Consider the following 114120-nt stretch of genomic DNA (forward strand, 5'->3'; position numbering starts at 1 on the left):
CAACAGAATTCCCAGCCTTGACTTGCGCTCATAGCCTTGGGTATTCATAAGGTTTGACCTCTGATTATGGTTAGTGTATAATATTTAAACTTGTACGTCAATCCAATAAGATAGGGCTAGACTGGAACCTGGTATTAGAAGCTGGGACACCAGCTGCTCAGCTCTACGTTCTAGAGAATGTAATGTAAACAGAACTACAAACTCTCACTTGGAAACACGCTTCAATTGAGGGCTAGTTCTGTTTTGCAACAATTAAAAACTGAACATGGAGATAGAAATGTTGAACGTGCGATACATTTCCTGCAGCAATTTAGACTGGGAGGCCTGAGGCCTACCGTGTGCCTGAGGGACTCAGCACATTTAGCAGTTTGGTTTTCAAACCGGGCTTCCTCAGATCCAAAAGTCAAAGAGATCACAGTAGATACAGAATGAATCCACAAAGTAGATTGTTTTTCTGTATTAAATGGTCCAAAAGCATATGAATTCTGTTGATGCACAGCAATAGGAAAATGTTTACTGTTGACAAAATCTAGCCATTTCTCACTGGGCTCCAACACCGTCATTCAAAAGGTACAAAAGACAAATCCCTCAGAGTAACAAACTGACAGAATTCAGCAAATCGGTGGTGATGTTATCTAATATATACCCTCAGGTTGAAAAAAGGTGAAGTTTTAGGGAATATTTTATTCGCATTTTCAATTTGCACTTGTGCAGGAGGTCAAAGGTTATTCAGCAGTTCATCGTCGATGGGTGACAATTCTGATTGGCTTCAATTCCCATCCTGCACTGATTGGATGTGGCAGCCGATCAATTGATTAACAAGAGTGATTGGCCATCACTGATGATCTCATTTCCTGCTTCATAAAATGAGGGGCTGCTCCTGGAGTATGAATAGAGTCCCAAGGCTGTCATCTTTTATGGTGTAGTTGATACTGCTCTAAATTTGTTGTTTTGGTTAGTAAGCCTAATAAAACAGGCTACTTGCTACTCCTCACAAGATGGCCTCTCAGATTTGTCAGAACTATCACCAGGATTGTGAAGCTGCTGTCAACAAGCAGATTAATGTAGAGCTCACTGCCTCCTATCTCTATCAGTCTTTGGTGAGTGCCCTCTGAGGATAAAATGTAATCTGTTATGTTGGAGTGAACTGTTTTCCTTGTTTCTAATTAGCACTAGTTGGCCTGTTATGATATATTGAAGTGAAGTGTTCCTAGTGTTTATTTTTTTCTAAGTCCCTGAGACTATTTGTTTGACTGGCAGTAACTGTCACTTCCTCAAGATTGTCAAAACTAAGAATTTGTTGGGTTTTTAAGGGTGCCCTGGTGGCTCAATGGTTGACATGGCTCAACAGTGCTGGATACCTGGGTTTGACTCCAACCTTAGGGAAACTGTACAAACTCAACAAATTCTCCCTGTGTCTGTCTTCCCACTGCCCCAAGGTGCCTGGGTTATGGAGCTTGGGCAATTCACTATGCCCATAGTGTCTAAGGATATGAAATGCCTCATAACTGATGTGGTAGGGGTATGGATTTAGGTGGGATGCTCTTCATTTGGTTGGTGTAGAATTAATGGGCTGAATGGTGTACTTTAACATATGTTCTATAGCTCCTATCTTCCCTTCTAAAAAATGATTTGGGCCAACTGTTGAAATCAAAGCACCCATTGGATAGTCACTTTTTTTGGCTATTTGAAAAAACTTAGTTTTGTGGTCATCCTAGATAAACATGATGATTTGAATATTAAATAAGGACTTGTGGCAATGATTACCAGTCAGATCTTGCTTAGCTGACCACTTTAAGGCCAGGCTGTGATTTGGGCCCACTTATGTGGGCCACAACTGTGGTCTCCATGTTTTTGCACTTACTATTTGAGGGGTGGTCATAGTGAGGTGGCTATTTATATGGCTCATCACTTCACTTCACCTGGAGAAGGTGTTGATCTGTAGTGTATTGGTGATGTTAGAATGTCCTGAAGATATTTGGCCCAATCTCCATGAAGAAATGGAGATGCTGGCCTAACTTGAAACTGGCCCTCTTTGACAGTGGCTGTGCCCACAGCCACCTAAATGGTAGGATTTTTCTAAGTTTGAAAAATTGTTGAAGTTTCCTTTTTTAGGGGAAAATGTGAATGCCTTGCAGTCACCTCCAGAGCTACTTCAATCCTTTTTAAGTAGGATTGAGGGACTGAATGGTGTAATCCTGTCTTGATCAGCTTTGGTTATCTGTTTCATTCAAAAATGAACCAGTATCCTCAGAATTGCTTCTAGTTAACTTTGAACTGTGTAGATTGTATTTCAGGTGTTATCTTCCAACTACATGTTCACTTTGTCAAAAGCTCCAACTGAATGTTCAGCATGGAACCAATTTAAATCTACATCGGCATGACTAACTGAACAACACAAACTTCTCACCCATTTCAATAAACCAGAGGCTTAACACCTTTATTGAACAGTCAGTTTGATCTAGAATGCTAAAGAGTTCTCTTTTTCAGAATTAGAAAAGAGGCCAAAGATATAATGGGATGTAACATGTTCTCCCTTCCAGATGTCCTACTCTGACCGGGATGATGATGCCCTCCCCCATGGCTCCCAGTTCTTCAAAGATCAGTCCCAGGAGAAGCAGGAACATGCAGAGAAGCTACTGAAATTCCAGAATCAGAGTCCTGCTCCAGGATGTGAAGGTTGGAGTTGGGTGGATATGGCTGGTCTAGTGACATCAGCCTTATCAGGGACAGGATTCTTCACCTCCAGGAGCGTGAAGAGTTCTTTCAGTTTGGCTTCTGTTTCATCCCCCTCCAAGTCACTCAGTATAGAATCCAGTCTTTGGCCCACCATGTTTATGTTGACCAACAAATACCAAAATACAATAATCCCATTCATCTGCACTTGGTCCATAGACTATTATACGCAAGCATTAAGTAGTTGTCAAAATGCTGTTTAAATGTTGCTGGACTAGCTGCCTCAACCACCATCCCTTGGGTGATGCAGTCCATATTTCTATTGCCCTCCCTTTGGAAGATTTCCTCCAATCCCTTTTATCTGGCTTACTCAAACCTGTGCCTTCTGGTCTTAGTGTCTGCCAGACTCTCCAACCTTCCACACTTCCCTCAGCCTGTGTTTTCTCTCGGAAAATCCCAGCCTATCATCTCTCAATGGATTTTCCACCTTGGGCAACATCATGCTGCCCCTGCAGTACCATCTTGTCCTGCCAGGCCAGGGATGCAATAGTAAGAGATCAAAGTGCAAAGCTGGATAAACACAGCAGGCCAAGCAGCATCTTGGGAGCTCCTGAAATACTGCTTGGCCTGCTGTGTTCATCCAGCTTTGCACTTTGACCTTGGATTCTCCAGCATCTGCAGTTCCCACAATCTGTGATCACAAGGATGTGATGGTGTTGTGACCAGGACCACTGTTTTTATATGAGGTGGTGGGTTCAGAAAAAGGGCCTAGGCCTGAAATGTCAGCATTGTTGCTCAGCTTGCTGTGTTCATCCAGCTCTAAACCTTTATTATCTCATTCCAAGCTGAATATTTGTCTACTACCATCCTCTGTCATCTATTGGACAGCCAAGTCTATATCCAGACAGCCAAACTACCCTGCCTCACTACTTTGAGTCTACCATGTGGAACCTTATCAAATGCCTTACTAAAGTCGACAGCCACAGATTGACCTACATCAATGAATTTTTGTCACCTTGAATTCTTTAAGGCTTGGGGCATGACCTGCTTCTCCCAAAGCCATGCTGATTATTTCTAATAGTTTTTCCAAATAATTATAAATACTACTACCTCTCAGATTCCTCTCCAGTAACATGCCCACCTCAGAAGCAAGACAGACTGATCTATAATTCCAAGGATTATCCCTTTCCCTTTCTTGAACAAGAGAATGACATTTGCCAGCCTCTGATCATCTGGCACTAGTCCAGTGGACAGTAAGGACACAAAGATCCTTGCCAAAGGTGCAGCAATCCCTCCTTGCTGCTTGTAGTATCCTTGGGTATATCCCATCTGGCTCAGGGGACTTGACTGTCCCCATGTTTTTAATCCCTTGCATATCCTTTTCCTAACACCAACCTGTTTTGAGCACCTCAGCCTGTTTCATGCTGTCCTCAAACTACTCAGTTCCCCTCTGTTGAAAAATGAAACAAGGTCATTAAAGACCTCTGCTATCTCCTTCAACTCCATGCACCCAAGCACCCTCTCCTACCCCCAATTGGCCCTAAAGCCACTCTGCCCATCCTCCTCTTCCTCACAAGCTTAGAATGCCTTGGTTTTCCTTAGTTCTACCCATAAGGCTTTTTCATATCTTCTCGCTCAAGTCCATTCTTCAGTCCTTTTCTGGCTACCTTCTAGAGCTGTCTGATCCTTGCTTCTTCCTGACTGGATGGTCCACATGTCTTGTTATCCAAGGTTCCTTCACCTTGCCATCCCTTCCTTGCTCCAGGTGGGACAAACCTGTCCAGCACCATAGCAACTGCTCCCTAAACAATTCCACATTTTTTTTGTCATGCATTTCCCTGAAGATCTGTTCCTAATTCATACTTGTCAGGTCTTGCCTAATAGCATTCTAATTCCCCCCCCCACCCCCCACTATAAATGTTTTCCCGAACCATCTGCTCCTATCCCTCTGATTTAAAGTCAGGGAGTTGTGATCACTAGCACTGAAATGATCTCCCACAGATCTGACACCTGACCTGGCTTGTTGCCCCATCTTGTTGGTCTAACTACATAGTCAGAAATCCTTCTTGGACACCTGACAAACTGCTCCAGCCAAAATATTTGCACTAAGGAGGTTCCATTGACTTCAGAATTTGAAGTCACCCATGATGGCAACACTATTATTTCTTCACCTTTCCAAACTCTACCTCCCAATCTGTTCCTCAGTGCCTCTTGCTGTTGGGGTTGGTCTATAGACTTTGCCCAATAAAGTGTTTCTGACTTCCACCCACACTGTCTCAGTAGACAAACCCTCCCTAGCTGTAGAAATGGGAGTTGCTGTAATACCGTCCCTGCATTAATAATGCTACTCCCCACCTCTTTTACCTCCCCCTAGTTCTTATTAACATCTAAACATCAAACAACCATTCCTGCCATATTATCCAAGTCTCTGTAACTCTGCATGCTGTATCTACCCATAGTACCTGTTCCCCATCCTCTGATCTATAGCTCTGGATCCCATTTCTCCTTCCAAAAGTTACACCCTTGAAGAGCTCAAACATCCTGCCCAGGATGTTCAGGCCCATCCCTCTACAGGTCCCACCTTCCCCAGAAGGAATCCCAATGATCCACACCTGAGAGCCTCCCTTTGACACCAGCTCTGTAGTCACATGTCCAGCTGCACTTGCTCTCTATTCCAAGCCTCACTACTCCATGGCACCAGGAGTAATCCTAAGGTAACTGCTGATCACAATCTCTACTCTGGATGTACAGAGAAAGCAGAGGGTTGACTATTAAACAAGGGTGTTGTAAATAATGCAAAACAGTGAAGTTGTTTGCTCTGAAGCTTACCTGTCCTTCACTCATCCCTCTCTGGCTTCTGAGGATGGAGAGGGGTAACAGCCTGCAGGTTGCCCTGGATCTGGAGAAGAATGTGAACCAGAGTTTGCTGGATCTACACCAACTTGCCACAGCCCAGACTGACCCTCATGTAAGCTTCATCACCTCATTGTGATCACTTGGTGTTAATCAGGTGAAGTGGGTTGAACATGCCCATGTGGTAAATGAAGGGTGGGGGTGTTGGAGCAAGGGGTGTTATCCCAGTGACTTGGTCAGTTAAAGGATTCAAAGTAATCTGTAAAGCTGCACTGAGCACACTAGTCTTTTCCCCAGTAACAGTCACTAAAGTAGGAAAAAATTTGCCAGCAACATTGCTGCAGATTCTGAACCAGTGAGCATTGAAGTAGAGTTCTTTTAACTGACATGTGATTTATCTCAAGATACATTGTCATGAAATCAGGGGAAAATCCCCACCACAAATTGTGGTTCCTCTTGCAATGTTTGACACTTGCCTTCCTTCCAGCTGTGCAACTTCCTGGAGACTCACTATTTGGATGAGGTGGAGATCGTCAAGCAACTTGGGGACTACATCACCAACCTGAAGCACCTGGGAGCCCCTGAGAATGGGATGGGAGAGTACCTGTTTGACAGGCTCTCCCTGGAGGACAGCAGTTAGTGTGCCCTGGAGTACTGTCTGCTTGGTCTGAATGCATTCCCCACTTCACCCTGGGAAACCTGTCTGCTTCCAGGGAGAAGGGACTTTTGTAGCAAAGAATGTAATGGCTGTACCAGCTGAATGGGAATGAATAAAATGTATTGAGCTTGCTTATTGCCCATCATTTGACTACTGATCTAATTTGGTAGATAATTCCTGGCTTGCAGCATTGTTCAGCCAATCAAAATGCAGATCAAGTCACATCAAACCAAAACACTTCACTAGATCTTCCTGTGAGACCCCCCTCTTATTGGAAAGGGATAATTAGATGATGCTCCTCTATAGTGAACAAGGAAATTCAAATTATTCACAAGTGGAATGTGAGGTCAGGGTTTGCAGTCCAGGAGAAAAGTCTTTCTTTGTACAAGCTAGTCCAGTTTGGGACACTGTGTGGTTACTATTGCAGTTAGAAGGGATTGTCTTCCATTGTGCAAGGAAGATTCCCCTACTTTTTATACAAGGAAAGACAAGATATCCAGGTTAATAACCCTCCCGGCACTGATTGCATGTTTGCTTCCAGCTTTCCCTTCAAACAGTTACCCCTCAGCCTCAATGAAAAAAGCTCTTTCATGTTATTCATAAATCACAATGTGAAGACAAATTACATGATCTAGCCATGGGATCAATTCATCTCACCCAAAGTGCAAGGGAAGAGAGAGAGATCAATCAGGCTGTGATTTTTTTTTTTCTACCCAGGAGGTGGAACCATCTAGTCTGGGGATGATGCAATCTCCATGGGGCTTTAACATGACCTGCAGAGTCTATTCTAAACACCGCTGCTCCCTCTTCCACTCTGCACCAGACCTAAGACTCCAGGGAGCTGGTTGGGGCTCAGACCAGCACAAGGCCCTAAGATTGTCAATCTTTCCCTTAGTTATAAACCCTCAGCAATTGGGCAGTTTCACCAGTTTCTTCCTCAGTTTCAGTTCCACACTGCTGCTTGGTACCATACCCATCCCAATCCCAGTTCAGCAAGGGATTAATCAAATTAATGAAACACCCTTGTGGGGAAGCTTTGATTGGCAATAGTGTCAAAGTTGCTCATTTTGTTTCCCTCTCCTGGGACTCCTGACTCCCATCACCACGTCTGCACTTACTGCAATGATCTTCAAGCCTCCCAGCCTAAGGCTGGAAAAATACAGTCTGAACGTTCACAGCAGTCGGTTCAAGACGTTCTCCTGAACTGTATTGGATTATATTGCAGTGTCTCAGTGATTTATAATGCAGTGTCTGTCTCAGTGCCATCTACAGCAGGCTAACAGTGACTGGGATTAGCACAGCAATGCTGCCATTTCATTGGCTCATGCTGCTCCCTTGGTTCCTCTGAGCTTCCCACACAGTGAGGGTTACTCCTGATGCAGGTTGATTTCACCCAGTGATGTTGAACAAAGTGATATTCTGTTCAACTTGGGAACAGTGTGACTGAGGGAGGAAATCTAGAGTTGTAGATGGTCCTGGATCCTGTACAGCTCCTTCCCATTTCCTTCCTCCCCATCGGAGACAACATCCTGAGGATTGTTTCAGTGAATTTTATAGGAAGTGCACCTGACAGTTTTTGTGAAGGGGGGGTTCGTTAAGGCACTGAATGTACTTGTTCCATCACAGACGTCCTTTTTACTTTAAACTATCCCAACTTGTGGCTTATAGAATCCCTGCAGGTCAGGAACAGGCCATTTGATTCATTTAGTCTGCATAGAGTCTCTGAACCCCATGCTGCTCAGACCCACTCCATCCATGTTTCCCATGGCCAACGCACCAAGCTTGCATATCCCTGACACTATCTGCAACTTAGCATTGTCAACTCACCTAACTTGCAAACTGGACTGTGGGAGAAAACTGGAGCACAAGGAGAATGTACAAACTCCACACAGACAGTACCCGAAGTCTGTAATGGAACACAGGCCCCTGTCGCTGGGAGGTAACCGTGCGAACCACTGAGCTACCATCACACCCTAATGTACCAAACAAAGGAATATGCTGATGCATTCTATGAGAGTCATTGAGTCATACAGCCTGAAAACAGACCCTTCAGCCCAACCTGTCCATGCCAACCACGTTTCCATAACTGAATGAGTCCCACTTGCCCACGTTTGTCCCATATCCCTTGAAACCATTCCTATAAATGTAAATCTCTAAATGTCTCTTCAATGTTGTAATTATACCCACTTCTACCACTTCCTCTGGCAGCTCGTTCCATAAACACACCACCCTCTGTGTGAAAATGTTGTCACTCATGTCCCCTTTCAATCTTGCCCCTCTCCTCTCAAACTGATGCCCTCTAGTTTTAGACTCCCCTACCCTGTCCCAGCATGCTTTTTATATACAGTCAATCTCGAGTGTGCCAATGGCAAGGCTACATTTAGTGCTCAGCAACAATTACACTCCAGGAGGTGGTGATGAGCTGCTTATTACAGTCCACCTGGTGTGGGAGAGACCAGAATGATGCTGCTGCTGCTGCTGCTGAGGAGGGGCTTCTGGGATGTTCATTCACAAACAGGGATATTGTTCCAAGTCAGGATGGTGATGGATTTACATGGAGCTGCTTGAGTGATGTAGGGGCTGCACTGATCCAGAAAATTGAAAAGTATTCCAGCACTATTCCTAATTTCAGTCTTATAGATAGTGGACAGGCTTTGGAAAGTCAAGACTTGAGAATTCTCAACAGAATTCCCAGCCTCTGACTTGCTCTCATAGCCATGAATGTTCATAAGAATTGACCTCCAATTATGGTTTCATGTGTGATATTTATGCTTGTAAGTCAATCCAATAAGCTAGGACTAGACTACGTCCTGGTATTTGAAGCAGATATTGAGTAAAAGTAACTTGCTTCCACCAGTCTGTACATCAGTGCTGTGATCATACTTGAACATTCATTGGGGATCCTCAATTCCCAAAGCCTCACAGACCACCAGTCCATGGGAGGCTGCTCCATTCAACACAATCAACTTCAGGTTGAGAGACAGAGGCAGGTACGGACCAAGGGTGGTTGGGAGGACAGTTGCTCACTTGTGCATTCTAGAGAATGCCATGTAAACAGAACCAGAAACTCTCACTTGGAAACACACTTCAATTGAGGGCTAGTTCTGTTTTGAAACAATTAAAAACTGAACATGGAGATAGAGACGTTGAACGTGCGATCTGCTTCCTGCAGCAGTTTTACAAGGAGGCCTGAGGTCTACCGTGTGCCTGAGGCGCTCAGCACATTTAGCATTTTGCTTTTCAAACTGGGCTTCATGAGACCCAATGTCAAGGAGATCACAGCAGGTTCAGAATGGATCCACAAAGTACATCAGTTACACGTACTAGATGACCCAAAAGCACATTCATTCTGTTGATGCACAGCAGTAGGAAAATGTTTAATGTCAACAAAATCTAGCCATTTTTCAATGGACTCCAACACTGTCATTTGAAACATATGAAGACAAATCCCTCAGAGTAACAAACTGACAGAATTCAGCAAATCTGCGATGAGCGTGTCTTAATAGTTAACCTCAGATACTCAAGTGAAGTTGTAGAGTATATTTTATTGTCATTTTCAGGTAGATACTTACAGAATTTACTCTTGTGCAGGAGGTCAAAAGTCAAACAGCAATTCCATCATCGACTAGTTGTCAATTCTGATTGGTTTCTGGATCCAATCCCCATCCTGCATTGATTGGACGTGGCAGCTGATCAATTGAGTAACAAGAGTGATTGGCCATCACTGATGATGTCATTTCCTGCTTCATAAAATGAGGGTCTGCTCCTGCAGTATAAGTAATGTCTCAATGATGTTATGTTTTTTTGTCTAGTTGATGCTGGTTCTAAGTTTGTCACTTTTGTTGTCAGTAAAGTAAAACAAACTCCTCATCACAAAATGGCCTCCCAGATCAGTCAGAATTATCACCAGGATTGTGAAGCTGCTGTCAACAAGCAGATTAATGTGGAGCTCACTGCCTCCTATCTCTATCAGTCTTTGGTGAGTGTGGCTTCTAAAGGGTTTAAAATTTAATCTATTATTTTGAAGTGAATGGTTTCCCTTGTTTTGCGTTAACTTGACACCCTTGTAGGTTGACTTTTAGTTGTCCATAACTAACTCAATTCAGGATGAATGTGACTGCTATCAAAGCTGATGATAGCTAGTGATAAATGGAGAATGAAGTGTTCTTTACTGTTAGTTTACAGGTAACTTAAATAGTTGTGCCTGTCATTCCCTCTCTAGGATTGTCAAAACTGGATATTTGTTAGGCCCCCTTTTGGGGTGGTGTGGTGTCTGTGGTTAATGCTACCTCCCAGTTCTAAGGGCCTGTTTGATCTGAAATTTGGGCAAATCTACAAATTGTAGAAAGATCTTTGTCTCTCCTCCCACAATCCAAAGATGTGCAGAGTGGGTAGGTTGGACAATTCAGCATGTCTACGGTGTCCAAGACTGTGCAGCTCAAGTGGGTGGACCATGTGACATGCATATGACTGACAAGGTTGGGTGTGGATTTGACTAGGATGCTGTTTCTGGGGTTGGTGTGGTCTTGATGGGCTGAATGGCCTACTTCAACACAGGTGTTCTAGGGTTCTGATTTTCCCTTTTTAGAAACACTATTGGATTAACTATATTGATGGAATAGAAGTGCCTGTTGGCTAGTCACTCTCTCTTGGCTGTTGTACATTAACTTGACTCTTAGTTTGAGGTGATCCTAGATAAACATGATGCTAACTTGGATCTACAAAGATTGCCAGTCAGATTTTCTTTTGCTTGTCTGACCTAAATAATTTAAGGCCAGGCTGTGACAGTGGGCCACAATTGTGGTCTAGATAACTTATTTCCTGCACGTACTATTTGAGATGGGTGTCTGTAGTGAGGTGATTATTTCAGGCTCATCCCTGCACCAGGAGGAAGAGTTGATGATCAACGGTGTGTTGGTGCTGCTGGATTGTCCTGAGATATATGACCCAATAACAGTGAAGTACTAGAGATTCTGTTCCTATGCTGGCCAAACTTGAAACCGGCCTCTTTCTCCAGTTGGTGCTGTACCTGTGACTGCCTAAGTGGTAGGATTTCTGGGTGTGAAAAGTTTGTATGATCCTTCCTCAGTGAGGAAAACATTGTCTTGCAATAGCTCATGGTTGCTTTATCCTCAGGATTGAGGGACTGAATGGCCTAATCCTGTTTTGTATTGATTAGTTTTGTTTCCCAATTCTACATTCAGAAAAATGAACCAGTGACCCGAATTCCTTCTGGTTAACTTTGAATTGAGTGAGGTAGGTTGTACTTACTCCAGTTCTTTCCAACTGAGCTTTCACTTTGTCAAAAGCTCCAACTTAATGTTCAGCATGGAACCAATTTAAACCTACACCTGCATGACTGACTGAACAACGAGCTTCTTGCCCATTTTAATATACCAGAGGTTTCACACCTTTATTGAATAGTCAGTTTGATCTGGATTGCTAAAGTTTTCTAATTCAAATGAGAACTGAGGCCACAGATATAATGGGATGTAAATTGTTCTCTCTTCCAGATAATCTACTTTGACTGGGACGATGTTGCCCTTCCCCATTTCTCCCGGTTCTTCAAAGATCAGTCCCAGGAGAAGCGGGAACATGCAGAGAAGCTGCTGAAATTCCAGAATCAGCGTGGAGGCCGAGTCCTCCTCCAGGATGTGAAGGTTGGTGTTGGGTGGATATGGCTTCTTGTCGTCAGTGACAGGATTTTCACATTCTCAAGAAATTTTTTTTAAAAAGCTCTTTTCTTGGCTTCCCTGTTTGTTCTCCGAGTCAGGCAGCATAGAAACAAACCCTTTGGCCCACCATAACTATGCTGCCCAAAAACCCCCAAACTGCACGAATCCCATTTACTCCACTCTGTCTGTACCGTACTTGTCCAGATGCTGTTCAATGTTGGAGTAGCTGCCTCATCATTCCCCCCACCCCCTCAGGTGGTACATTCAAATTTCTAGCAACCTCCTTTTGGGAGTGTGGTGGGGGAGGGGGAAGAGAGGTGTTGGGAAGAACTCCCCCCAGTCCCCTCTAACCTGCTGACTCCTCAAACCTGTGCGCCCTCATCTTGGTGTCTGCTGCGGGGAAGACATTCTCCCCATCTACTGTCTGGACTCCCCAATCTTCTATACTTCTAACTTTGTCAGTCCCTTCTCCAAGGAAAATTTCTGCCTATCCAACCCCTCAATGGACTTTCCACCTCTAGCAATGTTCTGGTGACCCTCGCTGCCCTCCCACCCCCTGTAGGTGCCATCCTGTCCTACTGATTGTGGTCCTAGTCATAACACTCTTCCATCTGTGATCCGGCCAGAGTTTTGTGGGAGTGGGGTGGGGTGTGGCTGCCCTTGTGATGTGGTTTATGTTCATGTTAACTAATTATTGCATCCTAAAGGCAGGTGTAACAAGTGAAGTACTTCTTTGAACTTCACCTATTATCTGTCTCCATGATGTGCAAGCACTATACTGTATCGGTTCTGAGTTAATCTCCACTGTGTTCCTGTGTTAGTGGTTTCAGTGAGATCAAGTGTACACTCAGGATCTAGGATCTAGGTTCAAGGTCTGGTGACAACGTGACTGGACTCAGTTTTTAAAGCAATTCTGTTTGTACCAAGTACAATCGGACAAGATCCAAGTGTGTGCTCCTTCTCTAACTTCATTAGACATAACAGCAATGATTGTAGAGGGAAAGCATAAACAGTCAAGGGTCAACTGTTGAACAAGGGTTCTGCATGTAATGGGAAACAGTGAGGTTTGTCCTGAAGCTTACCTGTCCTTCTCTCCATCCCCAGAAGCCAGAGAGGGATGAGTGGGGTAACAGCCTGCAGGCAATGCAGGTTGCCCTGGATCTGGAGAAGAATGTGAACCAGAGTTTGTTGGATCTACACCAACTCGCCACAGCCCAGACTGACCCTCATGTAAGCTTCACCACCTCATTGTAATCACTTAGACAGTGTTAATTGGGTGAAGTGGACTGAATATGCCCATGTAGGCTGAAGGCCCAGCTCCTTGTAATACCCAGAACAAGGGATGTTATCCCAATGTCCTGGCCAGTTGTTAAAGGATTTAAAAAGTTGTCTATAGAACTGCTGTGCGCACAGGGCTTCTTCCAGTATTAGTTACTAGAATAAGGAAAAATCTAGCCAGTGATGCTTCAGCAGATTCCAAATGCCAATCTTTGCTCTTTAGCACCCTTTCTCTCATGCACTGAATATTCCAAGCTGATTGTTCCCAATGAGCTTTGAAGTTCAGTTTTAATTAGTTGGTAGAATGACCAGCTGAAAGTGATACTCACTGTGAAATCAGTGGAAGTGTCCTGCCACATGCTAACTCTTGCAATATTTTACTGCCTGCCTCCCTTCCAGCTGTGTGACTTCCTGGAGACTCACTATTTGGATGAGGAGGTGGAGATCATCAAGCAACTTGGGGACTACATCACCAACCTGAAGCGCCTGGGAGCTCCTGAGAATGGGATGGGAGAGTACCTGTTTGACAGGCTCTCCCTGGAGGACAGCAGTTAGCGTGGCCTGGAGTATATTGTTTTCTGTCAACTTTCTCCAGGTAGAGTTGGAAGCAAGTAGTCAATGTCACACTTTTTTTTGTCAGAACTTGTAATAAAGAATCACTTGCTCTACCTCATTGAAATAAAATCTTTGATCTACCTGTCCACTGGTCATAACACTGACATCACAGTTTAATCTGCCAGCTATTGGAGTCCACCTTTCTCCTTGAGGCATATGGATGTTAAGTCAACACTTGTCTACCTCCCGTCTTCCTTTGTGAGAAGAACATAAACTGTTGTGGTTTGTGGTAGTAGCTCAATAGGTGTTGGGTCCTGTTTTGGAGAAATGAACTGAATAAGCATTCCTACTATATTTGCAACATTGGCTTAAAATTAAACCGCTGCAAATCTCTTGTTGTCCCTAACTAGACTTTCAAATGACCAATTCTAGACACTGATTATGCTACGTAAGGAATTAAACAGATATCTTTCTTTATTTAGGGGAAGAAAACATAGTCCCTTTTTTAAATAAGTCTTTTCAGGTCCTTGTCTGTATTTTGGGTGACTATCAAGTTAAAGGCTACATAAGAATAACAAAACTGGCCACCTTTTTAAGGGTTTTCTCAATACATTGTTTGAGTGACCCAACACAGATGTGGACTCCTTTTTTGGTTCAATACAGACAACTACAATGTGGTCATACTCAGGTCGTAATATTTCTAACTTGGCTTTCTACTGTCCAAAGGGTGTGGAGGATTAAGCTTAGAGCTTTGCAAGCTCCCTGCCCTGTTGGCAGCAGCCCAGCTCCCTTTGCTTTGAAAGCGTGTTCCAAAAACAACCCCAAATCTGAGTGTACAGCTATGCTTTCTGTTTGATTCCCTGGCCTCTGTTACCATTCAACATCTGCTTCAATTATAGGGTCTTTGTGACTTGCTAGAACAATCTTATTTTCAGGTACTGACCCCACTTAATAACTTTAATTTGTGCATTTTTTTAAATGCAATGCTTTTCTTGGTGTCACTAGATCTGTAGGAAATGCTTTGGTTTAGAACTTGGCCTTCATTTAAACCCTAGGCTCTTCAAACAAAGCCTGTTGGCTTTTTTCAAAAATACATTTAAACAGTGTCAAACAAAGATTGGCAGAGAAATGCAAAATCAGCAAGAGTTCTGCTGAGCATCCACAGTGCCTTAGGTCGGGGGTTGGTGTTTGGAGCTGACCTTTCTCACCCACGTCCCTAATTTGTATTGCCTACTGTGCTAGCCCAGTTCTGGTGACATTCATTCTATCATATGGCTGAAGTTCCAGAGTCACCAAGACTAGGCAAGGGACTGGAGATACCTTTCTCTGAAGGACGTTGGTAAAGTAGGTGGAATTTTGATGACATGTCAGCAGTTGCATGCTTAAAGTGAGAAAACGTTGGTTTTAACACCACACCATAACATGGAGCTATTGGAATTCACTGCCTCTCCCTTCCCATTACTAGAAGATGAAACAGAAACTATCTCACAGTGCCTGTCCCTGTTTCCCTTCAGCCTGAAGAGACCTATGTTTGGAATAATTCACAACCAGAATCTGTTCTCCTATGGTCTTGTGACAGTAGTTTATATTTTTTAAAAAATCAACTCCACACTGCCATGAGATATTTCTGCCTGACCTTGGAACGTATACTCTGTCACATGTCACCATATATGGCTGTCTTTTCATGTGCTTCAGCTCCTCACTGATCAGTAGGAATGTTTCCAAAAGGAGCGGTTTGATTAATGTTAGGTTAGCGCCATCCTTTGGGGACAGGGTGAAATGTTGAGGCTAATGTGCTTCTAAGATAAACTGTGATGTAACCATGATCTGATAACTTGCTGGGAGATCAGAGCCTGAACTTGCGGCTCTATGGCCTTAGCACTGTGTAAGAAATGTTGCTTAAAAGTAACCTAGAAATTAGTCCTGATCTAGTGTGAAGACTGAAGGATCACTGGCCCTGAAACATTAACTCTGATTCCTCTCCGCGGCTGCTGCCAGACCTGCTGAGATTTTCCAGCAACTTAAGTTTCTGGTCCTTGTCAGGACGTATTCGTTTGTTTACAATCTGTCAACAAACTTCCACCTTGGATCCCACATCCATCTGCACCTAAGATTTGATTTATTATTGCTCCCGGAAACTGAAATACAGTATTTATTTTGCACGCTCCACAATCAGGTCCTACATACAAATTGCATCAGGGCTGCAGAACAGAGCGCAGATTCGTGTTACAGCCATAAAGGGAGATCCGAATTAACATTGGACAGGTCTGTTCAAAAGTCCAATAGCAGCAGGGAAGAAGCTGTTCTTGAATCTGTTTGGACAAGTATCGAATCAGATGATTGGGAAGTAGTAACAAAAACAGAAGTTGCTGGAAAAGCTCAGGAGGCCTGGCAGCATCTGTGGAGGAGAAAACAGAGTTAACGTTTCAGGTCTGGTGGCCCTTCCTCAGAACGGGAAGTAGTTTCAGTTTGCTGAGTGCTTATCTTTGAACTGAAAGTCATAAATCACAATTTGCACCCAGATGTTAAAGTGCACCTGTCTGAAATAGACACAGCCTTTCCTCTGTTGGGGTCTTAATTATTTACGGTGGTTGTCCATTTCTATTCAATGGGCATCTGATCCACCTCTTAATCCTCTGGTCCCTGGAGTACGCTCCAGAGCCTTTGTTGACATAGCCCCATTGCTATTTCCCTGGAGGCCTCCACGCACAGAGCTGGAGAAATTCCTCTCTCAAGTTCACAGCAGCAATATCCCAGGAGCTCTGACGTAGAGAAAAAAAATCATTCTTTAATGATCCTGACCAGAACCATATTGGATTACAAAATTTCATCCAAGTCATCTGTCAGATCAGGCAGATTCTTTGCTTGCGAAGATCAGTTGGGAAGAGATTCGTCAGCGATTTCGTTGGCACAACCGTTGGTGGCTGTAGAGTCCTATCCTGGACCTGCAGATCCTGGGGCAGTGCGGGCAGGGGAATGCTCCGGACAGCGGGGCTTGAGATGAGGGCTCCTTCCTGCGTTTCCGTCTGTCCTCTGCAGCTGCTCTCCTCGAACATTCGAACTGCTCCGTCGCCGTCGTGGTTTTCTTCCGCCATACGTCCCTGTCAGAGGCCAGCTTTTGCCATTCCGTTGAGGCAATGCCGGCCTGAGACAGCCGTTGCTTCAGTTGGTCCTTGTAGCACTTGCGTGGGGCGCCGCAGTTTCTTTTGCCGTCGCAGAGTTCCCGAAGAACACTGTCTTGGGTATTCTGGTGTTGTCCATCCGCGATACGTGACCCGACCATCGAAGTTGCTTCAGGAGATGCTGGGGAGCCGGGCCTTTTCCAGCACTTCGTTGTTAGAGACGCGGTCCTGCCAGATGATGCCCAATATAGAGCGCAGGCAACGTTGGTGAAATCGTTCCAGCAGCTGCATCTGTTTCCGATACAGAACCCAGGCCTCGGAGCCGTAGAGCAGTGTAGTGATGACCGCGGCCTTGTAAACCTGGATTTTCGTCGACATGCCTATCTAGTGGTTTCCCCATACACGCTTCCACAGTCGCCCAAAGACGCTACTTGCTTTCGCAAGGCGATTGTCGACGTCTCCTGTGACTGTAGCATCGTTGGAGATTCTGTTTCCCAGGCACGTGAAGCGTTCGACCGTGTTGAGGGGGTGGCCGTCGATCGAGATTCGAGGTGGGTTGTATGCGCTGCAAGGTGGCTTCTGGTACAGGATCTCCATCTTCTTCAGACTGATCGTTAGCCCGAAAGCCTTTGCAGCTTCGGAGAAGCGCGTCACTGCAGTCTTCAGCGCATCTTCTGTGTGTGTGAGTAGGGCGCAGTCGTCCGCATACAGCAGCTCCATGATGGGCTCCCGTGTTGTCTTCGAGCGAGCGAGGAAGCGGTGCAGATTGAAGATATTGCCGTCCAGGCGGAAGCGAATGTAGATGCTGTTCATGATGCCCTCCTTCACTTCCTGCAGCATCATGTTGAAGAGGATGGTGAAGAGCTTTGGTGCCAAGACGCAGCCCTGCTTCACGCCGTTGCTGATGGGGAACGGGTGCGATAGGTCACCGTTGTATTTCACCTTGCCGCTCTGACCTTCATGAAGTTGCTGTAGGATGGTTAAGAACTTAGGAGGGCATCCGAGCTTCCCCAGGATTTTCCATAAACCGTTGCGGCTGACAGTATTGAAGGCTTTGGTGAGGTCAATGAATGCCACGTACAGCCCAACGTTCTGGTCACGGCATTTCTCCTGAAGTTGGCGTAGTGCGAAGATCATGTCGGACGTGCCTCTATTCGCTCTAAAACCACATTGACTTTCTGTTAGGTTGTCCTCCACAATGGTGGGGATTAGTCTGTCCAAGAGGATTCTGGAGAGAATCTTCCCGGCCGTAGACAGCAGAGTGACACATCTGTAGTTCGAACAGTCCGATTTCTCACCCTTGTTCTTATACAGGGAGACTATCACAGAGCCACGTAGATCAGCTGGCACCTCACCCTGTTCCCAACAGAGTGCAAATAGGTTGGTGAGTTCATTCAGGAGCGAAGCTCCTCCAAATTTGTATACTTCTGCAGGGATTCCGTCGATACCGGGGGCTTTGTGGAGTTTCAGCTTAGAGATGGCAGATTGAACCTCATCCAGTGTTGGTGGACGGTTGAGTTCGGATCTGATGTCCTGCTGCGGGATTCTCTCAATGGATGCTGTTTGTACTTGGCAATTGTCCTCGAAGAGGTTCTCGTAGTGTTCTGTCCATCGCTCCATGATGGCTTCTTTGTCAGTAAGCAAACTGGCACCGTCAGCAGAGCGCAAAGGGGCCTGAAGTTGGCGGGTCAGTCCATACATCGTGCGCAGAGACTCATAAAAAGCTCTGGTGTTGCCAGTGTCTGCATACTGCTGTGTTTGTTCTGCATTTGTTTGACCACGAGTCATTCTGCATCGTTCTGAGGTTGGCTTGCAGGGTACCGCATGCAGCTCTCTATTCTGCTTTAGCTGTTTTGTCGTCAGATCTGGAGAGCAAGGTCTGATGGGCAGAGTGTTTCTCCTGGAGGAGAGTCTGTATCTCAGTGTCATTTTCGTCAAACCAGTCTCTGTTCCTCCTAGAGGTGTATCCAGCCACCTGAACAGCTGTATCTCGCATTGCAGACTTCAGGTGATCCCATGTCTTTCCTGTGTTTCCATCTGTGTCCGATGAGTCCTTGGATTTCAGTCTCTCCTCGAGCTTGGACTGGAATTCGTCACGAAGATTGCAGAACTTGCTTAAGTGGATTTTCATGGAACATGGTCCCCTCTTCTTTGTCACTGGCTTGACTACTCGTCTTACTTTCGTCCTTACCAGCCTATGGTCCATGTAGCAGTCTGCACTCGGCATAGCCCTGGTCTGTAGGTCGTCCGATCTATCCCTTTGGCGCACTAGACGTAGTCCAGGAGGTGCCAATGTTTGGATCGGGGATGCTTCCAAGTCGTCTTGAATCTTTCTGTTGGAACAGTGAGTTTGTTACCACCGGTCCAAGTTCTGTGCAGAGCTCCAGAAGCAGCTTCCCGTTGTCGTTACAGCTTCCCAATGCCATGTCAACCCAGGACTCCGGGCCATGCCTCTGAGTCGTTGCCCACCCTCGCATTGAAGTTGCCTAGGACGATGAGTTTGTCTTTCGTGCTGACTTTCAGGAGGAGAGACTTGAGCTGGCCGTAGAAGGCTTCTCTGGCTGCGGGCTCAGTTTGCAGTGTGGGGGCGTAGACGCTCACAAGAGTGGCAAACTGGTTGGCTTGTAGTGGGAGTCGCAGGGTCATGAGGCGATCTGAGTGGCCGATTGGTAGGCTTTGGAGCATGTCGGCGATTGTCTTCTTGATCATGAAAACTACTCCTGAGGGTCTGTTGTCGGTGCTGCTTCTGCCGGACCAGAACAGACTGTAGCCTGCACCACGTTCTACCAACGAACCTTGGTCTGCGAAACGGACTTCACTTAGAGCAGCGATATCGATGTTCAGCCGGGACAGTTCGCGAGCGACGAGGGCCGATCATCCACAGCGCCATGTTAGGTACAAGGCACCTAAGTACAAAATCTTAGATAAAAAGTTGAAACGTGAAGAAATAATTGAAAAGTTCAACATTACAGGTCTCCTCAGTATAAAGTAGTAAATAAGAAGTGAAGTTAAAAGTTCCCAATTACAGTCCTTCTTAAGTCTTCCACTGATGTCACTCTGGCGATGGGGGATTGGTTGGTGGAGTCAGTATTTATTGTTGCGCAGAATGTGGGATGCTGGTCCTTGACCTACTGTCATGCATGTGGCAGTCTCGCTGTGCTGTTAGATTAGGAAGATCCAGGATTCGGACCCACTGATGATGAGGGACCAGCAATTTTTAAAAATTAGTCGGTGGGGAGCCTCAGGGAGGAAACCTAGAGGTTGTGATGTTCACGCCCATTGGCTTCCTTTGTCCAGGCAGAGGCTGTAGATGGGACACACTGCAGTTTCCACAGAGTGAAGGGCCTCTTTTGAGGCATCTGTGTGCCAAATGCCAGCACGGTGTCTCAGTGATTAGCACTGCTGCCTCACAGCACCAGGGACCCGGGTTCAATTCCACCCTCGGGTGACTGTCTGTGTGGAGTTTGCACATTCTCCCCGTGTCTGTGTGGGTTTCCTCCGGGTGCTCCAGTTTCCTGCCACAGTCCAAAGATGTGCAGGTTAGGGTGGATTGGCCATGGGAAATTGCCCCATTGTGTTCAGGGATGTGCAGGCTGGGTGGGTTAGCCATGGGAAATGCAGGCATAGGGTGGGTCTGGATGGGATGCTCTTTAGAGGATTGCTGTGTACTCAGCGGGTGAATGGCCTGCTTTCACATTGTAGGGATTCTTTGATTCTATCTTCAGGAATTAAAGTTCACTCTTTTTCCAAAAAATAACTTCATTCATGGGATGGAATTGCCTTTGCCCAGGTCAGCATTTATTGCCCAGTGGACATTCAAGAGTCAACCACATTGCTGTGGGCCTGAAGTCACATGTAGGCCAGACCAGGTAAGTATAGTAGATTTCTATCCCCCAAGGACATTGGTGAACCAGATGGGCTTTTCCTGGCCATTAACAATGGTTTCATGGTCATTAGCAGATTCTTAATTTTTTTTTGTTGAATTCAAATTCCACCATCTGCCACAGTGGGATTCAAACTCAAATTCCCTGAACATTATCTGGGTCACTGGATGAATAGCTGAGCAATAATACTCTCTTTCCATCCCTGGAACTATTGTTTTGTAAATCTCTCAACATAATCATCCAGACGTTAGGCAAAAGCATCCCTCTATGAAACAAATTAACAGAACTCCTCAGGTTTGCTGTCAGCCAACTAAATGAGGTTCTAGTTTTTCTATATATACCTCCAGGAGTGCTATCACATACAAACAGCTTTACCCAACACCAAATCTCCTGTAGCAATTCTCCTCTATTAACCACTGCCAATAAATGACTCATGTTTCCACTTGTTCAATTTACGTACACATCCCATTGAGGGTGAGGTTCTAGAATATATTTGATAAGCATTGACAGACACTTACTGAGTGAAGGTTGTCATAGATTGAAGAACAATTACTTTACCATTGAGATAACAAGGTGTGGAGCTGGATGAACACAGCAGGCCAAGCAGCATCTTAGGAGCAGGAAAGCTGATGTTTCTGGCCTCAACACTTCATCAGAAAACCTTCAAATGAAAATCCCTTGATGCTGCCTGGCGTGCTGTGTTCATCCAGCTCCACACCTTGTTATTTCAGACTCTATCATCGGCAGTTCCTACTGTCTCTGCATTACCATTGAGTAGCTGTGAAAGGAGACCTTTAACATTCTGATTGGCTCGTGAGGCCCAAAATCTCAAGCTGTGCTGATTGGAATCCAATTGGACATGGGAGCTCTTTGATTAATTAGCATGAGTGATTGGCCATAGCTGCTGATGTCATCTCCTGCTTAATACAAAGAGGACCTGCACATGGAATATAAATTCAAATCTTATGGTAGTGAGTCTTTAGAGAGAGTTGGTGTTGGGTTTGTAGGTTTGGAGTATTTTTTGGAAGTGGAATTGTATTAACGAGATGGCCTCCCAGATTAGTCAGAACTATCACCAGGATTGTGGAGCTGCTGTCAACAAGCAGGTTAATGTGGAGCTCACTGCCTCCTATCTCTATCAGTCTTTGGTGAGTCTCTGGGGTTAGAGTTGAATGTTTGGATGCTCCAATGTTTGCTGGTTTCTTCAAATGCTATTGTGTAGAATCTAGCTACCAAGTGACTTCATGTGTATATAAAGACCTCCAAGGTATTTTTTTTAAAAAAATCCAAAGTCAAGAGAGTGATCTCTTCCCAAAAATCAATGGGAGAAGACCACCATCTGAAATCTTTCTGCTGAAGTGAAATGGGTCCACTAGGTTGTCAGAGATAAGTGTGGAGCTGGATGAACACAGCAAGCTCAGGAGCACAAAAGCTGATGTTTCGGGCCTAGACCCTTCATCAGAAAGGGACTGTGTAACAGCAGCAGCTGCCGGTCCCCCTTAGGTCTCTGATCATACAGCTCACTATCACTTGTTGATGATGATAAAGTGTGGAGCTGGATGAACACAGCAGGCCAAGCAGTATCTCAGGAGCACAAAAGCTGATGTTAAGATGCTGCTTGGCCTGCTGTGTTCATCCAGCTCCACGTGTTGCCATCTTGGATTCTCTAGCATCTGCAGTCCCATTATCTCTGATCACCATTTGGTTGTCAGACCACTTGTTGGTTTAAAGTGAAGGTTAAACCCTTTTCTTTTTGGGAAAAGAAAATGCCTTTGTGGTTTTTCAACAGCAGGGAAGTTCTGAATCTTTGGTTCCAATGTTATATTTTTTTTCTCTTTTATGCAAAGATAGCATAGAATATTTTAGTGATTTACTACTTTCAACTTTAAAGAAAAGTGTGGGGGGGGGGGGGGTCTTTCCTGTCACTTCTGCCCCCATTTTTATGTTAAGGTTACATGTTTTTGCACCTGTCTTCTGAGCTATAAAACAGTTGCTTGTATGTCTCTAATAGTAATGGAACTCCAACTTTCTAGTTGGAATATGACACTAGATGCATATTACCAGCTAAGGGCTAATTAGATGCTCAATGATGTCTTGAGCAGAAATGGTGGGTTTTTTTGCAGGGGGTGGGAGGGTTCTGATCGTACTTAGGAAGGTGATGTCTTGTACATACTATCTCTAGCCTTGCTGAATAGTGGCCTGCCAAGCTAACTAATCTAGCTTGTCATGTGGGGATTTAAGGTACTTGGCTTGGTCATTAAATCAACAGATTTCTTTTAATATAGAAAGACCACTTGGCTCATTGGAACATGTTAACTGGCATTAACCTATTATCCCTTCCAGATGTCCTACTTTGACCGGGATGACGTTGCCCTCCCCCATTTCTCCCGGTTCTTCAAAGATCAGTCCCAGGAGAAGCGGGAACATGCAGAGAAACTGCTGAAATTCCAGAATCAGCGTGGAGGCCGAGTCCTCCTCCAGGATGTGAAGGTTGGAGTTGGAGTTGGGGTGGGGATGGAAATGGCTGCTTTTGTGGTTTTTTGTGCTTCTTGTTATAGAGGAATTGGGTTTTTTCTTCCAATTGTTTAAAGGTGGTAGGGAGTGGAAAACGAATTTGTAGACTAGCTTTGCCTGCTTGTTTGATCCCACCACAGATGCTTTGTATACAGAGCAGCCTCAAACCTGACGTGCAGGGGCTGAACTTCAGGAGAAGCACTGAATTCACCTAGTCCCCCACTCCTGTAAGGGAATATACTGACAAGCCCCTGACTATATCAGGGCTCACCTTGTACAAATGGGACAGGGTGAAAGCAACCTGAAACAGCTGGCAACTGTCTTTGAAACTTACCTGTCCTTCTCTCCATCCCCAGAAGCCAGAGAGGGATGAGTGGGGTAACAGCCTGCAGGCAATGCAGGTTGCCCTGGATCTGGAGAAGAATGTGAACCAGAGTTTGCTGGATCTACACCAACTCGCCACAGCCCAGACTGACCCTCATGTAAGCTTCACTACCTCATTCTCATCACTGCTACACCCTCAGGGCAACACTTCATTGGCTTCAAAGTCACAAACTGACTCAACCCAATGTAAAAATCTTGACTGTACTACATTTTAGTGCACTCTTGCAGTAACATTTAAAAACTACTTGGCATTTGGTCAAAACCTGGATGAAACTAAATGTGCCCTTGACTGCAGCTGTGTCTCAGATGTGCTCTCCCATGAGTCAGTATTGTAGAGTGGAGTTCCACTCCAGGGAAAAGCTCATTGGTGAAGCAAACAGCTGCTGATCCCTTTCTGGGGTCTCTGATAAATAGTGTTCCTCCTGTTGGTAGGAAACACTGTCTGATCCTGGCCAATGTTTTATCCTGCACTTGTCAGCAAACTGCCCAGCTCATTTGTGGGAGCTTGCTGTGCAAGTGAACTGCTACCTCTGTGGTCCTAATGTGATTGCACAGCACCTGACACCAAATGTCACTCTCCATTCTGGCACACTTACCTCCAGTAAAACCCATCAGTGAGGTAACGTGATCAAAACCTCATGGTCTTAGTTTTGACATGAGGCTGAAAACTGCCTGAATACTGGGGTGAGCTGGATAGAAACTGACTCTTCTCCTACATTCTGACTTATTTGACACAGTTCCCTGCCTTCCAGCTGTGTTTTTTGTTTGGGGTAGAATCCCTTACTGAAAGTGATCTTGCTAGAATGAGTATCCATTTGACTCCTTGCAGCATTTCCCTGCCTTCCTTCCAGCTGGTGACTTCCTGTAGAGGGTCTTGGCTACATTTTGGCACTTTTTAAGGGGTCTCTTCTGCTTTGAGGGGTCAGGCAGCATTCATGGAGAGAAAGCAAGCTGACATTGAGAGTCTACGTGCTTTGCAGAGCTCTGGCCTCCACATGAGCACTCAATTGCATGCTTGTTCTCTACAGATGCTGCCTGGCCCAGTGATCATGTGTTTTTTTTTCTCGGTTGCTAGTTCCAATACCAATTTCACCATCTGCAGTAACTTGCTCCTTCTTTCTCTTGCAGCTGTGTGACTTCCTGGAGACTCACTATTTGGATGAGGAGGTGGAGATCATCAAGCAACTTGGGGACTACATCACCAACCTGAAGCGCCTGGGAGCCCCTGAGAATGGGATGGGAGAGTACCTGTTTGACAGGCTCTCCCTGGAGGACAGCAGTTAGTGGCTTTGCTTGTTTGTCTGACTTTCTTCCCCTGGATAATTTTAGAAGGGACTTGTAATAAATGAGTGGTTATGCTGGATAACTCAAATAGCTTAAACTGACCCAGCCTAATGCTTGTTGATGATCACTGATACTGACTTTAATGTCAGCTTACAGGAGTGTTTTCTTTGGCCACTGATCTCCAGGAACCTGTTAGAACATGGCATGGACCTCTCCCTGCCTTAGACAGGGCAGATGGTGGAAAAAGACCAGTGTAGAATATAGTGCCTAAAACACTTTGCAGGAATGGGCTGCAAATACAATCTGCTTCATATCTGCCAAGTTAGGTTGGGGATGAGGGAGTGTTAAGAACACTTAATTCAATAAATGATTGATTGGGAGACTACATAAAATGGAATTTGGACCAACTCTCCTGAATTAGGCACATTTGCTCCCTCAGCTGGCAAAGCCATGAGCATAAGACCTTCTCTTGCTGTGTGTTTGGGGCTGGGAAGAAGGGGCTAGTGCAGATTGACGGGACAAAGCCTGTGGATCAAAAACAATTCTGATACAGTCAATTGTAGAGGGGGAGTAGACTGATACCATTGGGAGCTTTCTATTAAATTAATCTATTCCACTTTTCCCAGTAGTAGCAATGAGTATTTGTCATGTAATTCCACCTCCAGCCATCTCTTCCATGCCCATATCCTGCTTGAGCTAGATTGAAGTGAGGGTTTTCCCAATGCAGTAGCAATAAATCTACTGCAACCAGAAATGATCATGCTGAAGTATGAGATGGTAACAGCAGGGAGCTGGCTAATTATCAAACAAAACTGTTCCACAAGCACATTCCAATCTTGCAGCACCAGCTTTACCCCTGCCAGTCCTGAGCTAGTAATGGTGTGTTTGTTCACACACCAGCAGTATTCTAGAAATGGAGTTCAAATAACACCTGAACTGACCCTGATCTAGACTGGATTATGTGTCAGCAGTTATAGTCCACAAAGGCTCCATGCTGCTCTAGCCCAGGTAGCCTCATGGCTAGCTGAACCAGCCCTTCTTTCTCCCACATTAGATGTGACAGGGTCTTGATGTGACCATCAGTCTGAATGGCCAGTTTCTTTGCTGGGTTCCCTCGACTTGATGTGTACCTACCAGAAACTACCTCCTCACAAACGCTCAGGTGATTGAGTTGTTAATTGTTTGAACAATAACAATCTGGATATAATGAAATGGTGGGTGCACAATATGGTTCTGGTTATTATTTCGACATGGAGACTTTAAGTACCGTGTAACTGAGATACTCAGCACATTGGAGCCTGGATTATAAACTGAGCTTCCAGTGTCTCGTACAAGGGATCACAGGAGTTTCCACAGAGTCATAGGCCTGGTCGTATTATCACTAGACTGTTAATCCAGCCTGGTCATATTATCACTAGACTGTTAATCCAGAAACCCATCTAAAGTTCTGAGGATCTGAGTTCAAATGCAACATGGCAGATGGTGGGATTTGAATTTAACAAACATCTGGAGTTAAGACTGTAATGATAACCATGAATCCATTTTCAATTGTTGTGGGAAAACCCATTTGGTTCACTAATGCCCTTACCTGGCCTGGCTTATGTGTGATTCCACACTCACAGCAAAGTGGTTGACTCTTAACAACTGCCCTCTGGGTGATTGGGGGTGGGCAATAAATGCTGCCTGGTCAGTGACACCTTCATCCTGTTAAAGAATAAAGTCATTACTTATTGACGATTGGCTGTCTCAGTGTTTAGCGCCTCTCAGCACCCGGTACTGCGTGACCAGAGATAATGGGGAACTGCAGATGCTGGAGAATCCAAGATAATAAAGTGTGAGGCTGGATGAACACAGCAGGCCAAGCAGCATTTTAGGAGCACAAAAGCTGACATATGGGCCTAGACCCTTCATCAGAGAACCTCAGCTTTTGTGCTCCTAAGATGCTGCTTGGCCTGCTGTGTTCATCCAGCTCCACACTTTGTTAACCAGGCACTGTGTGACTGTTTGCCTAGAGTTTGCATGTTCTCCTTGTTTCTGTGTGGGTTTCCTCCTACAATCCAAAGATGTGCAGGTTAGGTAGGATAGCAATGATAAAAACCCAATCTGTGCTTATGGGGATGGGGCAGGTGTTTGTGTTGAGAGGCATTTTCTTTGGAGGGTCAGTGCAGACTTGATGAGTCAAAAGGCCTCTTTCTGCACTGTAGGGATTCAACAGTTGATCTATAATGAGATGCGTCTATTGGGTGACCCATAAACATGCTGTTTCTGTTGCTCTGTACTAATTTCCTGAAAAGGATGCTGTTTTCAATGGGCTGCCAACATTGTTATTCAAACACTAGGGGAATACACTCCTCACAGTAACAAACTAATATAACCCGCCAGTTGGCTTCAATCTTCTCTTCATGTATTAGCCCAAACAGTGTCAAAATCAGGAGTTGCAGTATGTTTTATTTTCAGAACTGACTGATAACAATTTCTTTTTTACCCCATGTCATCCTCGCTTGACATTCTATGTGCTTAAGTTTGAACTTTGTCCTAGCGACATATCAATCCAAGTCTGCATGTCATTTTTAGTTCAGAGCCTTTCAGAATGTGCAATTGAGAAAGAAGTCAAAAGTCCGTCAGCCATTCCATCATCGATGAGTTATTCATTTTGACTGGCTCCAAACTCTTGTCCTGTGATGATTGGAATCTAATTGATCATGGCAGCTGATCGATTGATTAACAAGAGTGATTGGCCATCACTGATGATGTCATTTCCTGCTTAAGAATATGAGGGTCTGCTCCTGGAGTATAAGTAAATCCCAAAGGCTGTGATGTTTTAGGTATTGCTGATATTCTTTCTAAAGTTTTCATTTGATTGGAGAGAAGGAGGAAAGTAATTTGCATCACAAGATGAGTTCCCAAGTTAGTCAGAACTATCACCAGGATTGTGAAGCTGCTGTCAACAAGCAGATTAATGTGGAGCTCACTGCCTCCTATCTCTATCAGTCTTTGGTGAGTGTTGAGTTTGGTTTCTGAGTGATATGTATTAAGAGGATTTTTTATAAATGTTCCTGTTTATGGGATAAAATAGGGGATTGTGATACAGTGTTAGTCCTTAGAGGGTTGGGCTGAATGGTATTCTTTTGCACTCTTAACACCACCTGAAACTTGCTTTTGTCTGCACTTAACATGCAGCTGCTATTGCTATTAACAATACTAACCACTTGCTAAACTTAAGCTAACACTGTGATGTTACATAAGCAGCGGGATAGGATGTGGGTGAGAAAATAGGCTCATGGATGGAAAGCGTTGTCAAGATGAGCCTTCAACATTTTCTGGGTCTGTCTGGTGCCGGGGGCAATTCCCCAGGAGTGTCGCTAGGTGGGGTGTGTCCCTGGGCTGACTGAATGGGAGTTGGGCTCTTCATGTTGAAGGAATGGGGACACCTATTGGACAGACTGTGTAACAGCAGCAGCTGCCGGTTCCCCCTTCGGTCTCCGATCGTACAACTCACTATCGCTTGTCGATGATAATAAAGTGTGGGGCTGGATGAACACAGCAGGCCAAGCAGCATCTCTGGAGCACAAAAGCTGACGTTTCGGGCCTAGACCCTTCATCAGATGAAGGGTCTAGGCCCGAAACGTCAGCTTTTGTGCTCCTGAGATGCTGCTTGGCCTGCTGTGTTCATCCAGCCTCACACTTTATTATCTTGGATTCTCCAGCAACTGCAGTTCCCATTATCTCTATCACTTGTCGATACTGTTTCTCAAGATGCTTTTTTTAAAAGCATTTATACTGCCTGATGAGGCTTTTTAAATGAAGGTTGTCTTTTAAATCTTCCTTTTGAATTAAAGGAGTTTTTGCATTTCCCTTCCTTTAACCAATCTGACTGTGTTTATTGCTTTAAAGTATCTTTAATACCAATTTACTCACTAACTGTAAAGCTCCCAGTGTGTTTGTGTATTGACTTAATTGTCTCCTCGGTTGATGTTACAACTTTAACTATCTTTGTACTAGCTGGATGCTGCAAAGTTTAATTGTGCTCAATGATTTGACCTTGACTGAATTTATTGTTTGAAGAATGTGTCTGCCTGGATTTACTGATATTCAGTGTGTGCAGTTTTTAAAAAAAAAACCGAACTGCAGATGCTGTAAATCAGGAACAAAAGCTTTAATTGCTGAAAAGCTCAGCAGGCCCAGCAGCGTCTCTGAAGGAGGAGAGGTAATGTTTTGGGCTTGGTGACCCTTCATTAGAACTGATAGTGGCTGGGAAAATGCCAGTTCATATGCAGAAAATAGGGAGGGGAATGGGGAAGGGTGTAATCAATTATGATGGACCCCAGAGATGGAGGTTGTTTGCAGCTCCTTTGTCTGTCCAACTATCAACTGACGGTGAATTGTTGTTAATGACTAGCGGGGGGCGGGGTGGGTATGTTAGAGCAGGCTGCGGTAACAAGGCCTGGTACGCGGGGAGGGGGCTGGGACATGGGAGAGTTTAGGCTGTCAAATTATTGAACTCCATTTTGAGTCTGGAGGGCTGTAGGGTCCCCAAGCAGAAAATGAGGTGGTGTTCCTCAAAGTTGCATTAGGGTTTGCTGGAACACTGCAGCAGGCTGGAGACAGCTCAACCAGGGAACAGGATGGTGTTAAAGTAGCAGGCAACAGGTAGTTCAGGGATTTTATTTTTGTGTGAGCAGAGTGTAGATGTTCTGCAAAGCAGTTACCAAGCTGCTCTTCGTCCCCTCAATGTAAGGGAGACTATACTGTGAGCAGTGAATGAGGTAGACTAGATTGTGGGAAGTGCAGGTGAGGCCTTCCTTCACCTGGAAGGTATGTTCAGTTCCTGGGATACTGGGGAGGGAGGAGGTAAATGGGCAGGTGTTGCACCTCTACTAGGGAGAGGTGCTTTAAGACTTGGGAGGTGTTGGGTGAAGGAACTGTGGATCTGGGTATCCTGGAGGGAAGGTTTGCTGCAGAAGGAGGGCAGGGGAATGCCTGGAGGTGGCAGAAATGTCAGCTGACTATTCTCCTAGGTGTGGATGCTGGTGGGATGGCAGGTGAGGGTAAAGGGAACCCTATCTCTTTGCAGGAGGGAAGAGAAGGGATTGAGGGCAGAAGTGCAGGAGATGGGTCAGACCTGTTTGTGTTCTGACAGCAGAGCTGGGGAATCCTCTGTTGAGGATGGTGGACATTTCAGGGGATCACTTGTCGAAGTTGGTCTCATCTGAACATTTGGTGGAGATGGAGGAACTGAGAATGGAGTCTTTACAGCGAGTGAGGATGTATAGCCCAATAGCTGTGGGAGTCACTGGGTTTGTAGTGCAGTTCCTGTGTCCTACCGCTGAGCTTTGAGCAACTTTGGCTTTGGTCTTGATTCAGAGTGCATGGGCTGGACTTTCAACGCTAATCCTCGCAGTTGAGCATGTATAACTTTGGGTTAACTCCTTTCTGTTGGAGGAAAGTGGCAATTCACTTGATTAGACCTCAACTGGATAAGGGGCTGGTTCCAATGACTGAGAATTGGAGCCAGTATGTTTAATGGCATGTAACTTGTTCTCCCTTCCAGATGTCCTACTTTGACCGGGATGATGTTGCTCTCCCCCATGTCTCCCAGTTCTTCAAAGGTCAGTCCCAGGAGAAGCAGGAACATGCAGAGAAGCTGCTGAAATTCCAGAATCAGCGTGGAGGTCGTGTCCTCCTCCAGGATGTGAAGGTTGGAGTTTGGGGGGTGGGGAGGGGCTGGAGTTTGGAAATGACAACTGGCTTGAAGTCACGTCAGAGCAATGATGAGATTTTCTCCTCCTGAAGGAAACCTCTACCTGCCTGGCCTCCCTGTACTAAGACAAAACAGAATAATATTGCCATCTTGCTGTGCACTAATAATGCTGTACATATGATAATGTACATGGGGATATTTGGCCCTGTGCCACAACAAGTGCTTCTGTCACATCCCTGAGCTTTGTTTCAGAAACTACAAGTGGCCAAGGTGATAGCTGATAACTGCTCTCGCGAAGCTTACCTGTCCTTTTTTTCCATCCTCAGAAGCCAGAGAGGGATGAGTGGGGTAACAGCCTGCAGGCAATGCAGGTTGCCCTGAATCTGGAGAAGAATGTGAACCAGAGTTTGCTGGGTCTACACCAACTTGCCACTGCCCAGACTGACCCTCATGTAAGCTTCACCACCTCCTCATTCTCATCACTGCCACACCCTCAGGGCAACGCATAATCAGGAATGATCATTGTGTAGACACACTCATCCCAGTTAGGGATTCAACACTCTCTGTCCTGGACATCTACATTACAGTATCCCTGTGTACAGCTATCAAGCAAGCAATATGAAATACTGCTTGGCGTCTCAAACTAAGCATGCATTTCACTGTTAGCTGTGCCTCTAGAGAAAGGTTCAAGTGTGAACAAGCTTGTAGATTCAAGCCCCAATCTCTGGTCACAAAGCAGTGAATGCTGTACAGCTGTAAACGAGTGTGCTGAACCCCGTCTTAGCTAGTCAAATGGGCTGCTCTCTGCTTGAAGGCAGGCTAGTGCCCTCCAGAACCTGGCCGCTATTTTAATCCTGCTTTTGACAGCAAAATCTCATCTCCTCACATGCAGGAGTCTGCACTTAACATTTGCACGTCTGTTAGCACTGCTAGGTTTCTGAAGGGTCTCTGCCTGAAATGTCAGCCTCCCTGCTCCTCCGCTACCTGCATCCGGCTCTACACCTTACGTTTTATTAGCACTTATCTGTCTACAGGCTAAGTGTGTCATGTGATGAATCAATGTACTTTCCAGGTCATCTCTTTGAACACCATTACCTCCTGATAGTGTCCTTTTTTGTAGGATGTAACTTGGGAGAAAGATCAAATGTCTTACCATGAGGCAGCAAACAGCATAAATATTGGAGAATGGGCTCTATCAAGACCAAAACCCCCACATCCTGTTTCTTAGCATCTGACGTTTCCCTGCCTTCCTTCCAGCTGTGTGACTTCCTTGAGACTCACTATTTGGATGAGGAGGTGGAGATCATCAAGCAACTTGGGGACTACATCACCAACCTGAAGCGCCTGGGAGCCCCTGAGATTGGGATGGGAGAGTACCTGTTTGACAGGCTCTCCCTGGAGGACAGCAGTCAGTGTGGCATTTGACTGGAATCTTTGATACCAAATCTCCTTGGGTAATTTCTCTAGAAATCAGGAATTTATAAAGAAATAAAATGTCTTTGGTCTCTCCTGTCTTGTCTTGTTCTGATCATTTAAATTGGTATTTCAAACCATATCTTGGTTTTTGGAACCTGTATTCTAGAATACCTCTAACTCCAATTCTATAAGTGATCACACACACCTGCCTGGAAAGGCTGATAATTCATTAAGGTTTTGTGCTTTTTCTTTTTTGAGAGGAGCCAAAGTTTAGCTCTTCTTGTAGAAGAGTAGGATTAAAATCTGAAGTTTTAATAGTGACGTTTACCTCAGTCGAGGGTAGTTAAGTAATGAAAATAGACCAACAAGATGAATTGTACTCTTCTTCCCCCTACTGCCCAAGTATCATCTGATTTGGGAGCAGGTCCTTGTATCTATTTGGAGAAGAGATTGCACTCCAATTCTGTAGCAATATCCCAATCCTTCCTTGTCCCTGATGTTTTCTGTCAGATCAGAGATAAAAAGATGTAGAGCTGGATGAACACAGCTGTTACCACCTGTTCAACAGGCAGTTCCATCCCATCTCATTCCACCCTTGGGCAATGTATTCCCCAGTGCATGGGGTGATATGATTGTTGAGTGTTTTTTCACCATTTCTGTCAACGCCCACATGTTGTGCCCAGTGTTTAGCATCCGCATTGTTTCTGCGTGTGCTGGCACTAGCTCTTAAAATGGGCAGCTGATCGTGAGATATCATGGTGGTGGGCACCAAGGGTTGATGTGTTTATAAAGCTCTACTCCAGCCTATGCTGCTGCTAACTTTTTCAGCTGATTCCTCCGCATATGGTGGCCTTTCAGCCCAGTGTGGACATCTAAGGGGATTCTAAAGTGTGAAGCTAGATGAACACAGCAGGGTGCAGCATCTTAGGAGCACAAAAGCTGGGGTGAAGAGTCTAGGCCCAGCTCCACACTTTGTTATCTTGGATTCTCCAGCATCTGCAGTTCCCATTATCTCTAAAGGGATTCCAGAGCAGTTTCCCATTTTCCCAGGTGAAACCTGGTACTGAGTTGGAAGAACTGTTATTCTGAACTTTCTATTACTCTACTAATTCATTCCCTCAACCTGTAATGCTGGGCTTTTTGTTTTAGTTTTCTAATTTCTTTTTTTTTTTGTCCCCTGAGCTTGCACTGTATCTGAATCTGTACCTTTGTATCTAAGATGGTGCTGCAAGTGGCAACTCGTAAGCTATTCATTGTAATCACTCAAATATACGTGGTAAAGAGACTTTGGTCTCAGCTCTGCCCTCTCCAAACGGATCCTCAACTTCCTGACCACAGGCCCCCAAGCAGTAAAACAGTCAACTGTATCTCCTCCCGATAGCCTTCAATACTGGAGACCCCCAAGGATGTGCTCTCAGCCCCGTACTGTACCCCATGACTGCGCCAGCCAAATTCTGAATGAACACCATCCACATATTTGCTGATGACTGTTCTAGGACAGATACCAAACAACAATGGGTCAAAATACAGAACAGAGATAGAGGGCTTGGTGATGCAGTATAATGAGAACAACCCCTTTCTTAATGTAGGTAAAGCTAAAGAACTGATCGTTGATTTCAGAAGGAAAGGAAGAGAACGTACTCCCGTTTACGTCAATGTTGTTCAGCTGCGGGAGCCCGGCAAAGAGAGAGAGGGCAGTTGGAAGCTAACCTTTGGTTATAAAAGCCTTACCTCACATGACTGCGGCCTTTAGTTGTTCAGCAGAGGAGTTGCCCCAGAGTGTGTGCGAGTGGTCAGCTGGATAATGGTTATCTTTAGGGAAGTAAGGAATACCCGAGTCACCATATGTGCAGTGTGCCCCAACCTTCCACCTCCTCGAACCTAATAGCAAAGACCAAGTGCAGGGAGCAGGCGAGCTATTTGCATTTCTTTTTCTCTCATCTCCGTTATCTTTCGGGACGGTCACCGAGACGCCAAAACCTCTGGGAGCGGGTCAGAAGGCAAAGCTGGAGTCCATTTGAGTATATAATGGAGTAAACTTACTGGTGCAGAAAACACTGCAAAACTTAAAAAAAAAATTAATTTTCAATAACTAACCAAGTAGAGCTGGCAGGCCAGGTAATGCATTGTAGCTGTATGAAGTTGGAGCTAGCTGATCCCATTGAGAATGGCAGTGACCACATCTGCAGCAAATGGTCTGCTCAAGGAGCTCCGGCTCAAAATTGATGATCAGGAATCTGAACTCCAAACACTGCAGCACATCCAGGAGGGGGAGAAATACCTCGATACTGTGTTCCAGGGGGCAGTCACACCTGGTAGATTAACTAATGTTAATTCGATCAGCAGGCAGGGACAGCAGTGTGTGACTGCGAGTGAGGCAGGTAGAGGAAGCCTGAAGACAAGAACACAGGAGCCGCAGCCCTAGACATTCTCCCACAGGAATGAGGCTCTTGCTCCCTGCATGGATGGGGAACAGAGCTGCAGGAAGGATGAGTCAACTGACCATGGCACCATGGCCCAGGAGGCCATTCAAGAGGGGGGAGCTAAAGGACAGATTGTGGTTGCAGGGAATTCCATCATCAGGGGGATAGACAGTATCCTTCACAAGCAGGATAGAGAATCCCGTTTGGTGTGTTGCCTGCCCAGTGCCAGGGTGCGAGACATCTCTGACCGGCTTGAGAGGATACTTGAGAGGGAGGAGGAGGATCCTGTTGTTGTGGGCCACGTAGGTAGGACGAGGAAAAAGACCTGTTTCGGGATTATAAAAAGCCAGGAACAAAATTTTAAAAAATAGGTCTTCAAGGGTCATAATCTCTGGATTGCTGCCCGAGCCACATGCAAATTGGTGTAGGGAGGCGAGGATCAGGGAAGTAAACACGTGGCGAATAGAGTGGTGTGGGAAAGAGGTTTCCTTTTCATGGGGCACTGGCATCAGCTCTGGGACAGGAGGGACCTATACCGCTGGGATGGACTCCAACAGGCCCGGGTCCAGTGTTCTGGCGAAAAGGGTAAATCGGGTGGTTAATAGGACTTTAAATTTGTAAGTAGGAGGGGGGGAGAAGTGAGCGTAGATAGAGAATAACAATTAATGTAAGGCAACACAGCAGGTTAGCAGGTGACAAGGAAGCTTCAATTCCATTGAAAATTAGGAAAAAAGTTAAAGGGAAGGAGAACTCAAGAGGTGTTAGTAATGAAGATAATAGGACCCAAAAAGAAGGTGCAAAAACTGGCATAAGGGCACTTTATCTGAACGCTCAGAGCATTTGAAACAAGGTGGATGAGTTAATGGTGCAAACCATGGCAAATGGGTATGATTTAGTGGCCATTACAGAGACATGGTTACAGGATGGCCATGACTGGGAGTTAGATATCCAGGGGTATCAAACTGCTCGGAAGGACAGACAGGAAGGTAAGGGAGGTGGTGTTGCTCTGATTTTTAAGGATGATATCAGGGCCATAGTGAGAGATGATATAGGTTCTACTGAACAAAAGGTTAAATCCATTTGGGTGGAAATTAGGAATAGCAGGGAGAAGGAGTCACTGACAGGTGTGATCTATAGGCCACCAGCTAATGACATTGTGGTGAGGCGGGCAATAAACATAGAAATAGCTAATGCATGTAAAAATGGTACAGCAATCATCATGGGAGATTTTAATCTACATATTGATTGGTCAAACCGGGTCGGTCATGGCAGCCTTGAGGAGGGTTTCAGAGAATGCATCCACGATCATTTTCTTGAACAGTATGTAATGGAACCCATGAGGGAGCAAGCTATCCTAGATTCAGTCCTGTGTAATTAGACAGGATTAATTAATGATCTCATAGTTAGGGATCCTCTCAGAATGAGCGATCACAGTATGATCGAATTTAAAATACAGATGGAGTGTGAGAACGTTAAATCCAGTACCTCTGTCCTGTGCTTAAACAAAGGAGACTATGATGGGATGGGGAAGGACTTAGCTAAGGTAGAATGGGAGCAAAAACTTTACGGTGGGTCAATTGAGGAACAGTGGAGGACTTTCAAAACGATTTTTCACAGTGCTCAGCAGAAGTATATTCCAGTGATAAGGAAGAACTGTAGGAAAAGAGAGAGCCAGCCGTGGATGTCCGAGGAAATAAAGGGAAGTATCAGATTGAAATGCAACCACATACAAAAAAGCAAAGAGGAGTGGGAAACTAGTAGACTGGGAAATCTTTAAAGGCCAACAGAAGCCACAAAAAAAGTTATGAAGAAAAGTAAGATAGATTATGAGAATAAACTCGCTCAGAACATAAAAACAGGCAGCAAAAGTTTCTACAAATATCTAAATCATTAAAGAGTGGCGAAGTTAAACATTGGTCCTTTAGAGGATGAGAAGGCCAATTTAATAACTAGGAATGAGGATATAGCCGAGACATTAAACAGTTATTTTGTGTCGGTCTTCACAGTGAAAAACTCAAATAACATACCGAAAACTAATGACAAGAAGGTTATAGCAGGTGAGGGCCTGGAAACTATCATTATCACTAAGGAGGCAGTGCTGGGCAAGCTAACGGGGCTAAAGGTAGACAAGTCTCCTGGCCCTGATGAAATGCATCCCAGGGTACTAAAAAAGGTGATGGGGGAAATACCAAATGCACTAGTAATTATGTACCAAAATTCACCGGACTCTGGGGTTGCTCTCGGAGATTAGAAAACAGCCAATGTGATTCCACTGTTTAAAAAAGGAAGTAGATAAAAAGCAAGTAACTATAGGCCAGTTGCTTAACTTCGGTAGTGGGGAAGATACTTGAATCTATCATTAAAGAAGAAATAGCAAGACATCTGGATATAAATTCTCCCGTTGGGAACACCCAGCATAGGTTCATGAAGGGTAGGTCATGTTTAAGTAATTTGGTGGAATTCTTTGAGGGCATTACTTGCGTGGTGGACAATGGGTGACCTGTGGATGTAGTGTATCTGGATTTCCAGAAGGTATTTGACAAGGTGCCGCAACAAAGGCTGCTACATAAGATAAAGTTGCTTGGTATTCCAGGTAATGGCATTGATAGAGGATCTGCTGACTAGTAGAAAACAAAGACTAGGGGTAAATGGGTGTCTTTCTGGTTGGCGGGCAGTGGCTAGTGGTGTGCCTCAGGGATCAGTGTTGGGATCACAATTGTTTACAATTTACATACATGATTTGGAATTGGGGACTAAGTGTGGTGTGTCAATATTTGCAGATGACACTAAGGTGAGTGGTAAAGCAAAGTGTGCAGAAGACACTGAAAGTCTGCAGAGGGATATGGATAGTCTAAGTGAGTGGGCAAAGGACTGGCAGATGGAGTACAATGTTGATAATTGTGAGGTCATCCATTTTGGCAGAAATAGGAGCAAAATGGGCTATGTTTTAAATGATAAACATTTGCAGCACATTGCTGTGCAGAGGAACTTGCGTGTCCTTGAGCATGAATCGCTAAAAGGAGGATTGCAGGTGCAGCAGGTGATTAAAAAGGCAAATGGAATTCTGTCTGTCATTGCTAGAGGGATGGAGTTTAAAAACAGGGAGGCTATGCTGCAGCTGTATAGGGTCCTGGTGAGACCACACCTGGAGTACTATGTGCAGTTTTGGTCTCCTTACTTGAGAAGGTATATACTAGCACTGGAAGGGGTGCAGAGGACATTCACCTGGTTGATTCCAGAGTTGAGAGGGTCGGATTATGAGGAGAGACTGAATAGGCTGGAATTATACTCATTGGAATTCAGAAGAATGAGAGGGAATCTTTTAGAAACATATAAGATTATGAAAGGAATAGATAAGGTGGAGGCAGGGAGGTTGTTTCCGCTACCAGGTGAAACTAGAACTAGAGGGCATCGCCTCAAAATAAAGGGAAGCAGATGTAGGACTGAAGTCAGGAGGAACTTCTTCACCCAAAGGGTTGTGAATCTGTGGAATTCCCTGCCCAGTGAAGAGGTTGAAGCTACCTAGCTGAATGTGTTTAAGGCAAGGCGAGATAAATTTTTCAACAGTAAAGGAATTAAGGGTTATGGAGAGTGGGCGGGTAAGTGGAGCTGAGTCTCAAAAAGATCAGCCATGATCTTATTAAATGGTGGGGCAGGCTCAAGAGGCCAGATGGCCTACTCCTGCTCTCGAAGTTATGTTCTTATGTTCTTAATGGAGCAGAGGTTGAGAGGGTGGAGAGCAGGATCTTCCAAGTTGTGAAGATAACCAGCTACCTGTCCCACGTGGATGCAATGTTCAAGAAGGCACAACAATGCCTCTTCTTCCCCAGGCAGACTAGGAAATTCAGCACATCCATAAGGACCCCTCACCAACTTCTCCAGATGCACCATTGAAAGCAAACTGCCTGGATGTATGACGGTCTGGTATGGCAACTGCTCTGCACAGGACCGTGAGAAACGACAGAAGGTTTTGCGCGTGGCCCAGACCATCACAGAATCCAACCTTCCATCGATGGACCCCATTTATGTGTCTCGTTATCGCTAAAAGGCTGCCAACATCACCAAAGACACAATCCATCCCAGTAATGATCTCTCACAACCTTTTCCATCAGGCAGAAGATACAGAAGTTTGAAAGCACACACCAGCAGGTTCAAGAACAGCTTCTTCCCTGCCGTTATTAGATTAATAAATGGCCTTTCTAACTTCAAATAATGTTGATCTCACTTCAGGCACCTCTTGTGCAGTGTAACCTGTGTGCCTCAGTCTGCCTAAACACCCTATGATTCGTATGTCCTTGCTGACTATGATCTGCCTGTACTGCTTACAAACAAAGCTGTTCACTGTACATGTGACTACAATAAATCATATCAAATCAAATCAAAATTCATTCAATCAAGACTTGAAAGTAATGCCGTTCTACCGGGTCCATGCTTCCATTTCATTTTGTCTTGTGGTACTTACTGCGAAATGGAAATTATTTATTATCCTTAAGGTGCTGGCCGGCCTGGGCTGAAACCTTCAGTCCCTGTGTTTTGATGGAGCTTTGAGGAGGTGGTACAGTGCACTTTGTAAGTGGTACTCATTGATGCTATCACTGATGGAGACAGTGAACGAAGAAGATAGTGGATGTGGTGCCAATCAGGCAACTGCTTTGTCCGGGATGGTGTCGAGCTTCTTGAGTGTTGTTGGGGCTACCCCCAACAAGGCAAGTGGGGAGTATTTCCTCATACTCCTGACTTGTGCCTCGTAGGTGGTGAACAGGCTTTAGGGAGTCAGGAGGTGAGTTACTCACCACAGGACCACTAGACTCCGACTTGCTCTTATGACTAATGGGCCTAACTTGCAATCTGGCATTTCATGGAACCACAGAGAAAAAGTAACTTAATTATCACAAATCTACTATGTCAGAGTTTTGACTGTAACCTTCCTGCATTTAACCAGCCTAGTCCTGTTAGATTGCTGTAGGTTTCTGTGAGATCCTCCGTCTAATGAAATTTTTGCACTTCTTCAACAAGTCAGTCAGTGGAGCAAGCACGCTGCTAAAGTTTGGTACAAATTTCTGATAAAAACTACTCAGTCCCAGGGGCTATAGGACTTTCCTCTTCATCAATGATATGGGAAACTCACCAATAATCTAAACTTTTACATCCCATGGGGCCATCCTTCCAAGTCCACTGATATGGCCTAGGAGCATGGCTTGAGCTTTTGCGAAGTCACCCTTAGCTAGATTTATCACCAAGCCTGTCTCCTGAAGTTGATTGAATAATTCCCATAGATGCTCCACATGTTCCTTCCATGTGAGACGGAAAATCACCTGACTGTCAGTGTACACCACACAGTTGGATAATCCCAAAGTGATCTTATCGGTCAGCCTTTGAAATGTGTCTGGTGCATTTTTCATACCAAATGGCATGACTTTAAATTGATGAAGTCCATTCAGTGCTGTGAAAGCCATAATTTCCTTTGTTCTCTTGGATAAAGGTACCCGCAAGTATCCTTTGAGTAAGTTGCTTGTCCCAACTTCTCAATACAGTGTTCCAGCCGTGCAATAGGATAGGAATCATATTTTGTAACTTTTTTCATTCACAGGATGAGAGTGCCAGTGGCTGGGTCAGCATTTATTGCCCCATCCCTGATTGCCCAGAGGGCACTTATGAGCCAACCCCATTGCTGTGGGTCTGGAGTCACATGTAGGCCAGGCCAGGTAAGGATGGCAGTTTCCTTCCCTCAAGGACATTGGTGAACCAGATGGGTTTTCCTATCAATCAACAATGGATTCACGGTCATGATTAACATTATTAGAATCTTAATTCCAGATACTTATTGAATTCAAATTCCACTATCTGCTGTGGAGGAATTTGAACCCAGGTCCCCAGGACATTGTCTGGGTCGCTGGATTAACAGTCCAGAAATAATGCCACTAGACCATCGCCTCCGCTAAGGGTATTGACTGTAATCAACACATGCTCATCGGATATCATCTGGTTGTGGCACCATCGCTCTGGGTGAGTTGCATTTGCTGCAGCTCACTTTGATTATACTGTTTTTGAGTATGCTTTCAATCATGCTTTCATGTGTCAGTTTTAGAGAGTTAAGTCTACAAGGAAGTTGCTTAATTGGAACAGCATTTCCTATGTCTACATTAAGTGTAATCATGTTAATACTTCTAAGATTCAAGAAGAGTTTCTTCTTATGAACAGACCGCTCATATATTAGAGTGTCCCTTTCTCTAGCTATAACACTACATTCTCCATTCTGTTTTATTACCCTGTTGCATTTATGCAAGACATGATTTGTCTGGTTAGCATGCAAAACAAAACTTTTCACTGTACCTCGATACATGTGACAGTAATAAATCAAATCAAATCAAATACATTTATCTTAGAGTTTATTTTAGTGTCATTATCAGTTCAGACATCATCACAATTTGTACTTCAGAAGGAGATCAAAGTTAATCAGCAACTTCTCATCAATGAGTTGTTAATTCTCATTGGCTCCTGGATCAAAATCTCATCCTGTGATGATTTGGATTTTGATTGGATGTGGCAGCTGACCGATTAATGAATAAGGATGATTGGGCATCACACATGATGTCATTAAATTTGTGTTTATTTGCAGGGGTAGAAATCCAAGTTCAAGGCAGTAGGAGCTTGGATGCTGTTGGTGTTAGGCCTTAGGCCTTAGTGTGGTTGGGAAGAAGGAAAAAGTGATTGATTGTGTATTTTGCTGGCAATTTGGATCCAGTCTACTTTGGGCAAATGAACTCCCAGATCTGTCAGAACTATCACCAGGATTGTGAAGCTGCTGTCAACAAGCAGATTAATGTGGAGCTCACTGCCTTCTATCTCTATCAGTCTCTGGTGAGTTTCTTTTTAAATTTTTGTCTAGTGGCTTCTCTTTGTGAAGTTAACTTTACTTGATGTTATGGGGAAAATGTAAGAAGCTGTAATGTAGTTTGAGTATTCAGATTCATGGTGGACAAGATGGGCTGAATAGTATCCCTCTGCACTGTAACATTGCTGAAATTCTTTTGTTTGCATATCATCCAACCTTTATGTAGCATGTTTTTGTAGGTGTCCACTTAATCTAGCAATTTATGGTTATATCCCATTGACAGTGGTATAGTTTCACCCACATCACTTTGTCATGGATGGAAAGTATTTAAAGCCACACCTTAATACTGACTCTGGATATGGTGTCCCCCTGGACTGCCCAGAGTATCTGTGTTGGTTCAGTGGAAGTTGGATTAACCATGTAGAGGGAATGAAGATGTCAATTTTACCTGCTAGGTAAAGGTGGCAGCTGTTAGGCACCCAGTCAGCTTTCTAACTACATAGCTGCCTATCACTTGTAAAGTACTGTACCTTCCTTACCTCCCAACCCCCCTGGACACCCATCCCAGGTCCCACAAACTTTTCACATCAAACAGATGTTTATCTGCACATCTGCTAATGTGGTACATTGTATCTGCTGTTCCTGATGTAGAGCCCACATCAGGGAAACCAAGCAGAGACAGCTTTGTGGAACACCTATGCTCAGTTAGTGACAAGTTACTGCACTGCCCATTTGTGAACCACTTCAACTCCCCTTCCCACCTCTTGGATGAAATGTCTATCCTGGGCTGCCTCCAGTTCCTTGACAATGCAACCTGAAGGTTGCAGGAACAGCACCTCATTTTGCTTGGGGCTCCTGCAGCCCAATGGTATCAATGTGGACCTCAAGCTTCAAACCCCTCCCTTCCCTGACCGCATCCCAAAACCAGCCCATCTTGTCCCTGTATAAGTGTGGAGCTATATGACCACAATTGGCCAAGCACAGATGCTGCTTGGCCTGCTGTGTTCATACAGCTCCACATTTTGTTAGCTTGGTTTCTCTAGCATCAGCCACTCCCATTATTCTGGCTTGTCCCTGCCTCCTTGACCTGTCAGTCCTCCTGTGACTGACCTATCCCCACCTAACTCCTCACCTATATTGGCACTAACCCCCTACTACTTTAATCTGACTGTCTCCTCCTTTATCCATCTTCTATCTGCCTCCCCTCTCATTTTGGAATTCTACCCCCGCCCTCCAAATTTCTGGGTCCAGGCACCAATGTCAGCTTTCCTGCTCCTCTGCTGCTGCTTGGCTGCTGTCCTCACCCTGGAGGTGTACACCTTGTTATCTCAGACTCCAGCATTGGCAGCTCCCACTTTCTCAGACAGTTGCAAAAACTGCATTTCTCTTGGGCCAATCTTCACAGTAGGAAACACAACCTTAGGCTATTAATGCCCTCAATATTTTTGAGGAAGGTGGGATGTTTGCTTTGTATTGAGTAATTCATTTGATTGTACAGCAGCTGGAAAATAACTAACTGCTTTTAGCTTCAATTAGAATTGGGCCTACAGAGTTGATAGGATTTAATCTGTTCTTCCAGATGTCCTACATTGACCAGGATGATGATGCCCTCCCCCATTTCTCCCGGTTCTTCAAAGATCAGTCCCCAGGAGAAGTGGGAACATGCAGAGAAGCTGCTGAAATTCCAGAATCAGTATGGAGGCCAAGTCGTCCTCCAGGATGTGAAGATTGGTGTTGGGAAGGGAGTATGGCTAATCTATGATATGGCTCCCTGTCATCAGGAACAGCATTTTCCTTATTCTTTGGGGAGAGGGGAAGAGTGAAAAGCTCCAGCTTCAACCATCTCTTCAGCACAGCCCATAGGGACTTGAATGTCCCTAGCTTAGTATGGGCACAGAGATGTACCCTTGTATGCAAATGGTGGTTGACTTGTCCCATAACTTCAGTGAGGAACATTGACCTGTTCTTGGGCTTCATGCTTCAGTAACACCTGTACAAACTGGTTTGGTGGGGGTAGCGAGGTGGTGCTAGTAGAAATGGCTGCTCTCATGGTGTCATCTCTTCAGTGACACAACCTGGAGCTTGTGAAGAGCTTTCTTCAGGCTTACCACAGTCTGCCTGGTCTCTCCACTGTCACTGCTCATGTGGCCCAGAATGTCCTGACTTTGTGTGGGGACTGAGATGTACCCTGACAGGCAAATTGTTTTCACTTGTCCCAAAACCCCACAGTGAAGAACATTGGTAATAAAATGTGAGGCTGGATGAACACAGCAGGCCCAGCAGCATCTCAGGAGCATAAAAGCTGACGTTTCGGGCCTAGACCCCTCATCAGAGAGGGGGATGGGGGGAGGGTTCTGGAATAAATAGGGAGAGGGGGAGGTGGACCGAAGATGGCGAGAAAAGAAGATAGGTGGAGAAGAGTATAGGTAGGGGATAGGTCAGTCCAGGGAAGACAGACAGGTCAAGGAGGTGGGATGAGATTGGTAGGTAGGAGATGGAGGTGCAGCTTGGGGTGGGAGGAAGGGATGGGTGAGAGGAAGAACAGGTTAGGGAGGCAGAGACAGGTTGGACTGGTTTTGGGATGCAGTGGGTGGAGGGGAAGAGCTGGGCTGGTTGTGGCGCAGTGGGGGGAGGGGACAAACTGGGCTGGTTTAGGGATGCAGTAGGGGAAGGGGAGATTTTGAAGCTGGTAAAGTCCACATTGATACCATTGGGCTGCAGGGTTCCCAAGTAGAATGAGTTGCTGTTCCTGCAACCTTCAGGTGGCATCACTGTGGCACTGCAGGAGGCCCATGATGGACATTTCATCTAAAGAATGGGAGGGGGGCTTGAAATGGTTTGCGACTGGGAGGTGCAGTTGTTTATTGCGAACCGAGCGGAGGTGTTCTGCAAAGCCGTCACCAAGCCTCTGCTTGGTTTCCCCAATGTAGAGGAAGCCACACCAGGTACAGTGGATGCAGTATACCACACTAGCAGATGTGCAGGTGAGCCTCTGCTTAACATGGAAAGTCATCTTGGGGCCTGGGATAGGGGTGAGGGAGGTGGTGTGGGGGCAAGTGTAGCATTTCCTGCAGTTGCAGGGGAAGGTGCTGGGTGTGGTGGGGTTGGAGGGCATTGTGGAGCGAACAAGGGAGTCAGAGTGGTCTCTCCGGAAAGCTGTGGAACAGTCCCTCTTCGCACCTACACAGGCCCCAAACCCCACCTCTTCCTCCATTACATTGATGACTGTATCGGCGCCACCTTGCTACCCGGATGAGCTCGAACAGTTCATCGACTTCACCAACACCCTCCACCCCAACCTTCAGTTCACCTGGGCCATCTCCAGCACATCCCTCACCTTCCTGGATCTCTGTCTCCATCTCAGATAACCAGCTTGTAACTGATGTCCATTTCAAGCCCACCGACTCCCACAGCTACCTAGAATACACCTCCTCCCACCCACCCTCCTGCAAAAATTCCATCCCCTATTCCCAATTCCTCCGCCTCCGCCGCATCTGCTCCCACGATAAGACATTCCACTCCCGCACATCCCAGATGTCCAAGTTCTTCAAGGACCGCAACCCCCCCACAATGGTCGAGAACGCCCTTGACTGCATTTCCTGCAACACATCCCTCACACACCCTGCCCCCCACCACAACCACCCCCAAGAGGATCCCCTCATTCTCACACACCACCCCACCAACCTCCAGATACAACGCATCATCCTCCGACACTTCCACCATCTACAATCTGACCCCACCACCCAAGACATTTTTCTGTCCCCACCCCTCTCTGCTTTCCAGAGAGACCACTCTCTCCATGACTCCCTTGTTTGCTCCACACTGCCCTCCAACCCCACCACACCCAGCACCTTCCCCTGCAACTGCAGGAAATGCTACACTTGCCCCCACACCACCTCCCTCACCCCTATATCAGGGCCCAAGATGACTTTCCACATTAAGCAGAGGTTCATCTGCTAATGTGGTATACTGCATCCACTGTACCTGGTGTGGCTTCCTCTACATTGGGGAAACCAAGCAGAGGCTTGGGGACCACTTTGCAGAACACCTCTGCTTGGTTCGCAATAAACAACTGCACCTCCCAGTTGCAAACCATTTCCACTCCCCCTCCACTCTTTAGATGACATGTCCATCATGGGCCTCCTGCAGTGCCACAGTGATGCCACCTGAAGGTTGCAGGAACAGCAACTCATATTCTGCTTGGGAACCCTGCAGCCCAATGGTATCAATGTGGACTTCACAGCTTCAAAATCTCCCCTTCCCTTCCCCCCCCACTGCATCCCAAAACCAGCCCAGCTCTTCCCCCTCCACCCAATGCATCCCCAAAACCAGCCCAACCTGTCTCTGCCTCCCTAGCCTGTTCTTCCCCTCACCCATCCCTTCCTCCCACCCCAAGCTGCACCTCCATCTCCTACCTACCAACCTCATCCCACCTCCTTGACCTGTCTCCTCCCTACCCCTCCACCTATCTTTTCTCTCCATCTTCAGTCCACCTCCCCCTCTCTCCCCATTTATTCCAGAACCCTCACCCATCCCCCTCTCTGAAGGGTCTAGGCCTGAAATGTCAGCTTTTATGCTCCTGAGATGCTGCTGGGCCTGCTGTGTTCATCCAGCCTCACATTTTATTATCTTGGATTCTCTAGCATCTGCATTCCCATTATCAGTGAAGAACATTGACCTGTTCATGACTCCATGATTCAGTGATGCCCCTTTAATGGGCAGGGTGATAAAAATCAAATGGCTGTAGCAATACCATTGTTCTAGAAGTATCTATAGAGGGAGAAATTTAACATTGAGTCCATTACCCTTCATCTGGCAAAACCAATCCTGAAATAGTAACTTTTTTGTTCTGATACTTAATTGTACTTCACAATTCTTCTTAGAAGCCAGAGAGGGATGAGTGGGGTAACAGCCTGCAGGCAATGCAGGTTGCCCTGGATCTGGAGAAGAATGTGAACCAGAGTTTGCTGGATCTACACCAACTGGCCACAGCCCAGGCTGACCCTCATGTAAGCTTCACCACCTCAGTCTCATCACTTGGACAGCATTCATCTGCTAAAGTGGACTGGTGTATAAGCCCATGGGTGAATAGAGGGTCTTGTGAACATACAGCAAGCAGTGCTATATTTTTTGTCCTAGTCAGTTGTTGAATGAACTCATCAAAAACAAGCTCTCCACGGAGTTGTGCTGTGCACATTTCATCTTTTCCTAGTCTTGTCTCTTGACAAGTGATCACTGGCAGTGAAGTTCCCATGCATTCTGTCAGTCTTCAATCCACTTTTTTTGTTGTAAACTACTTTTTAAAATATCCTCTGTTTGGGATTATCCCAAACTAGAATAGTCCCATGAGTTTTGACATTCTTTGGTTATGGAGTAGAATCCCTTCCTGAAAGTATCAATGATTCCTTGCAATATTTCACTCTGCCTGCCTCCCTTCCAGCTGTGACTTCCTGGAGAATCACTATTTGGATGAGGAGGTGGAGATCATCAAGCAACTTGGGGACTACATCACCAACCTGAAGCGCCCGGGAGCCCCTGAGAATGGGATGGGAGTGTACCTGTTTGACAGGCTCTCCCTGGAGGACAGCAGTTAGTGTGGCCTGGAGTACTGTCTGCTTTGCCTGATATATTCCATCTCTCCATAATTCAGAATAAACTTGGCAATAAACATCTTTTGACATTGCCTACTGTTTGTCTCGTTGACTTTAATTTTGCTACTTAAACTTTGTCAGAGCTTGTGATCTGTTGGTCACTCAGTGATCATTCTGATTCTAGTGATCACATTGGATCTGCCTCCTGATTTTTAAGAGGGTGGTGAACAGATTATGTCCCAGTAGGTAATTGTTTTCATTTTTTAAAAAATTATAGGTGTTTAAGTATGTGGACTTTTCCTTAAAGTTTCCTGTTGAGGAGGGAGCTAAATTTAGTGCACAAAGGAGTTCTGGCCAAGCCTTGGACTTTGCCTGTGATACATGACTCTTGAATCTCAAAGTTAGAGCAACCTGACCATTCCTAAGTTGCAATGTAGTTAGTCATGAGTCCTCCACATGAATCTCACCGTTTACTCAGGTCAGGGGCCATTAAAGAAAAAGTCAGTGACAGTTTCAAACCGAAGTTGTATTTTTACACATGATGATGGCTTGCATCCCCTTGTCCAACTGTACTGAAATGGATGCATTACTCCAGTCACTGCCCTAACAAGGAAAGGGAATTCAACTATGATTTTTTTTGTTTGTGACCTGGGTGTGAAAAATCTTGTATCTGGAGCTGGGTCAGAAGAAGGATACTAGAAGCTTTGTTGAAAGGGAGGGTGAGGCTGGAAGTTTCTGTCACATTGACTATGAATGGTTGGGGAGGGGTAGTGAAATAAAGTTTGCCCACAAACATACAGGGTTAGGCAGACTGTGTAGTTCTTTTATAGGTCTTTTATAGACGTCCAGTAGTAATCCACTTTACTCTGGTCCCAAGTATGAATGAGGGAAGTGATTTCGCCCTTAATCCAAGGCTGGAGAAGTGGTGAAACATCCAGGGACTCGGATTCTCTTATGGGACAAGATGCCTTCAGAAAAGTCTGTCTTCCCCTGCGAATCAGTGCCAAGGAAATTCTTAGCAACTAACTTAGCAACTAACTTAGCAACTAACTTAGCAACTAACTTAGCAACTAACTTAGCAACTAACTTAGCAACTAACTTAGCAACTAACTTAGCAACTAACTTAGCAACTAACTTAGCAACTAACTTAGCAACTAACTTAGCAACTAACAGATAAGCCACATCCTGTTTAAACCAACCAAATGGGGGAGGGCGGGACAAGTGAGAAACACCAACCCTCATCATCCCCTGTCTTTAACTCCAATAATCCTAAACCCAACTGGAATTAGAAATTTTGATCCTGACAATAGAATAGCCCCCAATTTGTTGTGGACTGAACAGACCAAGCCTCCTACGCCTCCTACCCTGCCCCAACCAACCTTCAATACATCAAATGGCCCAGACCCAAACTCCTATCTTACTGAAAGGAAAGCATTAAGTGCTGTGTTCTAGGTATAATTCAATTGGTTACACGGCTCAGCTTTAAGCAAAAGCAAAACACACTTTATTAATTATTATCCTAGAGTTAAATTGCAAACAAGAATTAGTCTGACGTTGATGTTGGAAAACATACCCAAATAATTGATTATTTAAATGTCAAACAGCAACGGTCCCAATATAGTCCATCCCATAAGCACACCCTTGGCAAAGGTATCGTTCATAAAACAGATTGCCTCATGCAATTCTGGCAGCAGAGAGAACCCAGGCTTTTCATTGATAACAAGGTGTAGAGCTGGATGAACACAGCAGGACAAGCAGCTTTCCTGCTCCTAAGATGCTGCTTGGCCTGCTGTGTTTATCCAGTTCTACACCTTGTTATCTAGGATTCTCCAGCATCTGCAGTTCCCATTATCGCTTATCCAAGCTTTTCATTGTAGTGGGGGAGGGAGGGAGGGAGAGAAAGAAATGTAACAGCTTCTGTAACCACATTCAAAATCCCAACAACAGCTGAAAGCTGAACTAAAATGTTGGTTTTGTAGGAGCCTGACTCCACTTCTTCATGCTGCTTCCATTGTTACAGCCTTTGAAAACAAAAACCTCGGGCCTCGCAAGCTGTCTACTTTCTTGGCTTGGAAGAGACAACTGGTCACCTATGGCTCAAAATTCCTCTTTCTAACAAAACAGGAAAATACACCTCAAAGCGAGAGTATCTTCAGAGGATAAAGGGGTCTTTATCAGGCTGGCAGCCAGTGATTCGTGAAGATCTGCAGGGGTCAGCATTGAGACCACAACTATTCATGTTATACATTAACAATCTGGATGAAGGATCAAGAGCATTGGCCTAAGTTTGCAGGTGGCACAAAGATAGGTGGAGAGACAGGTAGCGATGAGGAAGTGGGGAGGCTGCAGAATGACTAGGAGAGTAGGTTAAAAAAAAGTGGCAGGTGGAATACAAATGGCAAAGTGTGAAGTTATGCACTTTGGTAGGAAGAGTAGACATGCAGACCATTATCTAAATAGGGAAATGAATTCTGAAGCACAAAGGGATTTGGTAGTCCTAGTTCAGAATTTTCTTTGGGTCAACATGCAGATTCATTAGGAAAGCAAACGCAACGTTAGCATTCATTTCAAGAGGGTTAAAAATCAAGAGCAAGGATGTATTGCTGAGGCTGTATAAGGCTCTGGTAAGACTGCATTTGGAACATTATGAGTGGCTTTGTGTCCTGTATCTAAGAGAGGATGTGTTGGCATTGGACAGGGTTAAGAGGAGTTTCACAAGAATGTAGATTGAGATCTTTTTGAAGAAGCGACAAAGAGGATTGATGAGAGCAGTGTGGTGGACGTGATCCATATGGACTTCAGTAAGGCATTCGCCAAGGTTCCTCATGATAGACTGATTAGCAAGGTTAGATCATATGGAATACAGGAAGAACTAGCCAACTGGATACAGAACTGGCCCAAAGGTAGGAGACAGAAGGTGGTGGTGAGGACTTCCTTTTCAGGCTGGAGGCCCGTGACCAGTGGTGTGCCACAAATATCGGTGCCAGTCCGCTGCTTTTTGTCATTTATAAAAATGATTTGGATGTGAAAATAGGAGTTACGGTTAGTAAATTTGCAGATGACACCAAAATTGGAGATGTAGTGGACAGCCAAGAAGGTTACCTCAGTTTACAATGGGGTCTTGATCAGATGGACCATTGGGCCGGGGAGTGGTAGATGGAGTTTAATTTTTGTAAATGTGAGGTGCTGCATTTTGGAAAGGCAAACCAGGCCAGGACTTGTACAGTTAATGGTAGGGACCTGGGAAGTGTTGCTGAATAAGGAGACCTTGGGGTGCGAGTTCACAGCTCCTTGAGAGTGGAATTATAGGTAGATAGCAAAGTGAATAAGGTGTTTAGCACGCTAACCTTTATAGGTCAGTGCATTGAGTTTAGGAGTTGGGAGGTCATGTTGCAGCTGGACAAGATATTTGTTAGGCCACTTTTGGAATACTGCATGCAATTTTGGTCTCCCCATTACAGGAGGGAGGTCATGTTGAGACCGTATCGGACATCAGTGAGGCCACTTCTGGAATATTGTCTTCAGTTCTAGTCCCCCTACTATAGGAGCGATGTTATAAAACTTCAAAGGGTTCAGAAAAGATTTACAAGGATGTTGCCAAGTTGGAGAGTCTGAGCCATAGGGAGAGGCTATTTTCCCTGGAACATCGGAAGCTAAGAGGGTGACCTTATAGAGATTTATAAGATCATGAGGGGCATGGATGGGGTAAATAGACAAGGTCTTTTCCCCAGGGTACGGGAGTCCCAAACTAGAGGGGCATAGGTTTAAGATGAGAGGGGAGAGATTTCAAAGGGATGTAAGGAGCAATGTTTTCATTGGTGTGGTGCACGTGTGGAATGAGCTGCCAGAGGAAGTGGTGGAGGCTGGTACAATTACACCATTTAAAAGTCATCTGGATGGGTACATGAATAGGAAGGGTTTAGAGGGATAGTGGCCAAATGCTGGCAAAAAGGACTAGATTTATATGGGATATTTGGTCAGCATAGATGATTTGGGCCAAAGGGCCTGTCTCCGTGGTGAGAAATTTCTATGATTCTTCTAATCCTGGGGATGAGGGCTTGTCATATAAGGTGCGGTTGAGGACTTTGGGTCTGTACTTGATGGAGTTTAGAAGGATGAGGGGAACCTGCTTAAAACTTACAGAATACTGAGAAGCCTGGACAGAGTGGATGTGGAGAAGATGTTTCCACTAGTAGCAGAGAGTAGGACCTGGGGGCACCATCTCCAAAAGATGATATGGCCATTTAGAACTGAGATGAGGGGAAATTTCTTCAGCCAGAGGGTGATGAATCTGTGAGCTCATTGCAGCAGAGGGCTGTAACTGCAAAGTCATTGAATGTATTTAAAAAAGAGATAGACATTCTTGATTAGAACAGGGATCTCGAGAGAATGGGGTTGAGCCATGATTGAATGACAGAGCAGACCTGATGGGCCTAAATCTGCTCCTACACCTTCTGGTCTTCTCCATCTGCCATTCAAGAAGGTCAGTTAGTTCAGTTGGTCAGACAGCTGGTTTGTAACACAGAGTGATGCCAACAGCCTGAGTTCAAATCCTACACCAGCTGAGATCACCACAAAAGCTAAAGTATGGTGACCTCCAGGTTAAACCACCACCAGCCAACTTTCTCTCTCATTCTCTCTCTCCAGAGATGAGCAGGTTAGGTGGTTGGCCATCCTAAATTGCCACATAACGTCCAGGGGTACGCAGTCTAGCTGGCTTAGACATGGTAAATGCAGGGTTATGGAGATAAGGTAGTGGGCCAGGTCTGTTAGGATGCTCCATGTGGGGTCAGTGCAGATTCAATGAGCCGAATGGCCTCTTTCCACACTGTAGGGATTCTATGATTCTCTCCTATGAGTGTGCAGCCCACCACTGCTGTCAAACCACAACAATGTTATTTGCCCACTCACTCAAATTGTCCAAATCACACTGAAGCAACTCTGCATTCTCCTCACATCTCGCCTTCCCACTCTGCCCCATGGCATCTGCAAATCTGGAGATATTGCATTTAGTTCCCTTATGAAAGTCACTAACATATATTGTAAACAGCTGGGCTCCAGGGTCTGATCCTACAGTACCCCTCCAGGCACTGGCTGCCTCTCAGAAAAAGACCCATTCCAATTCCTACTTTTTCTGTTTCCTGGCTGCAAACAAGTTCTCTACCCACATCAGCACATTACCATTAATACCACGCACATTAATACCCTCAATGTAACAAATTGACACAACTCCATGTTATGCTTCTCTTCAGCCCTTCAAATGTCAAAATCAGGAGCTAGAGTATAAGAAAAATCAGGCACTGTGCCTTAAGGACTACCACCCACTGGCTCTGACATCATGAAGTGCTTCAAGAGGTTAGAAATGGCACACATCAACTCTGGCCTCCCAGGTTGCCTTGATCCGCGACAACTCGCCAACCATCATTATAGGTCCATGTCAGATGCCATCTCCCTGGTCCTACACAGATCCCTTGAACATCTGAATGACAAGGACACCTATGCCAGGGTCCTATTTATTGACTTTAGCTCTGCCATGAGCACCATAACCCCATCAAACTCTAAGACCCAGGACTCTGCTCCTCCTTCTGCAACTGGGTCCTCAAATTCCGGACCGTAGTTAGTAAGGAGTAGCGACAACATCCCCAACACCGTTGCCCCACAACGCTGTACACTCAACACCCTACTATACTCCTTATGCACACACACCCGCGTGGCTAAATTATGCTTTAACTCCATTTACAAATTTGTTGATGACACCACTGTAGTGGGCCAGATATCAAACAATATAAAAGGAGATAGATAGCTTAATGTCATAGATTCCCTCAATGTCAGCAAAGCAAAGGAGCTGGCCATCAACTTTATGAAGTAGAGTGGAAGACGTGCTCCTGTCTGTATCAGCGGTGCTGAGGTGGAGGTGATTGATAACTCCAAGTTCCTGGGAGTAAACATCACTAACAATCTGTCCTGGTCCATCCACATTGACACTACGGTCAAGAAAATGTGCATGGCATTAATGGTAATGTGTTGATGTGGGTAGAGAACTTGTTTGCAGCCAGGAAACAGAAAAAGTAGGAATTGGAATGGGTCTTTTTATGAGAGGCAGCCAGTGCCTGGAGGGGTACTGCAGGATCAGAGCTTGGAGCCCAGCTGTTTACAACGCCTCTACTTCCTCAGAAAGCTAAGGAAATTTGCCATATCCACAATGACCCTTACCAATTTTTATAGATGCACAACACAAGGTATCCTAACTAGATCCATCACAGTTTGGTATGGCAACTAATCTGCCCAAGGCCACAAGAAACTACAGAGAGTTGTGAACACAGCCCAGTGCATCACATAAACCAAACTTCCACCCACTGACTCCATCTATATCTCCCGCTGCCTTGGGAAAGCAGCCATCACAATCTAATACCCTTCCCAACTCCTGTAATACTCTCTTCCACCCTCTTCCGTCAGACAAAAGATACAAATGTTTGAAAACCTGCACCAACAGATTTAGGAACGGCTTATCAGACTTTTGAACAGACCTTTTGTATATTAAAGTTTATCTTCACCTTCTCCTTAGCTGTAGCAGTATATTCTGCATTCTGTTCTATTATCCTGATGCATTTATGTAAGATAGGTGGACAGGCAGGTAGTACTGAGGAGGTGGGGAAGCTGCAGAAAGATTTAAACAGTTTAGGAGAGTTGTCCAGGAAATGGCTAATGAAATTCAATGTGAGTAAATGTGAAGTTTTGCACTTTGGAAAAAAGAATACAGGCATAAAGCAGAAGTAGAAAGGGATCTGGGAGTATTGGCCCAGGATTCTGTAAAGGTTAACTTGCAGGTAGAGTCAGTGACTAAGAAAGCGAATGTAATGTTGTCATTTATCTCAAGAAGGTTGGAATATAAAAGCAGCGAAGTGCTTCTAAGGCTTTATAAAGCTCCAGTTAGGCCCCATTTAGAATACTGTGTCCAATTTTGGGCCCCACACCTCAGGAAGGACATACTAGCCCTGGAGCGTGTCCAGCGGAGATTCACACGGATGATCCCTGGAATGGTAGGTTTAACATATGATGAATGGCTAAGGATCCTGAGATTGCACTCATTAGAGTTTAGAAGGTTGAGGCGGGATCTAATAGAAACTTACAAGATAATGTATGGTTTAGAAGGGGTCGACGCTCAGAAGTTGTTTCCATTAGGCGGGGAGACTAGGACCCGTGGGCACAGCCTTAAAATTAGAGGGGGTCAATTTAAAACCGAAATGAGATGACATTTCTTCAGCCAGAGAGTGGTTCGCTTGTGGAATTCATTGCCACAGAGTGCAGCGGAGGCCGGGACGTTGGATGCCTTCAAGGCAGAGCTCGACAAATTCTTGATCTCAAAAGGAATCAAGGGCTACGGGGAGAGTGCAGGGAAGTGGAGTTGAAATGCCCATCAGCCATGATTTAAATGGCGGAGTGGTCTTGATGGGCCGAATGGCCTTACTTCCACTCCCATGTCTTATGATCTATAGATATGATTTGTGTAGTTAGTACACAAAATGATGCTTTTTATCGTATCTCAGAACGTGACAAAAATAAATTAAACCAAATTAAAAATTATATCTTAAACCATATTTTCTTGTCATTTTCACTACAGACACTTTTACAATTTGCACTTCAGAAGGAGATCAAAGGTCAATCAGAACGTTTTTGTTGATGAGTTGTTGATTCTGATTGGTTCCTGGGTCCAAATCTCCCCATGTGTTCATTGGAATCTGATTGGACATGGCAGCTGATCAATTGATTAACAATTGGCCATCACTGATGATGTCATTGAATTGCTACTTAATTCTAGGGGTATAAATTCAAATTCAATGGGACTCCAGGCTCAGATGTAGTTGGTGTTAGGCCTTAGTTGGGGGACAGAAGGAGGGGAGGAAAAAAAAAGTAGCTGTGTGCTTTAGTGGCAATTTGGGGAAAGTGTACTTTGTCACAAAATGGCCTCTCAGAACTATCACCAGGATTGTGAAGCTGCTGTCAACAAGCAGATTAATGTGGAGCTCACTGCCTCCTATCTCTATCAGTCTTTGGTGATTTTTTTTTTGAAGTGACTTCCAATATGATGTAAACTTAACTGATTTTATGTGGGGGGGAAATGTAAAGGAATTGTAAGCTAGTGTTAATACCTGGCCAGCCATGATGGGCTGAATGATGTCCTTCTGAAATAATGTTTTGAAAATATTCTCATTTTATCCAAATGATATGTAGCATGTTTTTGTAGTGGTCTTAACCACTTAATAAAGTAAGCTAATATTTATGATAGCTTCCAATTTACCATGGAATAGGATGTTGGTGAGACAACATCTGTGGATGGAAAGTGTTGTCAAAGCTAGTCTTCAAAACACATTCTCTGTATGTGACTTGTGTTTTGGGGTAACTCTCCAGAACTATCTTAATGGTATCTCCCAGTGTTGGCTCAATAGGAGTTGGGTTAACCATCATTATGGGAATGAAGATGCCTACTGGACAAGCTGGGTAAAGGCAGCTGTCATTAGGCATTATACAGTTTCCTATCACTTCCTGATACCTGCTGTATCTCCAGATTTCTCCCACTTAAATGTTTTTGCCTGGGGATGTAAAAATGTGTTGGGCACATTTTTTAAATTGTTTGGACTGAAACTGAATTTCCCTTCCTCTAGTCAATCCTAATGTACTGGTAGTAATGTGCCAGTTCCTTTTAATGTCGTTGTAGATACTGAAAATGTTGGGATCAAAGTTCCCAACTTGTCCTATTTTCCAGTAGTTTGGTTTTCTTTTCTTTGTACTGGCCAGTTGTATCCCTGGTTAAGCTTTCAACTTGCCTTACCCAAGTTGCCACTTGCTAGATGCTGCAGTCCAATATTGATGTAAACATCTTGGCCTGACTGAGTAGTGACTCATTAAGAAACTTACCTATGATTCAAACACTTAGACAATTAAATTGACTGCTCTTCTCTTGGGCTACTCTTCACAGCTGGAAATGCATAACCTTGGGTTATTAACACCTTCCCTGTGTTGATTTGAAAAGTGGGATGTTGACCTTGTATTGCCTAATCTAATTGGGAGTAGATGACTGCAACAGGTCTGGTTCCAGCTTTTGAGAACTTAAATTGTGGCTAATGACTTGTTAATGGGACACTAACATGTTCTCTCTGCCCTTGTTTTTTTTTCAAGGACTGCAACACTCCACTCCTTTCACTGCGCGTCCCCACTCCTTGCAGTGGTCAAGAATGCTCTCAACCGTGTCTCCTGCACTTCCCACAGCTCATTCATCCCTCTCACCCTGTCCCTACAGTAACCACCAAAACAGAATTCCCCCTCATCCTCACATACCACCCCACCACACTCTGGATCCAACGCATCATCCTCTGACGCTTCTGCCATCTACAATCTGACCCCACCACCAAAGACACTTTCCCTTTCCGGAGGCTGTGGCTCTACACTCCCATCCAACCCCCACCACACCTGGCACTTTTCCCTGCAACTGCAGGAAGTGCTACACCTCCCCCCATACCTCCCTTGCCCCCATCCCAGGCCTCAAGAAGACTTTCAACATCAAGCACGCGTTCACCTGCACATCTGCTAATGTGGTGTACTGCATCCGCTGTTCCCGTTGTGGCCATCTCTACGTCAGGGAAACCAGGCAGAGGCTTGGGCGTTGCTTTGCAGAACACCTGCGCTTGGTTTACAATAAACATCTGCACCTCCCAGCTGCAAGCCATTTTGACTCCCTCCCATTCCTTAGACGACATGTCTATCCTCAGCCTCCTGCAGTGCCACAATGATGCCACCTGAAGGTTGCAGGAACAGCAACTCATATTCTACCTGGGAACCCTGCAGCCCAATGGTATCAATGTGGACTTCACAAGCTTCAAAATCTTCCCCAACCCCCCACCACATCCCAAAACAAGCCCAGCCCATCCCTGCCTCCCTAACCTGTTCTTCCCCTCACCTATTTCTCCCCTGACGACCTACCTACTAACCACATGCTACCCCCTTGACCTATCTGTCTTCCCCACCAACACTCTCCTTGACTAGCTCCATCCCTGCCTCTTTGACCGCTCTGTCTCCTCTCCATCTATCATCATCTCCTCTAGCCCTCTTCTATCTGCCTGTCCCCTCCATCTATTTATTTCAGAACCCTTTCCCCCTCTCTGAAGGGTCTAGGCCCAAAACATCAGCTTTTGTGCTCCTGAGATGCTGCTTGGCCTGCTGTGTTCATCCAGCCTCACACTTTGTTATCTTGGATTCTCCAGCATCTGCAGTTCCCATTATCTCTGATCACATTAACTCTAATCTCCCTTCCAGATGTCTTACTTTGACCAGGACGATGTTGCCCTCCCCCACTTATCCCAGTTCTTCAAAGATCAATCCCAGGAGAAGCAGGAACATGCCGGGAAGCTGTTGAAATTCCAGAATCAGTGTGGAGGCCAAGTCCTGCTCCAGGATGTGAAGGTTGGAGTTGGGAGTGAGCTTGGCTGCTCTCGTGATATGGCTCAGTCATCAGGGACAGCATCTTCCACACCTGTTTGGGAGTAAGGAGTGAAAGGTTTGTGTCCCTGCCTGCAGGGACCAGAATTTCAGGGCATCAGTGGTTAGCACAGCTGCCCCTCAGCTGTAGTAGCCCAGGTTCAATTCCACCTTCCAGCTACTATTGGCATGGAGTTTGCACATTGTCTGTGTGGGGTTCCTCCAGATGCACTGGTTTCATCCCACAATCCAAAGATGTGCAGGCTGGGTGGACTGGCCATGCAAAATTACCCAGTGTTCAGGGATGTGTAAATTTAGGGGGATAGGTCTAGGTTGGTGTGGACTTGTTGGGCTGAAGGGCTTGTTTCCACACTGGGTCTTCTAAGTGTCTAAGAATGTCCCCAACTTGGTGGGGACAGAGGTGGCCTTGTGTACAAACTGTTGTTTACTTGTCCTGTAACTTCAGTGAGGAACATTGACCTGTTCCCAAGCTTTGTGCTTCAGTGACACCAGTACAAGCCAGCAAGGTGAAAGCAAATTGCTGGAGAAATACCTTTAGTTTTCTCTCTATAGAAAGATTCAATGTTGATTCCTGTTCACTTTCAGAACTGGTGAAAGTGACTGGCATTGCCAACTGTTTACACTGGAGCTTACCTGTCCTCCTTTCCATCCTCAGAAGCCAGAGAGGGATGAGTGGGGTAACAGCCTGCAGGCAATGCAGGTTGCCCTGGATCTGGAGAAGAATGTGAACCAGAGTTTGTTGGATCTACACCAACTCGCCACAGCCCAGACTGACCCTCATGTAAGCTTCACCACCACATTCTCATCACCGCTACACTCTCGGGGCAACACCTCATTGTAGTATTGCCATAAATAGGGCAATTTGAGATCCATTAAGTACACTTGGCAATTGGGTAAAATAGCACCATGCTTCATCTCTTCAGCTGTGGATCAGACCTGCAACTGAGGGGCAATGTCCTCGACAAACTATTCCAGAACCACAATGCAGCATTCTTTTAATACTATGGTGGACTAATGTACCCTGTTCCCTTTTGTCTTGGTGACTATGGAGGGAATTTATCCTGTTTTTAAGTTATCTCCAGACACTGGCATCATAATCCCTCATTTGACAGCTGCAAACTTTCCCAGGTTAATTGATGTGAGATTGCTGCGCATCAAAACTGTTGCTTTTGGTACTTTCAGAATCTCTCAATTTACAATGTAGTGTTGCTATATATGCATCAGTTGTTTTCTGATTAAACAACTTGGGATATTTATTCTAAACCTGAAGAAACCTAGTTTGATTTTTGACTGATCCTATTCTAGCCTCATTCCAGGCTGAGTGGCCTTTGGCTTAAACTCATGATCAGCCAATAACACACAGGGTCCATAGTGATTCCTCCATGCTGTGCTTCTACCTCCTCTCCCTATAGAGGGAATAGGCCACATTTGGCACTTCCAGGGGCAGTTCCTGCTGAGGGGTCCAGCAGCATACATGGTGAGAAAGTGAGCTAATGTGGAGTTGAGAGATAATGGGAACTGCAGATGCTGGAGAATTCCAAGATAATAAAATGTGAGGCTGGATGAACACAGCAGGCCAAGCAGCATCTCAGGAGCACAAAAGCTGACGTTTCGGGCCTAGACCCTTCATCAGAGAGCCTCTCTGATGAAGGGTCTAGGCCCGAAACGTCAGCTTTTGTGCTCCTGAGATGCTGCTTGGCCTGCTGTGTTCATCCAGCCTCACATTTTATTAATGTGGAGTTGAGATGACTCTTCAGAGCTCTAGCCTCAACATTAGCTTCCTTTCTCTCCATGCATGCTGTCTGACCCATAATCACTAGCTTTTTCCCCTGGTTCCAATACCAATTTCAGCATCTGCAGTAACTTGCTCCTTTCTCTTGCAGCTGTGTGACTTCCTGGAGACTCACTATTTGGATGAGGAGGTGAGGATCATCAAGCAACTCGGGGACTACATCACCAACCTGAAGCGCCTGGGAGCCCCTGAGAATGGGATGGGAGAGTACCTGTTTGACAGGCTCTCCCTGGAGGACAGCAGTTAGTGCATCACTACACCACCACCATACTATACAGAATACTAGTGTCATATTTCCAAATGGAAATAAAAAAAATCAATATTTGTGTCCATCACTTTGTTTTAATTCTTGCACTTTGTGGCTCTCAACCTTCAAGTCTAATTACAGGATGTGTTTACTGACTGGAACTCTTCAAATTTCTTCTACTCTTTAAACTTCTAGCAGACCCCCTCCTGTTCAGGGAAGGAGTAGAATAGTGCCTAGTCCATAGTGACTGCTGGGATGCAAGCCTCTTCTAGCAATGTCCTGTACGTTGCTGAGAACACTTCAAGAAATGTTTTTATCTGGCCTCAGTGAGTGAATCAGGACTAGAAGAAATTGAAGGTAAGCAGCTCAGCTATGATTGCCTCGTGGCAGTAGAATTAATGGGCTGCATGGCCCACTTGTGAGTCTACATGACTAATCAACGCAGGTTCTCCAACTACATCTAGCATCTCAATAGCTTAAAATAGCTCTTCTCCAAAGAACTTCGTTAATGGAGTACTTTGAAGGGGTTGAGTAAGAGCAGTTCTGCTTGTGTAAAAGTGATATCCCTCATGGTTTGTATGGCCATCAACTGCTACCATCTGGATTGTAGCAAAGGGTGAATAGGGAGTGTGTATATATTCCAACTTTCTAGACTCAACCATCTTTAGTCTTTAGCTCTGAAGTTATGGTGTACAATGAGATGACCTGGCCCTTTTTTGGTGTGGTAACCTGTTCACCTTCATTATTCCCGCCAGTGTCCAAGCGTTACGGTTTTCTTCTCCTCTTCTCCCTATCCCCTGCACTCTTCTCCTCTCTCCCCACGACCTCCCCCCCCCCCAAGATATACTGTTGTTAGCTGGCTCTCTCTGCAGTTGGAGTCAGAATCCTGAAACTCTTCCATGATGGTGAGAAACGCTTCCATGATGGTGAAGCAGTCATATTGACTGTCCACAATTTGAAATCAAAATAAGTCTAACTAGGAAGAAATTGCTGCCCTTGCCTCAAAGCAGGTTATTCAAACTCATTGTAAGCTGTGTTTACACTGGTGTTTTTTTTTCAAACAGTGAGAGGGGAAGTAGTCTAAGTCTGTAAGCTGGCTGACACGTCTGGTTAGCTATGGCTTACTGATTTTGGTTGCAGAACTCTGACCAATTGTTAATGTCAAAGTTCATCTGACAGCTACATGATTAGCACTTGGATGGCTGAACCCATTTGAGTGTGAACAATAGTTGGGCCCGCTGGCATGCTGCAAAGGGAGATGGTGTGTTGGCAGAATACTGAAAGCCAGTTTAATTTTCAGCATGTTAGTGTAAGCAGTGGCCTTTTGACCAGTACACAAGCAACTTTGCAGCTGATGGCTGTGACTCCTGCAAAGAAATCAAACTAGGAAATGAGAAATTAAAAATGCATACATAGAACATTACAGCACAGTACAGGCCCTTCCCTTCAGCCCTCGATGTTGTGCTGACCTGTCATATTGATCTGAAGCCCATCTAACCTACACTATTCCATGTACATCCATATGCTTATCCAATGACGACTTAAATGTACCCAAAGTTGGTGAATCTAGTACCGTTGCAGGCAAAGCGTTCCATTCCCTTACTACTCTCTGAGTAAAGAAACTACCTCTGACATCTGTCATATATCTTTCACCCCTCAATTTAAAGCTATGCCCTCTCGTGCTCGCTGTCGCCATCCTAGGATAAAGGCTCTCCCTATCCACCCTATCTAACCCTCTGATTATTTTATATGTCTCAATTAAGTCACCTCTCAAACCTCTCAACCTTCTCTCTAATGAAAACAGCCTCAAGTCTCTCGGCCTTTCCTCGTAAGAGTAAGACCTTCCCTCCATACCAGGCAACATCCCAGTAGATCTCCTCTGCATCCTTTCCAAAGCTTCCACATCCTCCTTATAATGCGGTGACCAGAACTGTACGCAATACTCCAGGTGCGGCCGCACCAGAGTTTTGTACAGCTGCAGCATAACCTCTTGGTTCCGGAACTCGATCCCTCTATTAAGAAAAGCTAAAACACTGTATGCCTTCTTAACAGCCCTGTCAACCTGGGTGGCAACTTTCAAGGAACTGTGTACAAGGACACCGAGATCTCTCTGCTCATCTACACTACCAAGAATCTTACCATTAGCCCAGTACTTTGCCTTCTGGTTACTCCTACCAAAAGTGCTTCACCTCATACTTCTCTGCATTAAACTCCATTTGCCACCTCTCAGCCCAGCTCTGCAGCTTATCTATGTCTCTCTGCAACCTACAGCATCCTTCGTCACTATCCACAACTCCACTGACCTTAGTGTCGTCTGCACATTTACTAACCCATCCTTCTACGCCCTCATCCAGGTCATTTATAAAAATGACAAACAGCAGTGGACCAAACACTGACCCTTGCGGTACACCACTAGTAACTGGTCTCCAGGATGAACATTTCCCATCAACTACCACCCTCTGTCTTCTTTCAGCAAGCCAATTTCCAATCCAAACTGCTATATCTCCCACAATTCCATTCCTCCGCATTTTGTACAATAGCCTACTGTGGGGAACCTTATCGAACGACTTGCTGAAATCCCTATGCACCACATCAACCGGTTTACTCTCATCTACCTGTTTGGTCACCTTCTGAAATAGCTCAATAAGGTTTGTGAGGCACGACCTTCCCTTCACAAAACCGTGCTGAATATCCCTAATCAATTTATTCTTTTCTAGATGATTATAAATCCTATCCCTTATGACCTTTTCCAACACTTTACCAACAACTGAGGTAAGGCTTACTGGTCTATAATTACCAGGGTTGTCTCTACTCCCCTTCTTGAACAGGGGAACCACATTTACTATCCTCCAGTCATCTAGCACTATTCCTGTAGACAATGACGAGTTAAAGATCAATGCCAAAGGCTCAGCAATCTCCTCCCTGGCTTCCCAGACGATCCTCGGATAAATCCCATCCGGCCCAGGGGACTTATCTATCTTCACCCTCTGAAGGATTTCTAATACCTCTTCCTTGTGAACCTCAATCCCACCTAGTCTTGTAGCCTGTATCTCAGTAGTCTCTTCGACAACATTGTCGTTTTCTAGAGTGAATACTGTTGAACAAGGTGAGAGATACCTGGCAAGCAAAAGCATTGTCTCCGCCAACTGAGGCCTGGTTCTCTTGAACTGTAACTCCCAGTTGTCTATAACACCAGTAGTTTCTTTCCTGCCTGTGTGGCAGGATGAGGTTACTAGATGAATTCTGACCGTCTTTATAGAGGTATGGTACAAGCTCCTAGCTGTTTACCTGTGTGATTGTTCGCATTTAAGCAAGGAAACATGCATCATGTTGCCTCTTAGCCTAGATCAAGCTAGCAGGGAAATTGTATGGAGACTCCTGCAAAGTTTTTTAAATTAACTTTTGTGAAGACTCCAGGAATGGCCGGGGCTTGGTTTCCAGACCACTAGCTCAGTCATTCATACAGCATGGAAACAGACCCTTTGGTCCAACCGGCCCATGCTGACCATGTTCCCAAACTAAATTAGTCCTATCTACCTACACTGACCAATGTCCTTCACAAACATTTTCTTATTTGTATACTTGTCCAAAAAAGTCTATTAAATATTATAACTGTAGCCATATCCACCACTTACTCTGGAGGTTCATCCTACATCAACCATTGCTCTTATTAAAATTAAATCCCTTATGTTTCTCTTTTTTTAAATCCTTCTCTCAGCTTTTAGGGAAAATACCCCCAGGTCTTAAAATCTCCCACCCTAGGCAAAAGATACCTGCCATTTACCTTATGATTTCATGAACCTCTATAAGGCCACCCTTCAACCTCATGCTCCAGTGAGAAGTCCCAGCCTATCCTTATAACTCCAGCCCTCCATTCCTGGCAGTATCCTGGTAAATCTCTCTTGGGAAAAATCACTTCTGAACTCTTTCCAGCTTAATAATATGCTTCCTATAACAAGGTGATCAGAACCAGACACATTACTCCAGAAGAGGCCTCGCCAATGTCTTGCACAATCTCCGCTGTGACAGAATGCTGACTCGAGCTGGCGTGTGTGTGTGACTTTGCTGTGGGAGTGGAATTTGATGTTCCTGTACCAGACAGCATTTCAGTTTCTGGGTGTATGAGGTTGTGTGTTTGCGATGTTTCTGCAGTGCGCTAACGTACTAGAGAGGCAGTAGAGGGATTGACTGCGTAAGGTGACGCGCAGAGAGCAGATCAAGCTTTGTCCTGGCTGCTGTCAAACATCTGAAGTGGTGGAGACAAAAGCAAAAATTGCTGGAAAAGCTCAGCAGGCCTGGCAGCATCTGTGAAGAAAAATCAGTTAAAGTTTCAGGTCCAGTGACCCTTCAGAACTGATGGTTGCTAGGAAAATGTTCTATTAATACTGAAGATAGGGTGGGGGGGTGCGCGGTGGCAGGTTAACAAGTAAACAATAGGTGGAGGTAGAGCACAAAGAGAGTGTGGTTGGACAGACATAGGAGCAGACAGCAATCTGGCTGGGAGGGTGAATAGCTGTTATTGGGGACTCGTAATAGGTCGTGTGTAATATCAGACCATGTGATAACAAGGCCTAGATAACAAAGTGTGGATCTGGATGAACACGGCAGGCCCAGCAGCATCTCAGGAGCACAAAAGCTGACGTTTCGGGCCTAGACCCTTCATCAGAGGGTTATCTCTGATAACAAGGCCTGGTGTGTTGGGCTAGGGGCAAAGACATGGGAGGGGGTACCTCTGGTCCTAAAATTGTCGAGCTTGGTATTGAGTCCAGAAGGCTGTAGGGTTCCCAAGTGGAAAATAAGGTGCTGATCTTCCAATCTTCCAGCTTGCACTGAGCTTTGCTGGAACACTACAGCAAGCCTGAGTCAGATCGTGGCCAGGGAATGGGCTGGTGTGTTAAAGTGGCTGGCAACAGATAGTTCAGGGTCTCTTTTTTTTTGCAGGAAGCATGTAGGCGTTTGGCAAAGAGGTCACCCACTCTGCACTTCGTTTTCCCCAATGTAGAGGAGACCACACTGTGAGCAGCGAATGCAGTAGACTAGATGCTGGGAAGGGCAGGTAAAGTGTTGCTTCACCTGGAAGGTATATTTGGCCCTTGGATACTGGGGAGGGAGGAGGTAAATGGGCAGGTGTTGCCCCTTCGCCGGTTACCGGGGAAGGTGCCATACGGCTGTGGGGGGAGTGGGTGTTGTTGGGAGTGAAGAAATGGACTGGGGTGTCCTGCAGAAGGTGGAGAAGAGGGGAGGGGAATTATGTCTGGATTTGGCAGTCTGCTGGAGGTGGTGGAAATGGCAACTAATGGCCATCTGGATGTAGATGCTGGTGGGATGGTCGGTATGGACAAGGGGGAACCCTATCACTGTTGCGGGAGGGAAGAGAGGGGGTGAGGGCTGGTGTGGGAGATGGGTCAGACCCTACTGAGGGCCCTGTCAACAATGCTGCTTGGGAAACCCCGGTCGAGGTAAAAGGCGAAAAGTTCAGAGCCGCCACTGTCAAAGTTGGCCTCAGCAGAACAGATGCGAGAGAGACAGAGGAATTGGGAGGATGAAATACAGTCTTTACAGGAAGCAGAATGTGAGGATGTATAGTCAAGGTAACTGGGGGAGTCGGTTGGTTTGTCGTGGATATTGATGAACTGCCTATCCTCAGAAATGATTTTCGGGCTGAGGCACATTTACTCATTTCTTTACTGCAAACCCCACACAGCAGGCACATGGTCTGCTATTGCGCATGGCCCATTGTTAGCCACCGATAGTTTCCCTCCGCCCTGCACCCCGCACCCCACCCCCCACCCCCCACCCCCCACATTCATTCTCCCAGGCTGCCTATTATCTACTCCTTTGTCTGTCCAACTGTTCTTCTGTTTCTTTGGGCTATATCCCCACCTACTGTTAATGCCTTACCCCATTCCCCGCCTCCCCCAGTGAACCCATCTTCTGCATAAAAACCAACATTTTCCGAGCTACCGTCAGTTCTGAGGAAGGGTCACTGGACCCCAAAATGTTAGCTCTGATTTCTCTCCACAGATACTACCAGACCTGCTGAGCTTTTCCAGTAATTACCCATTATATGGGTTGCATCCAGCACAGATAACGCATTTTCTCACTCTGACCTGCTATCCATAATCTCCTTTATTACTCATTTCATTTTTTCACTGGAGCATAAGAGGTTGAAGGGTGACCTAATAAGGGGTGTATAAAATGATGAGGCACATGAATAGGGCAAATAGCTGAAGTCTTCTTCCTTGGGTGGGGTATAGGTTTGAGGTGAGAGGGGAATGATTTTAAAAGGGACTGGAAGGGTAACTTTTTCACACAGAAGGTGGTTCAGAAGTGGAATGAGCTGCTAGAGGAAGTGACAGATATAGGTACAGTTACAACACTTAAGACATTTTGGACAGGTACACGAATAGGAAAGTTTTAACAGAGTATGTTCCAAACACAGGCAAAAAGGGACGAGATCAATTTGGGAAACCTGTTTATCATGAAACGGTTGGTCCGCAGGATCCATTCTTATGCCATACCCTCTATGACTCTGTCCCTCTCTCTGTGTCTGTGTGTGTGTGTCTCTCCCTCTCTCTCTCTCTGTCTGTCTCTGTGTGTGTGTCTCTCCCTCTCTCTGTGTGTCTATGTGTGTGTCTCTCTCTCTGTGTGTCTCTCCCTCTCTCTCTCTGTGTCTCTGTGTGTGTGTCTCTCCCTCTCTCTGTGTCTGTGTGTGTCTCTCCCTCTCTCTGTGTCTCTGTGTGTGTGTCTCTCCCTCTCTCTGTCTGTCTCTGTGTGTGTGTCTCTCCCTCTCTTTGTCTCTGTGTGTGTCTCTCCCTCTCTCTGTGTCTCTGTGTGTGTGTGTCTCTCTCTCTCTGTCTGTGTCTGTGTGTGTCTCTCCCTCTCTCTCTCTCTGTCTGTGTCTGTGTGTGTGTGTGTCTCTCTCTGTCTGTGTCTCTCTCTCTCTGTGTCTGTGTGTGTCTCTCTCTCTGTGTGTCTGTGTGTGTGTCTCTCTCTGTGTGTCTGTGTGTGTGTCTCTCTGTCTGTGTCTCTCTCTCTCTGTGTCTGTGTGTGTCTCTCTCTCTGTGTGTCTGTGTGTGTGTCTCTCTCTGTGTGTCTGTGTGTGTGTCTCTCTGTCTATGTCTGTGTGTGTCTCTCCCTCTCTCTCTCTCTGTCTGTGTCTCTCTCTCTGTCTGTGTGTGACTCTCCCTCTGTCTGTGTGTCTCTCTCTCTGTCTGTGTCTGTGTGTCTCTCTCTCTCTGTCTGTGTCTCTCTCTCTCTGTGTCTCTGTGTGTCTCTCCCTCTCTCTCTCTGTGTCTCTCTCTCTCTCTGTCTGTGTCTCTCTCTCTGTGTGTCTGTGTGTGTATCTCTCTCTCTGTGTCTGTGTGTGTGTCTCTCTGTCTGTGTCTGTGTGTGTCTCTCCCTCTCCCTCTCTCTGTCTGTGTCTGTGTGTGTCTCTCCCTCTCTCTCTCTGTCTGCGTGTGTGTGTGTCTCTCTCTCTCTGTGTCTGTGTGTGTCTCTCTCTCTGTCTCTCTCTGTCGCTGTCTCTCTCTGTCTCTTTCTCTGTCTCTGTCTGTGTGTGTGTCTCTCTCTCTCTGTCTGTCTCCCATCCGCTCACCTCTCCTTTTTCCTCAAACATCCCTCAACTTCAGCTTCAGCATAATTTTTTGTTTATTTTTTTTGTTTTCCCAAGTTACTAACAGCTCTAATGAAGAGTCACCAAACTTGAAATGTCTGCTTTCTTCCCACAAATGATGCCGAGAACGGCTGAATTTCTCCAGCAAATTCTGTTTTTGATCCCTTCTTAACCTTTACTGATGTAAGGGAAATTCATCCAACCTTTTCCAATCATTCCTCATAACTCAGACCCTCGGGGCCAGTCAACCTCTTCCACATTTCTTAAACACATCATGAAGCTTATGTTAATTCTTCAGAATTTTATTAAAAACCATTGAATGATATAAAATACATAAATACAATGATCAATGTATCTTCTAGAGCATTGTCTTCAAAAAACTACTCAGGTCAAAATTGTTTTAGAGTCTTGTACGTAGTTTAATTACAGAATACACCTGGTCTCTCCCTCTCTCTGTCTGTACCGTAGAATATGATTTTTTTGTATTTATTCACAGGCTGAGTGTGTCTCTGGCTAGGCCAGCATTTATTGCCCATCTCTAATTGCCCAGAGGGAAGTTAAGAGCCAACCACATTGCAAAGTGTAATTTTTACCAAATACAGTGTTACATCCTCTTTCTTCAGGCAATCTCTATCGCCTGATGTTCTGGGTTAACACATCAAAGGCGTCGGGTGGGTGAGCGTGGCTTGGACATGTGCGGTTTACGTTTCAGGCACATGGCCAACCATCATGTGGAAGTCTTTAAAAGAACTGAACCATTGCTCAAATCAATCGCTTTCCATTTACCTTCTCCTGTTACTCAATGCCTACAAATGATGGGTGCTGATAACATCAGATAAACTGGATGGATTGAATTGTTGAACTTTGACCTTCAACAAAGGGCTAAGGTAGCCAACATGAGACATACTGAACCTGCTCAATCACATAGGAACATCAGAAATTGGGATAGGAGTAAGTCCTTCAAACCTGTCCCAGCATTCAACCAGATGATGACTGATCAGCCCCAGCTCTCCTCTCCTCTTCCCTACCAGCTCCCCTCAACCTTCAAAATCCTCAATATTTCAAAAACCTATCAGCTGCCTCTTCAAATACGTTCAGTAATCTAGCCTCCACAACCCTCTGGGGATAGAGAATTCCAGGCATTCACTTCCCTCTGGAAGAGGAATCCTTTCACATCCCAGTTCGAAATGAGTGTCTCCTTTTCTCTGAAACTGTGTTCCCTCGTTAGAGACTCCGCTAATTGTGAAAATATCTTCCAAATGTCTACCTTATGAGTAGCCCTCAGATTCTTGTATGTTTCAATAAGATCACCCCTCTTTCTTCCCAACTCTAATGAATAAAGGCCTAACCTGTTTAGCTGTTCCTGATAAGTCAGGCCCTCCCTCCTGGGAATCAGCATCTTTGGAACTGCCTCCAATGTAAGCATACCTTTTGTTAAATACAGGGACCAAAACAGTACACAGTACTCTCGGTGTGACCTCACCAGCACGCTATATAATTGTGACAAGGCATCCCTATTTTTAAATTCCAGCCCCTAGCAATAAAGGCCAAAATTCCACTCCGTTTCTTAACTATTTGCTGCTATTTTCCTGTTTCATGTACAAAAACATTCAGATCCCTCTGCACTGTTCTTTTTCATGAAGAGTTCCCCCTCTGCTTGAATACCAATCTCCTCCTGAGTCTTCTGACTGAAATGCACAGCCTCACACTTTCTTACATTCTGCCAAGATTTTGCTTACTCATTTGATCTATCCCCGCACTGAATCCTTATGTCACGACATGCCCGCACATCTATTTCTGTATCGTCAGCAAGTTTGGATAAAGGTATAAACTCAGAAATAGTTGGGAAAACTCAGCAGGTCTGGCAGCATCTGTGGAGAGAGAAAGCAGGATTAATGTTTCGAGTACAGTGACCCTTCTTCAGAACTTGACTGGACCTGAGACGTTAACCCTGCCTTCTCGCTCCACAGATGCTGTCAAACCACTGAGTTTTCCCAGCTATTCTGGTTTTTGTTTCTGGTTTCCAGTATCCACAGCTCTTTAGTTTCGTTTTGTTTAGCTATTAGGCTCACTGGCCAATTGTTTCCTGCTTTCCCTCCCTTGTGGAACAGGGGTTTCATGCTAGCGTTTTTCCACTTTTTCTGAAATCTAGTGAATTCCAGGATACTTTGACCAATGCATCCCCTGTCTTTGAGCCACTTCCTTTAAAAATCCTGGATTCCAGGACATCAGGCCCTGGTGACTTGTCTACCTTTTAGTCTCAGTAATTTATCAAATACTTTGTCATAATAGTTACAAGCTGTTTCCTCCCACAAACACTTGGCTTCTATACTATCTTTGGGACGCTCCTCCAATGTGAAGAATGATGCAAAGTATTGGGTTAAATTAACTGCAATTTCCCTGTTCCCCATTATTGATTCCAAGCTGAATCCTCCACTACCCTCCTTTTACATGCCAGCAGAAGCTCTTGCTTTCTGTTTTTATGTTTCTTGCAGTTTATTTTCAGAATCAATATTCTCCCTTTTTAACAGCTACCCACTTCTGCTGGTTTCAATTCCAGTCAATCGTCATGACATCAGCTCCAAAAACCCTCTCACTCAGCATCTTGCAGCTGCTACCTGGATCCTGACACAAGATCCAGTCTGACACATCCAACATAGTAATCCATGAGGCCTCTTTGATCTTGTGATATTATAATGAAAAAGGTCAGGGGTTTTCTCACTGTTACCCTGGCCAGTAATTAACATTCAATTAAACATCACAAAAAGAGATGTTCGTATGGTCATTATTGTCCCGCTGTTGTGGGATCTTGCTGTGCACACATTTGCCCATCATCCACACACACACAGACGCACACATTTGCCCATCATCCACACACAGACACAAACACTCACACACACACACACACACACACACACACACACACACCCTCTTATGTCTCTAATTCCCACTCCTGTGTACAGTCTCTTCCTGATTCTGTGGAACACCTGAATAAGATGAAAATCTGGTGGTCTGTTACCAGTTCAGCAGTAAGTACATTTTACTTGGACTGGCCAGGAGTTTGGAACAGCTGAAGATTATCTAAGGTAGCATCGCATTGATTCGGTATCTCTGCTAATGTGAATCTAGTCGGTCACAGGAGCAGACGCAGTGAGCCTCCCGATCAGCCTACCAGTACAATGTAACTTATAGCATCATAGAACTATAGGAGGCCACTCAGCCCATCCAGGCTGTCTGTCTATTCGGTAGATTGTGGTCATTCCATCCTAACTCTAGTCAGAAGTCACATGACACCAGGTTATCAGCCAGTAGGTCTATTTGAAAACACAAGCTTTCGGGAAATAGCTTCAGGTGAAGTGATTTCAAAGCTTGTGATTTCCAATAACTATTGGATGACAATCTGGTGCTGTGTGACTTCTGACTTTATCCATCCCAGTCCAACACCGGTGCCTCCACATCATGGCCACAGAGTTGGTTAAAACCAGGGAGATGTGTGTTCACAATACGGGTCACTCCTTTTCCTTCAACTTCTCAGATCCCTCGAATGCCTGAGGTCAACTGTTCAATGTTTACACTCCAACAACGTGCATTTATGCAGCACCTTTTTAATGTAATCAAGCATCATGGTAGGAGCGCGGAAATCACCTTAACAGCCCAAAGAGCGGCGAACGAGACCGGTCAACTTGACGAGGCGCTCTTTATTTTCTTTTAGAGTCGGTACTGCAGTCCATGACAGCTGTTGCTTGCTATAATTCCAGCGTGGTGGTTGAATTCTGGATCCTGGCCTTTTCCCGAATGACGTGGAAGCACTGGCCATCAATGTGCCGGAAATCCACAGCAAAGAGCCCAAAGAGAAGGAGCAGGACCATGGCAGCTATCCACTCGCAAATGGCTGCTGCCGTTCTCCTCTTCCAGAAATGTAGCATCGGCACTGCTCGGGGAGGAGGGTGGTCAAGAAAGAAAAGGCGTCGACGGACATTTCTGATTATTTTGTTGTTGGTTGGCTCACCGAGCTGGTTCATTGTTCTGTGCACATTTCATTACCGTGCTGCCTGACATCATCAGGGCAGCCTCCGATGAAGCATCAGTGCGTTTTCCCGCCTTTTTTTTTAATTCAGGTGTCCGTTGGGCTGGATTACCTCACTTCCGGTTTGCCTTGGCAATGGAGTATAGATTGGGGTCGAGTTCTATGTGTTTGCTGATGGCTTTCTTAGCGGAGTTACCAGGCTTCCAAGAATTCCTGTGCCCAGGATCCTGATGTTGTCAAATCGGTGGAAATGAAACGTCTGCGGAACAACGGACCAGCTCGGCGAGACAACCAACCTCAACTCCCGCGACCCGAGCTACAAACCTACTCTCAAACCTTAGAAATTTCTGGTTTTCTTCCAGGCTGAGGCAGGAACCTGCTCTCCGCCAAATCGGTCTCTCCTTGGGCCGTCTAACTCGAGGACTCACCTCTGGCCCCCACCCCCGCCCCCGCCCCCTAAGGTTCTCCCACTCTGAACCCCCATTTCAAAGCTTAAAACTTGCCGCCACACCCCCCCAGGGGAGTACTGAGGTGGACAATGGGTCTAAGACAGCAGGAAGGGGACAGAGGGCATTGCAGAGCTGTCAGGGGCACACCAAGGCGAGCTGAGCTCCTTGAGAGCCTTCACTGCCTCAAAACCTTTCGGCCTCTGAGCCTCACTTGGAGCCCTGACCCCTCTACGGCGAGCCCTGATCTATCCCCACAGGAATTCTGGTTGATTTTACTCCCACTCTCTCTCTCTCTCCTGCGCACCCCCCACCCCGGGTCAATAGTGTCCTTTGTAGTCCAGATCCCAGGAGATAATCAATGGGTTAACTCATGTTAACCCAAGAGCAGAACCTGAGGCTGTTGTATGTGTGCCTGGCCTTTTAGATCATTCCCCCTGGAGGGGATGGCTCAGTGGTGAGCACTGCTGCCTCACAACACCAAGGACCTGGGTTCAGTTCCACCCTCAGGTTACTGTCTGTGTGGAGTTTGTACATTCTCTCTGCGTGGGTTTCCCCTGCGTGCTCTGGCTTCCTCCCACAGTCCATAGATGTGCAGGTTCGGTGGATTGGCTGTGCTAAGTTGCTCATAGTGTGCAGGCTAGGTGGATTAGCCATGGGAAAGGATGGGTTGGACTGGGTGAGTTTTCCTTTGGAGGATCAGTGTAGATTAGACAGGACAAAACGGCCTGCTGCTACGCTGTAGGGATTCTATGCCTCTATCTACTGTCTGCATACAATGTTGTGACTCTGCCTGACATCTTAGCTACACTTACAGGAAATCAGTTGCTTTGCTGCAATGCATGTTTCATAACTTATACTGTGTTAAATAAACTAACTCATAGGGTTAATCAACCCGTCTTTGAGTGAGTGGTTGATTATTCCCAAGCCTGCCTTCTTGTCACATGGCTCACCTTACCTACTAAAGCTCCTGAGGTGCTTTGGGCATCGATCTAATCGGGTTTCTGGGAAGAACAATTTTTCTGAGCCCTTGAGTTCTTCAGAGAATGAGGTTTTCAATCACACATGAATTGGAGCATCGATGGAGGCCACTCGGCCCATCGAGCCCCCGAATTAGTACCGACTGGCCCCTGTCCACCTTCGCCCCATTACTCTGCACCTACTTCCTTTTCAGATGGTCATCCAAATCCCTCAATATGAACCACCACACTTTCAATCCTCGCTGAGAGAAAGGTTTCTCTTTGCACCGCAATTCCTTTGATCCGTGTGCCGTCTCGTTGCCAATCCTTACACTAATGGCAGCTGCTTCTCCAAGCCTGCGCGGTCGGGATATCCCGCCCACCCAACTCCCAGATTTGGAAAATCTCAATCCTGTTTGAAGAGAACTGCCCTGCCTTCACCAATTTACCCACACGGGCTGAAATTCCTCATCGCGCAAACTGTTCCCTCTCTCCCCAGGCTGGGATTTCAATCGGAGTGAGGCCGTCACATCGGATTGGGGACATTCCCAATCTATCCCAACCCTTCAGGCTAAAGGATACACAGGATGAGGCAAGCTGAGCATATGAGGCAGGAGCCTATCCGAACCAACCCGATCCACTTGCCTCCGCGCCTGGGTGTGATCTTGTAGGTCAGTCCCACTTGCAGCCAGAAGTAGAGATTGCCAATAAAGAAGGCGAGAAAGGCTCCCACCAGGTGGACGTGAATTTGGTTGACAGTCTGTTGAGATAAAGGTTGAAGAGATTAATCCCCCCACTGGAGTTTGTGTTTTTAAACCCTCTTCCCTCTGAGACCACTGAATCACCTGCGGCAACATGATGCGAGCAGACAGCAATGAGGGACAGGCCCGTTCAGCCAGACTATAGCCAACAAACCCAGCAAGTGCTGGAGAAACTCAGCAGGTCTGGAAGCAGCTGTGGAGAGAGAGAAAAACAGCGAGCATATGACTCTTCTACCGAAGAGCTGTCAGCTCTGATGAAGAATTATCTAGACCGGAAATTTTGGCTCGCTCTCTCTCTACTGATGCTGCCTGTCCCGCTGTGATCTCCAGCGTTTTGCTGCTTTCAGTCCACATTCTAGCATCTGCAGCAATTTGCTCCTACAGTTCCACCAGACTCGAGGCTTAATTCTGCTTCTCCCTCCAACACTCGCTGCTGAGTTTCTCCAGCACTTTTATTCCCTCATTTGTTCCAGCTTCCTGGCCGAGTTTAGTTTTTATATGAGGGACTCTGTGGGAGGGGCCCAAAGGAGAAAACCATGGGAAGTGAGAAATAAGGACTTGGATCAAAGGGAAAGCAGGAGGCATATTTACAACGCCCTCAGGTATAGTGGCTTACGTAGTGGAGATAGTCACCCAGGGGCTCTGGGCACGACCTTCACTGAGAGATTATGGATTTCGAGCGCAGTTTGCCAGCACCACTGAGCAATCTGTGATGGGAGGCAGACTGGATTTTTCCAGCCATTTCAGAGTTTCACGTCCCTGGGAAGGACTAGGATGTAGGCCATCCTCCTTCAGGCAGTCTGCACCACGGGAACCAGGCCATTTTCTCATTTAGAACATTAGAAACTTGTGGAGGAGGAGTCTCGGGGTGGAGGCTGCTGTATGTGCACCCTGCCTCTAAGGTCGTTCTGCTTTAAGGGCTGTGCATACAATGTTGTGACTCTGCCTGGCAGTTTAGTTGCACTCACAGAAGTCAATGGCTTTACTGTGCTGTCTGATTCACAACTTATAACGTGCTTTACTGTGTTAAATAAACTAACTCGCAGAGTTAATCACCTCTTATTTAAGTGATCGATTATTAGCCATATTAACATGACTGAGGCTCTCTTTCTCCCCCTCCCCCTCTCTCACACACAAAACAAGCTGTACTGCCCCCTACTGGATCATTAGTCCAGGAGCAGGATTTGGAGTGGGGACTCTGATCTCAGGGTCAAATGGCGGTCACAACCCCATTCTGATTCAGGGCCCATCATTGGCAGTCACTGTCCTCTGAATTAGCCAATGAATGACCAGAGAATGGGCTCCCAGTCCCTTTGGGATGGCAGAGACTCTGGGCATTGGAGGGCCAGCAGGAGGCGCTGCAGCAGACAGGGAGCAACAGATTGCAGTTCAGGCAGTGAAGAGACAGGCAGTGAGAGAGGAGGTGGGCACCTCAAGGTGGCGATGCAGGTGTCCACTCTTAACTGGCCTTCAAGTGGGCACCTATGGCTTGCAAATTGGGTCACCCACCTGTCACCAAACCCAATGCCGGAGGAATGAGGATGCAGCATGGTCCCAGAAAATGTGCACATTAGTAGCGTGTAATTTGCTCCAGCCATCCTTGGTGTTTTGCACCTGTATAAGGACTTATGTCCTGAGCCAATCAGCAAGGGGGAAAGGCGGGAAGAGTGAGGGAAAGGTGATGGCCTGAGGTGAGGCTTCCTTCCAAAGATTTCCAAAGGCACCTTTGGTTTTTATTAGATGATAAAGTGTGGGGCTGGATGAACACAGCAGGCCAAGCAGCATCTTAGGAGCATAAAAGCTGATGTTTCGGGCCTAGAACCTTCATCAGAAAAGGGTCCTTTTCTGATCAAGGGTCTAGGCCCGAAACGTCAGCTTTTGTGCTCCTGAGATGCTGCTTGGCCTGCTGTGTTCATCCAGCTTCACACTTTGTTATCTGAGATTCTCCAGCATCTGCAGTTCCCATTATCTTTGGTTTTTATTAAGTGTGCATGTTAAGGAACGGGACTTACACACAGATACCTGACTTAGGAGGTAAAGTAGGCCATTCAGCCCTTCAAACCTACCCTGCCATCCAATTTGATCATGGCTGACCCATCCAGATTCTGAATTCCCATCCACCCTTTGCTAACCTCCGATCCATCCCCACCGCCTGACTAGAATCTATCTACCCCCACCTTAACAAAACTCCATGACGCCCACCTCCTCCTCCTCCGAGCTACCAAAATCGTACAACTCTCTGAGAGAAAAGAGTCCCCAGTCCCCTGCAGGAGTCCCAGTGAGGCCGAAACTAGTCAGAAGGTCCGGCCATGCAGGCAAGTTCAATCAGATCCAAATGTTTATCAGCTTCCAAAATGTTGGGGGAAAAGTCCTGAACAGCTTAGAGCAAGAGAGACAAACAAAAACCGCAGAAGCAGAAAAACTGCCGGTGTGGGTAAACTCACGCATTTTGTTCCAAAAGTGTTTGGAAGTCCGTAGAAAGCCAGATCCATGAACCAACTACGGCCGACTGAGGAAGGAACTTTGGAGTGGAGGCTGGTTGAGCCTTCACTGAAGTTCGAACTTTCTGGGGCACCCGTGCCTGCACTGGCAGCTGCTATTGGCAAAAACCGTAGCCCAGCGAAAATCCGCCCAAAAATCGGACAAAACCATTGACCACACCCCCGAAGCCCCGCACCCCCCACCCCCCACCCCCCACCACAATCCCCAGCCCCGACTCAGTCTCACGTAACAAGTTACCTGGAAATTTCCCACCAGGGAGCCTCCAATTGCACACAAGCAGCCAGCCACCAGGCTGACAATATTCAGCGCCGACTGGTATCCATAGTCGATGACTTGTTGGTACCTGATGACACAAACCCAGATAACTGCAAAGAACAAGAGAGAACGGTTTTAAAAATAAACATCCTTTCCGAAGCATTGAAGCTTCATTCCTCTAGGTCAGGTGAAGAACAAGAAAAGCGCCCTGAGCAAATGGCTAAGGGAGATGACAGCATTGCGATAATGTCACTGGATGTACAGGCCACAGGCCCAGGCCAATCCTGTGGGAAGGAAGGTTTTTTTCCACTAGAGCATGGGAGTTTGAGGGGTGACCTGATCGAGGTTTATAAAACCACAAGGGTTGTAGACAAGGTGATTAGCAAGGGTCTTTTCCCTCGGATGAGGGAGTTCAAAACAATGATTTTTCTTTACAATGATAGGAGAAAGATTTAAAAAGGACATGGGGGCAACTTTTTTCACACAATCTTCTGCTAAATGGCTCCTGTCATTTTATTAAGGAATCTGTGATGTTCAAAACTCATCTCGGTGACACTGACTGCGAAAATATCTTTGATTATAGCTTAAAACACAGCTGGTTCACGTGGGGTGGTACGGTGGCTCAGTGGTTAGCGTCGCTCCCTCACATCACTAGGGACCTGGGTTCAATCCCAGCCTTGGATAGCTGCCTGTGTGCCATTTGCATGTTGTCTGCGTGGGCTTCCTCCGGGTGCTCTGGTGCCCTTCCACAGTCCAAAGATTTGCAGGTTAGGCGGATTGGCCATGGGAAATTGGGGTGGGGGAGGGTAGGTCTAAGGTGGAAGTCCTTTGGATGGTTGGTGCAGGCTTCATGGGTTGAATAGCCTTTGTATGCACTGATTCTTAATACCCTTTAGGTGAGAAAATCTGCTCTCCTTACCTGGTCTGAGCTACACGTGACTCCATCCGCAGCGCAATGTGGTTGACTCCTTCAGCCATCCACAACGGCTGAGCAAGCTATCGCTGTGCAGTAAGTGGGTGCTTGCTATGGGCAGGTTGCCCACCTCATTTCCCTCATTGCCATGTGTGCAGACAGGACAGGAGTCTTTGTATTTGTCATGCCTGCTAATGGCGATCAGACGATCAAGAAGGGAGGACCCTTCTGGCTCCTCCTTGAGGTGAATAGTAGTACTACAGCTGATTGCTGATTGTCCGGGATTAGCCTGAAGTCCCCAGGACAGGAATGTCACTCAGATGTGATTCAGTGGGTAGCACTGTTACCTCTGAGTCTAAAGATTCCGTGTTCAACGTCCACTCCAGGATCTGATGGGAAACTTGGGTAAGAGGGGAAGTGATGGCCTAGTGGTAATATGGATAGACTGTTAATCCAGGGTCCTCGGACTGAATCCTCCTGTGGCATCTGCCGGAATTTCAAACCCAATAAAAATCTGGAATTAAGAGTCTAATGTTGACCATAAGTCAATTGACAATTGACTGTAAAAACCCATCTGGTTCACTAACGTCCTTTAGGGAAGGAAACTGCCATCCTTACCCGGTCTGGCTTACACATGACTCCAGACCCACAGCAATGTGGTTGACTCTTAACTGCCCTCTGGGCAATTAGGGATGGGCAATAAATGCTGCCTGTTCAGCAATGCCCTCATCCCCTGAATGAATAAACAAAACAAAATCTCTGTAAATACACCCCAGAGATAAATCAGAGGATTTAAAAAGTAGTAGAATTCTTTTTGAAAAATGTTTATTTGACTAACTCTGTCCATTCACTAGAGATGAATTAGAGAAGGAGAGAAAGACATTTTTGACTGACTATCCAATCGGAGAGTCAATTTTCCAATTGGTTCAGAAGAGCAGGATGAAGAAATGATGAGAGATAATGGGAACTGCAGATGCTGGAGAATGTGAGACAACAAGGTGTAGAGCTGGATGAACACAGCAGGCCAAGCAGCATCAGAGGAGCAGGAAGGCTGACGTTTCGGGCCTAGACCTTTCATCAGAAAGGGTCTGATGAAGGGTCTAGGCCCGAAACGTCAGCTTTCCTGCTCCTAAGATGATGCTTGGCCTGCTGTGTTCATCCAGCTCCACACCTTGTTATCTATGAAGAAATGATGGGCGTGTCAAGTGTCAATAGCATGAGCTCAGGGACTGGGCAGCTTAAAAGGGGAGAAGATGTGATCAATCCTCCAGGAATGCACCCAATCAGAGTTGGCAGTCCTTTTTATTTATACAGAGGATGTGGCTGTCTCTGGCTGGGCCAGCATTTATTGCCCAGCCCTAAATGCCCAGAGAACAGTTGAGAGTCAGAAACAGAAATTGCTGAAAAACTCAGGTCTGGCAGCATTTGTGGCAAGATACCAGAGTTAATGTTTCGAGTCCTTCCTCAGAACACTTCAAAAGATGGGTCATGTTAACTCTGCTCTCTCTCCACAGATGCTGCCAGACCCCCTGAATTATAGAGTTATAGAGTCATACAGCACAGAAACAGAGCCTTCCATGCCGATCATGTTCGCAAACTAAACTAGTCCCACTTACCTGCATTTATTCCATATCCCTGTAAATCTTCCTGATGCAGGAACTTATCCAAATGTCTTCTAAATGTTGTAACTGCACCGGCATCTACCACTTCTTCTGGCAGTTCATTTCACACACAAACCACTCTCTGCGTAAAAAGTTGCCCCTCATGTCCTTTTTAAATCGTTCTCCTATCATCGTAAAAACATGCCCCCTAGTTTTGAACCTGAGGGAAAAGACCCTCGCTAATTACCTTATCTGTAACCCTCATGATTGTACAAACCTCTATCAGGTCACCCATGTCCAGACTATCTTTATAACTCAAACTGTCCATTCTCAGCAGCATCCTGGTTAATCTTTTCTGAGCCCTCTCATACCCTTCCTGTAATAGGGAGACCAGAACTGCAAACAGTACTCCAGAAGGGGCCTCACCATTGTCCTGTACAACCATAACATGACAGCCCAACTCCCATGCTCAAAGATGTGAGCATTGAAGGCAGGTGTGCTAAATGCCTTCTTAGCTACCCTGTTTACATGTAATGCAAATCTCAAAGAAATATGAACCTGAACCCTAAGGTCTCTCAGTTCTACCACACCACCCAGGGCCCACCATTAATTGTATATGTCCTGTCCTTGTTTGTTGTACCAAAATGCAATACCTCACATTAATCCAAATTAAATGCTATCTGCCACTCCTCAGCCTTCCTCAGATCAATATCTCTTTGTAATCTTAGATAACCTTCTTCACTGTCCACTATGTTGCCAATTTTGGTGTCATCCGCAAACTTACTAACCGTGCCTCCTAAAATCAGGTCCAAATCAGTCCAGCATTTTCTATTTTTGTTCCTGATTCCCAGCATCTGGATTTCTCTCGGTGTTTTGTTAACAGTTAAGGGTCAACCACATTGCTGTGGGTCTGGAGTCACATGTAGGCCCAGACCAGGTAAGGGTGGCAGATTTCCCTGCCTAAAGGGATATTTGTGAACTAGTTACATTTTTAACAACAATTGAAAAGGGGAGAGATAAGCAACATTATGCTATTGTGCCTCCTGGCTTTCTGTAGTCATGTGTGACCTTTATCATAAGGTACTGACTAGGGGCAGATGTGACACATCTCCTTCTGCAATGTGCCTTTGGAAAGGAAGTCTGGAGAGAGATGCTCTGGTCTTTGTCATCCTGAGCAGCTCCATGACACAAGACTCTGTTCTCTATGGTCTGTTCCCCGGGACGCACACTGAGACAAACATCAACTGTGCCTGGAGAACCATCAGCCCGGTGAAAGACGCTCTTTAGTCTGCCCAAAACTTGTTGGGCTTCCAGAGTAAGGAGTTGGCCCCGATTGAGTGTTGCAGACTGGCATATTACAAGGCCTGGACCTATGTGCTGAGGGACGCACTAAAGCTTGGGGCATCAGGGAACAGCGGAGAAAGACCACAGTCTGAGGTCTTCCTGCTGAAGGTAAATGGGGTCTGTTCAGTTATCTGACCCTGTAGTTGCCTCAGGATGTATGTAAATATAGTCTTGTACAAAAAAGAAATGCCTTTTGTTTGTTTGGATAGGGTCAAACTCCAATGTTTGTTTGTTTCTTCATATGCTATTGTATAAAACTAAACTGCTTAGGGGTGGCACGGTGGCTCAGTGGTTAGCACCGCTGTCTTACAGCTCTAGGGGCCTAGGTTTGATCCCACCCTCAGGCAACTGTCTGTGTGGAGTTTGCACATTCTCCTGTGTCTGTGAAAATTTCCTCTGGGTGCTCTGGTTTCCTCCCACAGTCCAAAGATGTTAATGTTTCAGGTCCAGTGACCCTTCCTCCGAACAGTTCTAAGGAAGGGTCACCAGACGCAAAACATTAACTCTGCTTTCTCCTCCACAGATGCTGCCAGACCTGCTGAGCTTTTCCAGCAACTTTGTTTTTGTTCCTGATTTACAGCATCCGCAGTTCTTTTGGTTTTTCTTCAGTGACTATGTATGTGTATATAGATATTTTTATGAATGAAATATGTTTTTGAAATAAAAAAAATCCAACAGGCAGCCAGTGAAAGGCACAGATTGTTGTTCTGAGAGTTTGCAGCACGACCCTCGGCAGACTATTCCCCTGCATCTTGTTCTAGCTCGGAAGAAGAGCCATGTTGGACTGCATAGGTTCGTTCATCCTCTCTCTCTCGATAGCTGCTGCTGATTTCTAGCAGCGCTGAGTTTTCGCTCCATTATCAGAGGGGGTCGAGGCGTTGGCCAGACGCTGCCCCTTGTGAACGCTGTGGCTCTGTTTCGCGCCGGGAGGAGTTTGGCATCACTGAGCCTCACTGCCCACATCAGGTGTGCCTGGAATGGTTCTCCCCATCTCCTCTAAAGGGTTCCATCTGTGGTATACTCACCCAGAAAAGACCCGACGTTCATCACTTGGCCAAAAATGCAGCTCTGGGGTGGTTCAGCCCCACAAACACTGAGGGAAGAACAGAAAGTCAAAAGTCACCTGGTTATCGCTCGGCTGGCTAGAGCAACGTACATGACACAGAACGAATAGCACGGTGTGACTATGCTAGGGCTTGAAAGAGGTTTGAAGACTGAGGTGACAAGCTGTTGACTCTAATAAATGAAACGGCTTGCGGGGCCTTGGTTTTTGTTTTAAGTTGGAGCATTAGAAACAGCCTTAACAAGCTCACACAGAACCAGAATTCTTGGTTTTAGTTTTTCCAGTAGCTGGGCACTCGAAGCTGGGTTTGGAAGCTGCAGTACATCTCTCCCTGCTACCCTCTCTTTCTCTCTCTCTTCCTCAGAGTTTTCCCTCGATGTCTTCTATTCCTGGACTGGAGAATTGCCCGTGAGACTATCTGCTTTGCTGAATTTATGGGATGTTATTACATTGGGACAGATGCTGTTTAGTAGTTAAATGATCTATTATTCTGTTAAGCTTTCCAACAGAGTTAATTATTCCAATTTCTTTTGTTGCATTTTAATTACGATGCATTCATAAAGTGTGTTTTGCTTCAAAACTGGTGGTTTGCCCCATTGAATTGCATCTGGACTGCTGCCTGGCACTTGCCTTTAAAAAAAGAAAAATGTGGAGTCTAGGCTTGAATGTATGTTGAGGGTTTGGTCTGGTCCAAAACAACAGAGACAGGCTGTTTGGCCCAGCAGAGATGTTCTAGCCCATATGCATCTCCTTCCATCGTACACCATTTAACCTTGTCAGCGTGTCCGTATGTTTCTTCCTTCCTAGTGTGGTTATTTATGTTGCCCTTAAATGCACCTATACCACTTCCCTCAACTGTGATTTAGAATACTGTGTCCAATTTTGGGCCCCACACCTCAGGAAGGACATAATGGCCTTGGAGCGTGTCCAACGGAGATTCACACGGATGATCCCTGGAATGGTAGGTTTAATGTATGATGAATGGCTAAGGATCCTGGGATTGTACTCTTTCGAGTTTAGAAGGTTGAGGAGAGATCTAATAGAAACTTACAAGATAATGTATGGTTTAGAAGGGGTGGATGCTTGGAGGTTGTTTCCGTTAGCCGGGGAAACTAGGACCTGTGGGCACAGCCTTAGAATTAGAGGGGGTAAATTTAAAACGGAAATGAGGAGACATTTCTTCAGCCAGAGAGTGGTGGGCTTGTGGAATTCATTGCCACAGAGTGCAGTGGAGGCCGGGACGTTCAATGTCTTCAAGGTAGAGATCGATAAATTCTTGATCTCACAAGGAATCAATGGCTACGGGGAGAGTGCAGGGAAGTGGATTTGAAATGCCCATCAGCCATGATTAAATGGCGGAGTGGACTCGATGGGCCAAATGGCCTTACTTCCACTCCTATGTCTTATGATGGTACAGTGGTAATGCCACTGGCTTGGTAATGTATAGCCATGGACAGATAGATTCAATCCCCACTGTGGCGACGGTTAAAAATCTGCAATTTCTATTTTAGAAAGCTAGCCCAAGGGTCACTGCAAAACCATTTGCTATTGACATTCAAAAAACTAATCTGATTTACTGATGCCCTTTAGGGAATGAAATCTGCCACTCTTACCTGGTCTGGCCCCTATGTGACTTCAGCTCCACATTGACTCTTAAATACGCACAAAATGTTGACCCAGTCTGCAATGACTACATTGCATGAGGAAAGTTTTAAAACTAAAATAAAACAAAGAACCGCGGATACTGGAGGTCAAAAACGAACTAAAGCGGAAATTTCTGGAGAAATTCAGCAGGTCTGGTCGCATCCGTGGGGTGAGAAACAGGGTTAATGTTTCAAGTCCAGTGACCGCCGATCCCTGGGGTGTTTTATGAGGAGAGATTGAGAGAACTGATCTGTGTAGAGCTTTGAAGGAGAGGATGTGATCAATGAAACTTAGGAAACACTTACAGGGCTAAACAGGTTGGATGCAAACAGGAAGTTTCACGCACGTCGTATTACCTAGAAACATGGGAAATAGTCTCAGAATAAGGACCAAGTTCGGACCGTGATGAGGAGAAATAGCTTCAACCACAGAAGTGGGGAAAACCAGTGGAATTCACTGCCTCAGAAAGTGATTGGGGCCAAAACTTTATGTATTTCAAGAAGTAGGTAGATATAGCTCTTGTGGCTCAAGGGATCAAGGGATATGAGGGAAGAGCGGAATTAGGAAATTGAGCTCAATGATTAACCATGATCACATTGAATGGTAGACCGGGCGAAAGGGGCCAAATGGCCTACTCCTGTTCCAGTCTCCTTTGGAACACACGTGCCTGTACAAAGTCAGGGCTGCAAGTTACATTGTAGAGTGGCAATGATCCGTCACCACGCCGCCTACACTAGGATGTACCTTGCTTGTCTAGGTCACGTCTAAGCTGTACAAAACTCTGGTGCGGCCACACTTGGAGTATTGCGTACAGTTCTGGTCACCACATTATAAGAAGGATGTGGAAGCTTTGGAAAGGGTGCAGAGGAGATTTACTAGGATGTTGCCTGGTATGGAGGGAAGGTCTTACAAGGAAATGCTGAGGGACTTGAGTCTGTTTTCATTAGAGAAGAAGGTTGAGAGGTGACTTAATTGAGATGTATAAAATAATCAGAGGTTTAGATAGGGTGGATAGGGAGAGCCTTTATCCTAGGATGGTGACGGCGAGCACGAGGGGGCATAGCTTTAAATTGAGGGGTGAAAGATATAGGTCAGATGTCAGAGGTGGTTTCTTTACTCAGAGAGTAGTAAGGGAATGGAACGCTTTGCCTGCAACGGTAGTAGATTCGCCAACTTTAGGTACATTTAAGTCATCATTGGATAAGCATATGGATGTACATGGAATAGTGTAGGTTAGATGGGCTTCAGATCGGTATGACAGGTTGGCACAACATCGAGGGCCTAAGGGCCTGTACTGTGTTGTAATGTTCTATGTTCTATGTTCTAGGTCAGTGGGTTTGAGCAATAACACGATATCTTGGAAGATTTGCGATATGCATCTGTCAGCAGCAACAAAATTACCTGATGTAGGGGAATTCCACAGTAATGTTCACAGAACCATTTACCACCGCCATTCCAAACCTGCAGGGAATTCACAGGCAAAGTCAAAATGGCTTGTTTAATATTTGCATATCACACAAAAAAACGCAAGAAATGAATAAGATAAGATAATGTTGCCTGGTAATCTGACACTTGGGAGCACTGATGATTTTAGAAGAGTCATAAGACTACACAATGACTCAACCATGAATTGGGCATAACATGATAACCAAAGCCCAAAGGTTGGACGTGAAATTTGATGATAATTAAACTGCTGTGAGAAAGAAATGTCCAAATGAATGGAAAGTCAACCACTTGTTAAAAGGAATTGATACTGACGCTGCTTTCAAAGGAAACCTGGCGTTTATATAGCACCTTTTTACAACCACGATGAATCCCAAAGCGTCATACAGCCAATGAAGTACGTTTGGAGTGTCATCACCTTTGAATGTCAGTCAGATTGCTGTCAACTTCCACAGGTTCGGGGCTGCAGATATCATGGAGAGGGACGTGAAGTGATAACCTGCTGATTCAGAGGTAATGGCTCTATCGGCTGGTCCTCAAGAGCCGAACAGAGATTGAACGCGCCAAACTTAAAACTAATTTCGGCAGAAGTCAGTCAAGAATGTGGGAAAAACAGGATGGGAGCTAACGAACAGTTGCCCTGACTCCAGTATAAGAAATACAATAACACAAGAGGAATTCTCAGTAGGAACAGAGAGAAGAATTGTTGAGAAGGTTCAATGATTGGGTCTACATTGTGGAAGTAAAGTGATCGCTTTTAGATGAAACTGTGCCTAGACTAAGAAGGTGATGTAATCTTGGCTGCTTGCAGAACAACACATCCTGGAATCATACAGGGAACAGCTTATTTTAGACCCTGTAATGAGACAGGTTTAATAAGTGGCCTCAAGCAGCAAAGGATCCTCTGAATAGGAGTCAACATGGGTGCCTCAGAAACCAGGTATTACCACGCAAGGTGAGATAGAAACCACCCCCAGCCATCAACAACCCACAAGAACAGCAGAAACCCACTAAGAAAGCCATCAGCGCAACAGCACTTCATCGGAGGCTGCACTGAGGATGTTACCCAGCACGGTAATGAAACGTCTGCGGAATAACAAACCAGCTTGGCGAGCCGACCAACCTCAACATCCACAACCTGAGCTACAGATCTATTCCAAAACCTTAGAGTCAACATAACAAGATGCAATTTCACAAATCAGTCTGACGGTGCGAAACGTGGGCCTGGAGAAATCACAGTGCATAAGGAGGCCATTCAGCCCACTGTCTTGTGCTGGCCCTGCAAATGAGTGATTCCCTCAACGCCAATCTCCTATCTTCTCCCCATAACCACACATTTTAAAATAATAATCTAGCTCGCTCTTGAATGCTTCGGTCAAGTCTGCCTCTGCCAAGTTTTCATGATATGCAATCAATGAACATTAAATAAAGGTGTTTATAACAGGACAGGATGCTACCACCTATTAGAGAATCTAGAATCCCTACAGTGTGAAAGCAGGCCATTTGGCCCATCGAGCCCACACTGACCCTCCAAAGATTATCCCACTCAGACCCAATCCTGCAATTCCCATGACTAACCCACCCAGCCTGCACACTATGGGCAATTTAGCATGCCCAATCCATCCTAACCTGCACATTTTTGGACTGTGCGAGGAAACAAGAGCATCCGGAGGAAACCCACGCAGACACGGGGAGAATGTGCAAACTCCACACAGACAGTTGCCCAAGGGTGGAATTGAACCCAGGTCCCTGGCGCTGCGAGAACCACTGAGCCACCGTGCCACCCTGGAACTAGGTGCTATGGTGTAAAAATGAAAGGGTCACCTTTTTAAAACAGACGCGGCCGCAAGTCTTTGGAACTCTCTTCCCGAGGATCCTCTGAATGTTTTTAAGGCAGCAGCCGACATATTCTGGGTGGGCAAGAGGGTGAAAGGTGATCGGGATAGACGGAAACGTGGGTTTGAGGTTACAGTCAGATTAGCCAAGACCTTCCTAAATGCTGTTAGCAATGCTTGGGGGCCTCTTCCCCTTCTTTGTAGGTTAATATAAGTCTCTACAAAAGACACATTCTGTCCAGAGAATAGCTGTACAAGAAGAAAGCAGCATCAGTGGCTAATGAAGGGAGCTAAGAATGCTATAAAATTGAAAAAGAAAGATGGACTGTGCTGCAAAGGTTATTGGTAGACCAGGAGATTACGGACATTTGGAGAAACAGAAAAGCTAATGAAGAGGTGCTGAATGGTGGTCCTTCAGAGGATGAGACCGGGTATTAATAATGAGGAAATGAGGAAATGGCCAAGATTTTGCACAATTAGTTTGTACGTCACTCTACAGTAGAAGGCTCAGAAGGGATCCTAAGAGTAGTAGCAAAGGAAAGACAGAAGAAAGAAGGTACAATCCCACAAACACTAGATATTAAGGATTGGGAAAGCTAATGGGAGAAAAGACAAGACCACTAGCCTGCATCTGAGAGTCTTATAGAGTCACGTGGCACAGAAACAGACCCTCTTCTCCTAATCAGAAGAGGAATGGATCGGTTGAGATCTTTTAAGTACAATTTATCACCAGCTCTAAGATACCGTGAGACTTGCGCTCTAGAGCCAATGGGATCATGGCAGATTGATCTAGAAAGGGAAGTGCTGTGGGTTGGGCTGTTACAGCAATGTAGCAGCCTGCTATTGTTGTTTTTACATGCTGGAAGGAGACCTGATGGGAAGGGGGTGAAGCAGTGCACTGGAGTGAGAAGTGAGAGCTATGGTAACGTACATAAATACGACATGCACGAGTGCTCAAAGCATACTTACACTGCCCAGCAACCTCCTGCTGCACTGACTGCCAGCAAGATGGGGAGGAAGGCCCATCCCCACATCCTTCAGAGTCTGAAACAGATTGCAAACCGATGGTTACTCAGAAATACAACACCACCCATTACCAGACCTTTTCTCATGCAATTGCTCTTTTCATGGTGCAGCTTGATGCTACACTATGCAATTGGGTTCTTTACAGACTGGTCAAAGAGAAGGCAATGTCAAGGACTGTCCTTGGGTTTAGCTTTTAAAGTAACGTTATTTCTGAAACATTAATGCGAAGTCATAGGTATACCAGGCTTTTATCTTATAGTTACATTAGGGAACACTAATCTACCTTCTTTGTGTGTTCACACTTCTCTATTCCTGATTCTGGTTGTTGGAATCTAGCAGTGTTCTTCCAGAGATATGTTAGCTCTGCCCACACCATGGTGTTTACACTCAGTAAGGTGATGTTCTATGGCATTATCACAAGGCGACTCCAGGACCCTAAAGACCTCACCCAACGGTCGCCTGTGTACCTTGCCATGGGAAATCTTTCCGAGAGGTTAGCCCTTGACTAAGAAAGCCAATGTTGGATTGTCAGTTGGCTTTTGGACAGGATTACAAAGCCCCATCCAACTGCCCCCTGGAATGGCAGGATTGTCCTATCAGGAGAGAGATTGAGGAAACCGGGCCTCTATTCCCCAGCGTTTTCGAGAATGAGGGGGCGATCTCATTGAAGCAGCCAAATTCTTGCAGGTTTCAACAAAGAAGATGTACAAAGGACATTCCCCCTGGCTGGGACACAGTCTCAGAATGAGAGAAAGGCCATTGAGGATTGAGATGAGAAGGAATTCCTGGAGAGATAGTAGGAACTACCGATGCTGGAGAATCCAAGATAACAAGGTGTAGAGCTGGATGAACACAGCAGGCCAATCCTTCACTTAGAGCGTGATGAATCCTTGGAATTCTTTCCCTCAAAAGCACTGCGGAGGCTCAGATATTGTGTACAAGGCAGAGAGCAATGGATTTCTACAATTTGAAGATGTCAAGGGTAACATGACTGGTGAGGAAAATTTGCATTGAAGAGGAATGTCAGCAAAGGCCTTACTGAATGGCAGAGCAGCCTCAAGGGGCAGAATATCCTGCTCCTGGTTGTATTTCCTATGTTCCCGCCTCGAGATTTTAGCTCAGTGTTTAAAACAAGCTCGTTGCCCCGGTGACTGTTGTGTGATTTAAAGATTGTGAGCACTACTGTCGAGACATCTTCAGCAAAACGCAGGCCAAAAATCCGGGGCTTTGTTCGATCTTCGCTGCAGAGAAAGCTGACAACCCATTCATTGATCAAGCCTAAACGATTATGTGGCAATCATACAGAGTTGGGGAATTTCCTGTCACAGATCTATGGAGAGGCACAGGATGTCTGGGTACAATTTATTTATTCGCTCACAGGATAGGAGGCAATGCAGGAGGTGACATTAGCCTTTATTGCCCATTCCTCACTGCCCCTTGGGAAGGTGGTGGTGAATTATTGCTGTTCCTTCTGCAGTAGTACTGTTAGGGAGGTCATTCCAGGCTTTTGACCCAATAGCAATGAAAGAATGGCTTTATCTAGTCAAATCAGTTGGTTTCTCTTGCTTTTTCTCTGTCGATTTCTCCTTTCTCCTCTCTCCTGAAGGTTTTGCTCCCTGTCTGAACACACAGTGCCAGGGCTTTACTTTGATAGCTTTCAATGTTTGGCTATTATTCAAATGTTACAGAGATAGTAGGAACTGCTAATGCTGGAAAATCTGAGATAACACGGTTTGAAGCTGGATGACCACAGCAAGCCAAGCAGCATCAGGGGAGCAGGAAAGTTTGACGTTTCGGGTCGAGACCCTTAATTTTCTGAAGACGAGTCTCGACCCGAAACGTCAAACTTTCCTGCTCCTCTGATGCTACTGTGTTCATCCAGCTTCACACCGTGTTATCCCGATTATTCAAGTGGTTGGGGTTGGTGTCGAACCGCAACAGATTGCAACATTGAGAACAGTAGAAAGGCCAGCTGGAGTTAGACCTGCCAAGCTTCCACCTCATCCCACTCTCTGCATTATCTCTGTGTCCCTGAATTCACTTAGAAGCCCCCCAAATAAAAATCTATCGGCCTCTGCCTTGAATATACTCGACTGAGCATCCACAAACTCTGGCAGAGAGAATTCCAAAGATTCGTAACCTTTTGAGTGATGAATTTTCTCCCCATCTCAATCCAGAAACGATGGGGGTGGCGGGTGCGGTTGAGTCTCAAACTCTCCTAACAGTTGAGCAGTATTTAAGTAGTTAATTTGCATTGCCATAACCTGCAGGGGGCCATGGGTCAAAAGGTGGAAAACAGGACGAATGCCGCTAGATTTTTGTTGACTGACACAGTCACCTTGGGCCAAATGTGCTCCTTCAGTGCTGTAAACATCTACAAGTGCATAAAGACCGAAAGGTACACAAGAAAAGTTGCTGGAAAAGCTCAGCAAGACTGGCAGCATGTGTGAAGCAAAAAAAAATCCGAGTTAACTTTTCAAGTCCGATGAACTACAAGTGTTTACAACTACACAACTACAACTATGTTTCACTAACTCTAAGGAAGGGTCACCAGACCCAAAACATTAACTCTGGCTATTTTCTTCACAGATGCTGCTGAGCTTTTCCAGCAACTTCTGTTTTTTTTGTTCTTTTGTTCCTGATTTTGATTTTGATGCTGATTTTGCTCCTGTTTCTGTTTTTTGTTCCCGATTTACAGTATCTGCAGCCCTTACAGACTTCATTTCCCTCGCCCCGGCTAAGGTGTGTGGCTACTATATCCACAAGGTGTTCAGTCGTGATCTGCTGTGATCAGTAATCCTCACCCGGCTGCACCTATGATTTCATAAGTAATCACCACTTTCTCCCTCCACTCGCGCCATCTTGTGTCCCAAATCAAGAAAGGCTGCAGTTTTAATTTCTATTCATTGTTGAGTCATTAGACTCATTCGATAATTGCAAAGCTTCACACTGCCCCACAAGAGGTTTGTGGTCTATCTAGAACGAGGGGGCATGGCTTGAGGCTAAAAGAAAGATGGGGAGGAACTAATTGCCTTAAAGGAAGAGGAGCAGGAATTATCTCTCTGTGGAATTCATCATTCCAGAGTGCAGTGGATGCTGGGATATGGAATAAATCCAATGAGGGGATAGGCCGATTTTTAATTAGTTAAGCATTATGGGAAGCAGGCAGGAGAATGGAGCTGAGTCCAAGACGGGATCAGCCGTGATCACATGAAATAGCGGAGCAGGCTCAAGGGACAGAATTGCCTACTTCTGCTCCTAGTTATGATGTTTCTAGCTCGCATTCTTAGGCCCCATAAGACTTAGGAGCAGAAGTGGCAAAGGATCACCAAGGGTTATGGGGAGAAAGCAGGAAAGTGCAGTCAAGGATTATCAGATCAAACATGACCTCATTGAATGGCAGAGTGGACCCAATGGGCTGAACAGCCCTATTTTGGTCCTTTTCCTTGTGGTCTATGTAGGCCATTCAGCCCATCGCATCTGCTCCACCATTATGGATTATGCCTGATCCGACAATCCACAATTCGGCTTTCCTGCCTTTTCCCTATAATCTTTGATTCCCTTACTGATTAGAAATATACCCACTTCGGTCTTGAATATACTGACCAATCCAGCCTCGATAACCCTCTGCGGTAAAGAATTCCCAAGGTTCACAACCTGCTGAGAGAAGAGATTCCTCCTCCTCTCTGTTTTAAATGGCTGACTCCTCATTCTGCGAGTACATCCTCCAGTCCTAGATTCTCACACGGGGGGATGCAGCCTCTCCACAGCTGCATCGTCAAACCCTGCCTTAGTCAAATAGTCTGACACTATCGTGGGCCGAACAGAATCTGGATATTCAGGAAAGGAACTGGGAGTGGAAAAAGTGACAATTCAAAAGGGCGTCTTAACCCCACAGTCTCGCTTTCTTTCACCAAATAATTCCAGGGAAAAATATCATTCCATACAAATTCCTTGGTCACCAAACCTTCACACATCACAGTTTGTGTTTTCTTTAAGAGTTTACATTTGTGTAAATAAATCATGACTTCTATATTTTTTTTATCCCTCACCCTATCCCAACAAATCCCACATTGCTTACTTGTCTTCTGTACTACATCAGGAACTAACCATGTCAACGTGGATCCCCACATAGTTGTCTTGCAGTTAACACTCTGCATATTAACTACTTATAATCATTAAGTATTGACTTGACCAAAGATTCTATATTTATGGTTTGGTATAGCTCAGCTAATGTGGGAATCTCTATTCATGGGGCACAGAAGACTTTCAGAACAAGCTCCCTTGTGCTCACGGCTAGTTTCTAGTCTCTACAAGCAGTCACATAATCTGAAGGTCCTGAGTTCAATCCTCAGAGAAGGCGAGCTTGTGAGTTGGTGGCTTTTAGGGCAGCAGGGTGGCACAGTAGATCAGTGGTTAGCACTGCTACCTCATAGCACCCGAGGCCCAGGTTCAATTCCACCCTCACGCGACTCTCTGTGTGGGTTTCCTCCAGGTGCTTCAGTTTCTTCCCACATTTGAAAGATGTGCAGGTGAGGGTGGACTGGCCAGGCTAAATTGCCCATAGTGTCCAGGGATGAGTACATTAGATGGGTTATAGAGGTTGAGTCTGGGTGGGATGCTCTGAGGGTTGGTGTGGACTTGTTGGGCCAAAGTCCTGTTCCCACACTGTAGGGATTCTATGAACTAAACATTTCTCTCCTTTAGCAGAATGAGGGTTTCCAGTTTTGACATTTTTTTTGTTCCTTATTCCACATCAGAAAATACAGCAGAAACCCACAAAATATATATATTTTTCCATTATGTCCAAAAGCAGAAAGGGCCAGCTCAGGGTAAGATTACCTTGTCAGATTTATTGCCAGATGCAAAAGAAACATAGAAACATATATGTTTGGAGTAGGCCATTTGGCCCTTCGAACCTGCTCAACCATTCAAGATGATCATGGCTGATCATGCAATCTCAGTATTCCATCCCCTCTTTGTCTCCTTACCCCCTGATCCCTTCAGCCACAAGGGCCACATCTTGCTCCCTCTTGAATATATCCAATAAATTGGCCCCAACCAGTTCCTGTGGGAGAGAATTCCACAGGTTCACAACTCTCTGAGTGAGGAAATTCTTCCTCATCTCAATCCTGAATGGCTTACCCCTTATTCTTAGACAGTGGCCCCTAGTTCTGGACTTTCCCGACATCGGGAACATTCTTCCCACATCTAGCCTGTCCAGTCCCATCAGGATTTTATATATTTCTATGAGATACCCCCCTCATTCTTCTAAATTCCGGTGAGTACAAGCCCAGTCAACCTAGTCTTGCTTACAGAAGCAAAAATTCACCAAGGCATACTTAAACAACAAACTTGCACAACATGGGAGAAGGTCTGTTTAATTAGGTAAAGTAAGAAAACAAGAAAATGAAGTTTAAAATGTTTGCCAGTACTTTCACTAAGTGCTTGATGAAGCTTTCGTTTGGTAATAATAGCAGAACCTTATGTGTGCACTTCCATTTCACTCCTTATGCAAGTTCAGGTAGCTGCAAAGATGGAAAGACTCTGGGTTATAAAGTTCTGCCACATTTTTACTCATCTATTGGGAGTTTTGGAGAAATCAGTTTATGTTTTGAGTGTGATTTGAAATTATGCTTGGTTCCTTTCTGGCTCCCAGAAAGAAGTTGCTTAGCAGAATCACCTATACTCAAAATATCTTCACCTGATGAAGGAGCAGTGCTCCGAAAGAGATAACACAGGGTGGAGCTGGAGGAACACAGCAGCCCAGGCAGCATCAGAGGGGCAGGAAAGTTGACATTTCGGGTTGGGACCATTTTTCTGACCCAAAACATCAGCTTTCCTGCTCCTCTGGTGCTGCCTGGGCTGCTGTGTTCCTCCAGCTCCACACTGTGTTATCTCTGACTCCAGCATCTGCAGTTCTTGCTATCCCAGCGCTCCGAAAGCTTGTTGTTTCAAATAAACCTGTTGGTCTATAACCTGGGGATGTGCTGTGTGAGTTCTGACTTTGTCCAGCCCAGTCCAATACCAGCACCTCCACAATACTCAAAAAAAATTGGAACAGTTGGCGATAAGATCAGTAAATACAATCCGATTCATTGAAAATATTGCTTCATTAATTTGATTAATTTACTTACCGATTAAGTTTCTTACGGCCTGCTATGCTGATGAAGTATTGAATCCTTAGCAGGGGGAGTATTCCAATGCCTGGCTTGAGGTATTAAAGATTCATAGAGCAGTTGGCATGTTCAACCATGTGGAGCTGCACTGAAAAGCTGATCTGCTTTTTTCATGCAAATCTGGACCAGGAATCCAAACTTGGCCTCTCTATCTTCCTTAATATTCCTTTCCTCTCCCTAATCCGAGAAAACTGCGGCGATCCTACATCGACTCCAGCTGAGGCCAGTTTGCAAGGTATGGACCAGGGATAGAACCCAGTTCGACATTTCTTGGTTCAGCACTGCCTTTAGCCAAATAGCAATTTTCCAGAGCTGGGCTCATAGAACTTATTTTTAAACAACAAATTTCCTGTTGAATTTACTGTTTATATACAGATTTGCGTATATTTAAAGTATAGCTCACTCACCTCTTTCCAAATGAATAAAGTGAAAGCAATGGAACCAATCCCTTGGGTGTACTTTAACTCTATGCATAAGCAGCCACTGTTTTCCACTGAGAAATCCTTGAAGTTCATTCAGTGATTGCTACCGTATATACTCATGTATAACCCTAAACAACATATAAGTTTGCCCTAGGGAAGAATAATCAAATTCAGCAGGATTAGTGTAGGGATACGAATTAAAGTTCAGCTGAGATGTTACTATTCTCCAAAGTCTGAACATCACCACAATCCCAGACAACCACATAGAGGTTTTACAGTGTGTAAGTGGGCCATTTGGCCCATCAAGTCCACACTGGCCCTTCAAACAGTATCCCACCCAAACCCTTACTCTGTAGCCCTGCATTTCCCATGGCTAATCCACTTAACCTACAAATCCCTGGGCACTATGGGGCAGTTCAGTATGGCCAACCCACCCTAACCTGCTTATCTTTGGACTGTGGGACAAATGCACACAGACAGTTGTCCAAAGCTGGAATCAAACCCAGGTCCCTACTGCTCTGAGGCAACAGTGCTAACCACTGAACCACTGTGCTGCCCCACAGAGAGAGAAAGACAGCAAAGGATGTGATTGAAAAGGCCTGGTGTGCCCCACGGGTACAGAAATTGAACCCTTGCTGTTGGGATCATTCAACATTGCAACCAGCTGCACAAACTAACCAATGGCTTTCCACTAATTATTCTCCTGGGAATGTGGGATCAACATTATATCTTTGCTGTATGAACGCTATCACTTCCAAATTCCCCTTCATGTCATGTACTGCCCTTCTTCGTAAGAGGACTGAGAATGGGGAGCTTGGTACCTCAAGGAGGGAACAAGTCAAACTGCATTGATTACTTTAAGGGGAAGCTGGGTAAAGCCATGAGGGAAAGAAGTCAGGGAGTTCAGACAGATGGAGTTAGATGGGGGAGGCTGAGAGGAGGCTCATGTAGATTGTAAACACTGAGTGGTACTTGATGGGCTGAATGGCCTGCTTCCATGTCGCTACATCTATATCTACAATTTGCTTTTCATCCTTGCTGGGGAGAACTCCTTTGAACAAAGATGGCTCGGCGGCTCAGTGGCGCCGCGCAGCACTTGGGACCCAGGTCTGATTCTGCCCTCGGGTGACTGGGTGGAGTTTGCACATTCTCCCTGTGTCTGCGTGGGTTTCCTCCAGGTGCTCCAGTCTCCTCCCACAGTCCAAAGATGTACAGGTTAGGTGAATTGGTTGTGGGAAATGCGGGGTCACAGGGATAGGTGGGTGGGTCTGGGTGGAATGCTCTTTGGAGGGTTAGTATGACTCAATGGGTCAAATGGACTGCTTCCACACTGTAGGGATTTGATGATTATTGAGGTGGTTAACACCATCAGCATTTGCAATGCAGCAGTTCACACACAAAGTCCTCCCCAACTCTGGGCGTGTGATAATGAACAGCAACACTCAAAACCAGAGAGCAAATGAATAAAGCAAAAAGCCTGTGAAAAGGCAGAATGACTCCCCACATCCCACTTTTCTCTAGCTTTAGATTTCTTTTTCCCCTGTCAAATAATGGACAAATTTCCTCTTGAAAGCCTCAACTATCAATATCCCATCCTACATTAATGGGTTTCGAGCCTGAAACTAGACAAGCACTAGTCTTTGAGAATGTTGGGTTATACAGATAGAGGACTGAGCGTAGAGAGTGGAATATGATTTACACTCCTGAGCAAGCGTGGCAGAAATTGGGGGTTTCACTCCAGGGTGTGTAAGGGATTTAATCTAAACTTCTTGCGTGATTTCACAAAAAGGAGTTGCCGATGGGATGACACGCAAGTTAGCAACCAGTATGAGGTCTGCAATGACTCTTAGTGCAATAAATAGGAACTATCGCCCTGGACTTGTGACCTTATTGTTTCCATTCTCAGCATTAGCACTGTCAACTGAGTCAGCTCTGACAGTCACTGGGACTTTGAACTGAGGAGGGAGATGCAGAAGAGTAATTTTCCATAGATCACTGAGCGCAATTGGCACCATCCCTCACTAGAGAGGGACAGTGGGTCATACAGGAGGGGTGGGTTAAATCAAGGTGAGATATGAGACGGTTGATTGTAATCCAGTTAAACAAGGAATCTGAGATCTGTATCAGCGACCCATTGACCTCCTTTAGAGGAGATTTACCAGGATGGTGTCTGAGCTGGAGAACTTTAGTTCTGAGGAGAGATTAGATAGGTTTAAGGTAGGAAGGGCGAGATTATATAGGTTGGGGTTGTTTTCCTCAGAGGAAAGAAGGCTGGGGCAGGTACGCTGGGCGGTGGAGGGGTGGGGGGAACCCTGATTGAGGTGCACAAAATTATGAGGTGCATAGATGGGAAGAAATATTTCCCCTGCATGTAGGGCTCAATGATAACCAGGGATGTATTTAAGACTACAGGCACGAGGTTCAAAGGGAATTTAAGGAAGGTGGGTTTTTTTTTCCCAAATGATCTGGAACTGACTGCCCCAAAAGGGTAGTAGGTGCATGAGCTATTGCTATATCTAAAAGATTTTTCGATGATTATTAGCTTACAAGGCTAACAGGGGGATCGAGTTTAAGAGCCGCGAGGTTATGCTGCAGCTCTACAAAACCCTGGTGAGACCACACTTGGAACATTGTGTCCAGTTCTGGTCACCCTATTATAGGAAAGATGTGGAGGCTTTGGAGAGGGTGCAAAGGAGGTTTACCAGAATGCTGCCTGGACTGGAGGGCTTGTCTTACGAGGAGAGGCGACTGAGCTCGGACGTCTCTCTCTGGAGAGAAGGAGGAAGAGAGGTGACCTGACCGAGGTGTACAAGGTAATGAGAGGCATGGATAGAGTCGATAGCCAGAGACTTTTCCCCAGGGCAGGATTGACTGCCACGACGGATCATAGTTTTAAGGTGTTAGGAGGAAGGTATAGAGGAGACGTCAGAGGGAGGTTCTTCACCCAGAGAGTTGTGAGCACATGGAATGCTTTACCAGTGGTAGTCGTGGAAACGGAGTCATTAGTGACCTTTAAGCGACTGCTGGACATGCACATGGACAGCAGTGAATTGAGGGGGATGTAGGTTAGGTTATTTTATTTTTGGATGAGGATTATTCCACGGCACAACATTGTGGGCCGAAGGGCCTGTACTGTGCTGTACTTTTCTATGTTCTATGCTCTAAGGCTATGGGTCAAGTGCTGGAAATGGTACCAGGTGCTTGATGACTGGCACAGCCATGATGGGCTGAAGGGCCACTTTCTGTGCTTTAAAACTCTGTGCTTGTGTTTGGCTTGATGGGCTCCACTTCCAAGGAGGTAAAGTCACAACTGAGGATCATCAGACAGCACCTTCTGAAACCCACATCCTCGATCAGTTCGGAGAAAGGAAGGCAGCAGCTTCTGGCGAAACACCACCCACTGCTAGTCCTGACCTTGGAAACATGACAATGTTCCTTCAGGGTCTCTGCGTCCAAATCCCATAACTCCTTCCCATAACAGCACTATTGGGTGGATCTACGGCAGCTGGACTGCAGCGGTTCAAGAAGGCAGCTCACATCCACCTCCTCCTCCAGGGCATGGAGGAATGGGAAATGAACGATGCCCACATCCCATGAAAGTATACATAAAACTACAACAGCCAATGCAGGGATTGATCCGCTTGGAATATTGTGTTCAGCTTGGGTCTCCTCATTACAGGAAAGATGGTGGAAGCTTTAGAGAGGGTGCAGAGCAGATTTACCAGGATGCTGCCTGGACTGGAGGGCCGATCGTATGAGGAAAGGTTGAGGGAGCTAGGGCCTTTTTGATTGGAGTGAAGAAGGATGAGAGGTGACTTGATAGAGGTTTACAAGATGATGAGAGGCACAGATAGAGTGGATATCCAGAGACTTTTTCCCAGGGTGGAAATGACTATCAGGAGGGGGCATAAGTTTAATATGATTGGAGGAAGGTATAGGGGAGATGTCAGAAGTAGGTTTACACACAGTGAGTGGTGGGCATGTGGAATGTGCTGCCGGCAGTGGTAGTGGAGTCAGATACTTTAGAGACTTTTAAGCGACTCTTGGATAGGCACATGGAGGATAGTATAATGTAGGGTATGCAGGGTAGATTGATCTTAGTAGCATAATAGGTCGGCACAGGCCAAAGGGCCTGTGCTGTGCTGTACTGTACTGTTCTGTGTTCTGTGGTCCTGAGCTGTTGCCCATTTTGCCAAATGAACTAACCAGCCCTGAGCACAGAAGAATCAATTACTAATCAGTAAAAGAAAACAATTTTCAGCAGCTTGAATGCCACCTGCAATTGAACAGCCAGAGTGATAGTGGTGTACTGCATGGGAACAGACCCTTCTGTCCAACTCATCCAGGCCAGCTGGATACGCTACATTAATCCAGAGCTGACTTTAAACTACTATCATTTCACTGCAAGATAACAAAGTGTGGAGCTGGATGAACACAGCAGGCCCAGGAGCATCTCAGGGGCACAAAAGCTGTTCTGCTCCTGAGATGCTGCTGGGCCTGCTTTGTTCATCCAGCTCCACATTTCATTATCTTGGATTCTCCAGCATCTGCAGTTCCCATTATCTCTGATACATCATTTGACTGCAAACAGGTAGAACTTACCTGTGCCCAAGCCCCACCTTAGGACCTGAGTGCAACAATCAGAGCTGACAGCAAAGGAGTGCTGCACTGTCGCTGGAGCGATCTCCCAGATGAGGTGTTAAACTGAAGCCCTGTCTGTCTCCCAGGGTCCCGCTGAAAGATCCCATGTGTGTGGTGCTGTGCAGTGTGGCCCCTGGGAAGCCTGAACCAATCCCACTTTTAGACTCGGACAAGAAACTCTGCACAGGTTACTCTGTGTGCTGTGGACTGATACAATACAGCTCAGCAGCTGACTGCAGTGTGGCGATGAATGTGTCACACCAGATACACTCTCACATGACTGTTAGTTCCTTACTCTTGAGAAAGAGTACAACATTCCCTCTTTCTTTTTAAAGAAAGTGGTTCTCGATTAATATATCTGTTCCTTTGTTACATTATTACACCTGGACCAGTCAATTAATAATTGATTTTAATCATTTAAACTTAACACCCACAGAGGCTTTCATAAATAATAGAAATAAACTACAAAGGAGTCCTAGAGATAAACAGCAAGGAAGCAGATCCTTTGGTCCAGCCTGTCTATGCTGACCAGATATCCTAAACTAATCCAGTCCCACTTGCCAGCATTTGGCCCATATCCCTCTAAACCCTTCCTTTTCATATACCCATCCAGATGCCTTTTAATGTTGTAATTGAACCAGCCTCCACCACTTCTTCTGGCAGCTCATTCTATACACGCACCATCCTCTGCATGAAAAAGTTACCCCTAAGGTCCCCTTTAAATCTTTCCCCCCTCACCTTAAACGCATGGACTCACCTTCCTTGGGGAAAGGATTTTGGCTACTTATCCTATCCATGCCCCTCATGATTTTATACACCACTGTAAGTTCACCCGTCAGCGTCCAGCACTCATGTCGAAAACGAAATTAAAATAGACATCTGAAACAACCACAAAGTACTCAGTTTAGTTTAGTTTAACACGCTTGTCTTCATTGCTCATACCTTTGAGTACAGGAGTTGGAACATTATGTTGAGGTTGTACAGCAAGTTGGTGAGCCCTCCTCGGGGGTACTGTGCGCAGGTCAGGTCACCCTGTTCTAGGAAGGATTTTACCAAGCTGGAGAGGGCTCAGAAGGGATTTACCAGGAGGTTGCTGGGAATGGAGGGTTTGAGTTATAAGGAGAGGCTGGATAGGCTGGGACTTTTTCACTGGAGCGAAGGAGGTTGAGGGGTGACTTTGCAGAGGCTTATAAAATCATGAGGGGCATAGATAAAGCGAATGGCAGGTGTCTTTTTTCTAGAATGGGGACTTCTAGACTAGGCCATGTATTTTGAAGGTGAGAGCAGAAAGATTTTTAAAAAGACGTGAGAGGCTTGTTTTTACACAGGGAGTGGTTCATGTGTGGAATAACCTTCCAAAGGAAGTGGTGGATGTGGGTACAGTTACTACATTTAAAAGGTGTTTAGATAAGTCCATAAATAGAAAAGGTTTGGAGGCATATGGGCCAAACACAGGCATGTGAAACTGATTTAGCTTAAGATTATGGTCAGCATGGGCTGGATGGACTGAAGGGTCTGTTTCCATGCTGTATGACTATGGGACTCCATGCTGGAGAAACTCAGCAGACCTGGCAGCGTCTGAGATGAGAGAAACAGAGTCAATATTTTAAGTTTGGTTTTATTAATTCATTGGATATGGGCATCTGGCTAGGCTGGCATTTATTGCACATCCCTAATTGTCCGGGATTGAGAATCAACCACATTGCCATGGGTCTGGAGTCACATGTAGGCCAGACTGAGTAAGGACATCAGTGAATGAGATGAGCTTTTCCTCTTGACACTGCATTGGGGGGTGAGGAACTGTACAATGGGATGCTGCACAGGAGGGCACTGCACAGGGGCGCGCTGCATTGGGAGGCATTGCACAGGGGGGCACTGCACAGGGGAACATTGCACAGCGGGACACTGCGCGGGAGGGCACTGTACAGGGCGACATTGCAGAGGGGGGTAGTCCACAGTGGGGACAATGCACAGGGGGCCACTGCACAGGGGCGCGCTGCATGGGGGGGCATTGCACAGGGGGGCACTGCGCGGGAGGGCACTGTACAGGGCGACATTGCAGAGGGGGGTGGTCCACAGGGGGGACACTGCACAGGGGGCCACTGCACAGGGGGGGGCACTGCACAGGGGGGACATTGCACAGGGGAAACACTGCACAGGGGGGACATTGCACAGGGGGGACATTGCACAGGGGGACACTGCACAGGGGGACACTGCATAGGGGGACACTGCACAGGGGGACACTGCATAGGGGTATATTGCACAGGGGGCATCGCACGGGGGGCATTGCACAGGGGGTGCTGCACAGGGGGTCATTGCACAGGGGGCGCTGCACAGGGGGGCATTGCACAGGGGGTCACTGCAGAGGGGGGCATTGCACTGGGGGACATTGCACAGGGGGGCATCGCACAGGGGGTCATTGCACAGGGGGTCACTGCAGAGGGGGTCACTGCAGAGGGGGTCATTGCACTGGGGGCCATTGCACAGGGGGACATTGCACAGGGGGGACATTGCACTGGGGGTCACTGCACAGGGGGACACTGCATAGGGGGACACTGCACAGGGGGACACTGCATAGGGGGACACTGCACAGGGGGACACTGCATAGGGGTATATTGCACAGGGGGACATCGCACGGGGGGCATTGCACAGGGGGACATTGCACAGGGGGACATTGCACAGGGGGACACTGCACAGGGGGACACTGCATAGGGGGACACTGCACAGGGGGACACTGCATAGGGGTATATTGCACAGGGGGACATCGCACGGGGGGCATTGCACAGGGGGTGCTGCACAGGGGGGCATTGCACAGGGGGTCACTGCAGAGGGGGGCATTGCACTGGGGGACATTGCACAGGGGGGCATCGCACAGGGGGTCATTGCACAGGGGGTCACTGCATAGAGGGACGCTGCACAGGGGACACTGCACAGGGGACACTGCATAGGGGTATATTGCACAGGGGGACATCGCACGGGGGGCATTGCACAGGGGGTGCTGCACAGGGGGGCATTGCACAGGGGGTCACTGCACAGGGGGGCATTGCACAGGGGGTCACTGCAGAGGGGGGCATTGCACTGGGGGACATTGCACAGGGGGGCATCGCACAGGGGGTCATTGCACAGGGGGTCACTGCATAGAGGGACGCTGCACAGGGGACACTGCACAGGGGACACTGCATAGGGGACACTGCATAGGGGTATATTGCACAGGGGGACATCGCACGGGGGGCATTGCACAGGGGGCGCTGCACAGGGGGGCATTGCACAGGGGGTCACTGCAGAGGGGGGCATTGCACTGGGGGACATTGCACAGGGGGGCATCGCACAGGGGGTCATTGCACAGGGGGTCACTGCAGAGGGGGTCACTGCAGAGGGGGTCATTGCACTGGGGGCCATTGCACAGGGGGGCATTGCACGGGGGGTCATTGCACTGGGGGTCACTGCAGAGGGGGGCATTGCACTGGGGGACATTGCACAGGGGGGCATCGCACAGGGGGTCATTGCACAGGGGGTCACTGCAGAGGGGGTCACTGCAGAGGGGGTCATTGCACTGGGGGCCATTGCACAGGGGGGCATTGCACGGGGGGTCATTGCACTGGGGGTCACTGCAGAGGGGGACATTGCACTGGTGGACATTGCACTGGGGGCCATTGCACAGGGGGGCATTGCACGGGGGGTCATTGCACTGGGGGTCACTGCAGAGGGGGACATTGCACTGGTGGACATTGCACAGGGGGGCATTGCACAGGGGGACATCGCGCAGGGGGGCACTGGACAGAAGGAAATTGCACAGGGGTACGCTGCACAGGGAGGCACTGAACGAGGGACATTGCACAGCGGGATGCTGCCTGCAGGGTTGTCGAATGGGGGAAATTGCGCAGGACAATGCTGCATGGGGGGAAATTGCACAGGGCGCGCTGGACAGGAGGAAATTGCACAGGGGACACTGCACAGGGGGGCACTGCACAGGGGGTCATTGCACTGGGGGGCACTGCATAGGGGGACCTTGCACAGGGTGGGGGGGGCTGCACCAGGAGACGCTGCACAGGAGGACACTACATAGTGGAGGTTGTACATAATGTTCTTGCTGTTGCTGGAGGTATGCTTGATGTCGCTAACATCGGGCAGAATTGAAAGCCCCACCAGAGATGGGGTTGGAGGCAGCTGGGGTTGGGATAAGGTGAGAAGCTCGGATGGGGGCCCAGCCTACTCATGGATTATGTAACCTGTCAGTGTTTCCAGTTTGTGATATTTTGACCCTGCCCTGATGTCAGTCAGACTTCTATTTGAGTGTGGGAAACATCGCACAGATTCTACTGGTGAAAGTTTCTTCTGGTCATCAGCCATCAGAGCAGATTGACCAAAGGAATATGTGTCAAGCATTAAATCAGCCAAACTACCGGAACCCGTTCAGATTTCTTGAATTTACATTTGCTGGCTGTTCTTTCCAATCTCGCATTAATAAAATAAAACGAAGCCACCTTGGAGAATGCTCTGGGTAACTGGGTAACCGCCACTATTTTATCTCTGAGACCTCACCCTCGCTCTGTCTCTGCTCCTCCACCCACCTCCCACTGAGGCTCAAGTCCTCCCACCCTTGTCCTGCAGGTGGATCAAAGAGATGCCGTGAGGGTTTTTAGAGATTGGTGCATATTGGATGCCAATGACCTTGGACATGGGATGCGTGCGGTCAGTGCCCTTGGAGGGTCACCCAAGATGTTAGTACCTGCTATCCAACGTGGAGATTGTTTAGAGCAAGCGCGGAGCTGAATGCATAGAATTCCAGAATCAAGGAAGCATCATGGCACGGAAAGAGACCACGTGTCCATACCATCTCTTCAAACAAGCATCACTACTTAGATCCAACCTCCTGCTTTTTCCCTGCATTACTTCTGCCCAAATAATCATCCAACACCATCCTCAAAGCCTCAGTTGAACCTGACACCACTACATTGCCAGGCTGTCACTACCCTAACTACTCGCTTTTTCCACCCATCTCATTTGATGCACTTTCAAATCACTTTAAATCTGTATCCCTTCCGTTCTTAAATAAAACAAAGAATTGCAGATGCTGGAGATCTGAAAACAACAGAAATAGGAATTGCTGAAGAAACTCACCAGGTCTTGCAGCATCTGCAGAGGGAGAAACAGAGTTAACATCTGGAGTGCAGAACCCTGAGCTCACTGGACTCCAAACATTAACTCTGTTTACTTTCTCTGCAGATGCTGCCAGATCTGCTGAGTTTCTCCAAAAACTTCACTCTCAGCCTTGTACAGCTTCTTCCTGTCTGCCCCTATGCAAACCACTCATGATTTCAAAAACCTTTATCAAATCTCTTCCTGACCCTAATCTTCGTAGGATAATAGTCCTGACTTTGTCAATCTATCCTCATAACTTGAGTTCTTTAGCCCCAGAACCATTCATGTCAATCATGTCTGCACTCTCTCCAATGCATTCATACCCTTTTTAAAATGTGTACTGTACGCACTACTCCAGCTGAGGTTGAACAAGTGGCTTACACAGGTTCAAATATCACCTCTTTGTTCTCGTGCATTGTGTCCCTATTAATAAAGGTGAGAATGCTCTGTCTACCTACTGCGCACATATACACCAGTTCCGTCTGCTCTATTGACCCTCTATTATGTGTTGTTTTTCAATGCTCTTCCTCTCAATATGCGTCAAGGTACATGCTCCGATTACCAAGTCTTCTCAAACTCTAGCTTGTTTGAAGAGTTTGCTAGGATAGGATGCTGAATATTATTGAGGTGAGGCCAAAAGGCAGTTAACAAGCAATAGTCCCCCTTAACTGGTTCCTCGCTACAGCCTAGCAAGAAATTCACCATGCAGTCTCTTCTTCATTCATTGGATGAGGGCACGTTGGCCAGGCAACAGTTATTGCCCATCCTACTTACCCAGAGGGCAGTTAAGAGTCAACCACATTGCTGTGGGACTGGAGTCACATGTGGGCCAGACCAGGTAAGGATGGAAGTTTCCTTCCCTAAAGGGCATGAGTGAACCACACGGGTTTCTTCCCCCCAGACCATTGACAATGGATCCACAGTCATCATCAGAGTCTTAATTCCAGACTTTTATTGAATTCAAATTCCACCATCTGCCATGATGGGGATTCAAACCCAAGTCCCTACAACATTATCCGCGTGTCTGGATTACAAATCCAGTGATAATACCACTAGTCCACCACTCCCCATAATAGGAAGCAGAAGGATGGCGTGAGATGCCATCCAATGAAGAATGGGAAAATTACGGAATTGCTCACCGCTCCTGGTGACGCTGTCATCATCTCATTGACCTGCAGCTCTCGGGGGCTGGGATTACCCCATCCCTAGCCACTCGTCAATACCTCTATTTGATTGTACAGAAGCAATACCCCCTCAGAGTTGGTATGGGAGGACTGACGTTACCCTGACCAGCTGAATGGCAGAACCTAAGTGATGTCAGGGCAAGTCCTGGAGAGGAGGATAGGGGCCGGTTCTCCAATTGGTGGAGTTGGAGAGTGGCTGGTGGGATGGGGGTGGGGGTTGAGGGTGGGGTGTGGGGGAAAGTTGGGGGTGGTAGGGGAAAGTGGGGGGTGGCAAGGACCCAAATTGCTGGAACTACGTCCTGCATTATTGCACTATTTTGAAGAAGAATGGAAGAGGATTAGTCCTCAACTGAGGTCACAAAAACAGGTCTTCTGCCTATTATCACAAAAGTGTTTGTGGGATCTTGCTGTACATTGTTGCAGCTTCGAAAAGCATTGCTTTGCCTGTTGAGGCATCAGGTGGTTGTGAAAATCACTCTTTAAGTCTTTTTTTTAAGAGACAGTAGGAACTGCTGATGCTGGAGCAGCATCTGTGAAGGTAAAAAACAGAGTTAATGTTTTGGGTCTGGTGACCCTTCCTCAGAACTAAACCGAAATGTTAACTGTTTTTTTTTCCTTCAAAGATGCTGCCAGACCCGCTGAGCTTTTCCAGAAACTTCTGTTTTTGTTTCATTTCCGGTGCTGGCCATTTTTTCAAAACCAGTGCAGTTTCATATCTTTTCTGATCGCATACAGCTGGGGTTTCATCGTAGAAATTAGGTGACTGTGGTCCCCGAGCTGCGACATTTAACCCGAAAGCACGGAGCAGGCAAGAATGAAGACGGCTTGGCTCACCCCAGTGGGGTCTTCCAGAATTGATGGGCGACTTGTCAAGTCAGCATTGGTTGTGTTGGGATTCTCATGAAGCAGGAATTTTTAAAAAAAAAAGCAGTGTGGGGGCAAATGGCAAGGATAAATTGATATTTAAAAGAAAATTAGCTTGCGTGTACCTGAGGAAATCTGCAGTGAAGACATTCACCCCACTGGGAGAACCCTCTTCAGTCGGTGAAGAAACCAGTGATAAAGAAGCTTTTTGAGAACTCCTGCTCCCTTTACCGTGCGTAGACTAAAGCCAACATCCTGCTTGGCCCAAAAATAAGCCAAGCATGCTGCCAAGAACATATTGAACACTGAAAGCACTCACTGTTAAGAGCAGTGTTTGAGCAGCATAGGTGCAAGAATATACATAACCATCCGCACATTTCCAGAATAAATTGAGCTCCCACGCTGTTTTAAAGTTTTTACTATTTTTAAGCTGCAAAAACATGAATAACTCTCAAGCGGTTAAAATGAGAGAAATGTGAGCACTGGGAATCTAAAATCAGCACAGAAATGCATGGTAACATAGCTTGTCGAATAGGGTAGGGAATGAGCTGGGGGACAGGGGCTCAACAGAGCTGGTGGGGATTTCAATCCAGTTCTGAAATCCAGCATCGTGTAATTGGTGACTGCAAAGTGAGTGTTAATGGCTGTTAAAACCCATCTAGCTCACCAATGTCCTTCAGGGAAGGCAATCTGCTACTCTTACCCAGTCTAGCCTATACGTGGCTGCAGAAGGCACTGTGTGACAGCCTCTACCCACTCCCCCGCGCGCTCCCCACCACAACACCACCCCCACCCACTCCACTCCCGGGTAACACAAGCATGGCTTCTCACACTAAACGATTAAAAATAGGGGTGTGCAAGAGGTCAGCATTGTCAGGTAGGGCTGGGAGAGTTGACAAAGATCAAGATGACACGGATGGAATTGAGGATGTGAGTGAGTGAGTGTGAGTGGCTGAGTGGGTGAGGGAGTTCTGGCAATGAAGAATTCTGCCAAGTAGCTTTGACAGTCTGCTCAGGCAACAACCCAACAGGATCCACCTCTCCCTGTCCCTCGGGGTCTCAAGGACACTCCGTGCTGACCACCTCATGTTGGGCTCGTGGTCAAAGATATTCTTCTTTGCAAATTTCTCCATGAGGGGCGGATGATACGGAATGGTCCAATACTTGGACCATTCCACATCAACGAGACCAGCCCCATCCTTTGCAACATCAGGGACAGGGTAGAACGTCAGTACCGAGTGACACTTGGTGTTTACATACTGAGCATCTACGCACAGCTTGATGCAGTTGCACACAAAGACAGCCATTGGGATGAAGGTGGCATTGGGTATGTTCTCTGCCCCCACACCCCCCTCCCACCCCTTTATCCGGACCTTTGTACATAGTGTCCCAGTGGACACAGTCCATCTTAGACCTCCAGATGAAGCAGCAGATGGCTCAGGTAGACTGCAGCGGTGAAGTCTCAGGGTATAGGCTAGACCTGAGCCATGTGCAACAACAGAGAGAGTGCTTCTTACCTGATGACCAGGTTTTTACCCGCAGTGCTCCCTAAAGCCCAGTATCTGCCTCACCTTGATGATTTGCTCATCTCAAGCTTTTGTGCACATCCCGGCCCCTCTAAACTGAGGGAAGGAGATGGTTTTGTAACATCGTCTCAGCCTGACATCCTGAGGATCGGCAAATCCTTTTGTACCAGTTTGAATGTCACAAAGGCCACCCAGTTGTTCCTGTCCTCTATCGTGGAGGTCTTAGACCACAGCATGGGGTGGGGGGAGAGGCTGGGCCAACCGCTATCTCTGACTGAGCTGGCCAAGGTCCTTGAGTCCTCAGAAAGGGTAAAACTCCCAGAAAGCAATGGCTTATTGGCCAAGTTGTATGCGGCTCTGTGGGACCTGATTGGCCAGGATATGCTTCGGGCAGGTATTATGTGTCAATCCATGAGGAAAGATAACATCAGTCTTATCTCCAAGCAGAATGGGGAGAGGGAGCAAGTAAGAAATTGGCGACTAATTTCACTGCTGAATGCAGATTACAAAATCCTGTCTAAGGTCATTGCCAACCGGGTCAGGTCTGCTCTGGGTTCAGTGACTCACCCTGACCAAACCTGCACTGTACCTGGCGATACGATCTCTGAGAGCCTCACGCTCCTTAGGGATATGATCACCTACGTGCAGGAAAGCGGGGTGTGGACACCTGCCTCCAGCTTGGACCAGGGGATGGCCTTTGACAGAATATTGCTCAAGTACATGTGGGATATCCTTCTCCAGAGTGGGCTTCAGGGATGGAATCTGTAATTGGATGCGACTGCTCCAAACCAACATCGTTGATGCAGTTTCGATCAACGGGTGGGAATCGGAAAGCTTCCCGATCAGATCTGGAGTCACACGGGGCTGCCCACTCCCTCCTGCCTTGTTTGTGCTTTGCATAGAGCCTTTGGCTGAGTCCATCAGGGCCCTGTCGTGAGCCTGAGAGGGACGACTATTCCAGGCAGCGAGACCTGCAGGACCAAGCCTCCCTGTGCATGGATGACGTTGCCATTTTTTGCTCAGATCCACTGTCAATTCGCAGACTCATGAGAATCTGAGACCAGTTCGAACAGGCCTGGGGGTCCCAAGGTAAATCGAAGCAAGAGCGAAGCCTCTTTTGGAACTGGGCAATTGATCCTTCATCCTCTTCACTATCAGGACAGATTACCTGAAGCTGCTGGCAATGTGGTTCAGAGAGGTCAGGTGAATCAAGTCTTGTTTTGATTTCAAAAATATACGTTATTCATAAAAATATCTTTATGTGTCCATTCATAGTCAACGAAGCAGTTTGGTTCTGTGCAGTAGCATATGAAGAAACAAACAAACATTGGAGTTTGACTTGATCCAACAAACAAACCAAATGCATTTGTTACTTGTACAAGAATATTTTTACATATATTTGAGGCGCCTGATAAGGAGGGTTGATAAAGAGAGGCTGATGAGGAAGAGTCACCAGACCCAAAACGCTAACTCTGACTTTTTTCTTCTCAGATGCTGGCAGGCCTGCTGAGATTTTCCAGAAACTTCTGATTTTGTTGTTGGGGCCAATAACTGAAAGGGCCCCCATTTAATTTTGGCAGGAAGCCCTCAGACTGTGGTCTTTCCCCACTGGCAGCAGCTGCCCCGAGCTTTAATGCATCCCTCAGCACGTAGGCCAGGGCCTTGGAATGATCCAGTCTGCAACACTCAGTCAGGGTTAACTCCTTGATCTGGAAGACCCAACAAGTTTCAACAGACCAAACAGCATCGTTCACCAGGTATATGGTCCTCCACGTGCGGTTGGTGATCATCTGGTTTGCAAACTTTGACAGCAGGCGAGATTTGAACCTGTGCCTCCCAGCTCAGAGAGGAGGGCATTACCACTGCACCTCAAGAGCCTTCACTGTTAAGGCTGCAGTTATTTTAATCGCCCTGTTCAGTGACATTATGACACACATCCAGGGTGAATGGAACTGGAACTCAGACCTCCAAGCTCAGAGATAGGTACATTACTACAGTCATACGCCAGGCCTTGTTGCTACTGCTGTACTATAAAGGCAATGTGGCAGCCAGCTTGCAATCAGCAAACTCCAAACTGTGATCGGAAAATGAGCAGAAATTCTGCTGTAGAGGCATTGATTGAAGGGTAGATATTGGGCAAGACACCAGACAGATCTCCGGGGCTATTCTTCAAAATCATGCCTTTGGAGATTTCTATCCACCAAACTCGGCTGGTGCAACCTCGGTTTCCCGTCTCAGCAGAAATACAACATCCTCAATAATGCAGCGCTCCCTCAGTACTGACCCTCCAACAGTGCGGCAGTGCCTCAGTACTGACCCTCCAACAGTGCGGCAGTGCCTCAGTACTGACCCTCCGACAGTGCGGCAGTGCCTCAGTACTGACCCTCCGACAGTGCCGCACTTCTCAGTACTGTCCCTCCGACAGTGCGGCACTCCCTCAGTACTGTCCCTCCGACAGTGCCGCACTCCCTCAGTACTGACCCTCCGACAGTGCGGCACTCCCTCAGTACTGTCCCTCCGACAGTGTGGCACTCCCTCAGTACTGTCCCTCCGACAGTGTGGCACTCCCTCAGTACTGTCCCTCCGACAGTGCCGCACTCCCTCAGTACTGACCCTCCGACATTGCCGCACTTCTCAGTACTGACCCTCCGACAGTGCGGCACTCCCTCAGTACTGTCCCTCCGACATTGCCGCACTCCCTCAGTACTGACCCTCCGACAGTGCGGCACTCCCTCAGTACTGTCCCTCCGACAGTGCCGCACTCCCTCAGTACTGACCCTCCGACATTGCCGCACTTCTCAGTACTGACCCTCCAACAGTGCGGCACTCCCTCAGTACTGTCCCTCCGACATTGCCGCACTCCCTCAGTACTGTCCCTCCGACAGTGCCCACTCCCTCAGCACTGACCCTCCGACAGTGCGGCACTCCCTCAGTACTGACCCTCCGACATTGCCGCACTCCCTCAGTACTGTCCCTCCGACAGTGCCCACTCCCTCAGCACTGACCCTCCGACAGTGCCGCACTCCCTCAGTACTGTCCCTCCGACAGTGCCCACTCCCTCAGTACTGTCCCTCCGACAGTGCCCACTCCCTCAGCACTGACCCTCCGACAGTGCGGCACTCCCTCAGACCCCAGTCGGAGTGTTGGCCAGTTTCTTTGTGCTAAAATGTCTGGAGTGTGACCGAACACTAGCACAGCTGCTGATCTAAACCAGCAATTGAAACACTTCTGAAAACTTATTTAGGAAGGTGTAAGCATCGAGAAGCAACTCAAAAACAATCAGCAAACAGGAACTAAAACAGAGACTGTGGGGACCTTGCGAAATCCCTCAGCACTGACCCTCCGTGCGCCACTCATTCAGGACTGACCCTCCGACAGAGCAGCACTCCCTCAGCACTGACCCTCCCACAGTGCGGCACTCCCTCAGCACTGACCCTCCCACAGTGCGGCACTCCCTCAGTACTGACCCTCCGACAGTGCGGCACTCCCTCAGTACTGACCCTCCCACAGTGCGGCACTCCCTCAGCACTGACCCTCCCACAGTGCGGCACTCCCTCAGTACTGACCCTGCAACAGTGCGGCACTCCCTCAGCACTGACCCTGCGACAGTGCGGCACTCCCTCAGCACTGACCCTCCGACAGTGCAGCACTCCCTCAGTACTGTCCCTCCGACAGTGCGGCACTCCCTCAGTACTGTCCCTCCGACAGTGCGGCACTCCCTCAGCACTGACCCTCCGACAGTGCGGCACTCCCTCAGTACTGTCCCTCCGACAGTGCGGCACTCCCTCAGTACTGTCCCTCCGACAGTGCGGCACTCCCTCAGTACTGTCCCTCCGACAGTGCGGCGCTCCCTCAGCACTGACCCTCCGACAGTGCGGCGCTCCCTCAGTACTGTCCCTCCGACAGTGCAGCACTCCCTCAGCACTGACCCTCCGACAGTGCGGCACTCCCTCAGTACTGTCCCTCCGACAGTGCGGCACTCCCTCAGTACTGTCCCTCTGACAGTGCGGCACTCCCTCAGTACTGTCCCTCCGACAGTGCGGCACTCCCTCAGTACTGTCCCTCCGACAGTGCGGCACTCCCTCAGCACTGACCCTCCGACAGTGCGGCACTCCCTCAGTACTGTCCCTCCGACAGTGCGGCACTCCCTCAGTACTGTCCCTCCGACAGTGCGGCACTCCCTCAGTACTGTCCCTCCGACAGTGCGGCACTCCCTCAGTACTGTCCCTCCGACAGTGCCCACTCCCTCAGTACTGTCCCTCCGACAGTGCGGCACTCCCTCAGCACTGACCCTCCGACAGAGCGGCACTCCCACAGCACTGACCCTCCGACAGTGCGGCACTCCCTCAGCACTGACCCTGCGACAGTGCGGCACTCCCTCAGCACTGACCCTCCGACAGAGCGGCACTCCCTCAGCACTGACCCTCCGACAGAGCGGCACTCCCTCAGTACTGTCCCTCCGACAGAGCGGCACTTCCTCAGCACTGACCCTTCTGCCAATGTGGCACGGTGGCTCAGTGATTAGCACTGCTGCCTCGCTGCACCAGGGACCCAGGTTCGATTCCACCCTCGGGCGACTGTCTGTGTGGAGTTTGCACGTTCTCCCCGTGTCTGTGTGGGTTTCCTCCAGGTGCTCCGGTTTCCTCCCACAGTCCAAAGATGTGCAGGTTGGGCGGATTGGCCATATTGTTCAGGAATGCGTAGAGTAGGTGGGTCATAGGGGGATGAGTCTGTGTTGGTGCTCTGAGAGACAGTGTGAACTTGTTGGGCTGAAGGGCCTGTTTCTACACTGTACACATTTTATGATTCAAGTCCTGCAGTAATGTTTGGTACCCTGGCCGATGAAGATTTATTCTCTTGGTGCTTGATCATAGCGACAGAACACCTTTTACCATATCTCCCAAGCTTTATGTGACAATAAATCATTCATTCTTTAAGGAAAGGAGGTGAATCTATTTCGTGAAGTTCGGGCAGATGGTGGTGTAATGGTGATGCCCCTATCTCTGGGCCAAAAGGCCTTGATTTAAATACATGTGATGGTACACACCTGAACAAGTTATTTAAGTAGTTTGATAGAAGTTTCATGGTCACGGCAACTGCGATTAGCATTCAAACCCAAATTAATTGATTGGTTTTAAATTTCATCAGTTTGGCAGCATGCAAAATGATACCTTCAGATTGTTAGCCTGGAATACTCAACCACCGATTTCTTTTTTGTAGTGGAATGCTTTGTAAAAGCCCATCCACATGTTCCTCTGTTATCCGTACGGAATCTTAACCGACTCTATCTCCCCGTGGCACAAGACAAAGGTAAGATAGCTGACTGGTTAAACTACAGGATAGGCATGAGAATCAATTCTGATAAATCTGGTGATTTGTAAATATTCCATTTCAGGGCAGGAATTAAACATCAGGCACTGTGTAGTAGTGGCAACCAACTTAATTTGGCCCATTTTCCTCCATTATTTCAGGTCATTTTATACTCAGTGGGTGTTTACAAAGTGGAAGGAAGTTATTCAACCCATCACACCAATGAAGCCCTTTGACAGAGATTTTCTTTCTTGTTTGTAGCGTGCAGATGTTGCTTGTATCAGTTATCCCTGATTGCCCTTGACGGGGGGGTGAGCCACCTTCTCAAACTCCAATACAGGAATAGGGACGACCCGGGTTTTGACTCAGGACTGACAAAGAATGTCTTTCCTGGTGAGGATCCTGTGTGGCAATGATGCAAATCAATAACCAAAGTGGCAAATGTAGGAAACACTCAGTCAGTATCCATGGAGACAGCAGGCTAGTTTAGATTTCAGTCGAGACCTTGCCTTAGAATTGAACCAGGGCTTGAGCGCAACAAAACAAAGCTGAACATGAGCTGCACTGCAGTAGGCGCCATTTTACAGAAAAGATGTTAGTTCAAGTCCAGCTGAATTAACACAGCAGGCCAAGCAGCATCAGAGGAGCGGGAAAGCTGATATTTTGGGTCTGGTCCCTTCTCTGAAGAAGTGTCCTGATCCGGAACGTCAGCTTTCCCGCTCCTCTGATGCTGCTTGGCCTGTTGTGTTCATCCAGCTCTACACCTTGTTATCTCAGATTCTCCAGCATCAACAGTTCCTACTATCTCTAACTTAGTTCAAGTCCATCTGTCTGCTCAGATCCTATGATGTTTTGAACAGATGAGTTCTCCCTGGTCGATGTTTATCCCTCAGACAGCATGATTGTAACAGATTGAGCATTATCGCATTTCTGTTTGTGAAATCTTACTCTGTGCAAATTGGTTGCCACTTTTCCATACATTCCAGCATAATGACCTCATTTGTCTATCAAGTGCTTTGAGATGTAAGTGCAGGCCTTTCCTTGTTTTCTATTTGCATGAAATGTATCAATTTAAGTAGGTTCAGACTAAGGAGGAAATTGGGGAGGAAATCGGAAAGGAGAAACAGTTGGAATGTGCTTGCAGAAAGGAAGCAATGGTTGGTTGGACGCATTAAAAAACACATGAAACAAACAGTGAGCATTTGAACAGTTAAAACAGGAAGATCTTAAGAAACATCAGATGGCGAAAGAGACCAGGATCCAACAATGCAAAATGAATAAAGATGGGCTGACACTCCTCTCAACATAGCATCTTGACAGTCTCCACTCCAAACACCATACTGCCACTCTCCCTTTGATTATCGTATCTGTCAATTATGGCCCTTTCCCGCTTCTTTTGCTCTCCTCATCACTACTTTCTTTTGTTCTTTTTTTGCCAAGATATGGGCAGCTTGACAAGGCCAACATTTATTGCCTATCTTAATTGCCTTTGAGAGTGTGGTGGTAAGCTGGCTACTTGAAACAGTTACAATCCATGTGGTGTAAGGACACCCACAGTGCTGTTGGAAGTCTCAGTATTCTGACCCTGCAACAATGAAGGAACAACAATATATTTCCAAGTCAGAACGGTGAGTGGCTTGGAGGGAAAATTGCACACTGTGATGTTCCCATGTAACTGCTGCCCTTGTCTTTCTACTTGAGTGAAGTCATTGGTTTGGAAGGTGTTGTTTAAAGCGCCTTGATGAGTACTTGCAGTGCACCTTGTAACTGGTACATACTGCTGCCACTGTGCATTAGTGGTGAAGAAAGTGAATGTTGAAGATTTTAGGGTAGGGTACCAGTCAAGCGGTGTACTTTGTTTTGGATGTTGTTGAGCTTCTTGAGTGTTGCTGGAGCTGCATTCATCCAGGCAAGTGGGCACTATTCCGTCACACTCCTGACTTGTGCCTTATAAATTCATAAAATCCCTGAAAGTGGGCAAACAGGCCTTTCGGCCCAACAAGTCCACACCGACCCTCAGATCATCCACTCAGATC

The 114120-nt window shown here is 46.3% G+C and overlaps 4 protein-coding genes across 4 annotated transcripts; 3 read left to right on the forward strand and 1 right to left on the reverse strand.

Annotated features, from left to right (window-relative positions):
• The first annotated feature begins 9318 nt into the window (after positions 1-9318).
• LOC125447062 (ferritin, heavy subunit-like) lies at positions 9319-24883 on the forward strand. The gene is made up of 7 exons (XM_059640697.1): positions 9319-9472; positions 10000-10166; positions 11701-11847; positions 12967-13092; positions 23045-23191; positions 23572-23697; positions 24728-24883. The coding sequence occupies exons 1-7, from the start codon at positions 9319-9321 to the stop codon at positions 24881-24883; spliced, it is 1023 nt and encodes a 340-aa protein (XP_059496680.1).
• Positions 24884-27000: 2117 nt separating this feature from the next.
• LOC125447064 (ferritin, middle subunit-like) lies at positions 27001-49012 on the forward strand. Its single transcript, XM_059640698.1, has 10 exons — positions 27001-27041; positions 27733-27880; positions 30435-30581; positions 30911-31036; positions 31842-31992; positions 33590-33679; positions 34190-34315; positions 36430-36480; positions 39906-39926; positions 48870-49012. The coding sequence occupies exons 1-10, from the start codon at positions 27001-27003 to the stop codon at positions 49010-49012; spliced, it is 1044 nt and encodes a 347-aa protein (XP_059496681.1).
• A 5798-nt stretch (positions 49013-54810) lies between these two features.
• On the forward strand, positions 54811-69643 carry LOC125447017 (ferritin, middle subunit-like). The gene is made up of 6 exons (XM_059640699.1): positions 54811-54903; positions 57161-57307; positions 57999-58124; positions 59227-59377; positions 67621-67672; positions 69493-69643. Exons 1-6 carry the CDS (start codon positions 54811-54813, stop codon positions 69641-69643), a joined length of 720 nt encoding a protein of 239 aa, XP_059496682.1.
• Positions 69644-70411: 768 nt separating this feature from the next.
• On the reverse strand, positions 70412-93479 carry tmem150b (transmembrane protein 150B). Its single transcript, XM_048521509.1, has 7 exons — positions 93403-93479; positions 86760-86834; positions 83914-83973; positions 80831-80898; positions 75930-76057; positions 73012-73189; positions 70412-70928 (listed from the first exon to the last, which is right to left on the reverse strand). Exons 2-7 carry the CDS (start codon positions 86822-86824, stop codon positions 70744-70746), a joined length of 684 nt encoding a protein of 227 aa, XP_048377466.1. The 5' UTR covers positions 86825-86834; positions 93403-93479; the 3' UTR covers positions 70412-70743.
• Between the last annotated feature and the right edge of the window lie 20641 nt (positions 93480-114120).

This window comes from Stegostoma tigrinum, chromosome 38, assembly GCF_030684315.1.
Source record: "Stegostoma tigrinum isolate sSteTig4 chromosome 38, sSteTig4.hap1, whole genome shotgun sequence".
In the NCBI taxonomy this organism is placed as follows: Eukaryota; Metazoa; Chordata; class Chondrichthyes; order Orectolobiformes; family Stegostomatidae; genus Stegostoma; species Stegostoma tigrinum.

What these genes read in the sequence shown, in the direction of transcription:
- LOC125447062 (XM_059640697.1), top strand. Translation starts at nt 9,319, where the DNA reads ATGGAGATAGAGACGTTGAACGTGCGATCTGCTTCCTGCAGCAGTTTT. An exon ending in CAGCCCAGACTGACCCTCAT is followed by an intron (nt 13,093 to 23,044) that starts GTAAGCTTCACC and finishes TATCCCTTCCAG; the next exon opens with ATGTCCTACTTTGACCGGGA. An exon ending in TCCTCCTCCAGGATGTGAAG is followed by an intron (nt 23,192 to 23,571) that starts GTTGGAGTTGGA and finishes CTCCATCCCCAG; the next exon opens with AAGCCAGAGAGGGATGAGTG.
- LOC125447064 (XM_059640698.1), top strand. Translation starts at nt 27,001, where the DNA reads ATGGGGCAGGTGTTTGTGTTGAGAGGCATTTTCTTTGGAGG. An exon ending in GCTCTCCCTGGAGGACAGCA is followed by an intron (nt 31,993 to 33,589) that starts GTCAGTGTGGCA and finishes TTCTTAATGTAG; the next exon opens with GTAAAGCTAAAGAACTGATC. An exon ending in TGACAAGAAGGTTATAGCAG is followed by an intron (nt 36,481 to 39,905) that starts GTGAGGGCCTGG and finishes TCTTGGATAAAG; the next exon opens with GTACCCGCAAGTATCCTTTG.
- LOC125447017 (XM_059640699.1), top strand. Translation starts at nt 54,811, where the DNA reads ATGGCCTCTCAGAACTATCACCAGGATTGTGAAGCTGCTGTCAACAAG. An exon ending in CAGCCCAGACTGACCCTCAT is followed by an intron (nt 58,125 to 59,226) that starts GTAAGCTTCACC and finishes TTTCTCTTGCAG; the next exon opens with CTGTGTGACTTCCTGGAGAC. An exon ending in ACATCAAAGGCGTCGGGTGG is followed by an intron (nt 67,673 to 69,492) that starts GTGAGCGTGGCT and finishes TGTTTCTTGCAG; the next exon opens with TTTATTTTCAGAATCAATAT.
- tmem150b (XM_048521509.1), bottom strand. Translation starts at nt 86,824, where the DNA reads ATGTGGGGATGGGCCTTCCTCCCCATCTTGCTGGCAGTCAGTGCAGCA. An exon ending in GTGGAATTCCCCTACATCAG is followed by an intron (nt 80,899 to 83,913) that starts GTAATTTTGTTG and finishes TTCTTCCCTCAG; the next exon opens with TGTTTGTGGGGCTGAACCAC. An exon ending in GAACGTCGGGTCTTTTCTGG is followed by an intron (nt 76,058 to 80,830) that starts GTGAGTATACCA and finishes TGTTCTTTGCAG; the next exon opens with TTATCTGGGTTTGTGTCATC.